Genomic DNA, 144,179 nt, shown 5'->3' on the forward strand with positions numbered 1-144,179 from the left:
ACCTCCCAGTATGGTAGTAGAGGATGATAAAGATGGCATTTCTCTTTTGAATTAGGTCCAAGGTGACTACAGCAGTCTTAGCTGCCTCAAGCCCTTTCTAAACCAAAAACTCTTAAGGCGACTACAAACTTAAAGAATCCCTTAGCTTCATCATTACCATTAACAGGTTAACATAAATATTGTTATACATAGTCACAATTCTCTCAATCTTACAACTCAAAGAAAACTCTAAAGAGAACCATTTGAATTAGCATATATGGTGCTAAATATAGTTAACAATTTTCTCTGTCTTACAACTTTAACTCAGTCATTTGAATTTTCTTGCTAACGGAACATAGGAAAAACTTTGATGTGTTCACATCAAACTTAAATATTCCCTTAGCTCTGCAAAACCAGGGTGCATTAATATCAATAGGTTTCTGCAAACATAATTCAATCTCATAACTCCTCCTTTCCTTTATAATTTTTTAAACAAAATCTCAAACCTAGTTAGAGGAACCCAAACTTATACAATTCCTACAAACCCATATTGAAAAGCAATATTTTCAATCTAACCATTAACACTTTGAAAACTTTTAGCAAGACATCCAAAAGCAGTTTCGTAATAAAAACTCTTTACACGCTTTAAAAGTAGTCTCTTAGTATACCCTATTTGCATTTCTTACTAACAAAACTTGACATTAATCCACTCAAAGAAAATATTTTTTAAATTAAATAGACTAAGGAATATTAACTCTCCCTTTTATAATTTTTTTAAGCAAAATCTCAAGCCTAGTTATAAAACCCAAACTTCTGTTTAAACAGTTCCATTTGTAACACAAAACCAATTCCATAAGTAATTCCATTTTTTACATAAACAGTTCCACAAAACAATTCATGAATCACCAGTTAATAAAGCATATATGCATACACAAAACTGCATCTTGATTCTAGGTAGAAATAAATTTCTTCATTTAAACAGTTCCATTTTTAACCCAATTCCAGCAAACAGTTCCTAGGTCATTACTATGAATAAACTCAAAATTGTCCCATTGCAATGAAATCTCTATTGTTTATTTCATTTCTTAAGTCTTAAAATTCAAATGATAAATTCTGGTACTAGCCTTCCAAATACGAGAAATCCATAACCAAAATCTTTCTTTTTTAATTTTATCTCATTTTAAGTTTAAAAAGTACAAACAAGAAATAAATTCTGGTATCAGGCTTTCACTTCAAAATATGAAGAGACATTTTACAACCAAAACTTTTTGCAGTTAACAATTTTTGTTCAAACAAGTGTCTCTGCAACTTTTGTTCTTACAGACAGACCTTTTTAGGTACAATAGTATTCTAAACTGCACCGTTTTTTATGTTAGCTCAGGTTTTTCTGTGTTGCTTTGATTTTCCACAGATCTCAGCTGCGGATGCCTTGTGCTGGTTCTGGTGTCCGCCAATCTTAGCTTCTTAGCGGCTTCTGAAGCTTTTGAAACCATTCAGACTGCCTGCTTTGCAGTCTACTAGGACACTACCTTCTGTGTCTCAGGTTCTTTCACCATATACATTAAGAATAGACTCACACTTAACATTTACATTTTTTTTTACAAACTCACATATAACATATTTTGCCTTGCAAAGCATTTAGACTCACATTTAACATTTACACTTTTACAAACTCATATATAACATATTAACATCTACTTATTTATACTCCTTAAGGAAACTATAGAACTACTTTAGCAAATATATTTCTTATTACTTCTTATATTCATTCCATCTTATTCATATTTAAACTTACATTTACAACTAGCATCTTACAAGCTTATTACTACATGTCTTAAGACTACCTTAGATACTTCTTGCAAGCTTATATTCTTAAAGGATCTATAGATCTATTTTACAAACTTATATAGGGTTACCATTAGCATATATCTAATTTAGCAAACACCCAAAGATTTCTTAACACAGATCTAACAAGAGAATAATTTCTACAAACTCACATATCTTATTTTCATCTTTTTCTACTTCTTACTCTTAATTATCATCACTATCTCTATTAGAAAGATTCTCTTAACTAGACAGGAAGTATGTACATCATTTCTAAAGTTTAGAGTTTATAGTCAGTTTTGTTAGAAAACATTGGGATTTACTGAATGTTGTTATAGAATTGTGATAGTTGTTGCTAGGGGACTGTAACCTTCCCAGGATGAAGCCACATCCCAAAGTTGCCAAGTTCTCTCAGCCTTTCCGAACTGGCAGAGATGCACTGTCAGCGGTAAACAGTTTTTAACTAGAGGCTGTCCCTTCACCCAAATTCATAATAGTTCCCCTAAGTGCTTCAATTCAGACAAACGTTTCTATTACAGCAGTACTTTTGGTTCGTTCTACCCAAAAATTTCACTTCACGCTGAGGGTGAAATTACTGTATTTAGCTGCTGTAAAGCTCTTCGCCAAATACTGCACAGCTATTAGGTGATATAAAGTATTTTTCTAGAGGAGCTAGTAAAGCCAAAAGCAGCACAGCTCCGAACTCTATTTCCTCACTGTTTGCATTAACCAGTGACAAAACTTGAGAAACACTGATGGAGCCACTTTCATTCTGGTTCCTTTGTAGGAACATCATTGGAACTGACACTTCCTCAGTTCCACGCTCTTTACCAGACGCTCCGGTAACCACCGAGCTTCATTCTCCTCTTGTGAAAAAACACAAACATGTCCTCAACCCCATATTAAAACAGGATAATCTCGAGCAGGGATCTTTCCATTTTACTTGAGCAAAAGTCGCTTGGATGCCACTGTGCCAAAATCTATCTGCAGCAGACTGTTCATAGACATCCATATTCAAAAAGTTCAGAACAAAAAAAGCATGATTTAATGCATTATGTGGTAATTGAGGGTAAATTTCTTCCTTTATTTTTATTTTTTGAAGTTGTATTTTAAGACTGCTATGAGCCCTTTCTACAACACCTTGTCCCTGAGGATTATAAGGAATACTTGTTTTATGTATGATTTCCCATTGGGTACAAGATTGTTGAAATGCCTTACTACTATATCCAGAACCATTATCAGTTTTAATAATTTTTGGTATACCCATATATAAAAAACACTTCAAGCAGTGCATAATTACATGTTTTGTAGCTTCCCCAAGTTGTGAACTAGCCGTTAAAAATCCTGAATAAGTGTCAATGGTCACATATACATATCTTAATTTGCCAAATGCTGCAATATGTGTAACATCCATTTGCCATAGATGATTGGGAAGAAGACCTCGAGGGTTTACCCCTAAGTGAGGGACAGGAAAATATTTTGGACATACCCCACATCGTTTAACTATTTGATGAGCTGCTGCTTTAGCAAGATTGAATTGCTTTCTTAAGCTTTTGCTATTTTGATAAAAAGCATATGACTGTTGAGCCATTTCCACTTGGGATAATGCTACTATCTTTGTTAACTTATCAGCCATTGCATTACCCTCAGCTAAAGGACCAGGAAGATTGGAGTGAGCTCTAATATGGCCCACAAAGCATGGCAGCTTTCTTTTGTGAATAGCGTCTTGAATTTGTTGAAACATTTTGACTTAATTGTTGTTAGTTCCAATATTTTTACCAAAACTATTCAAAGGAGTCAAGAACATAGATGTTCTTTCATGAAACGTATCCTTCATTAGCTTACTTTGAGAAAAAGCATTTTCAGGATTAGTATTTTCACTTCATTAGCTTTAACTCCTGATGTTATTAGCAGCTATGATATTTAGCATTGATTTCTTATAAAGAACTTTCATGTGAAGCTTTTTTTAAGACAGATTTTTCTGAAGTTTGTTTCCCATCTATAAAGCAGTCATTTCTTTTTTGGATGTCTTTTTCCTTGTCTCCTTATTAGATTTGCAAAGGAATTACTCATTGCAGGCAGTTTGTTCAAAAGGTAAAGAATTTTTAATTTCACATAAGTTTCCTTCATATCTAAGACAGTGTTCAGTGTATAAACTGCTTTCCCTTGTTTTAAGGATTTTAAAGTGGCTTGTTTGCTCTTAAAGGTAGCTTTTTGTCATCCAACTACCATAAAAACTTTGCACAGCTATTAGGGTAAATAAGGCATTTTACCAATGGAGCCCCAAACCTCGAAGGATAGTTCCGTATCCTTTCAATTTTTCATTGGAACTAACACTTAAACTCTTAGACGATTTTCCTCCTTATTCTTTTAAAAGCTGTATTTTAAGTTTACCATGAACTTATGTTTGAGCTAACAAAATTGTTTCAGGGCAATGTCGCCATCTTTAGCGGAAAAACTACCTTTCCCAGAATGCATTTCCCTTATATCAGTCCATAATAATATCATTTCCCTTATATCAGTCATTTCCCATAGTTCTTTTTGGGTCTGAGAGTCAACTTCTAAGTTCTTTTTTACCAGAATTGCTTACAAATTCTTGCCCGGGAGGTTTGAACAAAGTTTTTTGCTTTTACAACGGGAAATTTGAAAAAGCATTTTACATTTTCAATTATGGGACATTGGGAGGTTGCTGGTCTCTCTTTAGCTGGCTTTAACAGTTGTCTCTCCATTTGACACTGGCCCCAGATCAGGGTCTGTGTGGTTTGCATACAGACTGAAAATCTAACAAGGGAGGTTTTTGCCATTTCTAAACTCCCATTAGGACAGGTGCTTTGCCTCATCAGGCCTTCACCTGGCCCAGTCCCCCAGTGGGTTGCATTTGTCTGGGTGCTCAAGGACAGAGCTTATGCCAGAGGCAATCACCCCTCAGGGCTATACTCCCTTATCACAGGGAGTCAGTTAAAACAAAGCTTTTCTCAAAAAGATGCTTTCTCTGACAGAAAAGAAAGCTTTACTCCTGGATAGTTCTGTTTTGTTCTGGCTGGGCTCTTTCCCCAGACAGCGTTCTGACTCAGCAGCACGACTGCTTCAGACACAGTTCAGCTTTACTGTTTTCCCAGAAAGGTCCTTACTCTGATAGGAAAGCTTTTTCTCAGATTTCTTTTTGCAGCTGTGGACCTATCAACCCAGGACTTGTAGGAAAGTGGACAACTGTGCTGTTCCCACCAGCTTTAGCTTTGTTTGTTCATTAGCAATCTTCCCCTGGGTCCTGCACCTTCCTGCCTCAGCTCTGTGCTCCAGGAAGTTTGCAACTGCAGGAACCCTAGTATCCCCGAAATGCACTTCAACTCAGAGATGCTGGCCAGTCCCCTCTGGGTTTTTGGTCAGAAGCTAGGATACAATGCTAACAGTTTGCATTGCTTCAGGGGATCTTTGCATTAGGAAGACTAGGAGCACCTTTTTATTCTTAAAAGCTCAAACAAAACCCTTGATGCCTCAGCTTGGCTGTAACTGAAAAGCTTGGCTTTTTTGCCTTTCTCAGGTAAAGTTTCCTGCCCTTTTGGGCTCTCTGTAGCTCTTTACCCACACTCTCCCAAGCGGTTCCCTCAGGGTACTCTGACCCACTGTCTTTTACTAGCTTGAAGAGACAGAGCTTAGAAGAGGTTTTTAGGAACTTGTCCCTGCCTCCTGCATTGCAGGGAGGATTTTTAAAGCTTGAAAGAGAACTTAGAGAGGTTTTGCTGTCTTAAGAGGTTTGTTGTTTTCCCTTAGAACTAACCACAGGTGGTCTCCATACTAATATCTTCAGGTGATTCTAATTTGTCCTTCTGAGAGAGACTTCTGAAAGGCTTTAGTTAAGTTTTTTAAGAGAGCTTTTGAGAAAGATTGTCTTTTCAGAGAGATTTTTCCCCCAAATTTTCCAAGAAAAGCTTTTTAGTTTAAGAGAAAGATTTTTCCCCCCAAGAGAAAGACCAACTTTTCCCCAAAACTTCCCAACTTTAAACTTTTTGGCTTTTTACACCCCCATTTTTGCCTCAGGGAGAAATCACTTTCTCCTGCCACTTGGACTTAGCATTTCAGCTGTCCCCAGATCAAAAGCTTCCATAGGAAACTTTTTCTTCCCCATAAGCTCAGAGAAGAGCTTTTTTACTACCCGTAAAGCCCAAAGAAAGATTTTCCCCCCAGTTTGCATTCAAAGTCCCCAAAGTTAGAAAATTAAAGAGTTTTTCTGTCTAGTTGCCTTATTTTTTTCTACACAATCTTACACTTCTAAGTTTTTCCTATACTATATTACTACCCTATACCTTATACTTATTTTTCACAGATAGAAATTGGGAAAGGGATAGAAGATAGAAAATTTTGACAGATGAGAATTTTGTGCTGCAGCATTGGACATCCTTCCAGTCCGCTTTCCTTTTCTCTCAAGGATAAAACCCCTGCCCCTCACATTTTCCATAACACTGACATGCCTTTCCACTGGCAGGGCTGACTCAGCACTTTTACCAAAAACTCTGTAATAAAACTATTATTTTCCTTTAGTCCCTATCACTTTGTCTTAGTCCCCCCTTTTTTGTCTTTATTCCTCCCTTTTCTTCTTTAGTCCCCCCCTTTTTTTCTTTAGTCCCTGTTCATGGAGCCATTCTGTGGGGCATTTACCCACCAACCCCACAGTTCCCCAGAGTTTTCTTGAGTGTGAGCAGCAGGAAATATTAGATAGAAGGATTTATTGTGGAGATAAACAGATAGAAAATAAAGGATAGCCTCAAGAGGGCCTGGAACATTTTCCAACGGCCCCCCAACTGTCTCTGCCCCAGAGTATTTATAGAGACACGAAGGGGTGGAGCAAAAGACCTCCCCCAGCACAGCCAAGTGCAGACCATCTCAGACACCTGCACTCAGGCCTGTGGTCCTAATCATCCTCTATGAGGACATGCTGGGTAAAGCCACGAGGAACCCGAAAACGGGCTCCCACACTTAGGGAAGTTGGGGTGTTGCTCTCACTCTCAACTTAATGAGGCCTTCCATGTGTCTTTCACAGAAGACAACAGTAATTCCCTCAGGGAGATAAATTCTGTCTTGGAAGATGGCCACTGGGATCTTCTTCATTTTAGGAACAATTCCACCAAAATTCACTCCTCAGCCCTTGACCCAGAAAGCTTTGAGGAGAAGGCCTTCCTGCTTCTCAGAAAGTAAGTAACTCATGAGGACAGGGAGGTTTCAGCATGTGCCTTCGTTTGCAGAAGGCTTTCATGATTAGCAAGCTGCTGGGATGGTGCTGAGGCTAAGAGGATGGCAACAATGGCTTCCCAGTGTTAGTGCATATTAAGTACAATTGTAAGCATTGTAAAAATTGTAATGGACTTTTAATGTGACATGCTGGTCAAATCTGAAATAGCTGATTATATCCACTTTTGTTGAAGGGAAGCCTCCTCTAAAACTATTTGCCAAGGATCTTGAGTGTGTGAGTATGTCTGTGCATGTGTTTGAGTGTGTGTGTGTGTGTGTGTGTGTGTGTACATACTTGTAGTTATGTGTATGCACATGAATGTCCTATAGTGAAGGACTAGAAACAAGGAGATAGAACAATAGCCAGAGAGCATGGAGCCAGACATCAGGATATGTTCTGTGAGTAGGTAGACTAATAAATGCAGTACCATTTCCAGAGACCCTCCTCATAGGGACTGTAGGAGACAAGGTCATGATGGTGAACTAGGTGAAGACTGGCCAGTAAACTGGAAGATGAATGAATAAAGCTGTCATCCTGAAGTTCTAACAGATCAGGGACTCTGGAGAGGGCCCAGATGGACATGACTGCTTCTGGAGAAGGACCCTGGAAGAGCTAACTTGAGATCATTCTTTGTGGAAAAACAATTTCATTCTTCTTGTATGGCAGATATGACTTGCACAGCAGGACTATAGCCTGTGGTTGGGAGTCCCTCTGGAGATGAGAATCGTCTCCCCTACTCCACATCTCACCTCTTTCTTCCCTGCTTCCCACCCAGGCTCTTTTCTATGAATACTCTTAGAGCAGGAAATGAAATGGCATGAGACAGCAATTCTGCAAAGTGGTCTTTTTTTCCTTTGCCTGTTCTCTGGAGAATCTGGCAAGGTGAGGTGAGAGGATATGCAATGTTGATTGTTCTTGGAGTCTTTTAAGAAATTTAAGTCTGTTGGAAAATGCTGGGGAGGAGGCTCCTAATTGAATGTTCAAGGCAGGTAAGGGGTCCCTAAAGGGAGAAAACCCTACCCTATTGTTCTGAAATATAAATATAAGCCTTTGCATTAATAAACAAATTGACATGAATAATTTAGTCCAGTGATGCCTTTTGTTTTGATCCTGAGTGGGAAGATTGAAGCAGCACTTAACAAATGGCCTCCAGTGACTTCCTCTGTGGCCAGGACATGCCCTAGAGTGGTGGGCTCTGCCCCTACTCAAGCCTATGCATTTCCAATTAACACTTTTTAAAATGATGTTTAGGATGCTTTTTATCTAATTTCCTAATGAGGTTTCTCCTTCCCTGCTGTCTTGCTACAAAGCTTGATGCTGTCTGAGTGTGTTCATATGGTGCTTGAGTGCGTTATCTGACCTTGATTGGTATTTGGGGAGCCGGTTAAATAGATTACATGGGGGTTACCTTGGCAACTGTCTTCACTGATTTAGCAATGTGGTTCATTCTTGGACAGAGGACTCTCGGCAACTCTGAGATCCCACCACTGTGTGTTAATCATTAACACTGAGTTTGACATCAGCTCTGCCAGGCAGCAGCCAGGAGAGGGACTGTGGACAGGCTGGAAAGAGCCTGCTTCTGAGTCTTGTTAGCTAGCATGAACCCTAAAAGTAGAGCCACCAGAGAAAAGGATGGCAAGAAGCCATGCTGGGATCTGGCTACCCTTTGCCCATAGTTGTCAAGGCTATGAGAAAGCCCCCAATGCTGGTTCCTTTGGGCTGCATGTAAACTTGTAGAGATGCTACCTACGTCTTCCTTAAGCTGGGAGGGTAGCTATGTGTGCTGAGACTTGGGATCAGTCTGTTCCTGCCATGGCCCATCAGGATGCACAGAAGCAGAATCAGGATGCAGGATGGAGGATCTGGTCCATTCTTCCCTGAAACTTTGGGCAAGTTGCCCCAACTCCAAGAGACTTGGCTTTCTTTTCAGTTGACCTCATGGGATGTCAGTAATGCCTCTTTCCCAGCACTAATGTGGATACATAAAACACCTGGCCAAGAAAAGTTCCCAGCCAATGCTGTTGTTTGCAATGATCTAGCTCGGTGGCTTTACAGAGTAGGTTCCTAGCCACCATGATGAAATAATTGTAGTTTTTTTCGCAGAAAGCCAACACTTGCCCTGTGTCTAAAGAATTGCTAGGTTTCTTTTATTGGTGAGAGTGAGTCACTAGGTAGCTAAATGGCCCAAACTGCACAGCTGCTGGAGACAGAGCAAGGATTCAAATTCAGACTAGCCTGCTCCCTGCCTAAAGCTCCAATGTTGGACCTATCCAGAAGCAATCAATCGGCCAGAGATAGCTACTGCCAGGAAACGAAGTGTCCTGAGTTGGTAGATTAAGGCCCAAGGAAAGTAACTAGAAAATAACTAGAGAATCAGCCTACTGGGCTTTCTGACTTACCTAACTAAATATCAAGTGAGAAGGAAAAACACACAACTAGAGCCTGAACTGTTCTGCTCTCTTCAGCATGTTGGCTGTGGATACAAGAGGGGAAAACAAGAGGGGTCTACTCTACCTAGCATACCTCTATGCTCAGATATGACATTTCAAGTTTGCAAAGCAAGTTCAGGGCCATTTTTTCCTTGACTGACTCAGCAACACAAAAAGGAAAGATAGCAAGGAATTAACTCATCTTCCCGTTTGATTACTGAGGTCAAGAGAAGTTTTCTCACTAACAATGTACTTTCTATACATGTCATTGTGTTGCATTGTGAAGACATTAGCAAAAGTTGCAAACAGCCTTCAAAGAGAAAAAGTATGTAGACAGATGGCCTTTCAAGTCTTGGAATTTATGAATATCCAATCTATACTACTTATACTTAGGGATGAAGTAAAGAGAATGTAGTTAGGAAGGAGCTTGCACTGCTTTTATAAACCTCACATGTCCACTGCTCCCTGTCCATGTGCCATGAGGAGAAGGCATGGGCTGTAGAGCCAAGCAGAGCTGAATTCACACCTGACTTGACTGTTGTTTCCTCCCTAGGAATTGGTTTCCTGGAATAATAGCTACTTTACTGAGTTGTTATAAAGAAAAGAGATAATGTATGCAAATTTCTTTATCCCATAGGTAATGGAATACTCTTGAATATTTTTAAATCAAAAGTAGCATTGGATCTATGTTTTAGAAGCACTGAAAGAACAGAAGGAGACATGGGAAAGTCTAGCAATAATCTAGGCAAAATGATGACAGTTTGGAACAGGGTAGTAGCAGAGGAGCTGAGGAAAGCAGCAGATGGATTCTAGACATGAATAGCAGATTAAAAAGTAACAAGGGGAGGAATGGTTTTCAGCTTTCTGGCTTGGCCTTCTGGGTGACTGGTGGTATGATAGCATCTCGAATTGATATGGGAGCACTCAGGAAGTGGCAAGCCTAAGGAATTTGGAGGAGATACAATCAGTTTGTGATAAGTTGGAGTGGGGAATCCATAAAGCATGCAAGCTTAATTGACTATAATGACCATGACATTGAGAGCTGAGGATAATAATATGGGACAATGAAGGTGCAGAAAAATATTTATTAAAACCTTAGGATTGGATCCAACTCCTCAGGGCCAATGGGAGCATCAGGAAACAACAACAGTGGTTTAAGCCAACAAATAACAGTGTTGTTCATAGAATTTCAAAGCTAAGCTCATAAAACACAGAGAATAAATTTCAGAAAGAAAGGCCATGGCAAGAACACTAGTGAAGAATTTGTGATAGGGCAGAGATTATGGCCACCTAAATTACTGTTGGAGTGGTGGGTCTAGAAAGTGAGAGATAGAGCCTAGGCTTGGAGAGGCTAGAATGAACAGCACTTGGTGACTTAGTGGCTGTTGGAAATAAGGGAAGGAGTCTAAGATGACTCTAGGTTCCCAACTTGCATAGCATGACAGACAAGAAGCTGTATATTAACTTGATGAACACCAGAGAGATAAAGGTCTCAGGAGACTCTGTCTAGTATGAGTGGCCTTCACATCTCTTGAATAGATATGAAGTAACCTGTACGTAATGCTCAGGAAAGAACATAGATGGCAGAATGAAGGACAATCTGCCCATCATCAATCCTCATGTGGTACTATAATCATATGCCTACCCTATGGTGGGTGCATCCAGCCTGTGGGTCAGAGGGACAGTCATGTAATGCAGAAATCTTTGCCATCTTAAAACTCCAGTCTTCCTGATGAGAAGATGAGGATTTGTTGAGTTTTTGGGCAAGGATTAAGTGAACTGGTGGGTCAGTCAGCAAGAATAAGGATATGGAATATAAAGTTCTGCTAAGGAGATTGAACATGTGACTTTCAAGTCCATTAGAACCAAAAACACCATTTCTAACTTACAATAGATCCCCAAGCTTCCATTACTAGGTACCTGAGGATTGCTTCTAGAATGCTAACCTCTTGAATATTGAGACACCCAGCAAATGTCACAATGGAGTTGGCCTGTCAAGAAAGTGACAGTTTACTGCCAGCAAATGTGGGTAAGCTTAGAAAAGGACATAAGGAGATGCTAGAAACACCCAGCAAGTTATCAAGAAGAAAGGAAGAAGCACTGTCTTGCTTTCTAAGCCCTTCCCTGCCTACTGGCTTATGACACTCCTGGTTTTTGAAGAAACAAAACAATAATTTTGGTCATTTGACAGTTGGGAAAACAGAGGCTCAGAGGAAGAAATGTGAAGTGTGGGACAATAGAATTGCTAATGGACAAGAAATTATGCCTCGAAGTTCACTGCAGGTAGTGCTTTATCTTTGAGTCAGGCAGCTGTGTGCTTGGGCTAGTCTCTTGTGCTTCTCAAAGATGATTATTTGATTTTAGACAGGTTGATGAAAATGAACAATTGTCAGCATGTTACAGTTTAAAATCATGCCCTATGGTGTGAGTAATTAGGAAACGCTACCAGAACACTACTAGCCCCAGGCCACCTCCTAGAACCATAGGCTATACTCATAATCCAGGGGTCTATGACGTATGGGTTCAGTACCATGTGTAAAAACTGGCCACATCAAAACCAGATGTTACAGGGGTCTGAGGGTCAGCACTCTGTCTTCAAAGTGTTTCCCGGACCTGTCCTAGGCACACCCAACTGACTGTGCTGATTTACTGCTAAGATCAATGAAGCAAAGAGGATTTCCACTTCTCCCACTTGTCACACCAAGTCTGAAATTATGAGATAGAGGAAAGTGGGATTCTGACACTGGGTCTCATTTCACTTTCACTATATTGTCTTGGATATTGAACACATATGTCTTAGCCTTTTAATCTGACTTAGATCATTATAAAAAGAGGGGAAACATATTGCACCAAATCTCAAGGACTCAAGGACACAGGAATCCTAAGCTATGAGAGATAGCATTTAAGAAGAAATCAGAACTCCACAAAAAAGGTATGTTATTTGTTGGATATGAGCTCATTTCTCATGGAAAAACAAAATGAACTGAGGAATTTCAGCCTAGTGGAGTGCAAAGAGTTACAGAGAAGATCATCTCCGCTGTTCATCCTTAAATAAATAGCTGCTGTTCGTGTTTGTTAAAATGTAAAATTCCCAGATCTAAATGTCAGAGAATTCTAGGAAAAATTGCAAAACCATTACTTCATAAACATGTAATTGTGCGATTACTGCTAAATGTGATGATATTCTATAAATATCACAGTTCAGGCCTCATGGTCTATAAATAGACCTAGTTAATTACCAGAAATATATTTTATTTCTTGAATACTAATGGAATAATTACAGAGTCCCCATTTTCTGTTGCCATAGTCCATTCTCCATTTTCTTGGTATCTTTTCCTCCTCAGAAACCCACCATGGGACATAAATCCCCTTCAATAAGTATAAAGACAAGGGCAATAGTAAGGACATTGGTTTCATTTTTCACAGCCCAGCCTAGAACCCTGGGAAATGTTCAAATTGTACTGCTGAGGGATGCACTCAACACTAGCATGGACAGATATCTATACATCTTACTGTATTGAGAGTTATGGCCTCAGTAGAGATGTGGGGGCAGCTGCTCTGGGGTGCAATTCTGTATGCTGTCAATATGTGTTGCTCTGATTGTTTGATAAATAAAATGCTGATTGGCCAGTAGCCAAGCAGGAAGTATAGGCAGGGCAAGCAGATAAGGAGAATTCTGGGAAGAAGGGCTGAGTCAGGAGTCGCCAGCCAGACACAGAGGAAGCAAGATGACAAGGCAGAACTGAGAAAAGGTACCAAGCCATGTGGCTAAACATAGATAAGAATTATGAGTTAATTTAATTGTAAGAGCTAGTCAGTAATAAGCCAGAGCTAATGGCCAAGCAGTTATAATTAATATATGCCTCTGTGTGCATACTTGGGGGATGTGAGTGGGAGAGATTTGTCCCAACTGCAGGCCAGGTGGGAAACAAGCAATCTTATGACTACATTTGCTGTACCAACATGGGGCTCTCGAATTTCCATAAGGCCTAAAAGAGTTAAAGGGGACTTCTAAACACATAATAATAGCAAAAAACAGCTTTCTACTTCATGTCCCATGCAGGTTGAGATATAGAGACACCAAAGTACAGAGACATTGTGGCATACAGACTTGAGCTATACTATGACATGTTCACAGCATATGGGCTTGAGTGCAGCATGATGGATTCCTGCCACTGTACACAGTGGTGTCTGCAAGCCACGTGGCTTGGGGCATGGTAGATATAGCTTTTGCTAATACAGACAAAAAAAAGGAAAGGAAAAAAAAGGTTTTGGGGCTACACACTGCTGGATAGAAGCATAGACCCACTGCTTCACAGAGTCAGTGATGAGAATGGTTCCCCCAGAGCTCATGGTAAACATAGTTCTGCCATGCTGGAAAGCTGAGGTGGGCAAAGTCAGCAGCCAAAGCTGCTATTTCAGTCCTAGTCATGCTTCAGGTTCAGAGAAAATAAACCTCTAAACAGTTTACAATGTATGTAAAAATGTACATAGGCTTGGAAGAGAGAAAAAAAGAAATATAGACAGTTATATAAAGAAATAGGTATTTTAAAAAATAAAGTCTTTAAAGAGACAGTAAAAATAATATAAAAGTTAAGCCACATAAAGATGAAAATCACACAGAGTCTAGATTATATTGTCTTCAGGGATTTTGTTTTTGTTTTTGTTTTTTTTTCTGACCACCAATGGTACTTTATTCTGGAAATCTCTATGTATTACATAGGTATTAACATCCTTCCTCTCAGCCCCACACCCCCTGCACAACCAGAAAGATTAAAAATAAAGATGTCATGTACAAAAACCTCTTACCTACTCTCTCTAAAGCACTGAATAGTGTCCCTGCATGTGGGTGAGGCTCTTGAAGGACTGGCCTTGTGCTCAGGACTGCCAGTCCTTCCCAGGGGGCAAATGGTCAGTGCTCCTGCTTCCTTTTCTGAGATCCATTTCTCAATCATTACACATTAGCATTCCCCACTTGACACCACCTTAGCAACTTGATTGTTGGATGCATTTTTCATTTGGCAAAAATTCAATATGGCTTTGTGTGGGATGTTTAGTGTCAGAAGCGTCGGTGTTGATGCTCAGGCTCTGCGGGAAAATAGAGAGCGTGTATATTCCTGGAAGAGCACACGCCGAAGGCTGAAAGGGGCTGTGCAGTTAATGCCTCATCAACACCGCCTGCTTCTTAAGTGTTGGCGCCAAAGACGACCCCTCAGCTTCCTTTTGTTCCAAGGGTGTCAGAGTAGTTATGCATGACACTGATACAAGGCACACTATGGCATCGGAAGATGGCTCCCTAGGACCATCTTAGAAGACCTGGTTGTGCCTGAAACAGTTTCCCATCTACCCAGAAAGGTATGCCTTAAGGATCTTCACGTCATCCATGGGACGGTCCTGGGAATTTGTCTCCACCATGCTCACTCGACTCACCATCCCTATACCCTGGCACACTCGGCCAAAGATGGTGTGTTTGCCGTCCAGCCACTGGGTGGGAGCGAGGGTCACGAAGAACTAGCTGCCACTGGTGTCTGGTCCTGCATTGGCCATTGCAAGAATCCCAGCCCCAGTGAACTTCAGGTCTGGATGAAGTTCATCTTCAAATTGTTTGCCATAGATAGATGTGCCACCTTGACCTGTCCCTGTCGGGTCACCGCCCTGGATCATGAAGTCCTTGATGATCCTGTAGAATTCGGTGCTGTTGTAGTAGCCCCACCGAGCCAGCTCTGCAAAGTTCTTGCAGGTCTTCGGAGCATGTTTCCAATATAGCTCCAACACAATGACCCTCATGCTAGTGTCCAGGTAGACGTTGGGCTGCTGCCAGGTGTCAGGGGGAATCGTCGCCATGCTGAGTGAAAGTATCCCCTAGCAATTGCTATTTCCAGTGGAGTTCACCGGGGACCCGTCCAGTGTTGGCACACTTCTGGTTCCTGCTGATCAGCTGGTTTTGGTGATAGGGTTTAGGGAGCTGAGGAAAGGAAGATGAAGGATCTTTTTCAAGGCTAGGGAGGGCGGGGGACTCAGACTCGTCTTGGAGGGGGGCAGGGGTTAACAGCAGAAAGACATTTGATTGTAAAGGCTGCTCAGTTAAACCAATATGTATATTTTAAAGGTATCTTGACTTCAAATTTTATGTCTAAAGATATGTTGCTTTGGAAAGGACGCTCTGCTTTTGTTTCCACGGGAAGCAAGAGACTATGGATTTGTTCTGGGTTAAGATGGATCAGATTTGATCAAGCCAGACCTCCTGAGCCTTAACAGATGGTACCTAACAACAAAGGTCTTCCCAGGACTTGACCATTATCTCAAATTTTCTCAGGATTCCGGTAAGATTACCAGTGCCCCCATCAGCACGAAGTAGTATGAGAAGCTACACCCAAATTCCCAAAATATTATTTATGAATGTTTATTTTCATTTAAAGCAGGTTGATTATAAATGCAATCTCTTTCTAAAGAAGAAAAGGGGATAATATAGATATGATAGGATGAAAGGATAGATTATTGAATCTATTTTTAAAGAGCAACAACTTGTTTAAAATGTTTTACATTGCTATAGATTTTAGTTTATTACAAATTTAAAGTTAATTTTGTTATACTGTATGTATATTTCTACACTTGTTTAAGGTATTATGTTTGTGAAGCTCATTTAAATTGTAATAGATATTAAGAAATACACATTAAAATCAAACTTATAATCATATTAGTTGTTTTTAGGTATACAAAGATATATTTCAGATAGGTAATCTTCAAATACTTCAAAGACCAACATAATATGGCATTTAAAATATTTTTAAAACTTAGACTTTCTGGACAGTGAGACACATCTGCTCCTGGCAGCACCGATTTACTTTAAGGAGAAAAATGGGCGTCAAAGACACTCCATATGGAGTTTATCTTCTTGGCAAAAAATGGCCATTTGGACAAGAAACTGTTCTTGCCTAGACTGCTTGACAAAATGTTGTATCAACTGGACATGCAGGACCCATAGGAAGGTGACCACTGAACTTTGCAAGGTGAGATGGTCCTTCAGGTTCCTGCTTCACAGAGGAGACAGCCAGACACTCTACAGGACACAGGAAAAAGTGACTGAGAGACTAGACCTACGGCCTGAAAATGGATGCCCCAGCATTGCAGAAGAACTTTGGGTGACTGTCCAGCTATCTTTATCATTCTAGATTTTTGGAATTTGCTTACAGGGCACTTCCTGTTACTTAGGTAATATTACATCTTTGATGGAGTTGAAGACTAGATAGTTAAAATTTCCTTAGTCATGATAAAAGATAGATTAGATGTGAAACTTTAGACTCATAAATATAGGATAGATAGAAAATTTTCTTTAATTTTGCCAAATACAAATAGACTAGATATTCTAACTGTAATTCTTGCTTGATAATTGTTCTATTATATGTAATTTTACTATGTTAAAGTTAAAACCTTCCTTTTTGATTAGACAGAAAAGGGGAAGTACTGTGGGATGTCATTCTGTATGCTGTGAATATGTGTTGCTCTGATTGGTTGATAAATAAAATGCTGATTAGCCAGTAGCCAGACAGGAAGCATAGGTAGGACAAGCAGACAAAATGAATGCTGGGAAGAGGAAGAGCAGAGTCAGGAGTCACTAGCCAGATACAGAGGAAGCAAGATGACATGTGGCTAAACATAGATAAGAATTATGGGTTAATTTAAGTGTAAGTGCTAGTCAGTAATAAGCCTAAGCTAATGGCCAAACAGTTATAACTAATATAAGCCTTTGTGTGCTTACTTGGGGGACACAAGTGGGAGAGATTTGTCCTGACTGCAGGCCAAGTGGGACACAAGAAATCTTCTTACTACAGGCAGCTCATTAAATTAGAATGAGATGTAGCAGACTCCAAAACAACAGCAAGATGGCCTTCTCCTAAGTCCCAAGCCAACTGGAAGGCTTCATCATAGGGTGAATCTGAAGTTACTTAAGTTGAAGCCCTTAAATCTGTTGTTTATCTTTCCCAGAATCCCCTGCTTGTAACTGGTAGCTATACATGTTCACTAGACCATAGACTTGGCTGCTATGTAGCCTAATCATGTGTCTCCATTTACATAAAAAAGTTATTGGATGGCTTGTTACAAAGTAGAATGTATTCTTTTTACCCCTATACAGAATGAAGCCTTCTGTGTGGCATCAAAAATTCTATGGTCAAGAACACACCATTAGCTACTTTGATTTTTTTTCTGGGCTTCAGTTTCCCCATTTATAAAATTGAAAAGCAGTAGGGCTATTATAATTGTGGTAGTTAAGCCAGGAGATACTCATTCCAATTCTGAAATTTCCTTGGGCCATGACCTTGGCAAGTCTCTTCCTTCCTCTTGAGCTAGTGAAGGGAAGATATAAAATCTCAGCCCTTTGTCTAATGTCATAGGTTGGAACAAGGGCTCAATCAGGCCATCATGTCTTCTAGACAGCTCCCCGGAATCCTTCTCTGAGTAACTATGCTATTAGACTTGGGATTTCACCAAGGTAGTACTCTGCAATCCAGTTATACAACTGGGCTGTGAACACAGCTCTAGTTACTGAAATTCCAGTGTGTATGAAGGATTGGTGGGAGAGCGGGCACTGTCCTAAGTTAATAAAATAGGCACACAAGAAAAATAATTTGGGGCAATGGGAGGAAAAATCCTCATAATTAATAGGAAAAAACATGATTTGGGTACTAAACAGAATTATTAAGGAGTTTACTGGTAGTCAGAGCAAAACCAAAACTAAATGCATGAGATCCTATATGAGTTTTTCTAAGATCAGCTTCTAAGCAAGTTGAACTCCATGGGTGAAGTTCTGCCAGGAGTTGTGCTGGTAAACTCACTGGGCTTTTTAAAAACCAATCCAATTGATGAGAAAGAGGAGGGAGTCTATGAGCAAGGGACATTGAGATCATGATGAGAAAACATACAGAGACAGCCAGCCAAACTAGTGGAAACTCATGAACTGTGGACCAATAGCTGTGGAGCCCCTATGGGACTGGACTAGGCCCTCTGCATAGGTGAGACAGTTGTTTAAGTTGAACTGTTTAGCCCCCGCCCCTGCCCCCCAGGCAGTGAGATCGAGATCTGTCTCTGGTGCATGGGTGGGCTTTTTTGGAGTCCAGTGCCTATGGTGGGACACCTTGTGCAGCCTTGGTGCAGAGGGGAGGGGCTTGGACCTGCTTCAACTGAATGTACCAGGCATGGTAGGCAGTTGGCAGGACATGAAGACTGAGAAACTTTGGGGTCTTTCTAAACAAACCATGCTACTCATATTTTATCTTGAGGACAATGGTAAGTCCAGAGAGAGTTTGGATAAGAGAAATGGCATGCTCGGCACACTTGGGCTGCAATGTGTAATGCAAAAATTCCAGAGAAAGAAGTTGTGGGTCTGGAGAAACGTTGAAGGTAATGTGGCTACCTATTAGTTGAGTGACTAGACAAGCAGTGGGCAGCATTGTCCATACATGAATGAACATACTTTGCTGAATGCTGAAAGAGCAACCATAAATAGTCAAGAGACTTCTGTGTTCCATGGGCACAGCACTTTCAGTGTCCCCAAATATTTTATACCATGCTGTTCCTTACCAAAACCTGATCTCTCAGCCAGACAAAGTTCAAAACTTATTAAGGACCCTGCTAAGTCATATAGATTATCAGGAGAATGGAGGGAGACAAGGGAAGCCATGATTCACTTACAGGTATTCAGATTCTACAACCAGACGTTTGCTCCATATGCCTTGTCACTGAGTATCAGAGCCCTCTTTTTCAGGCAAGCCTGTGTGAGTAACTAGCAGTTAGACAATAAGTAACTCTTAAAAGCAACTAACAAGATGCTCCTAATACTGCCATTGGCCTGCTTCCTTTGTCTTGGGATTCCATTCTGCCTTCCTCCACAATGTCTGCCCATCTGCTGCAGGTATGGGCCTGTTTGCTTTCACCCACATTGATTCACTTTTCCCTTAGAAAATATAAGTGTCCCCAGAAGCCCAGATGGCTTTTTGTTATCTTTGTTTAGAAATTAGTTTAGAGATACCAGCCAGCAGATTAAAAAGACCATATCAGATCTGCTAAAATCTCCTTCCAGATTTCATTTCTGCTCCTTCAAGAAAATTCTATATTTTTTTACAATGATGGATTTTCTTTTTGTTTGATTCTGGGGGAAGATGATACTTCCTAAGGCACAGTCTGGTGAGGCTCTAAACTGGGGGATGGTGAAAGGCAAGGATATAAGACTATTCACCATACCTTCTAGGTCTGAAGCTACAGAAACATCAACTATAAATCCTTCTAGCCCTTGCTTCCATTCTCAGTTTGCTCTGCTTCTTAGCCAAGTGGTCCCTAACAGTAGCCCCTTCTCTGGAATTGGTACTCAGCACAACACAACAGGCATGGCACAAAATTTACATTACTTCACCTTGGGAATCTGAAAAGCAACCTAGACTTAGATTGACTATACTGCCCAGGTATAGAAAACTGTGTATGGATACTCATAGTGCATGGTGTTGGTTAAGCCACTGATCAAATCCACTCAATGGGCTCAAAGCACATACTACAGTGTACTATCAGTTGGACATGCCCAATTCTATTTTCTGGGGGTGAAAGTGGAACAAGGCATCACCTGTCACAGTTGCTTTTCTCATCAACTACTGTCTTTACTCACTAACCCAGAAAAGTAAAGGACTATGAATAGGAAGGAATATAATCCCACAGTGTTTTGAAGCTTGTGGTTCTCTAAGAAGACTCAGTACAAGAGTTCAAAGAGTAGCTGAGACAGGGGAAAGCACAGTGTCAAGCTGTGATTCAGACTCAAATCTGTCTTGTATCTAAGCCTGGACTTGTTCAGCTACACCACACTGCTAGGTACTAGGGAACACAGGTAGCTGCCAGGGTCTGTTTGCTGACTGGGCTAGCCTTCTAAAATTCAGAATTAAGGAAATATCCTGCTTCTGAAGAATATCAAGGAAATGCAGATGATGTCCTTTTGCAGACCAAATAGAGTAATTCCTCAAGAGACCAACAAGTATAACAAATGGAAGGCATCAAACTGCTCAGAGGGCAGTGAGCAGGTTGAGCAGGGAGATAACTTGAAGTTGTAAGCTGGACAAATATATAGTTCCAATACAAATAAGCTGTCTGTTCTGATTAGTCCAAAGGGATTCTTCTTAGGATGCCTGGAAGGCATAAGAGAAAGAGTATTGAGACATTGAGGGCAGGTGAGATGAGGTGGGCAATAGCCATTAAACATATACCTGGAACTCCCAATACAAGTTTTAGACCCAGACAGGAGGTCCTAACTAACATAGGACCTGGGCTGCTCCCAACCTTGCACAGACAAGCTTCTTTTTACAATGGGTAGCAAACAATGCAGAAACACACAATTGGTCAATATTCTGAGAGTAAAACAAACAAACAAGAAAAACCTGAGTTCTCAGCCATAAAAGTCCCCACCCCACACACGCATGCACACTCTAAGACTCAAGGAATGTTGTAGAGAGAATATAAGAGCAGGAGAGGAATTGTATGAAATGCTGTCTTTTAGATGTGACATGGCTACCACACTCACAAACTCACAGCAGTTGTGCTTACCTGCAAAAGGTCAAGGCAGTTTAAATTTCATTTTAGAATTCTCAGGTCACACTCCATCACTGAAGAAGTTGGGGCAGGAACCTAGAGGCAAGAACTAAAGCAGAAAACATGGAGAGGTGCTGCTTACTGGCTTATTCCTCATGGCCTGCTCAGCCTGATTTTTTTGTAGAACTCAGATAAACCTGCCCAGGTGTGGCAGTACCCACAGTGGTAGTTAATTAATCAAGAAAATACCCCACAGGCCAATCTGATGGAAGCGTTTTCTCACTTGAGTTTCTCTCTTCCAAGATGTCTAGGCTTGTGTCAAGTTGACAAAAACCAACCAGCACAAGGGGAGGGACAAGGTTTTTTCATATTTACTTAATATGTATATTAATATATTTATTTAATATGTATATTATATATAATAATATATACTATGTAAGTATATTTGTGTACATATCACCTATCCTCCATTACCCCCCTCATGCCCAGTTTATTCATAGAGATCTCATCTATTTCCCCTTCCCAGGGTGATCCATGTATCCCTCCTTTTTAGCTAGCTTCTCTAAAGCTATGAGTTGTAAACTGATTACCCTTTTCTTTACATCTAGTATCCACTTATGAATGAGTACATACCATGTTTGTCCTTCATATATATACATATATGTATGCATGTATATGTGTATATGTATATATGGGTGTGTATTTAACAATAACAAAGAAGTGGTCATGAAGTTTAAATGGAGTGGAGGGGACATAGGGTACTGGAGGGTGGACAATGTGGGGTGAAATTCATGTATGAAACTCTAAATAAAATAAATATTAAAAAAGCAGGATCTTCTTAATTTCTGTTTGTCTGCATTGGCATTTGAAAGTAGTAGCCTTGTTGCATCCCTGCTGTGGTTAGGTGTCTTAGTGTTTCTCTTTGGGAGAGGGGGATTACATTTGCTAAAAAAAAACCTTGGTATATCTTTTTCTATCTTTGGTCACTGAAGAGCTCAGCAAACTTGCTGTATAATTATATTCTAATTGTATGTCTTCCTTTGTGAATTGTGTCTTCCAGTTCTTTTTCCATTTGTCTTTTGTGACTAATATTTACTCATTTCTAAATGGTAAAATGAGTTAATAAATTTTCATTTTTATAAAGGGGAGAAAATACTATGAAAATTGACCTAACAGAGCAAAAGCATCTCTAAAAATATTACCCTCCTTACTCCAGGCAAATAAAGAAAAGCCTTGCTTTCTTCCTAACACCTTACAGTACTAGGAAGCTTAGAGGGAACACAACAGTGAGGTGACATGCTCGCTGGCACCCTATTGTCTCTGACAAAGTAGTGCTGGCATGGGCCAGTGGGATGATGAACTTCCCCTTCCACCAATGTGTAGATGAATTTCTAAACAGTCTTATTAAATAAGAAACACAGAGCCAAATATAGGGGTAACAGCTGAAAAGATCAGAGAATTAGCGAATAGCCATGACTAGCCTTAGCTTACCACTACGTAGTCGCTTGCCCGGAGAGAGCTTCTTCCTGTCTAAACTGTGCTTTTATTGCCGACCTGGTCTGCCTTCTCATTGGCTCTAAGCCCAGCCACATGACTTCCTCATCACTGCCTGTCTATACAGACCTCCAGGTCTCCATGGTTGGTACTGGGATTAAAGACGTGTGTCACCACACTTGGCTGTGTCCTTGACCACACAGAGACTCTGCCTGCCACGTGATCAGATTAAGAGCATGTGCTAACACCACCTGACTTCTGTTTTATGGCTCGCTATGACCTCTGATCTCCAGGCAAACTTTATTTATTAACATACAAATAAAATATCACATTTCAGCACAAATAAAGTATCACCACACCCATGGCAGCCAGCAACTTAATGCAAGGAGATATTTAGCATTTCTCTGTCTCATTGTCTCTCTGTCTCTGTTTGTCTCTGTCTCTGTCTCTCTATTTCTCTGAGACAGGGTCTCTCTTTGTAGCCTTTGCTGGCCTTGAACTCACTATGTAGATCAGGCTAGTATAGAACCCACTGCAGTCTACCTGTTCTTCCTATTGAGTACTGGGATTAAAGGTGTGTGCTGCTATATTTGGCATAGCAACGTACTATTGAAAGGGTGATATTAGTAGGAAACAGAGAGAAAGTATCCACAACCACCTAGATCTGCATACTACACACTAGGGAGACAACTGTCTGCTAAAATGAAAAATTAAATCCAAATATTATATTCCAGCTATCCAGGATAAGTTTTAAAAGTCACTTGTCAGAACTAGGTCAATCACAACCTGAATGAGGAAAAACAATTGGCAGCTGTTAACATGTAGATAGCAGAAATATTGAAATTATCTGACAAGGATTTTAAAATAGCCACCATAAAACACATTTAAATAAGCAGTTACTAATTTTCCAGATGCAAGTGAGAAAGAGAAAATGCCTGTAAAGACACAGAAAAATAAATAATAATCATACCAAATTCTTTCTTTCTTTCTTATCTTTATTTTATGTGTGAGGGTGTTGAATCCCTTGTAACTGGAGTTACAGACAGGTATGAACTTCCATGTGGGTGCTAGAAATTGAACTTGGGTCCTTTGGAAGACCAACCAGTAATCTTAACCACTAAGCCATCTCTCCAGCCCCACATATTAAATTCTTAAGACTACAAAATCCAAAGAACAAAGTTTTAAAAGACTCAGTATTTAATAGATGAATGGAGAGAATTTAATAGACAAATGGAGAGAATGAGGGAAACAATCAGTATATTTGAGGGCAGGGCAAGAGTAACCACCAAATATGAACAACAGAGTGGAACAGACTAGGGAAAAGAACAGCGCCTCAAGGACATGTTGAACAATAAGATGATCTAATACATTTCTATCATTAAACTCCCAGAGGAGAAGAAATCAATACTGACACACAATCATACTTCAACTTCATAAAACTAAAAGCAAAAAATAATTATTATTATCTACAGAGCTGGGTTTCAGTCAGTTCCGACCAGTGTATTACTATAAATGGGATATATTGAAGAGCAGAAATTTCTTTTTCACTATTCCAGAGTCTAGGATATCTGAGATAGTTGTGTCATCACAGAGAGTTTCTAGTGGAGGCTTCTTCCAGTTTTAAGGTTGTAGTACGAATCTTAAAAGGTTTAATTAGTAAAATCAAACCTGAAGCCAGGTATTGGGGTGAATGCTGGAAGATCAGAGAAGCAGAACAAGCCACAGCTTCCTCACCTCACCACTTCCTCAGCTAATCCTGTTTCCTCAGACTGGAAGCCTCTAAGTCCTCATCCAGAATGAATCTCAGCTGAACTGCTGCTCCAAAGCCTAAAAGCTTAACAGGCTCCAGTTCCTGGTCCTCATGCCTTATATACCTTTCTGTTTCCTGCCATCACTTCCTGGGATTAAAGGTGTGAGTCACCATGCCTGGCTGTTTCCAGTGTGGCTTTGAACTCACAGAGATCCAGATGAATCTCTGCCTTCAGAATGTTAGGATTAAACGCATGTGTGCCACCATTTTCTGGCCTCTATATCAAGTGGCTGTTCTGTTCTCTGACCCCAGATAAGTTTATTAGGGTGCACAATATATTGGGGAACACAATATCACCACATAAGATGTTTATCTTTCTTCTGTATCCTCACGTGGTAGAGAGAAAAAGTGAGCTCTTTGCTGCCCCTTCTTGTTCATGTTCACTGTTAACATCCTAATTATTTCTGAGAGAGTCTACCCCTTGATACTATCACAATGGGGGTTAAGTATCAACATGTGAATGGGGGGCACAGATATTCAGTCCATAACAAGATCAAATTATGTGAACATCAGGATTATTTCTTTTCAGAAAGCATAGAAACTGAAAGGATCAGCACACAATTTTTCAAACAGCAAACAAAAAGAATGGGCAACAAAAAATTCCATATATTCAAATAAAATGAACACACTCTAATAAAATAAAATCAAGAGACAATGTAATGAGCACACATAACCTAAACATGGTTAAAAGAATTTCTCTGCATTGAAAATAAATGAGAATTCAGAAATGGAGGACAACAGAGAGTAACAGTACATGTAAAATGATATGTGAGTCTCTGAAATTTTCAATGCTATATTGATGATGAAAGCTAAGGTTATGATCTAGTAGGGGCAGAATTTGTAATACATAGAAATATTAAAGATGATTTCAATATGAAAGTAGAGGGAGTAGAGAAAGACAAATGCGATCAGGCTATCTACATCTTACTAAAACTGGAAAAGTGTGACACCAGCAAGTTACAATATAACAGCATGTGAACAAGGTAAGGCCTAGAAAACGACCGTGACACTATAGAAATGGATATTCTGGAAAAAAATTAATGTTGCAAAATGGAATTCTAAGAATACAGATATTGTCAGAATGGATTGAGAAACATGACACAACTAGTTGTTGTCTGAAAGAAATTTATTTCAATATAACACTGGTACTTGCTGCCAAACCTGAAGAGTTGAGTTTGATCTCTGGGACCCACATGGTAGAAGGATAAAACTGACTCCTTCAAGCTGTCCTTTGACCTCCATGTGCATGCACCTCTCTCTCTCTCTCTCTCTCTCTCTCTCTCTCTCTCTCTCTCTCTCTCTCTCTCTCTCTCTCATCTACCTATTTATCTCTCTCACACACACATACATACACACACAATACATACCTGTATACACAAAGTTTTAAAAAACATAGGCAAGTTAAAATGAAAAAATGGAAAAGCAATATCATGCAAACTTTTATTAAGGGTAAATGGGAGTGACTGTTAATATCAGATAAAGCAGACTTCAGAGCAAAGAAAATATTACTAGAGACAGAGAAATGTTAATGAAAGGATCGATGCATCAAAAACACATTGTAGCTTAACTGTGAATAACTAAATAATATACTGCAAAGTATGTGAAGCAAAATAGTATTTAGTTTTACAAGGAGAAGTAGACAAATCCACAATTATGGTTGGAGACCTTAACATCACTCTTTCAACAATTGATAGAATAACTAGGCAAAAAAAAATCAGCAATGCTATCATTTAACAAGATCTAATTGGAGTTTATATAACACTTCACTTAGCAACAGCAGAGGAGGCATCCTCTTCAAGTGCTTACTGAACATTCACCATAATAGATCATATCCTGAGACATAAAACAAACCTCATCACATTCAAAATAATTGAAATTACATAGAACATGTTCTGTGAACTGTGACCACAATGAAATAAAAGAAAATTCCAAATACATGAAAACTAAGCCACAGCTAAGGCAACAATGAGAAGGTAATTTGTGCCATTAGATGAATATACTGCAAAGAATAAAAGTTCTCACTTAATATCTGAAATCAGCCATACAAGTTCCTGTTAGACTAACTTAAATAAAATAAAAATACACAAAGCAAGAAAGGAGAAATAATAAAGAAGACAAATCAATAAAGTTAAAATGGAAAACAATACAAAAATCAACAAAACAATAAACTTGTTTTCTGGAAAGATCAATTGTGTCATCAACTACCATCAGGAATGATACAAAGAATAATAAAGAGAAACTCTGACTATGTCTGCACATAAAGTTTAACACTTTAGAGAAAATAGACAAGTTCTTGAAAAATGAAAACTTTAAAAACTTGCCCAATAAATGTTAAATAATTTTCATGGCCAAGTGACTGGATTCATGGTTGAAAATGCTCTGAAAAAGACATATCCAGGCCCAGATAGTTTAAGTGAGGCATGCTACCCAAAGCAGAAAGATTAATTAAAAAGTAATTTTACATAGGCTCTTCCAGAAAGCAGAAGAGGACAAAACCTTTGTAAACCCATTTGATGAGCCAGTCTTATTGTTTACCAAAGCTGCAAAGACAGTACAAACAAAAACAGATCTATGCTCCAGTCATTATTAGAAATACAAACATTCTTTAAAAAGGTGTTAGCACTAGAAATCCATAATGTGTAACAACCATTGATACATCTTAACTGAGTGGGGTTTACTCCAAGTGTGCAAGTCTGGTTCAGTTTTGCCAGTCAGCAAAGTAATTTGTTTAGCAGTAGTCCAAGGTACAAAGATAAATCTGATCAATGCAAAAAGTCATGTGACAAAGCCCAACAACTATGGTTTTCAAAAAGCCTTAAAGAAATTGGGTGGGATGGAGCTGGAGAGACGGCTCAGCAGTTAAGAGTCCCACATGGCGGCTCACAGCTGTCTATAATTCCTGTTCCAGGAGATCCAACACCCTCACACAGGCATACATGCAGGCAAAACACCAATGTACATAAAGTAAAAATAATTTTAAAAAAAAAGAAATTGGGTGTAGATGGAAATATGTTGGAGAGAACTCATTCTCACAAGTTATCCTTTGACTCCACACATGTGCCATGGTACACATATGCTCACACATACATACTCTAAATAAACAGATGTAAAAAAGAATAGAAAATATTTCCAAGGATACAGCTCAATCAGTAAAAGTGTTTGTAGCACAAGCATGAAGACCTGAGTGTAGCTTGAGTTTTCCTGCCTGGCCTACAGTCAGGACAAATCTCTCTCACCTGCCAGTCCCACAGCCACTCAAACCCGACCAAGTAAACACAGAAACTTATATTGGTTACAAACTGTATGGCCGTGGCAGGCTTCTTGCTAACTTTTCTTACAGCTTAAATTAATCCATTTCCATTAATCTATACCTTGCCACATGGCTCATGGCTTACCGGCATCTTCACATGCTGTTTCTCATCGTGGCGGCTGGCAGTGTCTCTCTGACTCAGCCTTCCACTTCCCAGCTTTATTCTCCTTCTTGTCCCACCTACACTTCCTGCCTAGCCAATGGCCAATCAGTGTTTTATTTATTGACTGATCAACAACACATTTGCCATACAGAACATCCCACAGCACTCCCCCCCCTTTTTTTTTCAAAAAGGAAGGTTTTAACCTTAACAAAGTAAAATTACATATAATTTGGGAATTTGGGCGTAGCTTCTCTTACTACTTCCTGCTAGAGGGGGGCACTGTATCTTATGGGGACACAAAGAAAATTTTAGAATGATGGAATAGTCCATGAGGCTGTATCGTCTGAGCCAGATGCCTTCAAACCATTCTGGATGTTGGATCATCTGGGCCATGGTGTCATCGGAGACCTTTCAGGGGGTCTTGGCTGGTCAAACCTGATGTATCTTAATCTGGAACAAATCCATAGCCTCTGGCTTTCTGTGGGAACAAAAGAGACTCTTTTCCAAAGCAACATATCCTTATATCCAAATTTTGAAGCCAAGGTATCTTTAAAATATACATTTTGACATAACTCAACAGCTTTTACAATCAAATGTTTTTCTGCAGTTAAAAATCCCAAAGACAACACAATCCAGAGTCTCTGTGTAATATTCATCTTCATGTGGCTTATTTTTTATATTAATTTTACTGTCTCTTTAAAGACTTTATTTTTTTTAACTATGTATTTTTTTTCTATAACTGTATATATCACCCTTTTTGTCTCTTTCAAGCCTACGTATATTTTACACACATTGTAAACTATTACATCTGAATCTGTCTTATTGTGAATCTATTGCTTTAAACTGCAGCAGCTGTGGCTGCTGGGTCCGCCCACCTCAGCTTCCCAATATGGCTACATTTACCACCAGCTCTGGGAGCTATCGTGGGTCTATGCTTTTATCCAAGCAGCGTGTAGTCCAGAAACCTCTTTTTTTGTTTTGTACCTGCAAAGTCTAAATCCACTATGCAGCTTAATGTGCCACTTGCAGAGGCCTCATTCCCGCCATACTGCAGGTCGAGTGCACACGCCAGGAACCTGCCAGTAGCTCAAACCGGCAGCTGCCGCTCATTTGAGAGAGACAATTAGGAACTGTTTTTAGCTCCGTTTTACAATCTTTTTTCTCAGTTTTTAGGTGGAAACTCTTGCCACCACGTTGGACGCCACCTGAGTTTGATTCCCAGCACACACACATAGAAAGTTGGGTGTGGTGGTATGCACTTATAATCCCTGTGTTAGGGAAATGGAAACAGGTGGGTCCCTGCAGTTCACTGACTAGCTAGTCTAACCTAATTGGAAACCCCTGGTCTCAGTGAGAGGCCCTGTCTACAAAATAGCCACAGCTCCTTAGGAACAATAACTAAGGTTGTCCTCTGGCATCCACACATGTGAATGAATACACATGTACAACCACTCATACTCACATATGTATATGAGCATACACACATAAATAAACAAAAATAGATTAGTTGTTTCATATAAAACTAAATACTTTCTGCTCACAACAGATAATACTAAGGAGATGAAAAAACAAGATAGAAACTTGAAGAAAATTTTTATGGATTACATATCTAGTGCAGGATTTGTATATAAATTATACAAAAACAAATTTAAAAAGAATAAAACAAGGAAAGATTCTAAGAAGTTTATATTAAATTATTTTCATCCACAAAATTAATTCACAGAAACTAGTATAACAAACAGTTATAGAAACAAGCAGTTGTTCTCCAGTGGGTTAATAGTTAAAACACTATTGTGCATCTATACCATAGCGTACCATTTAGCAATAACCAAAACTAAGATAATGATATATGCAACAATCCAGATGGAGTTTAAGTGCACTACACTACATGGAAAATAAGAATCAACTTGCATTGCAACTTCAGAGTGAAAATTGTATACAAAAATGACAGTGAAAAATAACAGATTACTGGATGTCAAGGGTAAGGGTGTGTGTGTGTGTGTGTGTGTGTGTGTGTGTGTGAGAGAGAGAGAGAGAGAGAGAGAGAGAGAGAGAGAGAGAGAGAGAGAGCGAGCAATTTGTATCATGACTATGGAGATGGTTGTAGGACTCTACACATGTGATCAAATGACATTCAATACACAGGTTGTATCGATACTGTCCTTTAGTTACATGAAATGTGAAAGTTTGGGGAAACTGGGTTAAGGATACAGGAGACCTTTATGTAGTTTAATTTGCCCTTTCCCATGAATCAATAGTTATTCCAGTGCTAATTACAAAAAAAAAAAGAATAAAAAGGAAGCTCTGAGGCTTGTTGTAGTGGAAACAACAGGGCTTCAGCTAGCCAGTCTTCAATGTGATGTCTGCCTTGATTGCTTAGTTGCTATGTGTGAGTTTAAGCAAGTTGCCTCATTTCTCTGAGCCTTGGTTCCCTTAGTAATAATAGGATCAACTCCACATGGTTTGGGATAAAATCCTATGAGGCAATAGATTTTTAAATGCTTGGCTCACAATAAATATCCAAAGAAATGTGCATCTAAATAGTAGCCTGTATTATGATGACTTGTTACTTATTTGCTGTATCCTGTCATGAAAGTAAATTGATGTCTGGGCTACCTTTTACCACCTGGTAAAAAGTATCTCATGTGGAGTGAATGTCCATCATTTAGCATTGTGTCCTGTTGTGAGGAAAATAGCTTAGTCCTGTACCATGGTGAATCCAACAGGGTCCTGGACTCCAAGTACTGTCAAGGCTGAGGATATTACAAAGAAGTAAGGTTTGTGTAACTTACAGTTTTATAGGTAGAGAAGTCTGATACCTGGAAGCAACAACATACAAAGGCCTCCTGCTGTTTCATAACACAGGGGATGGCATCATGTGTGAGAATGACAAGCAGCCACCTGTGGAAGGGGACAAACACCAGGGATAAACATGTAACAACTTGCTCTCACAGCAACCAATCCAGTCCTATGAGCCCTAACCCACTTACATGAGATGAGACATCAATCTTTTTCAAGGATAGTGTCACTGTGACCTAATTACCTCCAACTAGACCCCACCTCTTAAAGGTTCCACATTTTCAAAGACACTCACACTCTAGAAAGCACACCTCAATATGAGTTTTTGTAGGAACAAACCATATTCAAACTTTAGCTCTATAGAATAGCACCCATGCTGAAGAGTGAAAATCTCTGTAGCAGAGGCCTGAGATATGGGTACAATTTGACATTAAACATTTACTTCCATATGTTCTCTCAGAATACGTGCTTGTGACTTGATTGAATCATTAATCATGGCAGGGCTTTAAATTGCTTGTGTGGGAAAATGTGCAGTGATAACAGATATTATCAGAGTGTTTTCATGAAAGATGGTTGGAAGTAGATAATCACCCCACTGTTTTATTACTCTGGTCATGTGTTTCTCCCATCCCACTTTGCCCCCAAATATCATTTCACTCAAAAGCCTTTTAGCTTTGCAGGTTCTCCCAATTGAGACTCCAACTTGTCTCCACCCCTCTGCCACTATTTCCCTTCTCACACATATACGAACCATCTTCCACAGGCCTTCATCCAGATTGCTCACTCATCCAAGATTGATTTTCTCAGTCCCATGATGCTTTGCCCATGCTGGAATCCTATCCCTTCTTGTAGGCTCTTCCTTACCAGGTCTCCTGTCCTCAGCATCTGACTGCGGTCTGTACCAAGTTGTGCCTATGGATGTTGTTTCCCTCAGTCTTGCCCACTAGGCTGCAGAGTTACTCTACATTTAGTGGCTTCACAATAAATATTTTCTGAATCAGTGTTCAATGTCCACAGCTTGCATACAATGAAGAGTAGTCTGAGCCCTGCCAGCCGGCAACTATGCTTGCAGTATCCTGGGACAGTTATGTTGTGGAAGATACTTTCCAATCAACATTAAGGCAGAGCAAAGTCTGGAGAGTGTGAACTCCATCATTGGTTGGCAAATATCCAGGATGCTCTTGGCCAGCGGGTAGCTGGGCAACCCTTGGCTCACAGACAACCATTGAGCAAGGCTTATAAAAGGGTCTGTGTCCATAGGCCTGACACATCTGGGCCAGGTGCTTGCAAAGCCAGTTGATATGCTGGATGGCAAAGGCAGTTTACTGTGAACTGTTATGGCCAAAGACTTCTCCCCACCACCACTTCTTTTAACCTTCAGTCACAGTTGTGGTGGTATTGTGTTCCCCAAAATATTGTGTACCTTAATAAACTTATCTGGGGTCAGAGAACAGAAAAGCCACAAGATACTTAGGCTAGAAAATGTTAGCACACACCTTTAATCCTAGCATTCCAGAGACAGAAATCTCTCTGGATCTCTATGAGTTCAAGGCCATATTGGAAATAGCCAGGCATGGTGACACATGCCTTTAATCCCAGGGAGTGGTGGTAGAAGGCAGAAAGGTATATAAGGCGTGAGGACCAGAAACTAGAAGCATTTGGCTGCTTAAGCATTTGGCTGGTTAAGCTTTCAGGATTCTAGCAGCACATTTAAGCTGAGACCCATTCTGGATGAGGACTCAGAGGCCTCCAGTCTGAGGAGACAAGACCAGCTGAGGATCTGGCGAGGCGAGGTGAGGTAGCTGTGGCTTGTTCTGGTTCTCTGATCTTCCAGTTTACCCCAATACCTGGCTCGGGGTTTGATTTTGTTAATAAGAACTGTTAAGAGAGCTCCCATCTTGCCCCGGACTTCCCTTCTGAAGCACAGGTGAGTGCCCTAGCTTGCCGCCAACCCCATCCCTGGGCACCAGCCACTCCGGGGAAGACCTGCCCAACTTGGCCCCAGGTTCTGGTCACTGGGCAGGTTTCCTTCTAGCCCCACCGGGAAGGATCCCCTTCTCCAAGACCCCTGGCAGACCCTGCAGTCTCCACGCCCTGCCCCCACCCCCATCTGCCTGAGCCCCAAGCCTCTTCCTGAGACTTAGAGGCCAGCCCCCAGCTCCCAGCTCCCATCTTGCCCGGACTTCCCTTCCGAAGCACAGGTGAGTCCCCTAACTTGCCCCCAACCCCATCCCTGGGCACCAGCCACTCCGGGGAAGACCTGCCCAACTTGGCCCCAGGTTCTGGTCACAGGGCATGTTCCCTTCTAGCCCCACCAGGAAGGATCCCCTTCTCTAAGACCCCTGGCAGACCCTGCAGTCTCCACGCCCTGCCCCCAGGCCCATCCGCCTGAGCCCCAAGCCTCTTCCTGAGACTTAGAGGCCGGCCCACAGCTCCCATCTTGCCCGGACTTCCCTTCTGAAGCACAGCCCCACCGGGAAGGATCCCCTTCTCTAAGACCCCTGGCAGACCCTGCAGTCTCCACGCCCTGCCCCCACGCCCATCCGCCTGAGCCCCAAGCCTCTTCCTGAGACTTAGAGGCCAGCCCCCAGCTCCCATCTTGCCCCGGACTTCCCTTCTGAAGCACAGGTGAGTGCCCTAGCTTGCCCCCAACCCCATCCCTGGGCACCAGCCACTCCGGGGAAGACCTGCCCAACTTGGCCCCAGGTTCTGGTCACAGGGCATGTTCCCTTCTAGCCCCACCGGGAAGGATCCCCTTCTCCAAGACCCCTGGCAGACCCTGCAGTCTCCACGCCCTGCCCCCACCCCCATCTGCCTGAGCCCCAAGCCTCTTCCTGAGACTTAGAGGCCGGCCCCCAGCTCCCAGCTCCCATCTTGCCCCAGACTTCCCTTCTGAAGCACAGGTGAGTCCCCTAACTTGCCCCCAACCCCATCCCTGGGCACCAGCCACTTGGGAAGACCTGTCCAACTTGGCCCCAGGTTCTGGTCACCAGGCAAGTTCCCTTCTAGCCCCACCGGGAAGGATCCCCTTCTCCAAGACCCCTGGCAGACCCTGCAGTCTCCATGCCCTGACCCCACGCCCATCCGCCCAAGCCCCAAGCCTCTTCTTAAGACTTAGAGGCTGGCCCCCAGCTCCCATCTTGCCCTGGATTTCCCATCTGGAGGAGAGAGAGAGAGAGAGAAAGAGAGAGAGAGAGAGGAGAGCACCCATCCTCCCCCGGACTTCCCTTCTGAACAAGAGCTCCCATCCTGCCCTGGACTTCCAATTTGGACAAGAGAGCTCCCATCTGGACAAGAGAGAGAGACTTCCTGAATCTGTCAGCTCTGTCTGAACCAAGTGTGCGGATAAGGCCAAGAACGAACCACAAGGAGATGGGCAGACGTCAAGGCAGAAACACATACAACAAAGTGAATAGCAATACACCATCACCAGGCCCTAGCCCTCCTCCAACACCTAGACCTGAACATCAGAAATTGGAAGAAGCAGAAGAAAATAGCCTTATGAATGTCATCAAGAAGAAGCTAGAGGCTCGTGTAGAGGAAAAGACAAAAAAATGTGAAGAATGCTGCAAACAACTAGAGGAAAGGGCAAACAAATTAGAAGAAATCAAAAAGGTCCTGGAAGAGAACAATAAAATACTGAAAGAAAATCAAGAAAAAATCAATGAAACAAATGAAGGAAACAGTCCAAGACCTGAAAAGGGAAATAGAAAAAATGAAGAAGACACAAACAGAGGGAATGCTGGAAATAGAAAATCAGAGAAAACGATTGGGAACTTCAGATGCAAGCATAATCAACAGAATGCAAGAGATGGAAGAGAGAATCTCTAGCGTTGAAGATACAATAGAAGAAATAGATTCATCAGTCAAAGAAAACACTAAAGTCAACAAAGTCATGAACCAAAATGTCCAAGAAATTTGGGACACCATGAAAAGACCAAACCTACGAATAATAGGGGTAAAAGAAGGAGAAGAATACCAACTCAAGGGCACAGAAAATATATTCAACAAGATCATAGAAGAAAACTTTCCCAACTTAAAGAAGGAAATGCCTATGAAGATACAGGAAGCCTATAGAACACCAAACAGACTAGACCCCCAAAAAAAGTCCCCTCGCCACATAATAATTAAACAATTAAACGTACAGAATAAAGAAAGAATATTAAGAGCAGCAAAGGAAAAAGGCCAAGTGACATATAAAGGCAAACCTATCAGAATAACACCCGATTTCTCAATGGAGACTTTGAAAGCCAGAAGGTCCTGGACAGATGTAATGCAGACACTAAGGGACCATGGATGTCAGCCTAGACTAATATACCCAGCAAAACTTTCAATCATCATAGATGGAGTGAACAAGACATTCCATGACAAAGCCAGATTTAAACAATATTTATCCACAAACCCAGCCCTACAGAAAGCACTAGAAGGAAAATTCCAACCTAAGGAAGTCAGATACACCCTCGAAAACACAGGCAATAGATAAAGCCACAGCAGTAAACCCCAACGAAGAAAAGTACACACACATCACCACCAAAAAATAACAGGAATGAACAATCACTGGACATTAATATCCCTCAATATCAATAGACTTAATTCACCTATAAAAAAGACATAGGCTTACAGAATGGATACGAAAGCAGGACCCATCTTTCTGCTGCATACAAGAAACACATCTCAAATTCAAAGATAGACACTACCTAAAAATAAAAGGCTGGGAAAAGACTTTCCAATCAAACGGTCTTAAGAAACAAGCGGGTGTAGCCATCCTGATATCCAGCAAAATAGACTTCAAACTAAAATCAATCAAAAGAGATCAAGAAGGGCATTACATACTCATCACAGGAAAGATCCACCAAGATGAAGTCTCAATTCTGAACATTTATGCCCCAAACACAAGGGCACCCACATATGTAAAAGAAACATTATTAAAGCTTAAATCACATATAAAACCCCACACATTAATAGTGGGAGACCTCAACACCCCACTTTCACCTCTGGACAGATCCCCCAAATCGAAACTTAACAGAGAAATAAAGGACTTAACTGATGTCATGACTCAAATGGACTTAATCGACATCTACAGAACATTCCATCCTAACAAAAAAGAATATACCTTCTTCTCAGCACCCCATGGAACCTTCTCTAAAATCGACCACATACTTGGTCACAAAACAAATCTAAACAGATACAAAACAATTGGAATAACCTCCTGTGTTCTATCAGACCACCATGGTCTAAAGTTGGATTTCAACAACAACAAAAACTACAGAAAACCTACAATCTCATGGAAACTGAACAATATCCAACTGAATCACCAATGGGTTAAGGAAGAAATAAAGAAAGAAATTAAAGACTTCCTAGAGATCAACGAAAATGAAGACACCACATATCCAAACCTATGGGACACTATGAAAGCAGTACTAAGAGGGAAATTCATAGCACTAAACGCCCACATAAATAAGCTGGAGAAATCTCACACTAGTGACTTAACAGCACACCTGAAAGTTCTAGAACAGGAAGAAGCAAAGTCTCCTAGGAAAAATAGATGCCAGGAAATTATCAAAGTGAGAGCTGAAATCAATAAAATAGAAACAAAGAGAACAATACAAAAAATTAATGAAACCAAGAGTTGGTTCTTTGAGAAAATCAACAAGATAGACAAGCCCTTATCCAAACTAACCAAAAGACAGAGAGAGAGCATCCAAGTCAACAAAATCAGAAATGAAAAGGGGGACATAACAACAGACATTGAGGAAATCCAGAGAATCATCAGGTCATACTTCAAAAACCTCTATTCTACAAAACTGGAAAACCTAAAAGAAATGGATAATTTTCTGGATAGGTACCACATACCTAAATTAAATCAAGACCAGATAAACTATTTAAATAGTCCAATAACCCCTAACGAAATAGAAACAGTCATTAAAAGTCTCCCAACCAAAAAAAGCCCAGGACCAGATGGTTTCAGTGCAGAATTCTACCAGATCTTCAAAGAAGAGTTAATACCAATACTCTCTAAATTGTTCCATACAATAGAAACAGAAGGAACATTACCAAACTCCTTCTATGAGGCTACAATTACCCTGATTCCCAAACCAAACAAGGATACAACAAAGAAAGAGAACTACAGACCGATCTCCCTCATGAACATTGATTCAAAAATACTCAATAAAATACTGACAAACAGACTCCAAGAACACATCAAAACAATTATCCACCATGATCAAGTAGGATTCATTCCAGGGATGCAAGGATGGTTCAACATACGAAAGTCTGTCAATGTGATACACCATATAAACAAACTCAAAGAAAAAAACCACATGATCATCTCATTAGATGCTGAAAAGGCATTTGACAAAATCCAACACCCCTTCAGGATAAAGGTCTTGGAGCGATCAGGAATACAGGGAACATACCTAAACATAATAAAGGCAATTTACAGCAAGCCAACAGCCAACATCAAATTAAATGGAGAGAAACTCAAAGCAATTCCACTAAAATCAGGAACGAGGCAAGGCTGTCCGCTCTCCCCATACTTATTCAATATAGTACTTGAAGTTCTAGCCAGAGCAATAAGACAACATAAGGAGATTAAGGGGATACAAATTGGAAAGGAAGAAGTCAAGCTTTCCCTATTTGCAGATGACATGATAGTATACTTGAGCAACCCCAAAGATTCCACCAAGGAACTGATACAACTTATAAACACCTTCAGCAACATAGCAGGATACAAGATCAACTCAAAAAAATCAGTAGCCCTCCTATATACAATGGACAAAAAAGCGGAGAAGGAAATCAGAGATACATCACCCTTTACTATAGCCACAAATGACATAAAATACCTTGGGGTAACACTAACCAAGCAAGTGAAGGACCTATATGACAAGAACTTTAAGTCCCTGAAAAAAGAAATTGAAGAAGATGTCAGAAAATGGAAAGATCTCCCATGCTCATGGATAGGCAGAACTAACATAGTAAAAATGGCAATCTTACCAAAAGCAATCTACAGATTCAATGCAATCCCCATCAAAATACCAACACAATTCTTCACAGACCTGGAAAGAATAATACTCAACTTCATATGGAAAAACAAAAAACTCAGGATAGCCAAAAGAATCCTGTACAATAAAACAACATCTGGAGGCATCACGATCCCTGACTTCAAGCTGTACTATAGAGCTACAGTAATAAAAACAGCTTGGTACTGGCATAAAAACCGACATGTGGACCAATGGAATCGAATTGAAGACCCTGACATTAATCCGCACACCTATGAACAAATAATTTTTGACAAAGAAGCCAAAAGTGCACAATGGAAAAAAGAAAGCATCTTCAACAAATGGTGCTGGCAAAACTGGATATCAACATGTAGAAGGCTGCAAATAGGTCCATATCTATCACCGTGCACAAAACTTAAGTCCAAGTGGATCAAGGACCTCAACATAAATCCAGCTACTCTGAACCTGCTAGAAGAGAAAGTAGGAAGTAGTCTTGAACACATTGGCATAGGAGACCACTTTCTAAATAGAACACCAGTAGCACAGACACTGAGAGAAACAATCAATCAATGGGACCTCTTGAAACTGAGAAGCTTTTGTAGGGCAAAGGATATGGTCAACAAAGCAAAGCGACAGCCTACAGAATGGGAAAAGATATTCACCAATCCCACATCTGACAGAGGACTGATATCCAGAATATATAAGGAACTCAAGAAATTAGACATCAAAATGCCCAACAGTCCAATTAAGAAATGGACTATAGAACTAAACAGAATTCTCAACAGAGGAAACTCAAATGGCTGAAAGACATTTAAGGAATTGCTCAACATCCCTAATCATCAGGGAAATGCAAATCAAAACAACTCTGAGATACCACCTTACGCCTGTCAGAATGGCTAAAATCAAAAACACTGAAGACACCTTATGCTGGAGAGGATGTGGAGCTAGGGGAACTCTCCTCCACTGCTGGTGGGAATGCAAGCTTGTACAACCACTTTGGAAATCAATATGGCGCTTTCTTAGAAAATTGGGAATCCATCTCCCCCAAGATCCAGCTATACCACTCTTGGGCATATACCCAAGGAATGCTCAACCACACCACAAGAGCACTTGTTCAGCTATGTTCATATCAGCATTGTTTGTAATAGCCAGAACATGGAAACAACCTAGATGCCCTTCAACTGAAGAATGGATAAACAAAATGTGGTACATATACACAATGGAATACTACTCAGCAGAGAAAAACAATGACATCATGAGTTTTGCAGACAAATGGATGGATCTAGAAAAAAATCATCCTGAGTGAGGTATCCCAGACTCAGAAAGACAAACATGGTATGTACTCACTCATAACAGGATACTAGATGTGGAACAAGGATGACTGGACTGCTACTCACAACACCAGGCAGGCTACCTGGAAAACAGGACCCCAAGAAAGATACAGGGATCGCCCAATGACAGAGAAATGGAATGAGATCTACATGAACAGCCTGGACATGAGTGGGGGTAGTGAAGGGCGAGGTTCGAGGGAAAGAGAGCTTGGGTGAGTGGGAGATCCCAGCTGGATCAACAACAGAGAGGGAGAACAAGGAATAGGAGACCATGGTAAATGAAGACCACATGAGAATAGGAAGAAACAAAGTGCTAGAGAGGCCCACAGAAATCCACAAAGATACCCCCACAACAGACTGCTGGCAATGGTCGAGAGACAGTCCGAACTGACCTACTCTGGTGATGGGATGGCCAAACACCCTAATTGTCATGCTAGAAACCTCATCCAACTACTGAGGGATCTGGATGCAGAGATCCATGACTAGGCCCCAGGTGGATCTCTGGGAGTCCAATTAGCAAGAATGAGGAGGGTTTATATGAGAGAGAATTGTTGAGACCAAGGTCGGATAAAGCACAGAGACAAATAGCCAAACAAACGGAAACACATGAAATATGAACCAATGGCTGAGGGGTCACCAACTGGATCAGGCCCTCTGAGTGGGTGAGACAGTTGATTGGCCTGATCTGTTTGGGAGGCATCCAGGCAGTGGCACCGGGTCCTGTGCTCATTGCATGAGTCGGCTGTTTGAAACCTGGGGCCTATGCAGGGTCCCTTGGCTTGGCCTGGGAGGAGGGGACTGGACCTACCTGGACTGAGTCCACCAGGTTGATCTCAGTCTGTGGGGAAGGCTTTGCCCTGGAGGAGATTGGAATGGGAGGCGGGCTAGGGGGAAAGTGAGGGGGGCGGGAGGGGGGGAGAACAAGGGAATCTGTGGCTGATATGTAGAACTTAATTGTATTGCAAAAAAAAAAAAGAAATTAAGGACCTGAGCAATAAATAGTTGGCTGAACCTTGAAAAAAAAAAAAGAACTGTTAAGATTCCTGCTACACACAGTCACAAATATTCTGTCTGGCTGTTGTGCCTCAGAGGCATAAGATTCAGAAAGAGCACTGAACTGAGATTCTGTAAATCTAAATTTACTTTGCAGCTCTTTAGAGCTCATTGGTCTAGGCTAGAGTCTCATACCATTTTTTCTTGTTTATTCTATAAGCCCCTTTCACTTCTGTTTTAATATTTTGCTATGAAAATATAGAACATCATGATATAGAGTAGTAAGATTTATCTTTTCTGAAACAACCATATATCACCATCTACATACATACAATAATCTATCACTACTTAGTTGTAAAAGATTTAATGCTGTGCCCCCCTACATCAGGAATAGTGCAACCTATTGGATCTCTACACTTTTACTCAACATAGTACTGGAAAGTCCTAACCACTATAATAAAGCCAGAAAAAGAAATAAAATGTATAGTGATTGAAAAGAAATAACACTTTCTCTACATGAAAATAACATGATTATAAATGTACAATATCCTCCCCAAATCATCTAACAATCCAAGAATTAATAAGTGAATTCAACACAAGAAACAACTGATCACATTTCTGTATACTAGCAATATGTACATGGAAACTAACATTTATGGCTCAATACCATCTACAAGTGTGCCAACAAATATGAAACACTTAGGTTTACCCTTAACAACATATATCATGTGCCAAAGTTATAAAAAGCTAATGCGATAAATTCAAGTATTTTCTTGAATGGAGAGAAATACTATCCTGGTTAGTTTTTACTGTCAGTTTGACAAAACCTAGAGAGTTATCTGGGAAAGGAGAACCTCAATTGAAGAACTGCTTTAATCAGACTGGCTTGTGGCCACATCTGGAGAGATTGCTTTGATTAATGATTGATATAGGAAGATCCATCCCACTGTAGTCAGCCCCACTTCTGGGTAAGTGGGTGTAGGTTGCATAAGAAAAATAGATGAGAGGTTGGAGATGGCTCAGCAGTTAAGAACACTAGCTGCACTTACAGAGGATCTGGGTTTGATTCCCAGCACTCACGTGGTTACTCACAGCCATCTATAACTCCAGTTTCAGACAGATTTGACAATCTCTTTTGGCCTCTATGGGCACTGTATGCATGTGGTACAGACATGCATGCAATAAAAACACTCACACATAAAATAAGATGAATGAGAGAGAGAGAGAGAGAGAGAGAGAGAGAGAGAGAGAGAGAGAGAGAAAGCTGAGCACAAGCAAGCAGCATTCTTTCACAGTTTCTAATTCAGTTCCTGCTTGAGTTCCTGCCATGGCTTCCCTCAAAGACAGATTGTGACCTGGATGCATAAGATGAAATGAACTGTGTCCTCCCCAATTTGCTTTTGATTGTGGCACTTACTAGCAACAAAATGAAACCAGAAGACATGCCATGCCCCACTCAATGAAGACTCAAGAAAAAGCTTTGAATTCTCAACAAATGGATATGCATTTGTAATATAGTTCTTATTAAATTAGCAAGTTTTTTGAAATGTCATGAAGAGCTCAGAAACAACAGAACCAAGAGTTTGACAAAATTACAAAATAACAGCATACAAAGGATAGCCTTTGCAGCAAATGGTGCTGTGGGAAATTAACTTTGATCTAAATCTAAAGGTTCTATAGGAAATAATTTTAAGTAGAACATGAAATTAAATGCAAAAATATAGAACTCTTAGCCATCAATATATTAGCTGTAGTGATATATTTATAAATCCTAATAAAATTTTCCTGAAGATCAGAGAGACAAAGGAACAAGGCACTACCACATCTTGCCTCTAGGATATCTCGGCCTGAAAAAACTTCAGTTCCTGTCTCTTCACGCCTTATATACCATTCTCTGCCCAGCCATCACTTCTTGTCTCAACCTTCCTAATGCTGGGATTAAAGGTGTGTTGTAACATAAATTGCTAAACAGTCTTATTAATAATAAAAAAAAAACCTGCATCCAGATATTGGGATGAAAGCTGCAAGATCAGAGAAGCAGAAAGAAGCCAGCCACATTCTTACCACTAGGAAATCTTCAGCCAAGAGAGAGCTATTTCCTGTATACTCATGTTTATGTACCTTTCTGTGCCCTGCCATCTTACTTCCTCACCTCATCCAGCTACATCACTTCCTCTTTCCACCAAGATCTATCACTTCCTGTCTGTCTGTATAGACCTCTGGACCTCTGTGGTTAACTAGCAATAGGATTAAAAGTGTGAGTCACCATGCCTGGCTCTGTTCCCAGTGTGGCCTTGAAATCACAGATATCCAGATGGATCTCTACCTCCCAAATGCTAGGATTAAAGGTGTGTGCGACCACTGCCTGACATCTATGTTTAATATAGTGGCTGGCTTTTTCCTCTGATCCTCAGATATGCTTTATTCATAAGAGCACAAATAAAATATCACCACATTTTCCCTTTTTTGTCTAAAATAAAAAATTATAACCAAGAAAAATTATATACAATAAGTACAATAACTATATACAATATATACAAGCAATAAATACATCAACAATGTCTAGTCCATTTGCATTTGACAAATTCAGAGAAAATATTCCATTATCTATCCTAACTTTGTGAATCCAAAATGTACCTAATTCACTTTCTATCCTAACTTGTATTACCAACAGAGAACTATCTTTTGATGTCTTTAAACTTATACACTTAACACCTCTTTAGTGTATTTGTTACAATTTGTCAACAAAGAAAATTATAAATATAACTATCTAGTCTTTAACTCCCTCAGAGACCCAAGAAGAAAATAATATTACCTAGTTAAACAGGAAGTGCAAACAAGCAATTTCTAAAAAAATGTGAGAAATGACAGAAACAGCTGGCTGCCTGGACAGTCACTCGAGGTTTCTCTACAACGTTGGGGCATCCATCTTCAGCCCACAGGCCTAGCATATGTGACAGACTCTTCTATGATGCAGGATTTTCTAAAGAGCCTTCCATCTTGTCTTGGCAAGGTTTAGCAGTCCTTTCTTTTGTGTCCTGCTTGTCCATTTGGACAGCATACTGTCAACAGTCAATGTAAGGGTACTTTCTTGCCCAGTGGCTAACTTTTGCCAAAAAGAAGCAAACTCCATGTGGAGATTCTTCAATGCCCATCATCTCTGAAGTATGGTTGGTACTGTCAGGAGCAGACATGTCTCATATTCATAAAAAAAGAAAATAATATATGTTATTAAAACATCTTAAATGCCATATTCTACAGATCTCTGAAGTGTTTGAAGATGACCTGTCTATCTAAAATATATCTCTGCTTGACCTTGAAAACATACCTAACATGACTTACAAGTTTGATTGTAATGACTATTGTTCTCTGAACAAGCAGCAGTAAACCCTGCTTGTTCATCCCTGGTAACAGCATAGCCACTGCCACCAACATGATGAGAAGCAGCTGACAATGCTGAGCAGCCACCTTTTATGGCTCAGCCCCGGCTGCAGCTTCTCCTCAGGAAGCCTCCCAGGCTGGCCTCAAACTTGGGATCCTCCTGCCTCCACCTCCTTGAGTAAATCCTACTAGTGTGCACCACCACAACCATCAGTGTGCAGCTTGGACCTGACCTGGGGACTACAAGGCTACAGGCAAGCAGCTTTTTCATGAATTCATGCCACAGACGTTGGGTCGCCAGATGAAGATGTAACACAAATTGCTAAATAGTCTTATTAATAAAAAAAACCACAGAGACAGACATTGAGGTGAAAGCTGAAAGATCAGAGTAACAGAAAGAAGCCAGCCATATTATTACCACTAGGAACTCCTCATCCCAAGATAGCTACTTCCTGTATACCCAAGCCTATATACCTTTTTGTGCCCTGCCATCTTACTTCCTCTCTTCTCCCAGCTATATCACTTCCTCTTTCTGCCAAGCTCTGTCACTTCCTGTCTGTCCGTCCAGAGCTCCAGACCACTATAGTTAACTAGCACTAGGATTAAAGGTGTGTGCCACCACACCTGGCTCTGTTCCCAGTGTGGCCTTGAACTCATAGAGATCTGGATATATCTCTGCCTCCTAAATGCTAGGATTAAAGACATGTGCTACCACTGCCTGACCTCTATGTTTAATATAGTGGTTGGCTTTGTCCTCTGATCCCCAGATAAGCTATTTTGGAGTGCACGAATAAAATATCACCACAGCCTGTGACTTCCAAGTACTGGGATTAAAGGTGTGTGCAACCACTGTCTGGCCTCTATGTTTAATTGAGTGGCTTGTTTGTTCTCTGATCTTCAGACAAATTTTATTAGGGTACACAATATATCACCACATTTCCCCTTTTTTGTCTAAAATAATTTAAAAAATGGTTATAACTAATATAAGAAAAATTATATACAATAAGTACAATTAGTATATACAATATATACAGTCAAGAATTACATTAACAATGTCCAGTCCATAAACATTTGACAAATTCAGAGAAAATACTCCATTATCTATCCTGTTTTGGTGAGTCCAAAATGTTGTACCTAATTTACTTTCTATCCTAACTTATATTACCAACCAAATACTATCATTTGATGTCTTTCAAACTTATACACTTTACAGCTCTTTAGTGAGTTTCTTTTCTGAATTTGTTAACAAGGACAATTATAACTATAACTATCTATTCTTCAACTCCCTCAGAGAACTGAGAAGGAAATAATATTACCTAAGTAAGCAGCAAGTGCAAACAAATATTCCAGAAGTTGTGAGAAATGACCGAAACAGCTGGCTGCCTGGACAGTCATCCAAGGTTCCTCTACAATGTTGGGCCATCCATCTTCCACCTATAGGCCTAGCATATCTGACAGATTCATCTGTGAAGCAGGATTTTCTAAAGAGCCTTCCTACCTTGTCTTGGCAAGGTTCAGCAGTCCTTTCTTTTGTGTCCTCCTTGTCCATTTGGACAGAATACTGTCAGCAGTTGAGGCAAGGTTACTTTCTTGTGGCTAACTTTTGTAAACAAACTCCATATGGAGTTTCTTTAATGTCCATCATCTTCTCTGAAGTAGATTGATGCTTCCAGGAGCAGACTTGTCTCATAGTCATAGAAAAAGAATCTATGTTATTAAAACATCTTAAATTCCATATTCTGTAGATGTCTCAAGTGTTTGAAGATGATCTATCTATCTAAAATGCATCTGTTTGACCTTGAAAACATACCTAATATGACTACAAGTTTGATTGTAACAGGTGACTAACTACTCACCTGCATTTATTTATATTCTATTTAGTTGCTAATAATAACTTTCAAGGACTAGCAATTTGCATTATATTCTTAAATGAACTGTATAGGTACAATACCTTGAACAAGATTAGAAATGTATGTACAATATGTTCTAAGAAAAATAATCTCAAATTTGTATCAATATGCAAAATTTATATACAATATACAAAAATCCAATCCAACAAAAAATATTTAAAAATAGTAGTTGCTTTTCAAAAGTAGATTCAATAATCTACCCTTTTATCCTATCATTTCTATCTCTCTCTCTCTTTAGAGTAGATTCAATAATCTACCTTTTTATCCTATTATTTCTATGTAATACATTTCTATATCATATTCCCCTTTCTTCTTTTATAAAAAGATTGACTATGACCAATAGCAATTTCTAACCACTCCTAAACAAAGACAAATATCCATAACTCATTTTTGGGGAATGTGGGCATAGTTTTCTTCACTACTTCCTGCTGATTGGGGGTGCTGGTAGTCTTATAGGGACAAATCATCCAGGGAAACTAGGGCAGGAGCTCAACACAAGGACAGAAGCAGAAACCATGGCTGAATGCTACTGCTTACTAGCTTGCTTCCTCTAGCTTGCTCATCAACCTTTTTTATTAAATCCTAGGCTCACCTGCCTAGAGTTGGTACTGCCTACAGTAGGCTGGGCCTTCCTACATCACTTAGCAATCAAGAAAATGTCCCCACAGACATGCCCACAGGCCAGTCTGACAGAGGCAATTCCTCAGGCTTCCTCTTCCCAGGTGTGTCAGGTTGACAACTAACACTAACTAGGGTACCATGAGATCCAGCTCAACCACTACACTGCTGGGTATGTAACCCAAAAGATTCTAGGTCAATAAGCCACAGAGATACATGCACTTCCATACCACTGCAGCACTATGCATAGTAGATAAGTTATGGAATCACACAAGATACCAATCAACAGAGGAATGCATAAAGAAAACAGGACACACACACAAGAGTTTGATGGGAGGAAATGACCCAAAAGAAAGGACATTTTTCTCTCCCATGGAATACATTTACACACAAACATATACATATATATGACAAGAAAGCAGGAGGTCTATTTATGGGAAGGGAAGCAACCAGTAAGGGGTAGGATAATAGGGAGGAAAATGAGGGGTGAATATGAACCAAGTACATTGATATAACAAGCATGGTACTGTCTTAATAAACCTGTTACTTTGTACACTAACTTAAAAATTAATAATATATAAAACATAGATAGTTTATATATATAAGAAACATACAACTGAACAATTGCATTCCTGGGCATTTATCTTAAAGAGATGAAAACATCTGTTCATAGAAGGATCTAGTCATGAATGTTCACAGAAACTTTATTTGTAACGGCCAAAATGCTGAAATCAACCAAGATAATCTTTAGTGTAAATTAACAATAGGTTAAGCAATCAGTGTTTTAAAAATATCATGACTTACTACTAAGTGATAAAATAAAGTAAATTACTGGGACATATAATTTGCATTCATCCACAGAGAATAATACTGATTGAAAAGGCCAATTTTGAGGTTTGAGAGATGGCTCAGTCAATAAACTGTTTGCCATGCATGCATGAGAACCTAAGTTTAAAAGTCCAGCACCCACATAACAAGCCAGGCATGGTAGCACATGTCCATAATCACTTTGCTGAGGAGACAGAAACAGGGAGATCCTGGGGGTCACCAGCCAGCCAGTCTAATTGAATCAGTGAGCCCCAGATTCAGTAAAAGACTGTCTCAACAAAGTAAGGCAGATAGTACTTGTAGAAGATACTCAATGTCAACCTCTGGCCTCCATATACATAGACACAGAAATATATTTTGTACCTAAATGCAAATGTGCACACACACAAAAGAAAAAACACAAGCTTTAAAATTGTCTTTTGTGGGATGACTCATCCCTAGCAGGCTTGAGGCCCAGCCAAGCAAAAAAGATACTTTCTGAGAGCCAGCCTGGGTCTGCCTAAGGGCCTTAGCAACAGCAGCTGAAACATGATCTGGAGAAGACCTGGACCAATGAGAGACAGCCATGTCACACCAGCAGATGCATAGTCATCAGACCTTCCCCCAGGGTGGGGTGGAGGGTATATAAGGCTTGCCTCTTCCTGAATAAACTAAGCTTGTTGTTTCAACATTCTCCTGGAGTCTGTGTGGTTTGACTCTGCGCCTACTTGGACACCTCCCGCAAAGAGAACAACAGCAAGGACCTTGCTACAATCTTTATATTATATATGTGTTTGTGCACATAGCACATGATGGAATGGCATGTATGTGGAAGTCATAGGAGAGATTAGCGGAGTCAGTTCTCTCCTTCGACCATTTCGGTCATGGAGATTAAATTTACATCATCAGACTTGACGTTTAAGTGCATTTACCTGCCGAGTTCTCTCACTGGCCCCACATGATCACCCAGATATCTGGTCTGGTTACTCTCTCTTTTCCTTTTCTCCTCCCCCTCCCTCTTCCTTTCCCTCTTTCCCCAACCCTGTATCTGTGGGAGTGGGGAGCAGTTCTGGAAGAAATTTTAGTGTTGTGATTGGAGGACTGAATGAATACCAGAAGGCATCATCTGATCTATGGAGGGCCCCAACAGAATGAAAATATGGAGGCATGTTTAATTTATCTTCCTCATTGCTTGAGTAGGTGCAACCTTTTGCCTCCAGCAATCCTGGTTCTCAGACCTTCAGATTACAACCTGGAATCTAACCACATCATTCTCTGACTCTTAAGGCTTTGGAGTTCACTGTTGGCTTTCCTGGGTCTCCTCCTTACAGATAGTATATTGTGAGACTTTTTGTAATTGTTTGTGTACTATTAATTAAATTTTTGTTTCCATGACCAAATATCCAACAAAAGTAAGAGAAGGAAAGATATATTTTGGCACATACTTTCAGAGTTTTCATTCCATAATCACTTGGGTCCATGTTTCTGGGCCTGGAGTAAACAAAATATAGCAGCCATGGCAGCAGGAAAGTAGACAGAAGCTTCTCACATCACAGTAGACAGAGAGCAGACAGACTAGGTATAACATTTGATGGTATCTGTTGTGGAATATAATGTTTGTTTAATTATGTAAAGACGTGTTGCTTTTGTTTATGCTGCATTTGTTTAACTATGTAAAGATATGTTGCTGTTTCACCTTGCCTGCCTAAGGTACCTGATGGGTCTAATTAAAAAGCTGCATGGCCAATAGCTAGGCAGTGGAGGGATAGGTGAGGCTGGCAGGCAGAGAGAATACATAAGAGGAAGAATCTAGGCTCAAGAGAAAAGAGAGAATGAGGGGGAAAAAGAGAGATGCCCAGGGCCAGCCAGGCAGCCTCCAGCCAGCTAAATACAGAAGAAGCAGGAAAAGTAGGACACACAGAAGGAAATAAAGGTAAAAATCCCTGAGGCAAAATGTAGATGAAGAGAAACAGATTAAATTAAGTTATAAGAGTTAGTGGGACAAGCATAAGATATGACCAAGCATTCATAACTAATAATAAGTCTCTGTGTCATGATTTGGGGTCTGGTTGTTTGAAAAATGAAAGCATGCTACAGGCATTCCCCCATTGTCCTTTCTCAGGTATGCACTACTTTCTACAGTTTTTACAGCCCCCAAAACATTGCCACTAGCAGGGGACCAAACCTTCAGCATGTGAGGTACATCTTAGATTCATGTCAGATTCATACCTCAGCAAATAGTCAATACCTTCAAGTTTTATGCATTCCTCTTTGTCTCTGTCTGTCTGTCTGTCTGTCTGTCTCTCTCTCTGTATATCTCTGTGTATGTGTGTGTGTGCATTGTTGTCTGCCTGCCTGTCTTTCTCTCACTACACAATAATATGGACATAAAATCTAATATGTATACAGTATATGAGTATATGTACCATATTGGCTCTGCCTTTCTGGAGAATCCTAACTAATACACAGAAGCAAATACAGTAAAACTCGGGAAGAATAAGATTAGTGAATTATATAATGATTCTTTATTTCATTGAGATTATACATAGGTGATATTCTACTTTTCTGATTTTTTTCTTCAATTACTAGCAAGAAGTACTTCTGAACAAAGAAATCTGCCATCATCAACTATTTGGTAGCCCTGAAGTACAATTTGTACATGAAAGTCACATAAAATTTTTCATTCCTTCCTTTCATTTTCAGTGGTAGGAGATCAAACTCAGGGTCTTGGACACACTAAGCAATTAATAGATCATTGAGATTATCCCCACTCCTTGGTTTGAATGAGGCAAACTCTCATTTTGTGTCGACAGCACCCTGAATTTTTTTTATCCCAACTGCTGAAATTTCAGGTGAACGGGCATATCCAGCCTCCTTGTTTCCTTTTGTTTACCAGTTTTCAAATAAATTGGTTCTTTACAATCCTCCAAATATGAGGACCAATGAGGTGCGCGTGCGCGCGTGTGTGTGTGTGTGTGTGTGTGTGTGTGTGTGTGTGTGTGTGACTGTGTGACTGTGTGTGTGTGTGTGTGTGTGTGTGTGTGTGTGTGTGTGTAAATAGTATCATTAGGGAATCACAGGTTTGAATATATTTGGTATATCCAAACCTTTAATTATTCTTGTTGATACTCAATGTTTTATGTCTTTGACCTACTGAAGCTTATAATAGTAGGTCCCCAATAGCTCTTAACAGTTTCTTTGCTTTCTGGTATGACAAGAAGTTCCTGAGTTATCTAGAATATTTCCTGCCTCTATCCTGGAATTGGCCTCTTCTTCAAGGGCTCCTTTAACAACTTGGTTTTAGTGAGAAATGATGTTTAGAAATCAATACTTTGTCCAGGCCCTGAGACACAGCCAGTACCCAGGAAGCCCTACCCAACTCTGCCCCAGTTGCAGGTCAGCAAAGAAAACTCCTGCAGGCAGGTCCCCCACCAAAACCCCCATTAGATGCTGCAATCTACAAGACACATGCCATACCTTATTACCCACCCACCTGTGACCCCAGTAACTCCCTGAGACATGGAATCTGCCAGCTCTCATTGGACCAGGAGTAACTTCCTGAGCCATGGAATCCACCAGCTCTCATTGGACCAAGAGTGGCCTCCTGAGACACAGAATCTGTCAGCTCTGACTGGACCAAGAGCCCTAATAAGACCAAGAGATACTCCCTGAGCCACAGAATCAGCTAGCTTGGATTGGACTAAGAGCAGCTCCCAGAGATATAGAATCTGACAGCTCCAATTAGACCAAGAGCTAAGATTGGACCCAGAGAGGCTCCTGAGACACAGACACAGCAAGCACAGATTGGACCAATAGCAGCTCAGTCAGACACAGGTACCTCTTCCACCTACTGGAGAAAGAAATGGGTAGGCACCAGTGCGAAAATACATACAACAGCATAAAGAGCAATATGGTATCACCAGAGCCTAGCCCCTCTATAACAGCAAGAACTGAACATCACAATGTAGAAGAAGCAGAAGAAAACGACCTTAAAAATAACTTCATGAAGATGCTAGAGGCCTTTAAAGAGGAAATGAAAAAGTCCCTTAAAGAAATTGAGGAAAAGACAAACAAAAATTGGAAGAAATCAATACCTTGTCAGCACATGTATCATTGCCAATGGTTCTGCCACTTTTCCTAGGACTTTCTGAAATGGGATAGGATGTATTTTTAAAGATAACATCAAATCATAACATTTTCTACTCAAATTTAAGCTTGTGAGGTTTTGAATTTAATCTCCTTCATTAGAAAAAATTGTCACATGAACTGATTCATCCCACAACACATGCATGACAGTCTCAGAAGAACACATTCAACATTCTATAAACAATATGATTTACTGAAAACATTTCAATAATTTTTGAAGTTTTTTTTCCTTATGATAAAACCAACTAAGGGGGCTTAGAGAAATTACTATTCTTAAGTCACTTGGAATAGTCCTTTACACAATTTCATGTTACTTTTCCTTCTTGTTTTCATTTTAGTTTCTGCATTTAGAAGCTGCTTTTATGTATAAAAATGTGTTTCATAATTATATGGAAGATTTGCTTAGCTTCTGCTATTCTCTAAATGCTAATGTCCTCTTAAAATCTATCTGTTGAAATCTTAACCCTCAAGCACCAGGAGTAGACATGTCAAAGCAGGTTGTTAAGTCAGGAGGGTGGAACCCTCATGAATGGGATTAGTGCCCTTATAAAGGATGTCTCAGAGCACTCCTATGCCTTTTATATCACAAAAGTACACAGTGAGAACTTGATAGTGTACAACCCAAAGAGGCTTTTACCAGAATTCAACCATAATAGCAGCCTGATCTATATTATCCTTCCTCCAGAACTGTGATTAATACATTTCTGTTGTTTGTAAGAACCTTGTCTATGGTTTCTGTTATAGCATCCTAAATGGAATAAGACAACTTTAAAATCAGTCTGGGGAATTTTGATCTCTGTGTAATTATAATCACAAACCTGTGATAGATAAATCTGGTTCAGTGGGTTGCTTATAATCACTTATAAACTTAAAAACTCAGTGAAGCAAGGGCAGTAAATTTCTTGCTCCCCTTTGTGCTTCATTGTCTGGCAGGCTGCACATAGGGTAGGCTAGGTGAATACTGATTCAATAAGTAGATTTGAAGAGAGTGCCCCAGAGATGAAGTAGTTCATAGTGGTAACACTGTGTCTTCTTACCTGGGCCCAAGACAAGGCACAGAGTCCTCAGCTCTGTCTGTCCTCTGCAAGTCCCCTCAGCCCTCAGCCACATTTTCATATCTTCCAATCCACTGTCACAAGCACATAAATGTCATTCTTGATGCTATTCTCAAGAGGCCCTTAAGAAACTAGGGCTCCAGGTAGAAAATCTGACATGACAGAATTCCTAGGAGAGCATACTGGGCTCTGCACAGTGAACACAAAACTACAACATTATCTTTTCTTTAAGTTAAACTTTTTGTATTTTTTGAGAATTTCTTACGAGTACTATATTCCCATTATTTCCACACCTCTCTTTTCCCATTCAATTTATCCTATGTTCCTCCTTAACTCCCTAAAAATTTATATATATAAAATCCATTTATCACTTCTCATATGTACGTGTGTTTAAGGACCAATTTAAGGATTGGGGGGTTGTCCCTGGAGAAGACTGATTCTTCCTGTCTTAGCAGCTATTAATTGCCTGTAGCCCTTCATATAGGGATAGGCCCTTAAAAGATTTCCCCCACCCACACTGAGGTATCAACTGGTGTGGTCATTATTCAGGATTTGGTTATGTGACCATTTTAAGATTTAATGGGTGCTATTGCCCTGTCATGTCAGTACTATCTACTGGCAGGCTTCCTGGTCCTCTGATATTACAATCTTTCCACCTCACTTTGCAATTATCCTAGAATGTAGGGGTGGAGTACTAGATGTATCATTTGGGGTTGGCACCCCCCAGACACCTTTTCTCTGGATTTTTATCAGCTGTGGATCTTTGTAATAGTCTCAATTTGTAGCAAAAAGAAGTTTCTTCAATGGTGGGTGAGAGCTACATTTATAAGGCTGGGCAGTGCATCAGCTGTGCCATGATCATTTTTTTTAAGTCCCAAAGAGAGCACATTCTAGAGAAGGCTAAATATTGTCCGTATGTTTCCCTATTATTACCCACAATTATATGGAGAGATGAGATTAACATTGTTGATATCTCAGATTTATGGGTCTTGGATTTATTTTCTTTCACACACTCAAACAGGAAGCAATGAAGCAATCACATGGAGCCTGAATCTAGTGCTCTGTTTCTGGTTCTATTCCCAGGAAAAGAACAACACAGTCCAGAAGAATAAGAAGATATGAGGTAAGAATATATGAGGAATCCTGGACTCTGGCTGGGCCCATAGGGAATGCAGGAAATGGGTTCCAGGGTCTTTCTATCTGTCCATGGTTGCTCAGCAGAAGCTTCTGTGATGACTTCATCGTCTAGGGCCTTGCACTTTTTCAACTTTAGAAATACCAGAAGTGGAAAATTTTCAGGCTAGCTTGCAGATGTAACAGTCTTATTAAATAAGAAACACAGAGCCAAATGCAGAGTTAAAAGTCCAAGAGGTCAGAGCAGTAGTTAAGAGCTGAGACTAAAACCCTTTCTTACCCCTCGCTGCCACTGCCGTCCTTCCCCTCCAAAAGAGACCTACTTCCTGTGTATCTGTCTTTTTATTGACTTTCTATTCTGCCTTCTCATTGGTTGTAAACCCAACCACATGACCTCCTCGTCACTGCCTGTCTATACAGACCTCCAGGTCTTCTATGGTTGGTATTGAGATTAAAGGCCTGTGTCTCCATGCTGGCTGTATCCTTGAACACACAGAGATCTGCCAGTCATGTGATTGGGATTAAAAGTGTGCGCCACCACCGCCTGGCTTTCTGCTATGGCTTGCTATTAGCTCTGACCCCCAGGCAACTTTTTTATTAACATACAAATAAAATCACATTTCAGCACAATAATAAATAAAATTACCTGGTGTTCAGAGCTAATAGCAAACCATAGCAGAAGTCTGGCAGTGACAGCACATGCCCTTAATCCAGATCATATGACAGGCAGATCTCTGTGTTTTCAAGGACACCGCCCACATGGAAACACATGCCTTTAATCTCAATACCAACCATAGAGACCTGGAGGTCTGTATAGTCAGGTAGTGACAAGGAGGTCATGTGGTTGGGTTTACAACCAATGAGAAGGCAGAATAGAAAGTCAATAAAAAGACAGATACACAGGAAGTAGCTCTCTTTTGGAGGGGAAGGATGGCAGTGGCAGCGAGGGGTAAGAAGGCAGTTTTAATCTCGGCTCTTAGCTACTGCTCTGACCTCTTGGGCTTTCAACTCTGTATTTGGCTCTGTGTTTCTTATTTAATAAGACTGTTACATCTGTACTAGCTGGGGGTCTGTCATAGATTCTTTGTTCTTTGTCTGGGAGTGGTATGAGCAGGCTGGCATAGAGACAAGCCATCTGTAAGTTCTCCAAGACACATATTTTCTCCAGCCCCTTCAATGATTAAATTCAGCTGGCCAACCCCACAACCATAAAAGATATTATTTATTCTGAAAAAATATTCTCTTCACTCCTGGTGGGATTGTCCATGTAGGTGTGTGTGGAGTTGTAGTCAGGCAAATTAAAATATGCAAATGCAAATGAAAAAACTAGGCATTGCTCACCACAGTGTTCTCAGGGTTTTCTTGAATAGCAACAAATTAAAGAATTGCTATGCAATCAAAGTTTATAACAAGCCTTAAGAAAGAAAAGCTCCATTATCTCTAAATATACAGCAATGTGTTTCAATGCATGCCTCCATGTCTTGAAATTGTTCATCGCTCACTGAGCCAGTACACACACTGAACATTGGCTTTCCTCAGGATGGGATGGCAGAAGTTTCTGCTTTTCTCCTCCTTTTTTCTAATGTAATTAACAGATGACAATTAACATAGAAATGCAATTTACACCACAAATCCTTTATTTGGTCCCAGTTTCCCCACTGTGCAAGTCAGCTTTCAACTTCTCACTCTGAGGGAAAGGCCAAGTCCCTCTCTACATGGCAATACTGGGCCGAAGTAGGTGTAAATGTTGCTTTGTAAACACATGAGCTGCTCATTCTCCCTCCCAAATCCACTGGGCTTCTTAAAGCAGAGATTGGTGAGCTGGTCCCACTGGGAACAGAACACATGCCTCATAACACACATGTCACTCTTCTCTTATAATTAATTTTTTAAATTTTCATATATGAGCACAATAATTTACATCATTTCCAACCCTCACTCTTCCACTTCTGACTCCTCAAGTGTCACCACAATTCTTTCTCAAGTTCAAGACCTCTTCTATAATAATAACAATTATTATATACACTCCTACCCCCCACATATATATACAATGAAATGTACTGGGCCCATTTAGTCTTACATATATATGTGTTAAGGTTGACCACTTGGGATTGGGTCCTTGTCCTTGAAGAAGATTGATTCTCACTCAGAAGCCATTGAGTGTATTTAGCTCTTCATCTAGTGGTCTGACCTTGTGAAATTTTGCCTATCTCCATTTGCATGTCAACATGTGATGTTGTTATTGTGCAGGTCCTTGTTGAAATTTCATGGATGAGACATCGTTAGTACAGTGGAGTCCATCCTGCCTGATTCCTTTGAGGAAGGTGTTTGCTTTGACCACCTGGTATTTCCTGCTATAAATACAATGTCTGTTTTTGACTGTGACTTAGAAGATGAGCAGTGGATCTTACAGTGCTGCAGTGTGAGGAATGGCTTTGGATCTAAGACTGTGGGGAGCGACCCAATACTTAGGAAGGCAGTAAATGCTGACAACTGATCTCCTGCTTCAAATCAAAGGAAAGGTGAACAACAGGAATGAATTACAAGTACCTTTCCACTTACCCTCCACGGACTGCACACACAGTTCATCTGAATGGATTTCTACAACTTACTGGTTCTCAGGCCAAATTCAAGCAATCTTTGTATTGATCAAGACAGCAAACATTTTTGTTGCTTCTTTACACTCAAGGTGATACCCTAAATTAATTTACTTATATTGTATTTAAGTGACATTCACACAGCATGAATTCTGCCGCCACTCCTGTTGTTGAACCTTTCCATATATAAACTCATAGGAGCCTCACAATAGTCCCAGGAGGCAAGCACTATTATCCACATTCTGCAGGGATGTGGTGAGGTACTGGGCGAAACACAACTGCACAAGCTGTGGTCCAACCATTGCTATGCATTACTACTAAGAAACCAAAAGAAAAGAACTACTTGAACTGGAAATATAGCTCAGTTTGTAGAGTGCTTACCTAGCATGCATGAGATCATGGATTCAAATCCTAGCACCACATACACTGTACATAATGGCGGAGATCTGTAATCCCAGTACCTAGGAAATGGAGGCGGGAAGCTTGGAAATTTCAGATCTCTTTCATCCACATTGAGAGTTTGAGGCCAGTCTGGGATGCTGGGGATGGGAAAGTTTTCTGTCTTGATGTGGAATGTCACTATCTTGGTTTTGATATTATCCTACAGTTTTTAATGTGTTGCCATTATGGAGGGAATGGGTGTAAGGTACCATGGTTTCTCTCTTACAGCTACATGGAAATAGGTAAATATCTCCATGTTTTTTTTTTAATGAAAATTCATCTCAAGTCTTACCCTTTCAGGGACTTTTATCCATGAAGGCTTGCACCACCTTCACCCTGTCTTAGCATTTATACTGCTGTGATAAAACACCATGACAAAAAGCAACTTTGGCCCGGTGGTGGTGGCACAGCCTTTAACCCAGCACACAGGAGGCAGAGGCAGGCAGGTCTCAGTGAGTTTGAGGCCAACCTGGTCTACCGAGTGAGTTCCAGGACAGCCAAGGCTAAAAAAAAAACAAAAACAAAAACAAAAACAAAAAAACAAAAAAAAAAAACCACCAAAAGATAACAAAACGAAAACAAACAGACAAAAACAACTTGTGGATGAAAGGATTTATTTCTATTACACTTCCACATTATAGTGGAATTATATATTACTGAGAGAAGTCAGGGGCAGGAGGCAGGAACTTAAGCAGAGCCATGGAAGAACGCTGCTTAGTTATTTGCCCTCATGGCTTGCTCAGACTGCCTTCTTAAATAAGATAGGACCACCAGCCCAGGATAGCACTACCCACAATGGAATGGACCCATTACTCAGTGGGTAAAGTGTTTGCTGCATAAGCATGAGAACCTGAGTTTGGTTCTTTATCACTCATGTAAAATATCAGGCATGGTGGTACATGTTTGTAATCCCAGGGCTGGGGAACAGACAGACAGGTGGACTCTGGGGACTCCTTAGCTAGCCAAGTCTAACTGAAACAGTGAGCTCCAGGCTCAGTGAGAGACCCTGTCTTAGAAACTCAGGTGGAGAAAACAAGGAGTTAGCAAAGCAGAATCAGTCTCGCCCTGTCATGTTTGTGATGGAGCCATGGACGAGTTCCTTCTCTCTAAGTGGAAATTGCTTTGTTTTTGAGAAGATTACAAGTTAATTGGTTGGCTCAACAATATGGAAAAGAAACCAAATATCAAAAATAAACCAACCTGTGTCCAGTATTAGTCTGAGCTACTTTGTTACTTCGTCAAACTGCCAAAATACTTACTCTTGACATTCAAGTGTCAACTAAGCTATAACTTGAATGATTCATCTGCTTCAATGGACTATTTTATTCCTTTTTTAAAAGAAAACTTTCTTTTAGCTTTATTTTTATATATCCATTATACACTGTGTTAGGGCTGGTATAAACCAACAACATCCAGTCCACAGTTCAGGACAGCAGTGAATGTGGCCCAACAAAAAAAATTGTAAGTTACTTAAAACATGATTTGTGTGTGTGTGTGTGTGTGTGTGTGTGTGCGTGTGTGTGTGTGTGCAAGTGTGCTTGTAACTTGATTACAAAATTTTTGAGCATGAACCCTATAGATTATAATGTTTCACACAAAATAAACAAATGTATATTTGTGCTATTTTTACACTTGTATGTTGTTAGTTGTACAGTGGTGTATGGCTTTCAATGTGCTATCATCAAAGAACAGTGGAATTGGCACCTTCAGGTGTTACATGTACTAATGGTAACTTGGAGAGTGAAACATAGTGATTCTCAAAAGTACCTCAGCCTACCCTTAAAAATGATAGCCATTTAATTTTATTTGGATGACAAATAAGTATTATAATTTGATTGTTAAGGGTACTTTGATACCTTGACTACATCTCAGCCATCTCACACACAGTGCACTACATTCAGCTCTCTACTTAACACTGCATCAGCAGCAGCTGAGACCTGGACAGGTCCAAACATTGTTTTCTATTTTTTGTTAATTAATTTTCATAATAAAAGTAAATGTAGTCATCATCTATTAGTGATTTTTAATTCTAGCATGGATTCTACAATAGCTCAAAAGAAAAATTACGGAGAAGAAAGATTGTTCAATGAAAAATGGACAAATGCTTGCTTTTTCAACAATACTAAGACACTCAGCTTAGTTTGTAGACAATGTGTGCAAGGTTTCAATGAATATAATTTTAAAAGATATTATACACAAAAACATGCTACCAAATTTGATGTGTATAAAGGATTGTGTCATAAGGACAAAATGAAAGAATTGAAAAAAATGTCCATTTCCTCAACAGCATTTAAAATTACACTTCAGATAGATTTAATGGTAAAAGCTAATCATGTGGTAGCATATCTCATAGCAAACAAACAAATCAAGTGGTTGGAAAAGTGAGTCAGCTGTTAAGAGCTCATGCTGCTCTTCCAGAGGACCTGAGTTCAGTTCCCAGCCCCCACACAGGGAAGTTCACAACTGCCTATAACTCCAGTTCCAAGGATGTAACACCCTCTTTTGGTCTCCACAGATGTGCGTATGCAAACATACATACAGCACATACAGGCACATAGGTACATACACAGGCACGCACATGACATACATTCACATAGTCAGACACACATATACATGTATTCTTAAAAAATTAATCTACATTAAAATTATCAATTTATTGATGGTGAGTTTATTAAGCAAAGTATAGAGTGTAGGAGGAATAATATGCTCTGAGAAGGGGGAAAGAGATTTCTGAAATCAGTTTGTCTCATTAGAATATAGCCAAACAAATTGGAGGAACTAGGAAATACAGTGAAATAAATTTGGAGCATACACCTGCTAATTTCACATTTTATTCTTTGGTGATGGATGACAGCACTGATGCTACAGATAGAGTTCAACTTGCCATTTTTATGAGAATATAATGGCACTGAAGAAATGGCTTCTTTAGTGCCATTAAAAGACAAAACAAAAATCAAAAGATTTATATAAAGCAGCAAAAATATGTCTGAGTGCTTGTCTTTGTCTATCATCAACATATTTGGTATAGTTACTGATGGTGCAGCAGCAATGGCAAGTTTAAGAGAGGGACTAATATCCAGATTATATGAAGAACTACCAAAACCAAAGACCAAAAGCTCCAAAATATGCCAATCAATAAACGAGCTAATGAAATGAACACACACACACAGACAGACACACACACATGCATACATTCACATATACATGTATTTTTAATTAAAATTAATCAAATGATGAAAACATTCATTTGCATTGTTCATAACAGCAAGAAATATAAGCAGCCTAAATGTCCATCAGCTGATGGATGGATAAAGAAAATATAGTAAATATATATACTGTGTAATTTTATTCACCTGTAAAGGAAAAAGAAATAATGAAAGTTCTGGGGAAATTGATGATTCTGAAAAGTATTATCATAAGCAAGGTAACAGACTCAGAAAAATTAAACCATATGTTCTCTCCCATATGTGAATCCTAGCTTAAAATGTCCAGCTCTGTGTAAAGTAGGATGAGCATATGTGTAAGCCCTGAAACTAGAAAGGAGACTACCAGAGATGGAAATATATGTTGGGTGTGCAATAGGACACAAGTGACATGAAAGCAGAAAGGAGTCAGTAGTAGAAGGACAGAAGAGGGAATCAACAGGATTAGAGAGTAGAGAGAGGAGAATCAACAAAAACAAATTCTATTTGAAAAAGTTATAATGAAACCGAATGCTGTGCATGCAAATTAAACAATTTTAAGTTTAGAAAGAGAGAAGAGATTGTAACATTAATAGAATATAATGCAGTTTCTACCAAAAAATAAACATTTAATGAAGTATCATTTCACAGTACCTCAAATGTGCTACCAATAATTAATGTCAACGTACCAGGATCCACAAGCCTTAAAAAAAAATCCTGAGACTCTTCCTCTGCAAGAAGCCATCACCTGTCCATATCTTCTCATTAACTACTTTGATCTTGTTGCTATTCATGAGTGCAGAGGTTGTTATGTCCAGAACACACTCTTTTTCTCAGGTCTTTTCTAATCTCTGGCTTTTACAACTTTTCTATCCCTTCTTTCAAAATGGTCCCTCTGCCCTGAGGAGAAGAAGCGTATTATAGATGTCCTGTTTGTGCGTGAACACTCCACATTCACCATTCTCCAAACACCCAATTAATGGCCCCACACCCAGAAGTATATGGGCAGCACAAGTTGGAGTTGATTTGTTACTAAATTTAAAAGAAAAGAGGACATGAATTTGAGGGTATAAGGAAGTGGGATTGGATCTGCAAGAGTTTAAGGAGAGGAGTTAGAGGTAGAAGGAGAGAACTGACGATCAAAAGTTGTTTTTTGACATCTACACCTGTGCTATGTCATGAATATGTGGTTATACACAGGTGTATGCACACATACACATGCACAAATAATAAACTTAAAAAATTAAGCACTGATACTGACCACAGTGACACTCTATGCTTTTTGGAAGTGGGATGGTTACAAAATGTTGGGTAGATTTTATTATTTGTGCCAACTAAATTATCTGATGTGCACCTTGAGAACTCACAAAACTAAACTACTTTCATCAAATTACACATTGATGACCAAAAACAATGCCAAATATCCCACTAATTTTATGGCTGCCTTATTTCCTTTTACTTTTATGATAAAATATTTTAAATATCAATGAAGTTGTATTACTTAGATATACTTACTTTTTTTTATTAGTGATCACAAACTTGGTACCTCCTTGACGATTATAAAAGAAACTCTAAATGGGGTTCTACAGAAATAGGATTATTATGGATGATAGTGGTGGGCATCCGGAAAGTTATACACAGACTTTTTTGGCTCATCACCTTTTGTTAGTGTTTGTGTGTTTAACGTGTGAGCCAAGTCAACTCTTCTATACAACGTGGGCCAGAGAAGCCAAAATGTGGGACACCCATAATTTAGATAATTTCTCTCAAGTATATCATGTATTTAAAACTATATTCATCTACTCTGTTCCTCCCTTTAATCCTCTTTCTTTTTTCCCCTTCCTAGTAATCTCCTCCCATCCTCTAGTCTCCTTTTGCTTTCATGTCATATATACATACATACATACACACACACATACACACATGAATGACATACATGTGTTATTTATTTTTAACTTTTAGCAAAATAATAGCTATAAATATTTTAATTAAATTTTATTATTACTGTTTATGTGACCATGTGTGCATGTGTACATATGAATATGAATGTCAGATGAAACCTTTCAGGAACTGGTTCTCTTTTTCCACCTTGGGTTCTTGAGCTTGAACTCAGGTCACCAGGCTTGCATGGCAAGTGCTTTTACCCACTGAACAGTCTCATTGGCCTGGTAAACAATTCCAAAGCCAAGTAGAACATCATGCTTAAGTAAAAATGGTATCTCTTGCCCCGCTTTCTCCCATTCCCAACCTGTACATGTCAATAGAAGACACTTGCACCTCTTCCTGCTCTTCAGCTTGTGTCAGTGCTTTAATATTTCTATTTAGCCTGTTGCTGATGCTTTTCCTATGTTGGAATACTGCATAACTTTACACTAGAGAAGATAAGGATATAACCCTCACAGACCACCTCCAGATACTGTTCTTCTATACACCAAGCTCCGAGTAGAACATGTCACCATTTTTTTTATCTTAAATCAGGATTTGATATTTCTGTCATTATCACTATTTGAACGTATTTCAGAATAAGTCAGGTAGTACACTATAATTGTGTTTAATTTCTCTTTCCCCAGACAAAAATTCCCCCTTGAGGCTAATAATTTCCTCAGTTCTGCTTCCTTTTTCAAAATATACCTATCACTTACTCATTGCCTAAACTTTCTAAAGACTCTGTGTCCTTTCAGAATGGTTAAACACAACACATAATTATAGCAATCATCCTGGGAACTCTTTCTCCTATTTCATACACATGGCTTTCTCTTTCTGAGTTTTTGTCCTCATTTTGATGGAAATAATACTTAATTATCTTCCTGAGATGCAGTACATATGACACACAATTTTGGAGGCCTTGTGTGTGTGTATGTGTATGTGTTTGTGTGTGTGTGTGTGTGTGTGTGTGTAAAGATTTCTTTATTCTACCCTCAAACTTGACTGATGAATTGGCTGAGTATACAAATTCTAAGTGAAAATTATTTTCTCTAAGAATGGTGAGGGTACTGCCCTGGGAGCATTGAGAAACCTAAAGACGTCCTTATCCAAGGTCATTGGAATTTGACCAGTGGTACTCCTTTTGGAAGCTTTTAGGATCTCATTATTTCCAATGTTTTGAAATATCATGATAATGTTAATTTATTTATAATTTAGTTGTTTGGCATTTGGTGGATCCCAAGAAACAGGAAACTTCTATATTAAGTTCCATGATGTGTTTGTATGTAATCCTTACAATAATTTTATGCCTACATTCCCTATTCCCTTCTTTTGAACTTATCACAAATCAGATGTTTGACTGTTTAAATTCACAGAAGTCCCTTTTCTGTCTTATTGAACATCTATTTGTCAACTATAATTTTTGAGATATTTCCTCAACTCTATCTTCAAACATTTACTGTTTTTTTTATTTCTGCTATCATATGTTTATTTTTTGTAGAGCTGTGGTTTGTTTCTTTTCTATAACATCTTATTTTGTTATCTTAATAAATTTATTTTAGAACAATTTAGGTTCACAGAAAAATTGAAAAGTAGAGAGATTTTCCCATAGGTACACCTTCTCAGATCATCAACATTCTGCACTTATTATAATCGATTAACCTACAGTAACATATCATTATTACCTCAAGTCCATAGTTCACATGTGAGTTTGTTCTTACTGTGGTACAGTCTGTAGATGTGGATAAATGGATAATGTTCTTAGCATTTTAGTATCATACAGAGTAGTTTTAATGCCCTAAAAATCCCCTGTGCTCTGCTTCACCATCCTCCTTCCCTTACAATCTCCGGAAAACCACTGATCTTATTATCTGCATAGTTTCTCCCTTTTCTACAGTATCACATAGCTGGAATCAGATAGCATGTAGTTAGCTTTTTTGATGTATATATTCCTCTAGGTACATTAATGTGTATGTGTTCGTATGTGTGTGTATGTTTAACTATGGAAAATTACTATATTACGATTCCAGAGACCAGAATCAAAAATTCATTTCAAAAGTTACCAACGGGCCATGCTCCTCCCACAGGCCCTAGGGAAGAATTGACTTCCTTTTTTTCCACCCAAGAATACTAATTTTAATCTTTGAAATTTTTTCTTCAGATCCCTGTCTGTGGTGATACATTGTGTCCCCCAATATATTGTGCACCCTGATAAACTTATCTGGGGCCAGAGAACAGAACAGCCGCTAGATAGACATAGAGGCCAGAAAATGGTGACACACACACCTTTAATCCTATCACTGGGAGGCAGAAATCCATCTGGATCTCTGTGAGTTCAAAGCCACACTGGGAACAGAGCCAGTTATGCCTTTAATCCAAGGACTTGAGATCTCATGTCTTTGCTTGGGAAAGACACACGCCTTTAATCCCAGGAAGTAATATGGCAGGACACAGAAAGATATATAAGGCATGAGGAAACAGGAGACTGAGGTGTTGGTGACATGAGGTTGTCTGTAGCTTTTCCTATTCCTCTGATCTCTCAGGTTTTTACCCCAATATCTGGCTCTGGGTTTTTTATTAATAAGACCATTTAGCAATTCATCTACACCTGTCTTATCTTTGAGCTTCTTGTTGTTTGTTATTGGTGGTGGTGATGGTAGCACAGATGGTGGTTTTGGTCTTTGCTTTCCAGTTAAAAAGCTTTCCTTAAATAACAGGGCCCCTTGTCTATCTATTCATAATGAGAATGGGCATTAAGATGTTATTAGAAGCTTAATGTGCAGGGGAAAGCCTTATAGCTTAATAGGCTTCAGTGTAGGGTGATCTTTTAGAAACTCAATTTGTTAGGGGCTAGCAAATGCCAGATTCTGCTGGTCTTCCTCTTGGACTGGCCAGTACCCCAACAGAATTGTCCTCCCATCTTCGCTTAGGGAGGTATAACTTTGTCTATTGGCATTCTGGAAATCAATTAAGGAGAAAGGTGAGGGATCTTCTTACTGTCCATTATGGGGCTTTCTATTGTTTTGTTTTCATTAAGCTGCTTCAGCAGTATGTTCAGCTGGGCATCTTTCCAGTAAGCAAAGCTGTTATCTTACATCACAATGTTTGTGCTGTTTCAAGGAAGACAGTAGGGAGATAAATACTGCTCTTGCTGCACATTCTCAACTGGTGCTCTTGTCCTCAGCCCTACCCCATGTCCTGCTTTTCAGGAGGTTGTGGCACCTCCAATTCTTCAGTTTTCTTGGGTTCTGCCTTAAAATTTGCTTTGCTTCTTCCTGGTATAGGTGGGTTTCATTTTCTATGCTCTTCAATCTGAAAATTCTCTTATCATTTATCTATTCCCTCTGCAGATGCATCTTCTGTTTGTAGATGCTTCTTTCTCCCCCTTTATTGCTCCCATGGCCATAGACTTTATTTGGTATTGAGTGGGCTTCAAAGAAGGGGCAATAATAAACCTAAGTGTTCAGCCCATTGTATTTAATGAGCACTTAAGTTATATTCTTGAGACAAAGAAAATGACTAGAAAAAGTTATCTTTTTATTGTCTCAGTACCTTTTCTTGCTGCAATTGGTCCCCGCTCCAGATTCCTTTTACAGCTAAGCACATCCGCTCAGTTAAAGGTATCTAGAGCCTTTAAGTTAGGGTCTTTTAGAGCACAAGTGTGGCTGCTACTGAACACCAAGCTGGGGACCAGTAGTGGCAACCACTCAAAGTCTTTCAATCAGGAACACCAATTATTTCCTTCAAGGGATTGTGATTCTATTTCACTTTTCAACCTAGTTGCTGTAGAACACAAAAGTCACAGCAGGATATATTGAGAGATATTTTATTATGATAACTCCCTTTTCTTTCCTGCACAAAAATGGCAGATTTCTTATTTAGCCTTACTGGGCTATTGGGGACCAGAGCCACTACTACCATAGCAATGAAAACACATACCAAATTGACATTTTTGGAAGAACAGGATTGCCAGTAAATGCCCATAACTTTTACCCACTTTACCACCAAAAAAAAAAAAAAAAAGAACATGCCTTGGGCCACTGAAGATTAAATTGACTTGGCCCGTCAAAAGAACTCAGATTTTTTTTTTAATTAAGAAATTTTTTATTCATTTAACATATATACCACATATCTCCCTCTTGCCTCCTCCCACCACCCCTAGCCTCCCTCCCTAACCCCCCCCCATTCCTTCCTCAGACATGGTAAGGCCTCCCATGTGGAGTCAGCAGGGCCTGGTACCTTTAGTTGAGGCAGGTCCAAGCCCCTCCCTCTGCATCAAGGCTGTGCAAGGTACATAGGTAGTAGACTCCAAAAAGCCAGTTCATGCACCAAAGCCCTGTCATTTAAGAGGTGGAAGCTGGAGAATCAAGACTTCAGACTAGGCCTTAGCTATCTGGAGGCCCACCCAGGGCTATAATAGACAGAAGTAGGGTTCCTTCAGTTTAAACCAGTGAAACTGAAGTGCTGTGGGATGTTCTGTATGTTAAATGTGTTGCTCTAATTGGTTAATAAATAAAACACTGATTGGCCAGTAGCCAGGCAGGAAGTATAGGTGGGACAAGCAGACACTGCCAGCCGCCGCCATGACAAGTGAGATGTAAGGTACCGGTAAGCCATGAGCCACGTGGCAACTTATAGACTAATAAAAATGGGTTAATTGAAGATATAAGAGCTAGATAACAAGAAGCCTGCTTCAGCCATACAGTTTGTAAGCAATATAAGTCTCTGTGTGCTTACTTGATTGGGTCTGAGTGACTGCAGGACTGGCGGATGAGAGAGATTTGTCCTGACCCTGGGCCAGGCAGGACTGGAGAAAACTCTAGCTACACTGAAGGATATCACATATAATTGAAATAACTTTCAGGATAATTTTCTAACAAAAGATTATTAGAGATATCTTTTTTAACCAAGGACAGATGGTCCTGTACAAATCAGGTGTAGAATATAAAGCAAAGTTTACCTATATAGAATCATGTTCCTCCACAAAGTAATTTTGAATTAACTGTATTGTCAAGGGAGCATTGTCTATGCTACATTCTTCAACTAGCTGAAGTTTATATTCAGTCATTTTTTTTTTTTTGCAATACAATTAAGTTCTACATACAGGCACAGATTCCCTTGTTCTCCCCCCTCACGCCCCCCTCACCTTCCCCCCAGCCCGCCTCCAACTGAGAAGCTTTTGTAGGGCAAAGGATACGGTCAACAAGGCAAAGCGACAGCCTACAGAATGGGAAAAGATATTCACCAATCCCACATCTGACAGAGGACTGATATCCAGAATATATAAGGAACTCAAGAAATTAGACATCAAAATGCCCAACAGTCCAATTAAGAAATGGGCTATAGAACTAAACAGAGAATTCTCAACAGAGGAAACTCAAATGGCTGAAAGACATTTAAGGAATTGCTCAACATCCCTAATCATCAGGGAAATGCAAATCAAAACAACTCTGAGATACCACCTTACGCCTGTCAGAATGGCTAAAATCAAAAACACTGAAGACACCTTATGCTGGAGAGGATGTGGAGCTAGGGGAACTCTCCTCCACTGCTGGTGGGAATGCAAGCTTGTACAACCACTTTGGAAATCAATATGGCGCTTTCTTAGAAAATTGGGAATCCATCTCCCCCAAGATCCAGCTATACCACTCTTGGGCATATACCCAAGGAATGCTCAACCACACCACAAGAGCACTTGTTCAGCTATGTTCATATCAGCATTGTTTGTAATAGCCAGAACATGGAAACAACCTAGATGCCCTTCAACTGAAGAATGGATAAACAAAATGTGGTACATATACACAATGGAATACTACTCAGCAGAGAAAAACAATGACATCATGAGGTTTGCAGACAAATGGATGGACCTAGAAAAAATCATCCTGAGTGAGGTATCCCAGACTCAGAAAGACAAACATGGTATGTACTCACTCATAACAGGATACTAGATGTGGAACAAGGATGACTGGACTGCTACTCACATCACCAGGGAGGCTACCTGGAAATCAGGACCCCAAGAAAGACACAGGGATCGCTCAATGACAGAGAAATGGAATGAGATCTACATGAACAGCCTGGACAGGAGTGGGGGTAGTGAAGGGCGAGGGTCGAGGGAAAGAGAGCTTGGGTGAGTGGGAGATTCCAGCTGGATCAACAACAGAGAGGGAGAACAAGGAATAGGAGACCATGGTAAATGAAGACCACATGAGAATAGGAAGAAACAAAGTGCTAGAGAGGCCCACAGAAATCCACAAAGATACCCCCACAACAGACTGCTGGCAATGGTCGAGAGACAGTCCGAATTGACCTACTCTGGTGATGGGATGGCCAAACACCCTAATTGTCGTGCTAGAAACCTCATCCAACTACTGAGGGATCTGGATGCAGAGATCATGACTAGGCCCCAGGTGGATCTCTGGGAGTCCAATTAGCGAGAATGAGGAGGGTTTATATGAGAGAGAATTGTTGAGACCAAGGTCGGATAAAGCACAGAGACAAATAGCCAAACAAACGGAAACACATGAAATATGAACCAATGGCTGAGGGGTCACCAACTGGATCAGGCCCTCTGAGTGGGTGAGACAGTTGATTGGCCTGATCTGTTTGGGAGGCATCCAGGCACTGGCACTGGGTCCTGTGCTCATTGCATGAGTCGGCTGTTTGAAACCTGGGGCCTATGCAGGGTCGCTTGGCTCGGCCTGGGAGGAGGGGACTGGACCTACCTGGACTGAGTCCACCAGGTTGATCTCAGTCTGTGGGGAAGGCTTTGCCCTGGAGAACTCAGATTTTTTAAGTGTCACCTCCTTCCCAGTATTTTTCTGTGTAGCACTCTGACCATAGATGATGTCAAGACCCTTAAACACATGCCTTCACCCCTTCTTCCTTCTGGCCTGTCAGACTCTACCAATGAATCACAATGCTTGTCCCATTGAAGCTGGACTCAGCCACTTTGAATCAGCCCGTGTTGGAACACAAATAAAAAATGTGCGTCCCTTATTTTCATGGAGGGTAAAGGTTTCAATCATAGAAAGGACCTTCTCCAGCAGCAAAATTGCCACTAAAGTATGCAGGGACTATTGACATCTGATCTGTCTTTGCATACACCTTCAAGGACAAGCCTCACTGAAGTCAGATCACTGGCAAGGTCGAAGGTAATGGAATAAGGCAAGCTCTCAGTCCTCCACCTGCTCAGCCTTCCAGGCAGCACAGGCTTCCAAACCTGAAAGTTGGGTAAAGTGATATTGCATAGCTATTTCCTTTACATTAAAACATTCTCTCCTGGGGGGAGTAGGGGGCTCATTAAGACTCAGGAAGCTAGGAGCCAATAAAAACTCTCAGCAGATAAAAGTGCCCATCATCCCATTGCCAACCCAGATGGCCTGAGTTTGAGTTCCCAGAACCGCATGATAGAAGTAGAAAATGAACTCTGGAAAGTTGTCCTCTGTCCTCCATATGTACACAGTGACATGTGTCTCTGACCCATGAAATATATTTTTTGAAGACTCAGAAAGCTAATGAAACTTATAAGGCTCAGGAAGATCATGAAAGTTACAGGAGTCACAAGGCATCTAGCCAAGGTTTAAAACACAGTAAACAAAGGAGAGAAGGGACTCCTCGGAGAGGTCTGCAACATGTGTAGGAAGCTCCAGGGACACAGCTTTCTGGAGTCATCACCCATTTTGAGGTGGGCTTTTCAGTGACACAAATGTTTTTTAAGTTATATAAGTAACCCAAATCAACTCATTCATTCAACAAGCTAGACCTCAGCTAGGAATCTGATGTATTCTATGTGCTCAAGGAGCCAAGAGATAAAACATCAAGATAACATATTTTACATAGAAGCCCTGGATTCCTAGATGAAAATTCCAACTCTCAGATGGCTTTAAGAGCCCAGTTATTCCTAATAATAATAGAGCAATGCTGGGGATGTCTTTCTGTATGCTGTGAATGTGTTGCTCTGATTGATTGATTAATTGATTGATTGATTGATTGATTGATAAATAAAATGCTGATTGGCCAGTTGTCAGGCAGGAAGTATAGTATAGGCGGGACAAGCAGAGAAGAGTATTCTGGGAAGTGAAAGGCTAAGTCAGGAGACACTGCCAGCTGCCACCATGAGAAGCAAGATGTAAGATACTGGTAAGCCACAAGCCACATGGCAACTTATAGATTAATAGAAATTGGTTAATTTAAGATAGAAGAACTAGATAGCAAGAAGCCTGCCATAGCCATATAGTTTATAAGTAATATAAGTCTCTGTGTGTTTACTTGGATCCAAGTGGCTGCAGGACTGACAGGTGAGAGAGATTTGTCTTGACAATGGGCCCGAGTGGGACTGGAGAAAGCTCCAGCTACAGAGCAATCTGTTCTGCGGCCAAGCTTAGCAATCTATGGATACTTGTCATTACTAAGAGCATGCCCAGGGCAGTATGTGTCAGTTTGTAGCCTAGGAGGTTGTTCAGGGACTTCCCTGGATTTCTGTGTTCAGTTCCCTGAAATGAAACCTGAACTCCTGGGCCCCAGGTGGCATTTCCACTTAGCCGGGGAACCTGTAGATACTCTTCTGAAAGACAAGCACTAGCATGCTTAACAGAGATGCCAGGGGACTCCTAAATGGAGAGTAAGGGTTAGGAAGAAGAGGAGAAAAGATGCACCAGACATCTCATGGTGACCATTTTAATGATCTCTGCCCTTGTAATGCTCTCAGGTTTCTACTTCCTACACCAATCAGAAGGTAAATGTGTTGAAAAGCACTGAGGATATTAAACTTGGTTGGTCCAGTAATTAAATTTACACAGCACTATGTATGCACATGCCTTCCCTGACACAGTGAGCTCCCAGCAAGCAGAGACCTTAAGGGTTAGGAAGCCTGGTCTGTGTCACAGCTGCCAGAAGCATGCCAGAAAAACAAAACAGCAATTCCATGAACAGACTATATTGTATGGAGCATCAGTTGATTGAGCCTCTCTCTGCTGTAGGATGGAAGGTTGCTGCCTGAAAGAATACAGAGCTATAAAATACAGACCCATGGGCAAGAGGGAATGCAAGGTCTAGCCCAGGCCCTGGTGGCTTTGGTGGCAGCATAACTCACAATAGCACTTCTATTGGGATCTGCTCTGCAGATTCTCATAAGCATCTACTGCTAACTTAAGAGTGCAGCTGTGAAGAGAACATTGGTAGAACTGTAGGTCAGCCCCTCTCCCTGTAGTGAGAGTCTGTTTCCAGCGCAGGAATATGCAAGGAGGAAGGGAGCAGCTCACATCTTGAAGCTCCTTTTCCAGAAAAGCCTTTGCTCCTATGTCTACCTGGAAGCCAAAGACCTGTGCCCTCAGGGACTCTTTCACTTCAGTCTCCCAACAAATTAGAGTCAGACACAAAGAAGAAAGAGATTGCCACCTGATTGGGCAGATACACAAGGCATTTTGGAAAGTAAATTGGGACAGAAGGCTTCAATTTCTTTTCCATTTCCTGTATATGCTGCTCTACTCTAAAGGTTTGAATTGACTACATCAACTGTGTTCATTTCCCTGGACAAATTGGTCTTTACACAGAAGAGGTAATTACTTGGGCTTGTTCAACCCAGTCAGCAGGAGCAGGCAGAAGTCTCTTTAGGGCCACACAAGATTGTGTTGTCTGAAGACTCTGGGATTCAAAATGAGGGAATTTATTTCAGCCTTATAAATAAACTCTTTCTGTGTGTTCTGATAAATAAACTTTTTAAATAATCCTAACAATAAGCCACTGGTGTGAATGTGACAGGGCAGGAGGAAGGGCACCTAAGTCTTCCTGTAGGTTCTAAAGTCAAGAGAAGGGTCAAACAGGAGGTCTAGAGGAAAGAATGTGGATGATTAAATAGGGCCAGGTGAAGGACTAGGGCCACAGCTCAACCACCTGTGATCTGTATGACCTTGAAACACTTACTCTCTCTGATTTTTAGTTGCCTAATCTAGGACAAGGAAATACAATCCTTACTTTGCCTCCATTGAAAGAAAGTTCTATGACCCAATATGATCATGGACAACACATTTCATCAATGCTCAATGCCTTTTTTTCTTGTAAGGTGGTCTGGGCACTAGAAGAATCTGGGAACAGGAAGCCCATGTCTGATGTAGGTACCCTCAGGAAAAGCACCAAGAACGGGATGGCCATATATAGGAAGACCTCGACTAAGGTTGTACAAGAGGAGAATCAGCATCCTGCCTGGGTCTCTAACTTTTGGGCAGTGCAGTCAAGCAGTAATCAAGTTGAAAGAGCTATGGAGAGGCAGTTTGCTCTGGATTCTGAATGTTCTAGAACAGGCACAAAAAGTACTGCTCATCTTCTTGTCATAGGTGCAAAAACAGAGGCTCGACAGATAAAGTTACATGCCAAGGTAATATGGCAAGTATGACTTTTCACCTTGCACCCTCACTGTGAGCTTAGCTTCATACCACCTACCACAGGTTCCTTGTATGCCCAGGGGTATGAAGTGTGGAAGGACTTCGCCTTGTGCATACTCATAGGCACCTCCTTAGGAGAGAGGGCCCTGGGAGATAAGTCCTCACTAATGGTAGATATAAATCCTTGGATGCATTCTTTTCCCTTTCTCCTCCTGTAACCCAGTAGTGAGGCTCAGTTTATGCATAATCAAGTAGGCAGTCTTTAATAGAAGTAGTTGGGCAGTTTTCCCACCTGATTTTACCCTGGTCTCAACTTCATTTTACTTTTCCTTCACTACTGAGCTCACTGCCAAAGACAGTTGTGGTTGCTGTGAGACTTCTCTTTCAGTGACTAAGGCTTCCTAGCATATTGTACAAAGCCTGGCACATGGGAGGTGCTCATTATCAGGAAGGCATGGTGTGCTATCAATATGGCCTCCACAGGAGTTGAAGAGATAGCTCAGTCAGTAAATGTTTTTCTGTGTAAACATGAAGACCTGAGTTCAGATCCCCAGTATGTCCATAAAAGGTGAGGTGCAACAACACTGTACATCTGTAATACCAGTACTATGGAGTAGAGACAAGTGGGTCCTTGGCACTCACTAGTTATCCAGTCTAACCAAATCAGTGACTTCCAAGTTTAATGAGAGACCTTGCCTCAAAAAATAAGGTGGAGAAATTGAAGATGATACCCACCACCAACACTTGCCCTCCACATGTACACATGTGCACATATTCAAATAATTTATACAGAGACATATGTACACATACAACCCCCCCCACACACACACCCAACAAATGGAACTCTGCCTGAACTCTAGGTTCCTTACTGGTCAAGGTTATAGACATATACTCTGAGAACCACAAAATGGCTAACCACTAGCTTCCCACACTCTCTGTGTATGGAAAGCACCTCTTTGGATTGCCTGCAAAGTGGAGTTGGTTGGCTCCTCTTCCCTAAGGGGACTATTGCCATGGATCCTCACCTGTACTCATTTAATCTCTCAAAATCCTTCTGAGACTTTCTGCTCCTCTCATGAGTTCTATTTCTATTCCTAAGGCCTTGCTTTTTAGACAGCACTGGGAATGGATTCTGCCTCCTGGCTTTGGCATTCAGAGTTCAAAGGGAGCTCAGGATCCTGGTTGGATGCATTGTCTCTGTGTCAAAGAAAGAAGGATGGAGGGAAAGAGGAGAGAGAAGAGAAAGAAGACAGGAGAGAGACTGACTCTCTGGTATCTAAGGACAATAATCTGAGCATGAAGTTCCTACCATCAAAACCTCATCTAAACTTAATTACCTTCCAAGGAAACCACTTCTAAATATTATCATATTGGGATTAAGGTTTCAACATATAAACAATTTGTGTGTGTGTGTGTGTGTGTGTGTGTGTGTGTGTGTGTAGGATGGAAATCAATTTTTATTTTGACATTGAGTCTCACCACATTGCCTAGCTTGGTTTTAAATTTACTTTCTAGCCTAGGGAGGCCTTGAATTTCCAATCCTTCTGCCTCAACCTCCTGAATAGCTGGGATTAAAAGGACCAGCAATATTCAAGTGTTGAGGAGACACAACTCAGTCATAGAAACCTCTAAACAAAGTATCCATAAGCCCTCAAAAAGGCACACTAGAGTAGACACAAGAGCTGGGCACATTATAATGGACATAAGAGCTGGGTACATTAGAATAGACACAAGAGCTGGGCATGCTAGAGTGGACACAGGAGCTGGGTACACTAGAGTAAGAGCAAAAGCTGGGCACACTAGAGTGGACACAAGAGCGGGGCATACTAGAGTAGACATAAGAGCTGGGCATACTAGAGTGAACAAAAGAGCTGGGTACATTAGAATAGACACAAGAGCTGGGCACACTAGAGTGAACACAAGAGCTGGGTACATTAGAATAGACACAAGAGCTGGGTACAGTACATGTGGTATGTAAATAAAGGCAATGAGCTGCTTGGAAGGAGGCAGCACACATGGCTCTGGAGATCAGTCACCAGATGAAAGACTCCAGTATCCTGCTTCAGATGGACTAATATAAATAGAGCTTTAAGGATGGCTCTGGCCACATTGAGGCTCACAAGTTCCTAGAGTAGACCCTGTAGGCCAAGAACCATTTACAGTGGGAATGAAAAGTAGAGGAAAGCAGAGAATGGGAACTAAATGAGACATGAGTCAAAGCCTCATCCTTATATATATCTAAAGTAGAAGTAAGAGTAATTTTATCTCTCAGTCAAGACCACTTTAGTAAGGTGTATTAGCATCTACTGTATTCCAGGACCTTCACAGCATGAAGGAGATTGATTATAGTGCAGAAGGAGCAAGGCTTGATCTTTGTTTTTCAAGCTGTAAGAACCAACACAAACAGAAAAATATTCAGTGGCTAACCACAAGAGTGAATTTGATAGAGAATCATAGTCAATAAAACCCAATTCTACACAGGCAATGCAAAGGGAAAATGGAATGATGGGGAAGTAGGTTTAAGTGGGGATAAGGGTAGGAGATGAGGCTATAAAGGAGGGATGGGGAGGAGTAACAAGCACTAAAAGTGTTTGAAAAAGACATATGGAAACCTGTTTGTGTGTGTGTGTGTGTGTGTGTGTGTGTGTGTGTGTGTGTGTGTGTGTATTGATTTGGAGTTATCCTACACAGAGGACAATGCTCCTCCCAGAGCCATAGGTTGTCAAATAAACAGCTCAGTACCAGGGTGGGATATCTCTGTAGGTAGAGTTTTCCTGCCTGGCCCACAGTCAGGGCAAATCTCTTTCACCTGCCAGTCCCACAGCCTCTCAGACCCGACCAAGTAAACACAGAGACTTATGTTGCTTTCAAACTGTATGGCCGTGGCAGGCTTCTTGCTAACTGTTCTTATAGCTTAAATTAATCCATTTCCTTTAATCTATACCTTGCCACATGGCTCGTGGCTTACCGGCATCTTCACAAGCTGTTTCTCATCGTGGCGGCTGGCAGTGTCTCTCTGACTCAGCCTTCCACTTCCCAGCTTTATTCTCCTCCTTGCCCCGCCTATACTTCCTGCCTAGCCAACGGCCAATCAGTGTTTTATTGATTAATTAGCAACACATTTGCCATACATATCTCTGTTGAGTTATTGCTCAGAAGTGTCCTAAGGAAAATGACACAAACTACTGTAATTTCTTTTAGTTGCCCACAAGAACTTCATAACAATACCCTATTGCTGAAAACATTACACACACATTGGTAACAGGACATGGAGAAATCAAGCCAGTACTGACCAGGAAGCTTCTTCCTGCCGGCTTGAAGGTGATAAGCAGACTTCTGAGAGTGGAGAGTCACCAACAGTCTTATCTAGTTGTTAAAACCCTGTGAACTGCAATAATGACCAGTGTACCAAGGTGAATTAACATAATATTAAACTGTTCTAGGAATTCTTATCTTCTTGCTTATAGATTAGCACAGCTTACAGACCTCCTCATCAGAGGATGTGTGTGTGTGTGTGTGTGTGTGTGTGTGTGTGTGTGTGTGTGTGTGTAGTTAATGCAGAAACAGACAATTGATCAAAGTGCAAAAAATAAGTGACTGTGGAGTGCTCAGCTACAATTGGGACATCTATATTACCCCCAATCCAGGCTTAGGGATCAAAAAGAGGGGATGGAAAGATGAGAGAGGCAGAGTTTATGGAGGAACATTGCAAAATATTATCTTCTGGATATGATAGGACTGCTGTATTCATAAACTCATAGCAATTATGACTGCCTGCACAAAATCAAGCCAGTCTGTAAGACGAATTGCTAAACAGTCTTATTAATAAAAACCCAGAGCCAGATATTGGGGTGAAAGCCAAGAGATCAGAGGAATAGAACAAGCCACAGCCAACCTCACCTTACCAACTCCTCAGCTTCCAAAGAGAGATACTTCCTATATACTCATGTCTTTCTGTTCTGCCATCTCACTTCCTCTCTCCGCCCAGCTACATCACTTCCTGTCTGTCTGTACAGACCTCCAGACCTCTATGGTTAACTAGTGTTGGAATTAAAGGTGTTTGTCACCATGCCTGGCTCTGTTCCCAGTGTGGCCTTGAACTCACAGAGATCTAGATGATCTCTGCCTCCTGAACGCTAGGATTAAAGGCATGTGCTATCATTACCTGACTTCTATGTTTAATATAGTGGCTGGCTTTTTCCTCTGACCCTCAGGTAAGCTTCATTAGTATATATTGGGAGACACAATATATCACCACACCAGTCAATATTCTAGCATAGAAGGGGGAGGGGATCATGAGCCCCACCCCACCCCTAACTAAGGATCTATGGCCAGTTGATGGCTTCTTGGGGAGGGAAAGTCAGTTTTTTTATGGGTGTGGTTTCCTAGTAGGTTGAACACTTTCTGGTGGATGTTCCACAAATTGGAGTTGATGGGGTGTAGAACAAGAACATAAAAAATAAAAATGACACAACCTTGGGCGTATAGAGATATAGGGTAAATCTTGAAGGAGTGGGAATAAATAGGATAAAAAAGTTCTCTGAAATTCTTAAGAATTAGTAATAATATTTTAAAAGTTCTAAATCGATCTGGACAGGCTTTCTGAACAAGGTAGGTCTCAAACTAGATTGGGAAACATTTGTTCAGAAGAGGACAGTACACAAAATAGCTAGATGTAGAACGAGTCTAGCATCATCCAGAAGGCTTTTGTAGACAGGTGAAACAGTGTGGCAGAGCATAGGGAGGGGATGCATTAAAGAAAATGTTTAGGAGAAGTATGCAGGGCTAGTACCCAAAGGACCCTCAGTTTCCTTGCAAGGATTACAGACTTTAGCCTTTAACCAGTCTCTCTGCTCTAGGAGCTTTTAGTGGCTGTGGGTAGAGTTGACAGCTGGCTCAACCCAGGACATCAAGAGCCAATACCTAGGCTGCTGCTCCAAGTCAAAGTAGGCTCAGAAGGTGGACAGACACTACCACTTTCTAGGTTATTCGCAATATACAAAAGAGCAGAAAGGACCACTTTTAGCATTCAAGAACCACAGTATTCAAGGCCTTTTAGAGCAAAGCAATAAGGCTTCTTTCAACCTTGTGAAGTACTAGTCTGGAGGCAGTGGAGAGGCATTGAAACACTGACAAGGGCTAGAGAGATGATCCTGTCTGCAAAGTGTTTACCACACAAGCAAGAGACCTGCATTTTGATCCCCAGAATCCACATGTTGGAAGGAGAGAACTAATCCCCAAAGTTGTTCTCTGACCTCTGCATGTGTGCCATGACATGTACAACCCCCTCGCCCACATACACAACAAATAAATTAATTTAATTTTAAAAACTAAAACATACCAGGATGTAGTGGTATATTGTGTACCCTAATAAACTTGCCTATCAGAGGACAGAGCCAGCCACTAGATTAGACATATATGCCAGACAGTGGTGGCACACACACTTAATCCTATCACTCGGGAGGCAGAGATCCATCTGGATCTCTGTGAGTTCAAGGCAATACTGGGAACACAGCAATGCAGTGGTGGCACACACCTTTAATCCCAGTATTGGAAAGCACACATGCCTTTAATCTCAGGAAGTGACATGGTTGGACAGAGAAAGGTATATAAGGCATGAGGAAACAGGAATTAAAGCAGTTCAGCTGAGACCATTTCAGGTGAGGACTCAGGATTTCAGTCAGAGGATTCATGGAATTGGCGGGATGAGGTTGGCTGTGGCTTGCTCTGCTTCTCTGATCTTTCAGCTTTCACCCCAATTTCTGACTCCTGGCTTTTTATTAAAAGACCATCTAAGATTTGAACAACACCAGAAAGGTTTTCTATTAATGTAGGATGAACAATATAAGGGAGGGTCCAAAGTGGCTGAATTGGAAAGAGAGAGAAAGACAAGACCACAAGAGCCTTGCTTCCTGGCCCACAAAATGGAGTGAAGAGCCTTCTTGGAGACAGGCCCCTATCCATGCAGGTAAAATGCAATGTCATCTACATAGGCAAAGAGCTGCATGCTTCTCTTGCCCTGCAGACTGACTGCTTCATATCCTAAGCTATAGCACTTTGGAATTACACTCTGGATTCTGTTGTCTCCTGTTGCTGAATCAATCACATTGTAGTCTCTTGCTTTCAAAGTCTAAAGGTCAAAGCATGACTCTTTGTTGTATTCTAGGCTGGATATGTTGTCACTTAAAAGTGGATAGTTCATACTCTTTTCCTGTCTTTAACTGTACCACATTCCCTCCTGGTCCACTCAACTGGCAGCCTAACAACTGCCAAACAGCCATGGCTGTTATACTACAGCCTAGGTTTATAAAGTCCTTATGGAAGTCGTGTCTCCTACAATAGTAAACATGTAAAGTGTGACAGGGGATTTCCACAGCATGGTAGCCAGTGGCTGGACCTACTGGCAGATCTTAGAAGTATGTAGTAGACTGAATTGTAATGCCTCAAAAATCTGCCTATGTACTAAATCCTAGAACCCATGAGTATTACCTTGTAAGGTAATGTATAATTAAATTAGGATTGGAGATACAATCCTGGATTATCAAGTGATTTCTAAATATAGTAATAGGGTTCCATGTGAGACAGACACACAGAGGCCATGTGACAACAAGACAGAAACTGAAATGATACAGCCATAAGTCAAGGAATGCCTGGATCCATCAGAAGCTGAAGAAAGCAAAAGCATTCTTCCTTCTTATCAGCCACTTCTTTGTCACTGCAATGAAAGAATATTGGAGGTGGCTGAGCTCATAAGAAAAGGAGTTTATTTACCTCATGGATTTGGAGGCTGAATGACCAAATAGTTTAACACAAGCTCAGGTGAAAGCCCATAGAGAATGCAGGGAATGGATCATGTAGTGAGGCCAGAATCAGAGAAAAGAAAAAAGGTCACATACGCTCTTTTTATTAGAGCTAACTTGGGTCTCCATTGAACAACATTAATCTCTTCTGAGGATGAGGCCCTGATTATCTGATCACTTTGTACTCACTAGGCCCTATCATCCCTTAAAAGTTTCATAGCACTTTTCAGTATCATGAAATTAGGAACCAAATCTCTAATCAGTTACATGCACCTTTTGAGGGGAGCACTCAAACCATATCTAAAAACCACAAAAACCCCAGGGCCTCCAAAAGGAGCACAGCCCTGCCAACATTTCTTTGTTTAAAATTTTCATTGTGCATATTCGTTGTACACAGTACTGTTACATAAGGACATTTTTATACATGTATATATTGTACGTTGTGCATATCTACTCCCATACCGTCCTTCCTTCCTCCTTCTCACTCCTCCACAACATCTTGATTTTTGACTTTCAGAAGCAGAAAAGATTAAGTTTGTGGCATTCTAATCCACCCAGTACATTGAGCTGCATTATAAAAGTTATAGTGAACTAACAAAAAATAGGACTGTCATGCCAAGGTGACATAAGTATGACAAAGGTGCCCTGTAACAAGCCTCAAAGTTAGCATCATGCTGACTAAAAGGCTTTTATTGCTATGGAAAATCATGATTGTAATCAAAAAAGAGGGAGCCCTGCTCTAGAGAGTTATTTTTCAGTTAGATGCTAAAATATAACCAATTCTGAAAGAGGCGGGGCCCCAACTCCCTTTATGTTCTGTTAGTGGGTGTGCATTTTGAGTTTAGGACACATATAACTGTCTAGGCAATGTGATCTTGCTCTAGAGGAGAAGAAAGGAGATAGGAGTGTCAAATATGAGTAATGCAGAGCAGCCTCATGCTCACCAAGGAGTCTGAGCCAAACAGAGCAAATTCAAAGGGAACAATGTGAGAACCCCACTGGGACACCCTAAGCCAAGTCTCATAGAACTAGTGGCCTTGGCTGCAAGGAGTCAACAATAATAGAAGTAGAATCCTCAGAAAGAAAGAGGAGAGAATCCTGCTATATGCTGTCACTATTATAGTTCAACTTTCTCTGAATCCCATGCTATAAGAGACCTGAAGACAAGGGACAGCATTTGGGGCCCCAGATGGGGAAGGATCCTAAATACACATCAACAGATATGGCCTTAAGAATCTTGAGTAACATAAGTGGATACTAGATGTAAAGCAAAGGATAACCAGACCACAACCCACAACTCCAGAGAAGCTAGGTAACAAGGAAGACCCTAAGAGGGACACATGGATCACTCTAGGAAGGGGAAATAGATGAGATCTCCATGAGTAAACTGGGGATAAAGGGAGTCTCAATAAAGGGTAGAGGATGGGGGATGAGAACATAAGGAAATGGGATGGTCAAGATGGAAGAGGGACGGAGTGGGAGAGCAGTGAAAGGGATATCGTGATAAAGGGGGACATCATGGGGAAAGGGAGAAACTAGGTGCTAGGAAAGTTCCCAGGAATCCACAAGAATGACCCCATCAATAGTGAAGAGTAATCAGATCCGTGAGTACCCTAATTATCATCATAGAGCCTTTCTCCAGTAACTGATGGAAGCAGGTACAGAGATCCACAACCAAGCACCAGGCTGAGCTCCAGGAGTCCAGTTGAAGAGAAAGAAGAGAGATTCTATGAGCAAGGGACATCAAGATCATGATGGGGAAACCTACAGAGACAACCAAACCAAACTAGTGGGAACTCACGAAATTTAGACCAACAGCTGTGGAGTCTCCATGGTACTAGACTAGGCCCTCTGCATAAGTGAAACAGTTGTGTAGCTTGATCTGCTTAAGGGACCCCCTGGCAGTAAGATCAGGATCCATCCCTGGTGCATGAGCTGGCTTTTTGTAGCCCACTAACTATAATGGGACACCTTGAACAGCCTTGATGCAGGGGAGGGCCTTGGACTTGCCTCTACTGAATGTACCAGGCTCTGCTGACTCCCCATGGGAGGCCTTACTTTGTCTGAGGAGGGAATGGGGGTTGGATTGGGGAGGGAGGCTGGGGGGAGCAGGAGGAGGGAAGAGAGGGGATCTGCAGTTGGTATATAAAATGAATACAAAATTTCTTAAGTAAAAAAAAAAGAAAAAATAATAATCTTGAGCAATGGCCTAGAAGAAAAGAGCCTTGTTGAGCCAGCTATGCAAGCACCCAGAATCAGAGCAGCATTCCCAACACAGAAGCCATCAATGGCAATAGTGCTATCAAACGGTGAAAGGCTCTGCTGTCTTCTGGGCCACTTTCAAAGCCAAGTTGAATATAGATTTTAATTATAACTCAGGGCTTCAAAAATAAGAAAGAGCTGTGACATAGATGTTCCACTTAGGGCTAGTCATTCCTCAGTGTCTTATTCTCTGCATACTGACTAGTTGTGTATCTCTGTGCTAATCAAGATCTATTATAAGAAGAAGCTTCTTTGATGAAGGGTGAGAGATGAGCCTCCTGACAAGGAGCCAGAGATAGTTGATGACTATAAAGAAATAGTATCTTCTGGACCCAACAGGGCAATTCCATATATGAACTCACAGTGGCTGTGACAACATCTACAAGACCTATGCAAGATCAAACCTGACAAAAATCTCATCATGGACTGGAAGGTAGGCAGAAAGTACCACCCTTATCTGGGTAGTTACTAGAAATTGGTGGCTGCTGAAGGAGGGAAAATCAGTTTTCTTCAGGAACATGAGAGGATACTCAAGCTCCACAAGATGGTCCTATATCCATGAACATATGGACAACAGTAAATAGACTCTGGGTTTTAATGAAACGGGTAAGAGGAAAAAATAGTAGGGAGGATAGAGGAGCGGTTGAAGAAATAGATTTGACCAAAAGATATGTGCAAAAATCCAATTCTCAAACTAAAAAGAGAAAAAAAATGAATAAATGGTAATTAATTCTAATCAAGCCCCTTCTGCTCCACAAAAGTGGGACCCATGAACTTTTTCCTAGATCGTTCATTATTGAAACTCCTAAAGATAAGGATGTTGTGCTGGGGCAATAGCTTGGTTGGTAAAGTACTTGCCACACAAGCCTGGGGACCTGAGTGATCACCTGAATCTACCTACATGAAAGAACTGGGCATGAAGTATATACATTTGTAATCCCAGCACTGGTGAGACAAAGTTGGACATATCTCTGGATGGCTTTTGAGTAATGCCACAAGAGCCTGATCTCTGGTCTTCACTTGCATACAAACCACACACAGACACACACACACACACACACACACACACACACACACACACACACACACCAGTCTGTTGATCTTCCACAAGACAGTAAGTAGGCTGTGGTTGTTGAAAGCATAGCATTCACCATTACAGCAAAGGAGCCCCTACCAGCAGGCTGAAAGCCAGAAAGAGCTTTGAATTCAAGTCTAGTTTAGAGCTCCGTTCTGCCTTTCCATACAGAGGCATCTCACATCTCTGAGGTTCAGAACCCCTCCATAAAATGAAGGCAATTAGAGAATATTCCTGACAGATGCTGGCATTTGCACAGGAGACTGGGAGTCAGGTGACAGCATGTATTTTTAACATTTAGGAATTTCAGCTAAAATTTTCAAAGTGGGTCAGTGAAAGTCAGTTTGGGTATAAGGACAAGGTGAAGGTCAATTTTATTATCCAGAGCCCAGACTTTCTTTAGCTTTACTCACAGAGATCCTGAATGGAAGGATACTGATCTTTCACAGGACAGTTGGCATCTCAGACAATCTGTAAATGAACATGAGAAACCTTTCTCATCTTTCTGCCTGGCTGGCATGGTGTAGTATGGTAGTGGCATTGGAAACAATGACAAGGATGGAGTTAGCCTTAGGTTCCTCAGTACTCCAGCTCTCTGTTGACAATGCTCTGCTATATCGTCTTCTGGATGCTACCTAGGTAAGTTGTGACACAGTTCAAGGGCAGCAAGAGTGCCCACAAAATAGCAGCTTACAAAATAGTGGTCTGGCCTTGGTTTGGTTGGCCACAGAACTTATAGCCCTTGGAAAAGCAGACAGAAACTGACTCTTATATTAGTGTTGATGATACTGAAGTATATTCTTGTGGCAAGTTAGGAATTGTTGAGAAGGCAACAGATAACAGGAAGATAAGTGGCTGGGGGAGGAAGGTAGAAATTGCTCAGCAGGGGAGCCAAGGTAGGGGAAGTCAGGCAGAAGTATGAGGACAAAGAGTGAAGGACCCTGATGATCCTGTCCAAAGAAGCTAGAGGCCAGAACCAAAGGTCAGTAGAGCCTCCAGGCCCTGTAACTGAAAAGGACATGCATTACAAAGGGATTCATTTTACCCTGGTAAGAAATAGTGATAGTTTCAACCCACAGAAGAGGGGCATTCACTGGATAGGAGGGCTCAGATAAGAAGGCAGGAGGATTGAACATGTGGTTCCAACATAGAGTGGTGGATGGAAGTGCTGAATTTAGCTCTAAGCACTGAGGGTAGTGGATTGTGCAGAATTCTGTTCTCTGCCTCTTCCAGCCCTTGGTGGCTGCTAGCATTCTTTGGATTATGGTCTTTACACTCATACGTCTGCCTCCATCCCCACTAATAACTCTCATTCAGCCTCTTTCTTTTCTCATAAGGATGCCAATTATCACATTTGGGAATGCCCTGGATAATCCTGGGTCTTTTCTCATCTAATAACACCTAGTACCATCCCTTTGTGTTGTATAAGATGACATTCATGTTTGTATGGATCACTATGTAGATGCTTTGGGTGGGGGCTATTTTAAGAACTTCCAAACTACTATTTTGTGGTATTTCCATGGCCCTCTTAGGTTGATTCGAATGTTTTCATGGAATTTATTTGTTCTTGGATGCCAGAGTGAGTGGAAAAACACCCAGAACTCCCTGTGGCCTACTTGAAGTATCACCCAATGGAATGTACCCTCCAGCTGGAACTCGGCTCCCTCCACCTGCCACAGATTCTAAAACCAGACACCCTAAAAGCCTGAAACATTCTTCATAGCATTTGGTAAGCTTCTTATATATGGTGTGTGTGTGTGTGTGTGTGTGTGTGTGTGTGTGTGTGTGTGTGTGTGTTTGTGGTTGTTGTTGGTGGTGTTGGGTCAGGGTAATGGACAATGACACACAGAAACAGTTTTTGTGGGTAGCTAAATGTCAGTCTGACTCCTGAGCTGCAAGGAGCCCCTCACATTCTAGGTCTGGGAATGTCTGTAGCCAGACACATTTTGAAGCCAAGCAATGCCATTTCACATGGCTGAAACACTGAGCATGCATATCAATAAGCTACTTCAAAGGAAGTAAATGAACCCAGCATGTGTTCTAATGGCAGGAGGCCAAAATCCATGTTGGAACACATTTACCAGGTTAAGTGACAAGAAGATATTTGAGCCTAAAAATCCAACTCCCTTGGCCCACCCTCAGTCCTACCTCTTGGGGAGAGCACACTGCAAGCAATAGAGTTTTAAGAAAAGAGCTGACAGGCTTTGGACTTAACTGCTGGTCCATTTTGTATGAAAAGGAGGTAACAAGATTGTCACAGAAATGTACCCTCTAATCTTTCTCCCCTACCATTCCTCTAAGCAGCCTACCTGCTTTGGCTCTTCCACTCTTTTCCTGCACAGGCCTCTATAGCTGTCTCTAAAGCACTCCCTGGGAGGTCTACCCTGGGGCACTCACTCTCTTGAGGGCTCATTACCAAGAACTGAAGTTCAAAAAGTGGGTACAGGAAGGAACTGAGCTCACCCACAGTCACTGCCTTAGTTCTTATATTAACTCTATAAAGTAGGGACCATCACGCCCCCATTTTAAGTGAAGAATGTAGGGCTCAAAGAGTGTTTGTGCTTTGCTTGAATTCACAAAGCTAGTATGTGTTGTGAAATATTATTTTAACTATGTAAAGATGAGTTGCATTTGTTTATGTTGAGGACTATTACTTTAACTATGAAAAGATGTTACATTTGTTTATACTGAATTTGTTTAACAATGTGAAGCTGTGTTGCTGTTTTATCTTGCCTGCCTAAGGCACCTGATTGGTCTAATAAAAAGCTGAACAGCCAACACTCGGCACAGGAGGGACAGGCAGGGGGCTGGCAGGCAGAGAGAATAAATAGGAGGAGGATTCTAGGCTCGAGAGGAAAAAACAGAGAGAGAAAAAGGGAGAAAGAAAGGGAGGCACCTGGGGACAGCCAGGCAGCTGCCAGACAGACAGACAGACATGGAGTAGGACATACAAAATGAAAGAAATGTAAAAAGCCCTGAAGCAAAACGTAGGTGAAGAGAAACAGATTAAATTAAGTTATAAGAGCTAGTGGGACAAGCATAAGATAAGGCCAAACATTCATAATTAATAATGAGTCTCTGTGTCATGATTTGGGAGCTGGTTGGTGGCCCAAAAGAAAGCTTGCTACAAGTATGGGGATATCTTAGACCCAACCATCTCTCTTTGTGGCTATAGACCCAGGGTTCTTTCCTCTACATATGTTTCCTAAGGAGTCTATTAAGGCTAAATCATAGAAAGCCAGGTGTGGTGGCCCATACCTGAAATCTGAGCCCTTGGGAGGCTGAAGATTGCCACAAATTCAATGTCAGCCCGAGAGTAAGTTCCAGGCCAGCATGGGGCTACAGAGGAGGGAAAAGGAAGTGGGGAGAGAGACAGAGAGGGGGATACACACACTGAGTCATTAAGTGTTGAGGTATGGTTTGAAAACATCCTGTGCCTCCTAACCTAAGGTTTAGGCTCAGACCCAGGAAGTAGTCAGCAATAGTTAGTTTTGGTGCAACTGAAGCATGGGGCTACTGGGAGTATGAGGCTCACAATACACAGAATGCCTTTCAAAAACAGAGTCTGCCAGCAGCAGTAACAGACTACCAAGTGCATCTGACCAAGTGGTTGAGTCTGAATAGAACTGAGAATATGGAATGACAGTGACTTTCTTACAGTGATAGTGTTGTTATTGAGCTTGGATTTCAATAGTGGTGGTAAGAGAACTGAGGAGACCAGGACATAAAGTTAGGGTAAGAACTTTAGGTTAAAAAAAAAAGCCTAATCAGCGCCAGTAAAGACAGCAGCCATGCTGGAGTGTAAGGCAAGCAACTCAGAGTAGTCTCTCCTTCAGGATGCCAGCATTCCCTGTGGGATTAGACACAGGAGCTATTCCCAATAAAGGATGAAGAAAGCCTAGGAACCTGGCCCTACAGCTGGCCTTGGGGACAGAGCAGTGCAATCACTCAGCTGGCATCTGACTCCACCTCACCAAGCTGGCCTGATCGGTAGAGCTCTGGAGATTAGTGATTGCCTTCAAACATATTGCATCTCAGAATTGACAGCAGAGTAAATGAGAGCACAACATGGAGGGCCAAAGAAACCAGGCAGGAATTTGGCCCTCTTGAGTCTGAGGAAATGCATATAGATGGGCTCAGGAGTTCATGGTGTGTTCCTGAATGCCATCAGTTTTCTGTTTGCCCATCTCTCTGCTCACCATTCTCCACACCAACTAGCCTGCCTGAGCTCTGGTTGTGATTGGAGTTTCTTTAGTGGAAAATGACCATACAGATAGGATGAGTCCCATAGCCCCATGTCATTCTATAGTGATACAAAATAACTCTATTCCTATATTGGAGAAACACATCAAAGATTTACACACGCCCCTACACACACTCTGTGTGTGTGTGTGCGCGCGTGCGTGCGTGCCTCCAACAAATTGTAGGGGTTATTGGATGCTACCCAGAGCCTCATTGTGAAAGAGCCAGATGAATCATCATCCTTGAGTTTCCTGGGCAGCTCCCTGCTCAGACTACTGAACAGTTTATTAAGAACCTTATCCAACAGCAATATTTCTATTTAGCAGCACATATATAAGCTCTGCTGACTCTAAAAAGATGTGACATGAGATATGTCTGCTCTGCTACTGTCTGAGGTCCTGTAATTGAAACCTTGTAATTAGCATGATATTACAAGCTTAGTTATACTCAAAGGGTATCAAGCAAGGTAGAAAGGGACAATTGCTAAAGGCCTATCTACAGGAAACATATTCTAAGCATCAGAGAGAAGATGGCCTGAGATTCCCATCTGTAGATCACAGACCCCACTGTTATACCAGATGTATTCCTTCTGGCTAATGCCAGGCCTATATCTATCTATCCCTTGATCTATATAGAAGCACGGGTGCAGGTATCACCAAGCTTCCAAATCATGTTAGCTGGTATCCCCTTTCATCATCATTTTCTATCCTAGGCATTCTGCCTACAAACAAACGTTGAAACTCCTTAGTGGTTCCAGATCTTTCCTGGATCCCATGAACAATTGACCCAAGTCTCTGAAGAAAACAGATTGTTCTGCCTTACCTCTGTCACAGACACTCAAGCTGGCTGCTGATAATTCAGAACTGAAGCCTTAAGGGGCTTCTTAATCATGGGGATGTTCAGAGCACCTTTAGAAGCTGTAGAGCTTTTAGCAAGCCACTTCACTTCTGTGGGGCTCAGTGGCCTCACCTATATATTAGAGATAACAATAGTGAGAGAAATCAAGTTTTTAAAGAGATGAGAAATGAGCAAATGCACATCCAAGAACACAAAGAGATAGTGAACATCAGAAATCAACCTTGTATCCTCACCACACACACAAAATCTGTTCATTGCTGTAGAAAGATAAAAAGAAGGACAAAGCATACCATCATTCATGATTCCTTTTAGTATCTGCCTACCCATATCTGTCCAGCTTATTAACCAGGACCACCTACTAAGATACCCAGACTGGAGATATTCTGTCCATAAACATGAACATGAACATGAGAGGACTCCCATTCCCTGCCCTGAGATGGCATGAATAACAAAAACCATTGCCCACCACAAAACCACCATGTTAAGGGCAAACATTCCTCAGTTTGATATTTTCTATCTGCTGCCCACCCTGGGCATCTTTAGTGATACCAAATCCACTGGGCTTTTTTTTTTTACAACCCCCTTTTTGGCTGTCTGATGACAGGTTGGCCTACTCACACTTTATCCTGCATCAAGAAAGTATGGGAAGTATGGAGATATGTTTTGTGTCACAGACTAAATAAACTCTATACCTGGAGTCCATAGCTCTCAGTTCTAGCTTAGGCTTTAGCATTTAGTATTTATGTGACTTCCCCAGGCCTCAATTAATAAATCTGAAAATATGAGCATGATATTAGTACCTCCCTCACAATGTTGTAATAAGGATTAAAAGAGATAAAGTCCAGCTGGGACAAGACATGAGACAGATTTTCTATATTTTTCCAAGTTCATCCCAAATAACCTCATATGTAAGGCAAGCATTGGAAGACTCTGAATGGTTAAGAGGAGAAAGTAGACTAGCTAGAGATCATGAGACCCAAGGAATAGTAATGGGGTTCCTGGGTTTTCACATTGCTTCTTATGTCCCAGGATGTGTACAAGGCAGCATTCCCCTTGGCCCAACAAAAGGTGTCAGATAAGGCCTATTACAGCACATTTAAATAAAATAAGTTTACAACACAATACAATACCAAAAGTATCCAAGATATAACCAAATTACTTGTCATGGTAATTCACAAACATTGAAGCAAGTCAAATGTTGAAAATATCTAACAAGATTTCAAAGCAGCGATTATAAAAATAATTTAGCAATCAATTACAAGCACACTTGAAGCAAATAACAATATAGACAATCTTATTGAAGAAATGGGAGCTATAAAATGAGCTGCATTTTAGATCTGAATAATACAATCATAGAAGCAAGCATTCCTCTTGACATGCTCCAGTGTATGTGTGAAACAACAGAAGAATCAGTGAACTTGACTATAACACAGTCAAATATTCTCAGTCTGAAAAGGGGGGGGGCGAATTTTTACTGGAAAAAATAAACAGAGCATCAAAAACAGTGAGAAAGATCAATATGCATATCATCAAATCCTAGGAAGAGAAAGAGAAAAAATGTGGATCTAGTAAAGTATTCGAGGAAGTAATGACTAAGAATTTTTGGCCTGTTAAAGGAAGAAACCCACATTTTTACACAACTAGATAAACCCCAAATAAGACAATCTTTTTTAACTATGTTTCAAAATAATCCAAAGTTCTGAAAACCAAAGAAAAAGGGGGGGGGATGAAATAATTGATAATGTCACCCTCCCCATAGGCGAAAAGAGAAATGACAGCATATTTCTCATGGGAAATCATGGAAGCCAGAAGGAATAGCATATTTTAAAAAGAATTGTTATCCTGGACTCTATATCAACAAAATAACCTTCTGATGGAAAACCAAGAAAATTTGTCACCAACAGACCTTACTTCCCAGACACTCAAACAAACGGTGCTTAGGAAAAAAAAAAAAACAGGATAAGTACACTTATAATCAGCAATTGATTCATGTGTTCAAATATGACAATTGTTAACAGGCATTTCTTTCTTTTTTTGGTGTTTTTCGAGGCAGGGTTTCTCTGTGTAGCTTTGGAGCCTGTCCTGGATCTCACTCTATACAGCAGTCTGGCCTTGAACTCACAGAGATCTGCCTGGCTCTGCTTCCTGAGTACTGGTATTAAAGGCGTGTGCCACCACCACCTGGTGTTAACAGGCATTTTTTGAAGAGAGAATTATGGATGGATTTTCTCTTTGTTTTTCTGATTTTTGTATGAATTACCTCCCTAAGCATGCTTGTGTAATTAGAAAAAAAAAATGATTGTACACAGAAGAATGAATGGCTACATACAATAAAGGTAAATTTCTCCGAGAAATAAAAGGGAATGTGATTCATTACCATTGGAGAAATTTAACAGGGTTTCATGAAGGAGTTAGCATTTTATTTACTAATCAGGGGTGCATGGACCTAGAGAGCCAAGGAGGACATTCTATGCTGTAGAAACAGTGTAACAAAAATAACAAAGCACTGTAGTGAATGCCTTTGATTTCAGCACTTGGGAGACAGAAGTAGGAAGACCAAAAGGTCAAGGTCATCTTTGTCTATTTAGCTAGTTTAATGTCAGCCTGGGATGCAGGAGTCCCTTTCTCAGAAATTCCAAGTAGAAGATGAGTCCAAAAAGAATGGAGTTGTCCAGTGGAGCCAGCCTACAGAGCTGATGAAAGAGGTGGTTGAATCTCCACATTTACCAGAAGAGTCAAAAAAAGTAAGAGGCAAAGCATGGGCACCTCTGCTGAAGTCCAAAGTTGGAATCCCAACTGCAAATGCACTTGCCTAACCTGGACTTTAGTTTTCAAAGGAGCAGAGGCTTAGGTCCTGCCTGAGCCAGGGCCCTCTTTTGTCTGCTTGCAGTTCCTTCTTCCTTCCTTCCTCTTCTGAGAGTGTAACTTCCCTCAGATGCATGTGGAAAACAACTCCATTGTTGTCCCCACCTGCTCATCCCCACCACAACTAAGAACATTTTTCTTTCCCATTGCTTGCTCAGACACCACATTCTCTTTTACATGAAGAAAAACTCTTATTAGTTCACATCAGACTCACCTCCTCAGAAACTATGGTCTTTCTTTCTTGTAACTGCTCTCCTCACCCCATATGTTTCTATTTCTCTCCATCAGTGTGTATGTTTGTGTGTCCTTTGGAGATGGTTCAAGACAGTGAAGTATCAAAATGAGTCAAAAAAACATGCACAGTTAAATTAGAGAAAAAGCTTCCAAGCTGAAGTAGCCACTTGGCTAGTAGCAAAGTAAAAAGAGTTGGAATTTTAAAACTGAAATCCTAGTAAAAGTAGAGGAGTCACAGCCCTTGTAAGGAAGCAGGAGGTCGCTTTTGTAGAAGCTTGTTCTGTGATAGGATCCCTCACAGTGCATTTAAGAAAGATTGTTGTGTGAGTGGGTTAGTTGCTTGCTATGGAAAAGGCTACTCTGCTGTGCTCTGGAGTGAAAAGCAAAGTCCTAAGAGAGCTCCTGGACCAGAGCCTGCTATGTGAGGAGTACAGTGTAGCCTCCACCTAGGGGCCCCAAATACTAGATCAGAGGCCAGGGTAGGAGCTCAAGTTCTCCAAGTCAGTATAGGAAGTGAGTGAGCTGTCGCATCCAGGTCTTTTGCCAGTCCAATTCCATCTGAGAGCTGGTTGAGAGAGAAAGGTAGGAAGGGAATGTGGGGTGTCCAGGAGAATGTACTTCACAGACCTCAATGACAGCAGATGTGATGGCCCTTGCCTTGGGCCCCACCTTTTATACTGTGAAATATGCACTCATGTTTATTTGGTAAATCTTTACTTTGGGTCATTCTTGGGCAACAGGACCTTTCTCTCCTAACAATCTCTTCCCTAAAGAACCATGAAGATGCTGACAAACTAGCTTTGGGCTTCAAGGTAATCTACACATGTCCTTATAACATTTTTCCTCTCTCTTTCCCTTTTGCCATATTCTGAGGGTTCTTCATACCTCTTCAACTCCTTCCCCATTTTCATTCAGACATTTCATCAAATAAAATCATGGGATGTTTCTCTATCTTAGCTTCTTGAATGAGTGTGGATAATACAGGATGAGAACCTTACATAATGACATTTCCATTGGCAGGAGCACCCCAAGTGGTAACCCTCCACAACCCCAGCCAGTCTGACTGCTCAAAGTATATTTACAAGAGAAATGAGCTGTTGGTAGACAGCCATAATGGAGCCAGAACCTTCAAGCTAGCATGTGCTCTCCAGCACAAAAGACTACCAATGCCAAATGCTATATGCTATCACCATTCTACTCAAGACACACACAGCAGAGTTCAGTGAGTAGACTCAGTCTCCCTTTCTACTTCTTCCTGCTAACCTTTCTTTCTCCCTCAAATTACTTCATCTCTTTGCCAAAGGCTCTAAATATATAGAAATGACTATGCTAAGACTAGAAAGCACTTCCTTTACCACCATCACCACCTTCACCACCATCACCTCCAAAGTGGACACCATCTCTGTTTCCACCACCACTATCATTTCCAACTTTACCATCACATCCAGCTCTTTTACCTCCACCTGTATCACCATTGCTACCTCTTATTCTTCCACCTCCACAGTACCCTACAATTTCTTCTGTCACTATCTATAGGCTCCTAATATTCCTACTTTTTTGCATCCCAGTTGGCAATGTGATGGCATAGTGGAGCCTTAGTTCCACTATAATGCTAATCTGGGTTCAGTTTTTGGATCTACCCATATAAACTGTGTGAACTAAGTGCCCTGTATACTAAGCATCAGTTTCCCAAATGGTTAATTGGGAGTTATAACAGGATATTATATAAATGTTGTTGGAAAGATGACATGAAATCATCCAATATATGTGACTCCAAATAAAATATTTTGATACTGCTAGAATCATCAAAATTGTCATTCTCACTTAACAGATGTAGAAATTGAGAAAGTAGGGCCACGTGAAGAGTAGCAGAACCATTCATTCATTCAGCCATTCATTGAGCAGCAACTCAGCACCAGGACCTAGACTTTGATGCAGGGCTTAACAATACAGGCTTTAAATTCTAGGAGGAAAGCAGCAAAGAGTGAGAGAAACCACACAGAAGTCAGTGCTCTTCAGAAGCGAAGGGACCAAAAAAAGGAACTGGCTTACCTGGCATTGTAGTTACTTTTCACATTGCTGTTTCAAAAATAGCTGACAAAAGTAACCTAAGAAAGGAAGGTTTCTTTTGGAGTATAAGCTAAAAGATACAGTCTATCAAGGCAGGGGAGGCATGCTGGTAGGAGCATGACTCAGCTAATGACATTGTATTAGTAATCAGGAAGTAGAGAGCAAGTGAGGAGGGCAACTGCCCAGCTCATTTTCTCCTTTTCATTCAGTCTAGGGCCTCCACTCCATGGATACCACTCACACTTAGAGAGGGTATTCCCATCTAAATTAACACAGTCCACACATTTCTTCACATAGATACTCAGAAATTTGTATTCAATGTGATTCTATATTCTGTCAAGCTGAAAATCTATATAAGCCATCAGACCTGGGACCAGAGAAAGCTTCCCTGAGGACCTGATGCTTAAGCTGAGGTCTGAAGGAGGGGACATTCCTAGCAAAGGAAACAGTAAAATCTGTAGGTGGGGAAGCATAAAGTGGTCTATCTGTGGCTGGCTGTTTTTTCTCACATTTCTCCATGCAGTGCTCTCCTCCTCAATATGAATCTTTCAGGGCACTTTCAGCATCACTAGCTAATTTGACTGGTGCAGTAGTCCTGTGGAATGAAAATGTTCTCTTCATTTTGGGGTTGAGGCCACTGAGAGTCTAAGAGGGTTACTGACTTGCCTGTATTCATACAGCTACAGCAGTGAAGCAAGGTCTGGCACTAGGCTAAAGCTGCTAATGCTAGTTTGACATCCTCTTCTGGACACTGAGTTGCCTGCTGGCTATTAATAGAGTTTTAGCCACACACAGTTTTGTGTTTCTCAGTTGAATCTCCATTTTCCCTTCTCCCTATGTCACTTCTTCTTCTTCTCTCTCTCTTTCTTTTCTCCCTCTCCCTCTCCTGATTCTCTCAATTTTAAATCAACAAATGAATCAAGTTCAGGAGCATACAGTATAATTAATGCCATTTTCTTCTGGTTCTGGGATTTATAGTGTTTTCTTTCCTGAGTATCTCTTCACTACAAGTAAGATTCTCGCTCGGAAGGTAGATTGTGTCTACGGGTTGTTGTAGAATTAGATAAAACTCCAGGGAAGAGCCTGAATCTAGCTTCCAGGGCAATGAGAGATTTTTCACTGGATTTGCTCCTAGGCAAATCCACCTTTTAGAGAAGTCCTGAAGCTGGCTCTCGCATGGGCACCAGAAAGATCCTCTTTTCTCACTTTAAACTAAAGAGTTTATCTTGGGGATCAAGGTGGGGCTTCCTGTTGACAGCAGCTGTCAAGGGCACTTAAGCCTAGATAGAATGAGGAGCTGGCTCCTCTTGTCTCCTTAACCTCAACTCTTCAACTCCTGAGCAATGGCAGATGCTGCCAGCCCCTGGCTTCACAAGAAGCTGGGAGATGGGGCTCAGACTCAGCCAATCCTCCTCCTCCTTCCTCTGCTTGGTTATCAGCCTGGCAATTCGTATACTTATTACTATGACTCAGTGACAATTACATAAGTCCCCCATTTGATATTGAGCTAGGAAATGCTGTGGCTGAAGTGTTTTTATTTCTTACTTACAAGCTTGCCTGGCCATCCACATATAAGCGCTCTCACTCTATTTTGAGCCAGGTACCTCATGAATAAAACAGGATATTCTGCCAATTTCAGAACACACCTTTTATCATGCACTTTAAGGCCAGCTAGACTTGCACATCCTCTCCCAACCCCCACCCTCCAAGCAGCAGTATACCAGTTCCAACACAGTTGGGAGCAAGAAGTCACTGAGATAACTGGCCTGCTGCATAGCACCCACATTTTCCTGAAACAAGGGCAGAGAACACATTTCCTCCAATTGCAAGTGTTCTGAGCTTGGAAGGGCCTTCCTGCTGCCTGCTTAGCTTCTAGCCTTGTCCCTGAGCACTTTGTGAAAAGCAAAAATCTGGATACTTATTGGTGCCCACAGCCCCTGTCTGGCTTAGTTCCCCTCTCTTTCCCAGCCAACGTGGGTGTGTGGGGCAAATCTAAGCCTCCTCTTATTCTAACCCAAGCAATGTTTCTGATAGCCTGATGAATAGGCTTCATAGCACCTATTTAAATCTACTACAACCACATACTTGGGCTACACTGAGAGCTGTGCCAGAGAAGATCTTACATGGGATACCATCAAACTTGTGTATGCAAAAGCCAGCCCATCCTTGGGATTCCTTCCTTTATTTTTTTTCTGCCTTGAGAGGCTAGGAGTCATCACTCACATTCATCTAGGTTTGCAAATCTCAGGCTACAGCTAAGGGTTTTGTTTTGTTTTGTTTTGTTTTGTTTTGTTTTGTTTTGTTTTGTTTTGTTTTGTTTTCCAAACACACTTTCCCTCAGCTGGGGAAACAAGTTATGTCAGAAGGGACATGTCATCTGTATATGTTTGCCTTCTTGACACTGAACTTCTCCATGTCAGCCCACACAGTGAAGCACTTTCAGGAACTGCTGAAGAAATCCCCTTGAATATGAGCCCTCTGGGAAAAGCCTCCAGAACCAGGGATTGCACACAGGCTGCAGGTACAGGTTAAAGCAAGGCTCTGCTCTGCCTGAGCCCTCCAACAAGGCAATGCCAATGCTCTTCTCTTGCTGGTGGAAAGTGTTGGGCTCCAATGGAAACACTAAGCTTGTAAGGAGAGAGATTGGCTTAAGGAGTGGCCCATATTTTTCTTGGCTGTTGTCTAAATGGTGCAAGTGCTGTTAATCACTAGGGTAGGTGTGGGTGAGAACAGAAAAGAGGGCCAGCTGTTTCTGTGGACTGGTAAATATGACAAGACTCAGCACAGAAGAAATGAGAGGATTTTAAAGGGGGTGTTGTCAAGAGAAGGCTTGGTTAAATGCTCCGGAGGCTGCAGAAAGCAGGCTTGGATCTGAAGACCATGACCCTCCCTCTAATTCCTTCTCCATTATCACTGACTTGATCAGTCTGCTCTCTAGCCTGGCACTGCTTTGCTTGCCAGACTCCCTTTAGAGGCCTCCAGGCTTCCATGGCTTTCAGAGGCTCACCCCAGGGACCTTAAGAATAGCTAACCAGGGTTCGCAAATAAAGGTTCTCTGAGGTCAAGTTAGGTGGGGAAGCCCTGATTTGGAGACACACACACCTTCAACCATGTATGTCACACAATAGGTCCTGAGAGCGTCTACAGTATAATTTTGCTGAATTTAATATTTCTGAAGTCTGTTTGAACAACATTTTGGTTAGGTAGCCCTATCAACACAAGGTCCAAGGAATGCTGGGTGCGACACAGGACTGAGCATTACATGCAATAACAAGCACAGAGAAGAGTCAAGATACGTTAAGTTTACTCTGTAGGCCAGGTTGGCCTAGAACTCACCCTCCCCAGTGCTTGTATTACAGGTGTGTGCCATCATGCCTGTCTTAAAATGCTCAACGTTTTGACGTGTATATTCTACCCTTGAAATTCCATGCTGGAAAATTCGCCTACATACAAAAAACTTTTATGCCAAGAAAAATGCACCTCCATGCAAAATAGAAAAAGCAGGAGTGGTCAAATGGTAGTGCTCTACCTACTTGATAGGGAGATAATTGTCTTAGCTTGCATTTCCTCCACAAGGAGTCCAAGACAGGTTCCTTTAGGGAAGTAGTCACAGGAAAAAGGAAGGAGAGATGAAGGAAAAACACTGAACAAGAAAATATAGGAAAAGTCAATTCAGTGTGTATTACTGAGTTAGTTACTGCTGTGGGAAATTGAGGATCAGATGCTTTGGGGGCATTTTAAGGACACAGTTGAATGTGCCTTGAATTCTTTCCACCCAGGATATGGAAAAAAGAATGATTATCAGTTCAAGAGATGTTCCAGTGGACACTTATGCTTACAGTTAAGCAGCTCTAGGGCAGAAAGCTGAGGTAACTGACATGGCAAACAGCTTGCAATTATAATACAGTAGGAAGTGGGAGCATAGGAATGAGAACCAAAGGTGGATGATGTACCTGTGTAATGGTAATTGTAGCTGTGTGAATGATAACTGTAGGAGCTGGAGTTAAGCTCATAGACAGAGCTGTGGTGATATTTTATTTGTGCACCCCAATAAAGCTTATCTGATAGAGTAATTGCAAAGCATGAAGAAGGCCCTGGGTTTGATCCCCAGTACCATAAAATAATATTAATAAAATAATGGAAACTTATAAAAGGTGTTATAAGGAAGAGTGCGGGGTAGCAAGGTTGCTTGTGGTACTCTCATAAATTAATTTTCTCCGTTGCTAATGTCTCTATCTCTGAGATTTTCTTTAGCAAACAAGCATTACTTTAAAATTGAAAAAGCATTAGTGCAGCAGTTTTCACACCTCAGCAGGCATCAGAACCACTTGAAGTGTTTGTAGAAACAGGGTTGGCAGGCAGAAGACTGACATCATGGGTCTGTCACCTGGGTAATCTCATGGGGCCTTGTTCTCAGGCAGACTCCACACTTGGTTTATTGCTCTGTTGTTGCCATCTTGACATTCCCAATGTTTTGGGTTTTTCTGTTTTTCAAAAATGGAAGCCAACATTTAATTTTACACCAGGCCCACAGATTATGTTTCTAGTCTTAGCTGGTCCTATTCCCAGAATCTCTGCTTCAGCCCTTGTGGGGAAGGGCCTGAAAATGTGAATTTCTGAGATACTCCAGATGACCCTGCTTCTTTATACTCAGAAAATTGTAATATCCCAATATTTTGTTTAAAGATTGTTCTTATAAAGTAGTTTCCAACTTCATTTAAGGAGTTTATACCTGCTGGAGACATGGATCAGCAGTTAAGAGCACTTGTTCCTCTTACAGAGGACCCAGGTTAGATTCCCAATACCTACATGTTGGCTCTCAACCATCTGTAACATCAGTTCTAGGGGACCTGAAGCCATCTTCTAGTCTTCAATGGCACCAGGCATGAATGTGATGAACAGACATACATATAGGCAAAACATTTAAACACATAAAATAAAACGTAAAAAAAATGTTCAAAAAAGAAAGCATGAGTTTAGAACTGGGAATGGTGGCTCAGACCAAAAATTCCAGCTCCTGAGATGTAGAGGCAAGACAGTGTTGGTAGACACCTTTAATCCCAGTCTTTCAAATCTCATGCCTTTGCTTGGGAGGCATACATGCCTTTAATCCCAGGAAGTAATGGCTGGGCAGAGAAAAGTATATAAGGCATGAGAAGATGGGAACTAAAGACTTTTTGGCTGAGGAACCCTGTAGTGGGTAGCCATTCCAACCTTGAGCTGGAAGTTCCAACCCCCATTGAGGCTTTAGTAACTGTCACACCTACAAGGTGGGTCCAAGAGAGGACCCTGAAGACCTGAGATCTGGATGTGCAGGCTCTCTTGGTTCCTGGACCCTGGACACTGGAGGTAGACCGAGCAGAGTTCTCCAGAGAACACCGCCAGACTGCGCTACATCTTTCCCAGACCCTGCAACCTACCTATCCCTTCATTTTTAAGTTACAGCACTAAATAAACCTCCCTTTTAACTACATGGAGTGGCCTTAATAATTTCATTCTCCAACTACAAATGGCACCAGAACGTGGGGCAGGAATTTCCACTTTAAACATGACAAAGCGTTAAAAAAAAAAGATTCTCAAACAAAGCTATAACAGCTTCCTAGTTATCTCTCTCAAGTTAGTGGCAGCCTGCAGCCTGAGCTACTATATGGCAACAGTATGGCAGGAATGAGGCATCTACAAGCGGCACATTATGTTGCGTGATGAAGGTAGCCTTTGCTAGTACAAAAAAAAAAAGCGTGCTACACAGTGCTTTGATAAAAGCATAGACCCACTATTTCTAAGAGTTGATGGCTCCCAGAGCTGGCAGAAAATGTACCACGACCATGTTGGGAAGCTGAGGTGGGCAGAGCCACCAGCCACATTGGCCATTTTGGTCTTACAATGCTGCAGTTTAAAGAAATAGTTACACAATAAGACAGATTCAGATGTAATAGTTTACAACATGTATAAAATATATGTAGGCTTGAAAGAGACACAAAGGTGATATATACAGTTATATAAACAAATACATAGGTTTAAAAAATAAAGTCTTTAAAGACAGTAAAATTAATATAAAAAATAAGCCACATAAAGATGAATATTACACAGAGAATCTGGATTGTGTTGTCTTTGGGATTTTTAACTACAAAAAAAATTTGATGGTAAAAACTGTTGAGTTAAACAAAAATGTATATTTTAAAGGTACCTTGACTTCAAAATTTAGATGTAAGGATCTGTTGCTTTGGAAAGGAAGCTCTGCTTTTGTTTCCACAGAAAGCCAGGGCTCTGGATTTGTTCCAGGTTAAGATACATCAGGTTTGACCAGCCAAGACCCCCTGAAAGGTCTCCGATGACACCAAGGCCCAGATGATCCAACATCCAGAACCATTTCAAGGCAAGTGACTCAGACAATACACCCTCACGGACTACTCCATAATCCTAAAATTTTCTTTGTGTCCCCATAAGATACAGCATCCCCCTCCAGCAAGAAGTAGTAAGAGAAACTACGCCCAAATTCCCAAATATACCAAGCTGTCTTTGGAGATGGAATTGGTTCACTCCTTCTCCAAAACCAGACATATTGCTAAAAAAAAAAAAAAAAAAGAGAGAGAGAGAGAGAGAGAGAGATTCTTGTGTCCCAAATCAAAAGAGCCCTCTGGTGTGTGGGACAGAAAAAAAAACAATATTTTTATTTAAAACAGGTTGATTATAAATACAATCTCTTTCTAAAAAAAGGTGGAGATATGATAGGATAAAAGGGTAAATTGCTGAACCTAAAATTTAAAGAACAACAACTTGTTTAAAATGTTTTACATTGGTATAGATTTTAGTTTATTGATACAAATTTAAAGTTAATTTTGTTATACTGTGTGTTTCTTTCCACTCTTGTTTAAGGTATTATGTTTGTACAACTCATTTAAAATTGTAATGGATAATTAAGAAATAGATTAATAGTCATCTATGATAATCATACTTGTAGCCATGTTAGTTAAGTCTTCTAGGTATACATAGATATATTTCAGATAGATAAGTAATCTTTAAATACTTCAAAGACCTACAGAATGTGACATTTAAAATGTTTTAAAAATTTAGACTTTCTGGACAGTGAGACATGTCTGCTCCTGGCAGCACTGGATTTACTTCAGAGAGGAGGAGGGGCATCAAAGACACTCTATATGGAGTTTATCTTCTTCTTAAAAAAAAGCCATTTGGGCAAGAAACTGTTCTTGCCTGGACTGCTTGATCGACTGGACATGCAGGACCCATAAGAAGGTAACCACTAAACTTTGCTTGACAAAATGGTCCTTCAGGTTCCTGCTTCACAGAGGAAACTGCCAGACATTCTACAGGACACTAAGAAAAGTGACTACACAGAGGAAACTGTCAGACATTCTACAGGACACTGAAAAAAATGACTAAGAGACTCTAGGCCTGTGAGCTGAAGACAGATGCCCCAACCTTACAAGAGAACTTTGGATGACTGTCCAGGCTGCCAGCTGTCTCTGTCTACCCTGCAAGACTCCCTCCCGAAAGTTGCTTACATCCTTCTCCCATTTCTCAGGTAGTATTATATCCTTCTGAGGTCTTTGATGTGGTTAAAGACTAGATAGTTATAATTTCCTCAGTTATGATAAAAGATGGGTTAGATAAAAAAACCTTAGACTCACAAATATAAGATAGATAGGATATCTTCTTTAATATTGTAACTGTAATTCTTGCTTGATAATTGTTTTGTTATATGTAATTTTACTATGTTAAAGTTAAAACCTTCCTTTTTTAAAAAAAAAGAAAAGGGGAAGTGCTGTGGATATCGCTCTGTATAAATAAAACACTGATTGACCAGTATCAAGGCAGGAAGTATAGGCAGGACTAGCAGAGAAGAGAGAGGAAAAAGAGAGGAAGGCAGAGGAGAGGAAACACCAGCTGCTGTTCAGGGAGCATCATGTAGAGGCAACAGGTAAAGCCATGGAACACGTGGCAACATACAGATTAACAGAAATGGGCTGAGTATAAGAGTAAGAACTAGACAATGGTAGGCCTGAGCTAATGGCCAAGCATTTTAAATAATATAAGAGTCCGGGACTGGTGGGGCTTGACAGGAGATGGAGAGAAATTCTCCAACTACACAACCCCTTTTGGCTAGAGGCCTTTTGTCTAGAAAGCCTTTTCAGGCTGAAGAGTTGGTGAGACCATTTAGGAATGCATGCTACATCTGACCTCCGATTTGTGGGACATTAATTCACAAAAAAAAAGCCACAGGCTCAGGCCTGAGATTCATGCAGCTGGAATCTCCACCCCTCCTGTAGCAACCTCTCTGTAGCAAACTCCCCAGGCCCAGGCTCCAAACACCCAAAATTAGCTGCTTTCACATGTTCCCCCGTACAAACTGCTGGCTCTCTAGTTTCTTCCCTTTGGCTTTCTCTGGGTCCCTCCTTGGGCTGCTGCCACACCATCATCTGAATCATCATTGTCAGCAGATTTGGTGAGTCAATGGGATTTCTTAAGGGAAAAATTAGTAAAGAGAGAGTTTTTTTCCTACATTAAAAAAATGGGAAACACTTTTATGATGGAGGAAATTTGCTCTATTTGATAATACAATTGACAGACCAAAAATGGAACAATTAAATGAGAGGACAATGTAGATGGGATAGATGTAATGTCGATTAAAAATATTATTTTTTCAAACATTTTTGTTTTATCATTTAGAAAGTTGGTTAATATGAGTGCCAAGATAAAAGTTTTAGAAAAACTTGTTAAAACAGATCATAGAGATATTCAGACCCAGACAGAGGAATTTAAAGGAGAACCAATCTCAACATTGCATTATATGGTTACAGAGAAATAGCCTAAGGCTTTCAAACAGTCAACTTTAATCTATCCAGTAACCTTACAGGAACTACCCAGTGATAGATATCCTCAAGGCTGTGTAACAGCTGACTGGACTCCTGTGCAAATGTCAGATTTGAGGAGATTCTAAGAAGCTATAGTGTTATATGGCATCTACTCATCTTTTGTGAAGCAGATGTAAAACTCATGGTCAACTTGTAATAGAAATATCCCTCAAGACTGGAAAGATTTGGTTACAGCAGTCTTAGAGGCTGATCTCCAATTACAATGGAGTACCTGGTGGAAGGATGAGGCTAAGACCATTCAACAACAAAGTAGAGCTAGAGATACAGAAATTTCCCAACATCAACTTCTTGGAGAAGGCAATTATACTGATATACAAAGATAATCTTCATATGATGACCCTAACTTTATGCCACATGGCAGCTTTGAATTCTTGGGACAGAATTGAAGAAGTAGGAAAAAAATGAGTCATTTACAAGTTATACAGGGCCCAAAAGAAACTTTCACTGATTTCTTGCAAAGATTGACTTCAACAGTAAAGAGAATGATACAAAATTCAGAAGCTAGACAGATAATAATCTAATTTCTGGCTTTTGAAAATGCTAGTGCACAATGCAAAAAGGTAATTAGTAATTAGGCCATTAAAGGCAAGATCAGCACCCTTGGAGGAATGGCCCTGAGATACAATCAATATTGAAGCTCATGATCATGATGGTGCTTAGATAGGAGAGGTGATTTCCAGAGGTTTGAAGAAAAATCAAAATGTCAAATGTTTTCATTGCAGTAAACAAGGTCACCTAAGAAAGGACTGTAAATAGTGCATTCCTAGAAATAATGTCTACTCAAGGAATAATTCCAACAGAAGGACCCTCCCTTCTGGATTATGCAGAAGGTTTAGCAAAGGCAGACATTGGACTAAGGAATATAGATCAACAAGGGACAGACAAGGTAATCCTTTGCCTTTGCCATCAGGAAATGTGCTGAGTGGCCTCTCACAGGCCATGTCAAATTCTATTCAGTCCTTTCCTGCTATCATGGAAGAAACTCCTTTTCAGAGCAATTAAAGAACCTAATGTATATTGTAAGAAACCATATTCCTCTGGACAATAGAACAACTTTAGAAAATAAAACAAGCTCCAGACTGTAGCTGCTCCCTGAGACAGAGCCTGCCCACACCTACTGGACTAAGAGGTGAGTCTTTGTTCTCATAGCTGAACATCCCAGACTCTAGGCTTTGAGCCCAGGGGCACAGTCCTGCTACCCCACACCACTACCCATTGCAGTCCCAGTTTCAGGCCAGCAGACAGGTTTCCTACAGACAGGTCAGAATACCACCACAATCACCCAACAGACCCTGTAACCCACAAGCCCCACCTCCCCCAAATCCACTCACCCTCCAAGACTGCAGCTGCTCCCTGAGACAGAGTCTTCCAGCACCAATTGGACTAAGAAGTGAGTCTGTTCTCATAGCCAAACATGCCAGTTTCTAGTGTTTGGGCCCAAGGACACAATCCTGTGCACCCATACCACCACCCATTGCAGTCCCAGTTTCAGGCCAGCAGGCAGGTCTCCTGTAGGTAGGTCAGACTATGACCATCCCCAACCAGATCCTGTGTGCAATAAGGCTCACCCCTCCCAAAACCTACCCATCCCCTGAGACTGTAGCTGCTCCTTGAGACAGAGTCCAGCAGCACTGATTGGACTAAGAGCTGCTCCCTGAGACACAGAGTCCATCAACACTGATTGGACCAAGAGTCCCAATTAGATCAAGAGTTCCTATTAGACCAAGAGTATCATTTGGACCAAGAACAGCTCCCTCAGACACAGACACTGCTTGCACTGAGTGGAGGAAGAGATGGGCAGATGCCAGTGCAAAAATACAGTCAACAACATAAAGACCAATATGGCCGACCATCAGAAACTAGTGGTTCTACACCAGCAAGACCTGAACATCCCAATGAAGAAGAAGCAGAAGAAATTGACTTTAAAAAATGACCTTAAGAAGAAGATAGAGGACTTTAAAGAGGAAATGAAAAATTCCCCTAAAAAATCTAGGAAAAGACAAACAAAAAATTGGAAGAAATCAATAAATCCCTTAAAGAAAGACAAGAAAAAGCAATTAAACAGGTGAAGGAAACAGTTCAAGATTTGAAAACTGAAATAAAGACAATAAAGAAGATGCAAACTGAGGGAATGCTAGAAGTGGAAAAATCTGAGTAAATGAACAGGAACTATAGGTGCAAGCATAACCAACAGAATGCAAAAGAAGAAAGAGAGAATCTCTGGCATTGAAGATACAATAGAGGAAATAGATTCATCAGTCAAAGAAAACAATGAAGCAACAAAGTCATAAGACAAAACATCCAGGAAATTTGGGACACCATGAAAAGACCAAACCTAAGAATAATAGGGATAGAAGAAAAGAAGAATACCAACTCAAAGACACAGGAAATATATTCAACCAAATCATAGAATAAAACTTTCCCAACCTAAAGAAGGATATGCCTATGAAGATACAAGAAGCTTACAGAACACCAAATAGACTGGATCCAAAAAAGAGTATCTCCTTGCCACATAATAATCAAGCCACTAAACATACAGAACAAAGAAAAAATATTAAGAGCTGCAAAGGAAAAAGGCCAAGTAACATATAAAGGCAGACCCATCAGAATAACACCTGACTTCTCAATGGAGACTCTGAAAGCCAGAAGGTCATGGACAGATGTTATACAGACACTAAGAGACCATGGATGCCAACCTAGACTATTATATCTAGCAAAACTCTCAATCACCATAGATGGAGTAAACAAAATATTCCATGATAAAACCAGATTTAAACAATGCCTATCCACAAAAGCAGCCTGACAGAAAGCACTAGAAGGAAAAATCCAACCTAAGGAAGTTAGATACACTCATGAAAACACAGGCAACAGATAATTCCACACTAACAAATCCCAAAGAAGGGAAACACACAACACTACCACCAGAAAAATAACAGGAATTAACAATCACTGATCATTAATATCCATTAATATCCATGGTCTCAATTCGCCTATAAAAAGACACAGGCTAACAGAATGGATACAAAAACAGGATCCATCCTTCTGCTGCATATAAAAAACACACTTCAACTTTAAAGACAGACCCTACCTCAGAGCAAAAGGCTGGGAAAAGACTTTCCAATCAAATGGACTTAAGAAGTAAGCTGATGGCTGGGCAGTGGTGGCACACATCTTTAATTTCAGCACTCAGGAGGCAAAGCCAGGTGGATCTCTGTGAGTTCACGGCCAGCCTGGTCTATAGAATGAAATCCAGGACAGGCACCAAAACTACACAGAGAAACCCTGTCTCGAAAAAAACAAACTAACAAAAAAAGTAAGCTGATGTAGCTATCCTAATATTTAATAAAATAGACTTCAAACCAAAATAGTTTAATGATATCAGAAGGGACATTACATATTTATCAAAAGGAAAACCCACCAGGATGAAGTCTCAGTTTTGAACATTTATGCTTCAAATACAAGGATATCCACATTTGTAAAAGAAACATTACTAAAGCTTGAATCACACATCGAACCCCACACACTATTAGTGGGAGACTTCAACATCCCACTGTCACCAATGGACAGGTCTGCCAGAAAGAATCTTAACAGAGAAATAAGGGAACTAACAGACATTATGACTCAAATGGACTTAATAGATATCTACAGAACATTCTACCCTAAAACAAAAGAATATACCGTCTTCTCAGCACCCCATGGAACCTTCTCTAAAATTGAACACATGCTCAGTTACAAAGCAAATCTCAACAGATACAAAAAAAAATGGAATAACCTCCTGTATCTTATTGGACCACCATGGTGTAAAGTTAGATTTCAACAACAAAAATTACAGAAAGCCCACAATCACTTGCAAACCGAATAATGCCCAACTGAATCACCAATGGTTCAAAGAAATAAAAAAAAAGAAATTGAAGGTTTCCTAGAATTCAATGAAAATGAATGTACAACATTCCCAAACTTATGGGACACTATGAAAACAGTGCTAAGAGGAAAATTCATAGCACTAAATGCCCACATAAGGAAGATGGAGAAATCTCACAATAGCGACTTAACAGCACACCTGAAAGCTCTAGAACAAAAAGAAGCAAAGTCAACCAGGAGGAATAGACATCAGGAAATAGTCCAATTGAGAGCTTAAATCAATAAAATAGAAACAAGGAGAACAAAACAAAGAATCAATGAAACAAAGAGTTGGTTCTTTGAGAAAATCAACAAGATAGAAAAGCCCTTATCCAAATTAACCAAAAGGCAGAGAGAGAGAGCATCCAAATTAACAAAATCAGAAATGAAAAAAGAGACATAACAACAGACAATGAAGAAATCCAGAGAATCATTAGATCTTACTTCAAAAATCTGTACTCCACAAACTTGAAAAATCTGAAAGAAATGGACAATTTTCTGGATAGGTACCACATACCAAAGTTAAATCAAGACCAGATAAACGATTTAAGTTGACAAATAACCCTAAGGAAATAGAGTCATTAAAAAATCTCTCAACCAAAAAATGCCAAGGACAAGATGGTTTCAGCACAGAATTCTACCAGATTTTCAAAGAAGAGCTAATACCAGTACTCTTCAAATTATTCCACACAATAGAAACAGAAGGACCATTACCAAACTCTTTATGAGGCTACAGTTACCCTGATACCCCAACCACACAAAGATGCAAGAAAGAAAGAGAATTACAGATCAATTTCGCTCATGAACATTGATGCAAAAATACTCAATAAAATACTGGCAAACAGACTCCAAGAACACATAAAAAATTATCCACCCTAACCAAGTAGGCTTCATCCTAGGGATGCAAGGATGGTTCAACATATGAAAATCTGTCATTTTAATACACCATATAAACAAACTGAAAGAAAAAAAGCACATGATCATTTCATTAGATGCTGAAAAAGCCTTTGACAAAATTCAACACCCCTTCATGATAAAAGTCCTAGAGAGATCAGGAATATAAGGAGCATACCTAAACATAATAAAGGCAATTTACAGCAAACCAACAGTCAACATCAAATTAAATAGAGAGAAAATCAAAGCAATTCCACTAAAATCAAGAACAAGACAAGGCTGTCCACTCGCCCCGTATCTATTCAATATAGTACTTCGAGTTCTAGCTAGATCAACAAAACAACAAAAGGAGATCAAGGGGATAGAAATTGGAAAGGAAGAAGTCAAACTTTCACTATTTGCAGACAATATGATAGTATACATAAGTGACCCCAAAAATTCTACCAGGGAACTCCTATAGCTGATAAACTCCTTCAGTAATGTGACAGGATACAAGATTAACTCAAAAAAATCAGTAGTCCTCCTCTATACAAATGATAAATGGGCTGAGAAAGAAATCACATCACCCTTCACAACAGCAAAAAATAATATAAAATACCTTGGGGTAACTCTAACTAAGCAAGTAACAGATTTGTATGAAAGGAACATTAAGTCTCTGAAGAAAGAAATCAAAGAAGATATCAGAAAATGGAAAGATCCCCCATGCTCATAAATAGATAGGATTAACATAGTAAAAATGGCAATCTTAACCAAAAGCAACATACAGATTCAGTGCAATCTCCATCAAAATTCCAATACAATTCTTCACAGACTTGGCAAGAACAATACTCAACTTCATATGGAAAAACAAAACACCCAGGATAGCTGAAAGAATCCTGTACAATAAAGAAACTTCTGGAGGCATCATGATCCCTGACTGCAAGCTCTACTATAGAGCTATAGTAATAAAAGCAGCTTGTTACTAGCATAAAAACTGACATGTGGACCAATGGAATCGAATTGAAGACCCTGACATTAATCTACACACCTATGAACACCTGATTTTTTACAAAGAAGCCAAAACTGTACCATGGAAAAAAGAAAGCATCTTCAACAAATGGTGCTGGCATAACTGGATGTCAACATGTAGAGGATTGCAATTAGATCCACATCTGTTGCCATGTACAAAACTCAAGTCCAAGTGGATCAAAGACCTCAACATAAATCCAGTTACAGAAAGTAGGAAGTAGTCTTGAATGCATTGGTACAGGAGACCACTTCCTAAATGTAACACCAGTAGCACAGACACTGAGAGCAACAATTAATAAATGGGACAAATAGGGCAAAGGACACAGTCAATAAGACAAAAATGACAGCCTGCAGAATGGGAAAAAGTCTTCACCAACCCTACATCTGACAGAGGGCTGATCTCCAAAATATCTAAATAATTCAAGAAACTAGACTTCAAAATACCAAACAATCCAATTAACAAATGGGCTACAGATCTAAACCGAGAATTCTCAACAGAAGAAGCTCAAATGGCCGAAATACCTTTAAGGAATTGCTCAACATCCTTAGTCATCAGGGAAATGCAAATCAAAATGACTCTGAAATACCATCTTACACCTGTCAGAATGGCTATGATCAAAAACACTGGTGACAGATATTTTGGAGAGGATGCAGAGCAAGGGAAACACTCCTACACTGTTGGTGGGAGTCAAACTTGTACAGCAAAGTATGAAATCAGTATGGCAGTTTCTCGGGAATCAATCTACCTCAAGACTCAGCTATACCACTCTTGGTCATATACCCAAGGAATACCACAAGGACATGTGCTCAACTATGGTCATAGCAGCATTAATTGTAATAGCCAGAACCTGGAAACAACCTAGATGCCCCTCAACTGAAGAATGGATGAAGAAAATGTGGCACATATACACAATGGAGTAATACTCAGCAATGAAAAGCAATGAAATCATGAAATTTGAAGAGAAATTGATGGAACTAGAAAATATCATCCTGAGTGAGGTAACTCAGACTCAGGACAAACATGGTATGTACTCACTCATAAGTGGATACTAGATGTAAAGCAAAGGATAACCACACTACAACCCACAGCTCCAGAGAAGCTAGCTAACAAGAAAGACACTAAGAGGGATGCATAGATCACCCAGCAAAGGAGAAATAGATGAGATCTACATGAGCAAACTGGGGGTGAAGGGGAGAAATTGAGGGCAAGGGATGGGGGATGACAACATTAGGGAACAGGAGGTTTGAGCTGGAACAGGGACAGAGTGGGAGAGCAAGGAAAGAGATACCATGATAAAAGAAGACATCATGGGAAAAGGCAGAAACCGAGAGCTAGGGAAGTTCCCAGGAATCTACAAGGATGACCCCACCTTAGACTGCTGGCAATAGTTGAGAGGGTACCTGAACTTGCCTACTCCAGTAATCAGATTAGTTAATACCCTGTCATCATAGAGCCTTCATCCAGTAACTGATGGGAGCAGATGCAGAGATTCACAGCTGGGCACCAGGCCAAGCTCCAGGAGTGTAGTAGATGAGAGGAGGGATTCTATGAGCAAGGGACATTGAGATCATAGTGGGAAAACTTACAGCGACAGCCAATCAAACTAGTGGAAACTCATGAACTGTGGACCAATAGCCGTGGAGCCTCCATGGGACTAGATTAGACCCTCTGGATAGGTGAGACAGTTGTTTAGCTTGAACTGTTTAGGGGTACCCCAGGCAGTGGATCTATCCCTGGTGCATGAGCAGGTTTTTTGGAGCCCAGTGCCTATGGTGGGACACCTTGTGCAGCCTTGGTGCATGGAGGAGGGGCTTGGACCTGCCTCAACTGAATGTACCAGACTCTGCTGACTCCCAATGGGAGACCTTGCCTTGGAGGAGATGGGTATGAGGGGGGATTGAGAGGGAAGGCTGGGGATGAGAGGAAGAAGGAGAGGGTGATCTGTGGTTGGTATGTAAAATGAATAGAAAATTTCTTAATAATAAAAAAAGAAAAAAATTATTACCATGTAAAGCAAGATATAAAAAAAAGAAATAAAACAAAACTTTAAGGAAAAATTATAAATCAAAATTGATAAAGATTAGATTTGGAAACCCCCCAAAGTTAGGGTTGGGGAAGGGTTTTGTTTTTGTCTTTCAGGAGAATGAAGGCTAAGGAATCTGAAGAACACTGAACAAATTAGACGTCTGAAGAAAAAGGACAAATCATCCCATAAAAAATGTCCCACAAAAAAAGATTTTCTGCAGTGAACCATGACCATGCCTAACAGTGACCTTTGAAGTCTCCAAAGGAATGAAGGGTCCCACAATGACGATTCCATCAAGATGATGATAACACCATTAAGCTGACAAACACCACTCAAAGATCAGTTTTGGACTACAAACTGCTCAGGACAATATCTAGATAGCTAGCTGAGATGATACAACCATACTACTCCAGTCAAGACTTGACTAGAATCCTAAATTTTCTTTGTGTCCCCATAAGACTATCAGTGCCCCCAGCAGGAAGTAGCCTAGAAAACTACACCCATGTTCCCCCAAAATGGATTATGGATGTTTTTCTTTGTGTAGGGGTTTGTTTAAAATTGTTATTGATCATAGTCAATATCTTTTTAAAAGAAAAAAAAAAGAGGCAATAGGTAAGAGGTAGATTATTGAATCTACTCAGGAAAAAAAGATACAGAAATGATAGGATAAAAGAGTAGAATATTGAATCTACTTTGAAAAAATATAGAAATAATAGGATAATAGGGTAGGATATTGAATCTACTCTAAAAAGAAAAAAGGGAGAATATGGATATAATAAGATAAAAAGGTAGATTATTGAATCTACTTTTAAAAAACAACTCCTAGTTGTAAATATTTTACATTGGATTGGAGTTTTGTATATTGTATACAAATTTTGTATGTTGATACAAAGTTGAGATTATTTTTTTTGGAACATATACTGTACACATATTTCTACTCTTTTTCAAGGTATTGTACCTATACAATTCATTTAACAATGTAATACAAATTGCTAGTCCTTGAAAGTTATTAGGATAATAAAGAAATGCAGGTTACTTGATAGTCACCTATTAAAATGGAACTTGTCAGGTTAGGTATGTTTTGAAGGTTAAACAGACATATTTTAGATAGACAGGTCATCTTCAAACACTTCAGAGATCTATAGAATATGGCACTTAAGATGTTCTAAGAACATAGATTCCTTTTTTTTTATGACAAGGAGACATGTCTGCTCCTGTCAGCACCAATCTACTTCAGAGAAGACGATGGGTATTAAAGAAACTCCATATGGAGTTTACTTTCCTTATGGCAAGTTAGCCACTGGGCAAGAAAGTGCCCTTGCCTCAACTGCTGACAGTATGCTGTCCAAATGGACAAGCAGGACACAAAAGGAAAGGACTGCCAAACCTTGCCAAGACAAGGTAGGAAGGCCCTCTAAAAAATCCTGCTTCACAGATGACTCTATCAGATATACTAGGCCTGTAGGCAGAAAATGGATGCCCCAAAGTTGCAGAGGAATCTTTTTTTTTTTTTGGTTTTTCGAGACAGGGTTACTCTGTGCAGCTTTGCGCCTTTTCCTAGAACTCACTTGGTAGCCCAGGCTGGCCTCGAACTCACAGAGATCCACCTGGCTCTGCCTCCCGAGTGCTGGGATTAAAGGCGTGCGCCACCACCGCCCGGCGCAGAGGAATCTTGAATGGCTGTCCAGGCAGCCAGCTGTTTCTGTCATTTCTCACAACTTTTGGAAGCCACCTGTTTGCACTTCCTCCTTACTCAGTTAATATTATTTCCTTCTTGGGTCTCTGAGGGAGTTGAAGACTAGATAGTTATAGTTTTCCTTGTTAACAAACTCAGAAAAGAAACTCACTAAAGAGCTATAAAGTGTATAAGTTTGAAAGACATCAAAAGGTAATATTCAGTTGGTAATACAAGTTAGAATAGAAAGTGAATTAAATACAACATTTTGGACTCACTTAAACAGGGTAGATAATGTAGTATTTTCTCTGAATATTTCAAATGTTAATGGACTGGACATTGTTAATGTAATTCTTGACTGTACATATTGTACATACTTATTGTAATTATTAAATATAGTTTTTCTTATATTAGTTATAACCTTCTTTTATTATTTTAGACAAAAAGAGGAAATGTGGTGTACAGTAATAAAATTTGCCTGAAGATCAGAGAACAGAACAAGCCACTAGATTAAACATAGAAGCCAGCCAGTGGTGGCACACACTTTTAATCCTTAGCACTTGGGAGGCAGAGATCCTTCTGGATCTCTGTGAGTTCAAAGCCACCCTGGACTACATGAGATTGACTCAGTCTAGGAAAGAAAACAGAGCCAGGCAGTGGTGGCACACACCTTTAATCCCAGTACTTGGAAGTCACACATGCCTTTAATCCCAGGAAGTGATGGCTGCGTGGAGAAAGGAATATAAGGCATGAAGAGACAGGAACTAAAAGCTTTTCGGCTGAGGAACCCCTTTCAGCTAGAAAGATTTTTCAGGCTGAGGAGTTGGTGAGGTAAGAGGTGATGGCTGTGGCTTGTTCCTTTGTCTCTCTGATCTTTCAGCATTTACCCCAATATCTGGTACTGTTTGTTTTTTTTTTAATTAAAAGACTGTTTAGTTTTTGAACAACAGAAGACCACCATGAGTTGCTGTTCAACCTGGGCTGCATAATGAGATCTCTCTCAGCAAAACAAACAAAAGAAGAGTTTACAGACCATTAACTAATTGAGAGGTGAGAACATATATTGTAGGTCAATCAGAAATGAAGATATTCTATCTCCCAAATGATAATGCAAGACAAGAAATCTCAAGCAGTTGGGGTACAATGAATTTCCCCAAGAAGGTCATGACCAGTATAGTATGAATTAGCACTGGGCTTGATACAGCTCTTTGGGACTCTCATTCCTGGTCAGTTCCTTTCTATTTGAACAACACTGGCCAACTTGTCCTCAGTCTAGCTTTCATTACTTATGAAATGTGTCAGTACAATCTGACTCACAGAGTTCTGCATGGCAACTGAAGGCTTTGCAGCCATAATTCACAATTTTTGGTAATACATGTCTTTTGGAAATCCTTGTCTCTCCCCATCTCCTCTTCTCCAGATTGTAAGCTTGTCCTGGAACAGGACACACCTCCCCTCTGATTATCAATGGAGTCTGTTTAAGTTCAGGTTGCTCAGAAGCTCCTAAGGATGGAGCTAAGTCTATGAAGAGAAGACAGAGATGGTGAAACTTGCTCCCACAGCACTAAGGCTCTCTAGTCGAAGAGTCCAGAAAGGTCCCAGCCTCCCTGGGAATGTCAGTAAGATTTCCAAAAAGCTACAGCCTGAAACAAAAGTCATTTCACATTCACAGAGTCATTGCTCTAAATGGTGTTATAAGAAGTCACTTGCATTGCTCAAAAGGCAGCAAGAGGAAGGGACAGTGCACAGATGCATGAGGGCCTGTTCTCTGCCCTGGCCTGCACCTCTCTAGGTATACCACCAAGATAGCCTATGAAGGTAATGATGATATACATAGCCACACCCTTGTTACAAGATGGAAAATCATTAGTGCTAATCCAAATAGCTGTGGAGTTAGACCTCTCAGATCAATGCTAGCATGGGTTGCTCAAGGGCCAGTTAAGAAATTTACTTTGCCATGCTGGCTACCATGCCAGTGGGCTAATTGGGTGTTGCTTGCACCTGCTCTTGAGTCAGGTCTCTGGATTTTTGCCTCTTAAATCAGGGGCAGTGATCTTAGTCAACAACAGGTACTGGCAATTAGGATTCCTAGGATTTACCAATATGACAGTGACCCAGTCAGATGACCTTTAGCAAAAGCACTGGCTTTCTTTGAACCTCAATTTTCAGGTCTTCTGGGTCCTTAGACCACAGATGCTCAAGAATTTCTAGGTTTTGAGGAATACAATGAGACAGAGCTGTCTCTCAGCCTGAGGGGTTCTGTGGGCTCTGTGACCGTACTATATCCAGGGGCATCCTGGCCAATCTTGGGATTAGTGTCCAGGCAGGGATATTATAAATTGAATCATTGCTAGAACCAGTGGCCATTAGAGAACCGTGATGGCAGCCCAGCCTCAGGCTTCCTATAGAGTCAGTGGTGGGAAGGAATCTTCTGCCCTCCAGCCCTGGCAGTTTGTTCCTTTCAGTGGCTGTCAGGCAACAGAGGGCACAGAGTCCAGAAGGCTATTAGATATAAAACTCATGCTAGCATACCTCTACTTGGTAAGCAGAGGCTGTACCTCAATGAGTCTCGTCTATACAAGAAGAGCTCCTGAAAGCCACAAGAATCATTCTGTGAACCAAATGAGACAACTTGTAGACACCTGTGACTGAAGTGCCTGGCACATGGCAAGAGCTTAACTGGCAGTTCCTCTGTGTCATTGTCCTAAGGCTGCCGCAACAAATAACCACCAACTTGGTAGCTTAAAGTGGCACACATTTATGCTCTTGCCGTTCTGCATATCAGAAGTCTGAAGTGGGTCACACTGAGCTAAAATCAGGCCACTAGCAGGCTGCATTCCTTCTGGAGGCTAGAAGGCAGAATCTATTTCCTTGCCTTTTCTAGCATTTAGAGGCCACCTGTGTTCCTTGGCTCATGGTCCTTCCTTGAATCACTCCAGCCTCTTGTTTCCATTCTGGCATCTACTACTGATGCTCACCATCCTGTATCCCTATTACAAGAAGCTCAGTGCCTTTAGTATCAGATGTGGGAACAGAAGCCTGTAATGGCAAAAAGGACATTGCAAATGGGATAAATCACCATTCTGGACATGGTAGGAAGGTGACAGCCTGGATTTTATGAGTGGGCCTAACGTACCTGACAGTTGGTGCCCACCTTGAAAGCCTCAGAACCAGAGGGCCCTAAGAGACTACATATTTATTGAGTCAGGTCTATCTAATCCAGGTCTCTGAATATAATGTCATTCCCCCAAACAAAGACACAATCTGGTATGTCCAGTTCCCAAATGTCCATACTCTACCCAGAGCATGAGGCCAGAGTTGACGTTTGGTATATCTGTGCCAGTTGTATAAGATGGAATGAATTTGATGACACTTCAGATACCTTCGTTCACCAGGGTAGTACTATTTTATCTATTTCTTTTTCACAGATTCCAGGGATGAGGAGACTATGACAGAGGAAAGAAAAGACTTTCCCAAAGTCATAGGGATAGAGATGGCATGCCTGGCAGGATTCTAGTCTGCTAAAACAATCTGGACTTCCCACTGATGCCATTTTAAAAGTAAAGCATGGGAGGCCCAGAAAGTGATACAGCTAGCAGGCAGCAGGGCCTGGGCATGTGCCAGGGAATACTGTCTCCCAGTTCAAGGTTCAGGTACTGCCTCTTCATGACATGCTGCCACCTTAGGCCTCTTCCCTGTGGGCCTGTATTTGTCTTCATTCCTGAGTTCACATTAGTTTCAACTCATCTGTGTTCAGGATTCAGTTCATCTGGCTAGGATGATGTTCAAGTTAGGCCCTATGTGCAAATGATATGTATGTGGCAACAGGAGCCCAGAGCTTAAGAACCTGGAAACTATGGCTTTGCTAATGAGCTATGGGCATGCCATAGCCACAACTGTTTGAACATCTGCCGAACACTTTCCCATCTATTATGTTACTTTCTTTCTTGAAGTCTAGTATCTACCATCTAGAATGCAACCTAAACACCACCTCCAAGCTGTGTTCTGTATGAGCTTCTTGAGGTTCAGAGTCCAAGGTTTCATAAAGGCCAGGATCCCAGGGACTGGGAATGTAAGTCAATTGTTATAATGCTTGCTTAGCATACACAAAATCCTGATTTCTACCATGAACACCATAAAAACTGGGCAGGTTTTAAGTGCACACCTATAATCCTAGCTCTTTGGGAATAGAGGCAAGTGAATCAGAAGTTCCAGGTTAGCCTCAGCTACCAAATGAGTTTGAGGCCAGTTTACATGAGATCCTGTCTTAAGGACTCAGTTCTACTGTTGCATCATTGAATGCCTTTGAAGCAACCATTTTCCATCTCTGTAATGCTTAGTTTTCCTGGGTGAACACTTCAGAGAAACAAGGGTTTGCATGATGTATAGTGGGTTAAACCAAGCAGGCAGACACTTTGTGGGCAGACAGGATAGAAGTAATGGGGAGGTCAGTGCATCAAAGAAAGGAGGCAGGAGACAGATCATGGAGATTCCCAGAGGCTAGGCAAATTGACAGGGACAAAAACTGCAGGCAGAGTTCATAGATGGAGTGCTAGGTATAGGTGAGAGAATGAATGAGCAGTAAGCCTCCCAGGAGTCTCCAGGACAGATCAACACAACGTGTTGGTTGCCAAGTGTGGCCCAGAAATATTCAGTGGTGGGGTGAGTGTCTCAGCCATCTCCTCTGAGGCACAGGTCTGGTGATCATCCTCAAGTAGCCCTGTCCCTTAAGAAAAGAGGCCAAGGGATCCCTACCAAGGATTACCCTTACCACCCAGTATGTCATAGGCCTTTGTGAGGGTTAGTTTCAATTGTCAATTTGACAGCACTTGGAATCACCCAAGAGATAAGCCTCCAGGCACACCCTTGGGAAACTACTTATCTTTTGGGCAAGCCTGTGAGGGATTATGTTGATTATGCTAATTAAGGTAGAAGACCCATATTATAAGTGAGCAATCCCATTCCCTGGCTTTGTATCCTGAACTATACTAAAGGAAGAGAGTTTGCTGAGCATGGGCATCCATTGTTCTCTGCTTCCTGAGTGCCTCAAACTCCTACCACCAAGACTCCTCTACCATGATGGACTGTATCCTTGAACTATGAGCCAAAATACATCTTTTCTCCCTTGAGTTGCTTTTCTTAGAGTAATAGGAAAAGAAACTATGATACCTTATATTTCTGAAAGAAAACAATGAAGGATATACTTCCCTGCCAGCTACATAGGATCACCAATTATGGCCAGATCTCTGTCCCACATATGGACTCTAAAGTCTCAGCACATCCTGACTGCTCCTGCTGAAATGCTCAGCACTCATCCTGTCATCTCCAAAATAGCATGGACCTAGGCAGCAGGGGCAGTGACTCTGCACCCCCAAAGAGACCCAGCAAGCATTGCCACCTGCAGTTCACACTCGTGCACATAAACATGTGCATATGCTCTCACCTACTTGCATATGTACACTCATAATCTCATACACTTATATATGCAGAGCCCAGGAACCTTCTCCACAGGTGAGATTCATAGTTGACTGTCCTCCCTTTTACTCTAGGATTTCCATTACTGCCTCCCCTGCCTTCATCATGTGTTCTTTTCCTGTCAGTCCAGAGCAGGGCCAGTGGGGATTGGGAAGTACAGAGATGAAAGAATAGACTTTAATCTGTCTTCATAGACAATGGCTGTCCTATCTAGGAGTCCCAGAACAAGATTTCCCATGCCCTTGTGAAAGTGTTAGGTTATTTGGAGTCTCAGGTTATGTGGTGACTAGGACACTGAAAGTCTGTTCTAAACTTTACTTCTGTTCATGGAGTATAGCTTTTAGACTAATTTCTCAGGATCATAGAGATTTGTGGTGTCATGGAAGAAGAGGGGGTCACCATGAGCTGCAGAACACTATCCTCCAAGCATAGCAGCCATTACCATCTTAATAAGAGCAGTTGTGACTACCTGAAAGAGACAGTCAAGTATGAGCTTGTTGATGTTGTCTTATAGAAGGAGGGGTTGGGAAGGGTCATTAGTACCTCACCTGAGTTTCTAGTCACACCTTCCTACACTTTCTGCCAAGTTCCATGTAGTTCTGATCAAGCTACATGTGGTCCTGGGAGGTGCTAGAGTACATATAGTGTGGAAGGTTAACTAAAGGGTGCTCTCCATCTATGCAGCTATGAGCAAGTTATTTGGTTGGGTGAGACTTTTGGTAACGCAGCTAACCGAGTAACTCATTGCCCATACTTTGTAAGTAATCTCAATAAATTCATTTGTTTGTCAAGTTGGACTTTGATGGAATCTTTGGCCTGCTCTGTTGTTGATGTTCTTTCTGGGGTGAATAGACATTTTCTCGTGTCTTCTCAAGATAAATTCATACAACACTGTGCATATGCTGTGTGTGCACATCTGTGTGCATAGGCATTTGTGCATGGGTATGCATCTGGGTGTGCTTCTGGGTACAGCCACACATCTATGGGTGTGCTGGTCTATTCATATATTCACACATGTACATATGTGAACATTTGTGCATGTATGTTTAAGTATATATGTGTGTGCTATACATACCCCTATATATCTATATGTGCTCACAAGCCACACACACACACACACACACACAGAGAGAGAGAGAGAGAGAGAGAGAGAGAGAGAGAGAGAGAGAAATGAATGAATAAATAAATGTAAAAATTTTACATTTTACATTCAGACTGGATGGCTGAACAACAAATGTTTGTTCCCCACAGTCCTGGAGGTTAAGAGGCCCAAGAGCAAGGTGCCAGCAAATTTGCTTCCTGATTTATGGTGGTATTCATGAGAAATGTCCCCTAATAGGCTCAGGCATTTGAACACTTGGTCCCCTGTTGGTGGTGCTGTTTGGGGAGGCTTAGGAGGTGTGGCCTTGCTGGTAGGAAGTACATCACTGGGGTGGGCTTTGAGAGTTTGAAGCCTCACCATACTTTTATTTTCAACTTTCTGCTTCTGCCACCATGTTGCTGCTGCTGCCGTACTTTCCTGCCATGATGGACTCTTCTCTCCTTGTAACTGTGAACCAAAATAAACTTCTTCCGTAAGTCACTTTTGGTGGCAACAGAACAGTAATGAATACATGATGATAACTGTCTTTCTGTCCCGCAGATGGCTGTTTTCTCACTGTGTCTTCACAAGGCAGAAATAGTAAGTGCTGATCCCTCTTAGGTCCACAAGTCTCATCATGGATCCCCACACTCATGGCCTCATCTAAACTTCTATAAAGCCCCACTTCTAAAATCATCATTTTATGTGTCAGGACCTTTGTGTTATGAATTCTGAGGCAGACACAAACATGTGCTCAAGTATGTGTGTTTCTCTGTGTGTGCATTTGTACCTATGTATGTGTATGCATGCAAGCTGGTAATCAGCTGTCAGGCTTCTAGATTTCCTGAGTTTTCCTGCCTCTTTCCTTCTCTAGATACACATTTGAAGTTCAAGATTGTCCAGTCCTGACCATAGCCTCTATGTTGGTGTCAAATTGATTAACAGGGACAAAAACAGAGGTCTCAGCCTGTTTCCACTGTCAGGGAGATTCCACAGCCCATCGAAAGTATTCCTATCAGTTACGCTCTCTGCTTCTCCTTCCAGAAAATCCTTCTACTCCTTTAAAGCTCAGTTCTAGCACCTCCTCCCAGAGATGTATGACTTGTGTAGCAGCTTGAACCCTAGAAAACTTAATCACCCTCTTGTCTTAGCTCCTCAGTGCTTTGCACTCAGTGCTCTCACAGAACTCAGCAAATGATACTTCAGGAACTTCTGTCTCCACAGCTACGGAGTCAGACTGTCCTACTGGTTCCACTTACAATACTCACTGCACATTTGTTGAGTAATTAAAAGAATGTCTACTATTGTCCCATGAAGACTCAGACACCATGTGCTTGGGAGTTCACTGACCAGTTTCTTTCACCCGTGAAAACTTCCTGGTAAGATTGAGCAATAAAGCCAGAAAACTGTGCTGTGGTTTAGTTCCTCACTCCATCCAAGTCAGTCCTTCACCACTACCCCTGGTTAGCAACATAGTTCATAGAGGTAGCCAAGCTGGAGTTGAGAGGAGGAACAAGGCTCCAGCCACTATCCCACAGAAGCCTTCTCTTGTCTTCCTCTGCAGATTATGGTTCTGGGAATTCTCTCTAAGTACTGGCATTGTGATAGGCCCAAAGACTGGATGCGTTTCCTCTGGGCCGATGGGGACACATGAGGACCAAAATGACAGAAGCTGGTCAGGGTCTCTAAGCAGAGGAGACTCTAGGAAACCTCTTAGCTATTCCAGGAACTATAGCCTGCCAAGGAGATGGGGCTCATGAGCTGACTTGCTACAAGCCCTGACTTCTCTGAATGGAACATAATGGATGATACCATACTTGTGTTTCCTAGCTCTTTCTTCATAAGCCACAAGTTGTGTTGCCAGCAGTGGGAAGTAACGTCTCAACTCATCACCAGCCATGTTCCTTATGAACTTGGAGAACCTTCAATGTGCTCACTACAACAAACACAAGAACTTCCAAATCTTCACTTCTAGAAATGAGAACAACCTCAAATGGTCCCAAGTGAACTCAGGGCACAGACAACTGGCCAAGATAGGGGCAGGGACAGTCTATGGAAGTTTAATTCCTTTACACTTTATGGTGACTAGCTCTGTGCCACACATTTCTTGAATGCATAATAAAGAGTTGGATGGGAGTGCAGAAATAAATGCTAACATACAAACGCTGCAGTCCTAGACAGGGGCTTTCTTTTACCAGACTGGGTCAATTAGTAGAATGCAGGGCAAGTTTCCATTATAAAGGATTTAATTAAAAGTTTGGGTGTGGGGGCTGGAGAGATGGCTCAGAGGTTAAGAGCACTGACTGCTCTTCCAGAGGTCTTGAGTTGAATTCCCAGCAACCACATGGTGGCTCACAGCCATCTGTAACGAGATCTGGTGCCCTCTTCTGGCCTGCAGTCATACATGCTGTATACATAATAAATAAATAAATTAAAAAAAAAAGTTTGGATGTGACGAACATGCAAGCCACTAATCTGTCTTTCAAGGTATGCCTTATCTGAAAATTCATTGTAATTTATGCTTATTTCTAGAATTATAATTCTTTGGAAAACATCAAAAGCATTTTTCTATGTGCTTCACCATACCTGCCCTCCCTTCTCTGCTGGCCCTTCACAGCTCAATCCTATGTTTTTTGCCTTCCCTGCTGCTATTTATTCAGCAATGTCCAGATTTCTGCAGTGCTTCATTGAGCAACCAGGGTTGACCTGTGGAGGGACCCCAACCCCAGGACCTAATTTATGTGAAGCTGGTGCTGACTACTCATTTGAGCCTGTTTCTTCATTCACAAGATTAGAATCCAGCAACTCAGTAGTCTTCATCCTGAGTTTGAACAGAGAGGATACCAAGTATTTTCCCCAAACAGCTCTGTGGCCTGTGCAACAGGCTTGGAGGTATGTATGCTGGGGTGACAAGAAACAACCTCTTTGCAGAAACAGATCTCCCACATATCAGGTCCTATGATTAGGACAGGATCTGGTATTAGCCCCTGTCTAGCTGGGCATGAGGGCCTTTAACCAAACTTTTATGAGATACCAGCAGCATGTTACCTTTGTGCCTGGCACAGTGCTGAGTATTAGGTGGGATGGGGGTATGAACAGAGGATCTCAGCACCCTGGGATCTTAGAATTCAGTCAGAGGGCAGTTTGCAGGTGGAGGTCTGAGGTTGGGTTGTTAGATTGTGTGGCTTTTGTCCATGGTTTCCTTATCTACCTAATGGAGACACTTGCCTCAAAGAGCTGTGGAGATAATTTCTACAATGATGAATCAAGTCAGCCTCAGCCCAAGCCACAGAGGGCCTCCATCCTCTTGGCAGAGTCTTCCAAGATGCCAGCGGGCCATGGAGGATCCAGCAGCTTTTCCAAGATCTTCAGAAGTAGCATGCTCAGTGCCAAGCCAGGTGGAGATTTCCTCCAGGTGACTCTGTAGGCTTGCCCTGGGTCACTCAGAATCCTTCTCCAAAGTTCACCTGGTGAATATACTGTCTGTCTAGTGCATGGTTCCCAAGGGTACAGGATTCATAAATGTAACACAAATTGCTAAATGGTCTTTTCATAAAAAAAAACCCTGGAGCCTGATATTGGGGTGAATGCTGAAAGATTAGAGAGACAAAGGAACAAGCCACCTCTTACATCTAGGACTCCTCAGCCTGAAAAGCTTTCCTCAGCAGAAAGACTTTAGTTCCTGTCTCCTCATGCCTTATATACCTTTCTCTGCCCACCCATATCATTTCCTGTCTTAACTTTCCTAGTGCTGGGATTAAAGGCATGTGACTCCCAAGTATTGGGATTAAAGGTGTGTGCCACCACTGCCTGGCACTGTATCTCTCCTAGACTGAGTCAATCTCATATAGTCCAGAGTGGCTTTGAACTCACAGAGATCAGACAGATCTCTGCCTTCCAAGTGTTAGGATTAAAGGTGTGTGCCATCACTGGCTGGCTTCTATGTTTAATCTAGTAGCTTGTTCTGTTCTCTGATCTTCAGGCAAATTTATTAGGGTACACAATATATCACCACACATCTCAGAGGCAACTGCCCTGGTCCCAGACTAGCTTGGATGGAAGCGGCCAGAATTTTCCCACTGGGTGCCCAAGAGCCATGGCAGGCCATCCATTCCCTGTCGACTCCCAGAAGACTCAAGAACGGGGCTTCACTCTGAGTCAACCTAAGGACGGCACTTTTAGTTAGAAATAGGCCTGTGACTCTCTCAGCCACTTGTAATGCTGGGTCACTGTGCAAAGGAGCAGGTGAGAGATGGATCACTGGGCACAGGCAGGCCTCTGGCCTGGCTCTGATATACACAGGGATTTTGATGGAATGCAGCATGGCTCTAACGGAGAGCCTAGCCTTGACATAGCATTAAAATATCTGTGTCCCCAGCATGGTGAAACATACTGCAGAAACTCAGTGTGTAGTCCATCCTCTCCTCCTACTGCCTAGCTTGCTATTGAGTGTGACTGAGGGCCCAGGGGAGCCACAGCCCAGGAAGGAGGACAAGGTGAGGCTGGATAGGGTCAGAGGACTGACTATAGAGTAGATGTCTATCTGAGCAGAACAGAGACAGATAAAGGAGATTGTCCTGGAAAATCACCCTATGTTCTATAAAAGGTGGGAACTGATAGCCTTAAAGAAGCCCAAGGCAGCAGAGGGGCCAGAAGCCCCTGGCACAGGGATCCTGGTATTTTGTGAAATCAGAACCTACAATGTGTTCCTGGTGGCCATGGTGGTGAAGGAGAGGGCTGGGGTTAGGCTGGGGGAGGAGGCTGCCTCTCCTTGAGCCTCAGTATAGGGACTAGGGATAAAATTTCACAGATTCCTCCTTCTTCCCTGGACCCTAAAATAACAAGGTGAAATATGAGAGCCTAAAGAATTCCTAGGATTCCTCCATTGCCAAATTTAGCACTGGAATGGTCCAGACAACTTATGATAGACTGATAAGGATTTCTGGTTAATGACAATAGGCCATCAATTCTTGCAAAGGCTGGCCTCCTGGTTCAAAATTATCAGGCTGGGCACAGAGAAGTTAGAGTAAGTGTCAGGAATCTGTAGTCTTCCTATTCCATATACCCATGGGCCCAGTTACAGAGTTAATCCCAGCATCCTGCTACTGGTGTAAAATAGAGATCATGGTGAGCTGATGGGAGAATAGAATCTATGCTTCAGAAGAGTGAATAGGTTGCAGCATGAGAGAGCTAGACAAAGTAGTGAACTCTGCTGAACATTATGGTAATGAAGTAGAGCCTGAGCCCTACTTCATAGAAAGACATAAAGCACTGAATTCTAGACACAAGAATTTATCCCAGGGCCTAAGTGTCCTCAGGCATATCTCCATCCAGGGATTCCTAGTTTTCTATTAGAACATAGGGCTGCCAACCAGACATCTCACACAAAGAAGTCACAGAAATGGCCTGGGACAGTCCAGCAAGTGTTTAGTACAGCAATAGACAGGGGTTAAGACTATCAAATATGTAAAGTGTATTTTCAGAAGGCCACAAAGAAGAAGACACAGATGTGGCATTTTGACTCTGAATTCTACAGTCATAAGCAGCATTACTGTTCATACCAGGACTGCCTTTCAGGGATCATCTCAGTACAGACTACCTAAATCAGGGTTAGGAGACCTACCTACTTCTTTCTGTATGGCACTCCTTGATGTCCTCCAGACTCCTTTATGCTGGGGACTTTCAAAACTAAATACAGCCACACCTGCAGCATCTCCCTTTTTGAGTTCCCCTAATCTAGCCCCATTCCCATATATTGGGAATCCCCAAGAGCAGCATGACTCTGGCAGGGTGGCAAGAAATCCAAGCGTCTTTAATGATCTTCCCTAGTTGTGCATGGCTTGGCTTTCTCTCCAAATTGCCAAGGTCCTCAATTTTGTTGTCTAACTTCACTAAAGGAAGCCAGTATAGGATCCTGTCATGGGTTAAGTTCTCTGGGTGAATAACACAGAACATCAACCCAGTTGGGGATAGCTAAGAGTAGAAGATGACATGATGGGAGGACAGCAGAGAGATGGAAAGCTCATGATTGAGAAGTAAGACATCTGTGCTCAAATGTCCCTACCACGTCTTGTTTAACCCACAGTTTTGTAAGGGGTTGCCCCTCCCTTTTAGAGCTGCAGTAGAATCCCTAGACTCAGAATCAGTCCTCCCTCCCTACCCTATTCTTGGAGGTTTTGTTTCTAGTCTCTGTTCTCTGCTATATAGCAAACATCAGGAAAACAGCAGTGAATTTGATCTTGGTCACCATTCCACCTCGAACGTCTAACATACAGCCAACAATCATTATAAGAATTGAGGCATGACTAGATTTATGGAATGAAAAAAACATATTTGCTACTCTGTAGAGACCTGCATGCACTATAAGGAACCCTCTTATGGAAGCCCAGTGGACCAAGTGCAAGAACAAGAACCAAGGCTTCTAACCTTATCTTCCTGAGACCTCCAGTGTTAGTCTCCCCAGATTTATTTGGCTAAGCCAGCTTCTTTTTTTTTTCTTTCTAAATTTGATGTTTGTTATTGCTGTCTTCCATGGTGTTTTCCCCTTTCAACATACTACAGTAACTCTTGAAATTGTCAGGTCAGGCCCAAAGGGTCAGCCAACTTATCACTAACTCAACCTAACTTCATCTAAGTTTAGACCCCCATCAAAGCATAGCTCCTATAGGCTAACCTGGCTGTCAGTATGGAAGGTGCTTAGGAAGTCAGTACTCCACAATCCTGGGTTAGTGTACACCTGGGTTTGCATTTGGGAATGAGTCTAGTGTTAAAGATGCTGGGATGGTGCATGGAAAGTGTTAGAGTGTAGTGGTCTGGAGACTTCACCATACAAACAGGTGGGACTACCTCATCCATCCAACAGGATTGAGCACACATGCCTGGGGAACATACAATAAGCTTTATTAGGCAGGAAAGATCCCTGCCCATGTAGGTGCCAAATCTGTTATGACTTTGGGGAGTATCTTCTGTCAGTGCAAGACCTTGGCATAGGGGAATATACTAGTCCCTAAATCCAAAACTACATTCCAGGCTGCTACCACAGATAGACCTTAGCCTGTCAGTGGCCAGGTCACATTCAAGTAGCAAGAGCTACCTGAAGCTCTGCTGCCTATATCTGGTTCTGCCTTTGTCACTGGCTAGCCTCTGTCTTTGGGTGTGTTTCTTACCCTCTTTGTGCAACAGTGAAAAGGGTTGTAGGGTTACTGTAAAGTTGACATTAGTGTGATGGTCATGTCTATATCTCAACTTAGTTATGTCCTGGTGCCCAATGAACCCATCAAACACTAGTCTAGAAATGGTTATGAAAGTATACTTTTGCTTTTGTAAGCACCTGCAACTGGTTGACATTACAAAATGGATAGTACCCTTAGCAGTTTGGTTATCCTCAACTGATTCACTTAAGGCTTTAAGAGTAAACCCTGAGGTCTCCAGTAGGAAGAAGTTTGCCTCAGAACTGAAGAATCTAGTTATGTCTGAGTTCCCATCTAGCCTCCTGCTCTACAAATTTCAAATTTGCCAGCCACACAATTGTACAATCTAATTCCTTTAAATATATCTGTATGTTTCTCTGGAGAACCCACCTGATACACTGAGCAAGTATAAGGTGCTTCCAATGGCATGTGGTACATTAGTGGGATACAGATGTGTTTGTCCATAAAGTCCATGCCTAGCATCTTAGGCAGGACCAAGTTAGGAGAGAGCCATGCCTCACAATTTACTCATCCCCAAAAAGGCCTCTGAATCCAGATGGGTTCTTTGCTTAGCTGGTTACTAAACAGAACATTCCCAAATCTCAGGAAATGGAACACTGCAAATAAAGAGCTGTTGCCACCACCTTTGTCTTCCTTGAATGTGCCATCCAATTTCCCAGTAAGCTGGTTCAAATGCAGATTCTAGATTGACAGAGTGGGGAAGGAGCTTAACACTGAGTTTCTAACAAGCTCCCAGGGAATATCCAGGGGACAGAGCCTGGAATTGCACTCTAATCAACCTTGCACTGGACAACACCCTGCTGAGAGGCTCTGGAACCACCCCTTTCACTCTTAATAACTTGAGTAGGCAAGATGGCCTTGGGTAAAAATGACCTTGTCAATTCTTGGATCTCAACATTTGTAAAGTGGGGGGTTGAAGTAGACCTGTGGACAAGACAATTCTTTGAAATTCTACTTCTGTCTGACACTCTGCAAAGGGATTTTTTTTTTTGTAATTATAGGTGGGAAAATCATTTAACACATCTCCCTCCAGAAAATTCAAAGCATACATTGAAAGTAAAGGTCCTAAGAAGTCTGCTGAAAACAGAACTGTGGAACACTACTTAACCTCCTAGCTCCCAAATTATTGTTGTTTTTATTTTGGCAGATTGAACTTAGGACCTAACACATTCTGGGCAAGCAGTCCCCCACTAATCTACACCTCCAAATTATTTTTGATGTCAGAATCCTTGTTTCTCTGAATAGCTATCCACATCTGGTGAAAGTCATGTACGGTAGAAGACATTTCTAGAAATATTGCTCTTGACAGATTTTTAAAGTCCTTTCAAATTCAACAGGCTTATTATTTTCCACAAGAGTCACAAACCTGTAGGGTTCCTATTCATTTCACCCTTTTGTTGGGATACTATGGATCGTAAACTGAATTCTGGCTGAGTATACATAGCTATGACCAAAACCTCCTTGACAGTGGCATAGAGACATGGAAGTAACAACCATTTGAAGGTCTAGACTTGCTTCTGACTGAAGATAAGCTGCAACAAGAAAGGTTGGGGGATTACAGAACTTTTCTAAAGACCCACCCCCCAAAAAGCTATGGGATTTCTATCTAGAAAAATGTGTGGAAACGCACATGTACCCATATGCACAATGTTCTGCACTAAAATCCAGGGGTCTCACAGGTAAGTTGAAGCCCTCCCTTGACTTCCTAAAGATGACTAATCTTAAGAAGCCCTGGAATGGCCTGGGGCTTTCTGACACCATTGATCTCCAAGAAAGTTGAGATGTTTTACTTGCCTAGTGTGAAGTAAAAAGGGCCAGAAGGAGAAAGTAGGGTCAGTTCTGCCCTTTAGAAATGCCATTCTAACAGGGCCCTAGGACAAGCACTTACTGTCTTCTGGCCATGGCTAAATTTGGAAAGCAGCAAAAGTTACAGGAGTACATTGGCTAAGAGGGCCAGTCTCAGGCTGCTTACTGAGAGGTTGGAGAATGGTCGGTATTAATCACAAAGATAGCTTCTTAGAGGTGGGGCTTCAGACTGCGATTTGAAGAATGTGGGTTGTGGCTTGGGGGATCTAAGACCAGTTGTTGTTTGCATGAGGAGCAGTTTAGTCAGAAGTTTGGAGATGGAAAGGGGGTACATTTGAGGGGGGTACAGTAGGAAAAGAAGCCAAATGCAAGTCAAATGGAGGGTACATGTACACTTGCTGCCTGCAATTGTGACACCAACTCTGCATTCAGACAACATCCACAGACTATGCAAAGGCTGCAGAAGTCTAACCCTACAGGCAGGTAGGGCAGGTGAAGCTCCCATCTCAATCTCTCTGGAATTCCCCACAGCAGCTGCCCCGAGCCTTCCCCATGAGCCTTCTCTAGCCCCAGCCTCCCCGACCCACCCCTACTATCCCAGCAGCAGCCTCAGCTCAGAGTTTGTGAAGGAGACTGAAACTTCCCTTGGAGGTTTCTATCCTCACATCATCCCCCATGTTTCCACACACTTTCTTGCTCTTTCCCTTCTTTTTCTCCAGTTTCAGGGAAAGTAGAGTTGCTCTCTCCCTAGCAGATAGCCAGTATATTCCCTGGATCTTATACTCAATTTTGTCCTGTAAGAGTGTTCCAGTCTGGCCATCTCTACTTTCTCCACACCTCAAGCCATTCCAGCCTCAGCTTCTGAAGCTGAAACATCCAGTGACCTTTCAAATACCCTTTTCCCCATACCTACAGAAACATTTCCTCACATACTAACCCCTACCTACCTCTTTCTACTCATGGTCCCTACATCACACAAACCATTCTTGCTAAGTAAAGCTCTCCCCCTAGACTCCTGAGGGTTACTCTAATCTTTAACATTCCTGTTGCCCTGGGAGCAAGCCTGCATGGAGCAATGTAGTGAAGTCAATATAAGAATGTAACATATGAGACTGGGAAATAGTTCAGCTGATAAATCATTTGCCACACAAGCACTAGGCCTTAAATTTGATCCCCAGTACTCAAGTGAAAAAAGAAAAAATAGGCATGGTGGTGGTGGTGGTGGTGGTGGTGGTGTGTGTGTGTGTGTGTGTAAAATTCCAGAACTGTGGAGGCAAAGACAGGCAAATATGTGTGATTTTGTGAGCTCCATGCCAATGAGAAAACCTGCCCCCCAAAAAAGAAAAAGTGACAATGAGAACAAGGTAGATGACCTCTGAGTGTTAACACCAAAGATTGACTTCTGTCCTTACACACATGCACACACACACACACACATCAAAGTAACATACAAATTTATGAAGGGCTCTATATTTATAGCAAACAAAACCAGCATGGTACTAACACAAAGCCAGAAAGAGATCATTGGAATAGAATATAAAGCCATGCAGCCCCAACCATATAATTTTTGACAAAGATGCCAAAAATATACATTGGAGAAAAGATACAGCCTCTTCAACAAATGGTGCTGGAGAAACTTAATATCTGCATACACAAAAAAATGAACTAGATCCCTATTTCACCCTGCACAAAAAATCAACTCCAAATTAATAAAACTTAAGACTGAAACTCTGAAACTCTTGGAGAAAAAAATAGGAAAAACATTTCAAAATATAGGCACAGGCAAGGACTTTCTGAAAAGGATCCAATTGTTCAACAAATAATGCCAACAATTGATAAATGAAATTTTATGAAATTAAAATGCTTTTGTGAGGCAAAGGAAATAGTAAAGTGAAGAGACAACGTAAAAAATGGGAGAAATTTTTTCTAACTATACAACTGGCAGAGGACTAATATCTAAACTATACAAAGAACTAAATCTTTGGCTAAAGAGATGACTCGACTCAGTGGTTAAGAACACTAGCTGCTCTCTCAGAGGACATAGGTTCAATTCCCAGCACCCATGTGGCAGCTCATAACTGTTTGTAACTCTAGTTCCAAGGGAACCAATTCATTCTTCTGGCCTCCACAGGCAACACACACATATGGTATATAGATATACATGCAGACAAAAAACTCATACACATAAAATAAAAATATTAGATACATATTTTTATAATAAATTTTAAAATGAAATTTATTCTAAATTTAAAAAAACTACCAAGAAATAAAACAACCCAGTCAATAAATGAGCTAGTGAAATAAACCTACAATTCTCAGAAAACGAAATATAAATGGTCATGAAACAGGAAAAAATAGTTCAACTTCACTTGCCAATAAAAAAAATTAAAACTACATTTATATTCCATCTCACCATAGTCAGAATGATAATCATTAAGAAAACTAATAAAAAGTACTAGTAAGGATGTGGATGAAAGAGAAATCCATGTTCACTTCTAGTGGGTATGTAAACATGAACCCCTATGTAAGTCAGTATGAAGTTTCTTCAAAAAATTAAAATAGGTCTACTATATTAGATCAGCTATATCATGCCTGTGTATTTGCCTAAAGGATCCTAAATCAACATATCACAGAGACAGCTGCACATCAATGTTTATTGCAGAGCTATTCATAATAGCTAAGTTATGAAACTAACCTAAGTGTCCATCAACAGAGAAATGAATAAAGAAAATGTAATATATTCACAATGATATTTGGTGCAAACAATGATATTGTTTTTAAGGAAGTTAATATAACTAGAAATTATCATATCTAAGTTAATTAAGTCAGAGTCAAAGACAATATCACATTGTCTATCATGTAGATCCTAGTTTTTATATAGATACTTAAAATCGTTTATGTACATATGATACAAAAATAGAAGTGATGAAAGGAAGTGGTTGGAGATGTAGGGATGGAAAGCTAGGAATGCAGAGGAATATGGTTAAAATACATTATAAATTTGCATGAAAATGGCCCTATGACACTCAGTACTATGTTCAATGTGAAAGGAAAAATAATGTTTTTACTTAGTGGGCTGCCATGGAAGACTGCTTAAACATTCAAGACTGTCTACAAAGCCACTTACAATGCATTTCAAGATTGTCTATGAGATTTTAATACACCCAGGTGCCAATGTGCACAATTCGAGTGCTGAAAGAGGTCCCTCAATGAGCTATCTTGACATCCAAGAAACTCAAGGTCAGGAGGTGAAAAGCAAGCCTTTGAGGAAGTAGTGGGAGTCTTTATAGAACTTATCAGAATAGCAGGGCCTACACTAGGGACATATTAGTCTATAAGGTTCTGAAGTGAGGCACAAAATATATCTGATGGCTCATTCCTTCTACTACTCAGTTGTTTTTTTTTTTTTTTTTTGGTCTCCTTTTTTATTCCTAGCCCCCTTCATACAATATGGTGTCTCCATAATTGAAAACCAAAATGTCCTCACATCTTCCTTAAGACATGTGAGGCTCAAAGCTAATTTACCCCCTAAGGCCAGTTTGAAATGATAGCCAACTAAAGTCTCTACAGACAATTAATGCTAGAGAGTTCATGAGAAAGCGATGATCTCTGATACTGCTACCTATATCTGAGCCAAAATTCATGATCACCTTCACCTTCAACTTTGCAAGTGTTCTTCCCTTGTCTTCTACTGTGACTGCTCTGTGTTGCTTATATATTCAGGCTTATATACTCCTCAAGGAAACAGAGTCCTTAATCACATTGCATTTGTTGGGTTATGGCTTGTGCAATTATACATCCACTCCTCTTGTACACAGAACTAAGAATATTCTCCTACTGAATTCCACGAGCTCTAAATATATTTCTCCCTGCCCCCACTGGATGTAACTAACCCTAATCTTCCCTTTCTTCTCCTTCTAGTTTATGAGCATGAGAAAACAAAACTGACTAAATGGTTACTTTAACTTCAAATTCAATGGAATCTTTACCCCTAGTATAAGTTTTTCCAACCAACAAACCAGAATTTCTCATCTTCCAGAGACTAAGCTTTCAGGGACAGTGTGACAATTAATCTCAATTGTCATCTTATAAGGTTTAAAATCACCTGGAAGACTAGCCTCTTGTTATGCCTGTGGGAGGGGGAGATTATCTTGATTAGGTTAATTTAGGTGGGAAGATCTACCCACTGCAGGTGACACCATTTTCTAGGCTTGGATCCTGAACTTCTTAAAAGGGGAAAGTTAACTGAGCAGCAGCATTCATTGCTCTTTTCTACTTGATTTTGGATGTGATGTGACCAGTTACTTCAAGTTACCTGCTTTCCTTAACATCCCTGCCATGATTGACTATGATATTGAATTGTGAACCAAAATAAATCCTCTCTCCCTTATATTACTTTTGTCAGAGTATCTTATCATGGCAAGAGGAAAAGAAAGTAAGATAGATAGATAGAAACTAAACATTCTTAAGCAGGTCACTGGGGGTTAATGAGAAAATCCATTCATACATCCACCCCTTGATCTGTGAGATCTACTCTTAGAAACACAACAGCATATATGAGTGCCTTAGTCAGTGCTCTATTGCCATGAAGAGACCTATGACCAAGGCAACTCTCATGAAATAAAGCATTTAATTGGGGGCTTGTTTACAATTTCATAGGTTTAGTCCATTATTATCATGGCAGAGAGCATAGAAGGTACTGAAGCAGTACGAGAGAGAGAGAGAGAGAGAGAGAGAGAGAGAGAGAGAGAGAGAGAGAGAGAGAGAGCGCTCCAGGACCTGGGACAATTTTGAAACCTCAAAGCCCACTCCCAGTGACACACTTCCTCCAACAAGACCATACCTCCTAATTTTCTAATCCTTTCAAATAATGCCACTCCCTGGTGACTAAGCATTCAAATATATGAGCCTATGGGGGACAGTCTTATTCAAACCACCACAATGAGTTATTTGATCCATGAGTTGGCTAAGTTCCATGAGAAAGCGACACAAACTCACAGTGAAATGCCATCCATGATGACATCTTAGATAAACCTTTAATAAACTATTCTATTAGGCATATGAATACTGAGTGATTGGGAAGAGGGTAATATTAGTGACTCTTGTCTCTATTATTATACTTCCTTTGCCATAAAGTGTGCCACTTGATCTGACGCAACACTGTGGAGAACAGCACAATACTGTGTGTAGATTTGGCATTCTGTAGGTGCTGGCACAATGGTGATGATGAAGCTACCATGGATATGAAGGGTGAATTAATATGTGTAGTAGGCATAAATTACATTAAAGACTGATTTTTGTCCTTTCTAAAGTGAAAGAGACCCAATTTATACAACCACCAAGTGCCTAGTTTGTTCTCTACCTGCTGGCAGGTAGACACACAATGCTAGTACTACAAGATCAGTCTTGATGAGAAAGAAGAAACATGATGCTGTTGGCTTCACCCTAGGATCTATCACTGCCACATGAATACTTTATTCATGTTTAGGCACTTCCTTATAGCTGAAATATCCTTTTCTGGAGGGAGGAAAGTAGAACACACAACATACAAGACTTCAAGAACTCCTACAACTTACAAGGCTCTCTAAGAAAGTTGGATGATTCCCAAGGCAAACTTAGGAGATAGCTTCCAAAATAATGGTGTTTACTGCCAAGCCTGGCAAACTGAGTTTGATCCTCTGAATCCATATGATATAATGAGTCAATTGATCTCCACAAATTGTCATTCAACTTCCACATATTAACACACACACACACACACACACACACACACACACACACACACCACTAATTAATTGATTAATGTAATTTAAAAGACTCACATGTCCCCCCTCAAGTAGAAACAATGTAACAATTCTGGGAATGAACACAGAATGAGTTGTCTTCAAGTTGTGCAAAGAGCCACAGGGATGCAGCTTCCATTCTCTATGCTACCTTAGGCTTCTCAATAATATGGCTGCCTTTGAGTCAACTGGACTCCTCTAAGTAGCTTATCACCCATGCTCCCATAATTTAAGCAGCAAACTCATTGCTTCAACAATCTAGAGTTAGGTGAAATCTTTTCTTTGGTCTGTTGGTGCTCTATCTGTAGTGAATATATTTGTTCACATCTCCTCTAAATGAGTCATGCAACAATGGATCTAGTGCACCAAACCTGGGGAGACATTTACTCTGACAGTCTGTTTTGATAAAAAAAAAAAAAAACTCATCAATGACAAGATTGTCCTGCCTACCTAGTGAGTGTGGCTGTGTGTGCTGAGGCACAAAGAACCCCAAGATGGTACCCACTGTCATAGGCTCATCCAGGCATTCTTCTCCAGACATTCGAACCTCACTTTATAAGAATGTTTCTCGTAGGCCCCTAGTTAAGTATTATTTTTGTTTGTTTTGACTCCTGTAACAAAGTTCTAAAGACTGCATAGCTTATACATATATTGGTTTATAGTATCTGGAGGTCAGAAGTCTGATATCAAGGCATTAGGGGTGTTGGTTGATCCAGAAGACTATATGGGAGATGTTTGTTCTTACTCTCATTGGCTCACAGGTGACCATCTTATCCTTGTATGTCTTCATATTGTCTTCCTTCTAAATGTATCTCTGTGCCCAATTTTCTGTTTACACTGGCATTGCTTATGTTGAGTTAGGACCCATCTTACTCCTGAATGGGCTTATCCTAACTAATTGCATGGGCAGTGACCTCATTTCCAAATAAGGTCATGTTCTAAAGTACTAAAGCTTAAAGCTTGAATCTATGAATTTGAAGAAATAGGTATGAATCATTCTATGACAACATGCTAGGACAATTGTCACTGCCCAGTGATGCATCCTTTTAAAGACCTTTTCTCCTTCTATAACCAGTTGGTCACCAACACTAGTGATTTTAACTCTACCCCAGAAGGGTATTTCACTTTACCACTGTCCTCTCAGCCATTTCAGAGAGATGGAATGTAACAATAGCTCCAAAGGGACTTTTACCCATTTGTTGTACTAACCTATCTGAGAACCAAGCCCAAATTATTCTATCCTCCATCTGTTGGTTATAGGAAAACCCTATAAATCATAAATGTGAGATGAAGGAAAGGTACATTAACAAATGTAGATGACATATATCTATATTACCTGCTTCTATGATGTACTTGACCCTATAGATCTTTCTTGGATCCAGAGTGAAGTTACTGCTTTTCCAACACAATGGATTCCTAGTGTAATTGCCTGACCTTATAACTTAATGTGTCTGATCATCTAGCTTGTGATGAGCAAGTGCAATCTTTTACTCAGGGTACCATGTCAAACATTAATTATCCACCAGGGCCAAGTAGACACCCAGGAAGTGTTTTAAAATAAGAGAACAATTCTATGCCACAATAACTGTGATGCTACAAAATCCTGGAAGGCTTCATTCTGACTCTCTTGCAGCTGGCCAAACAATACACATAGATTTTCTAACACAATTGTATCTAAGGTGTCCCTCTATCAATTGATAGAATAGCTTGCATTTTAGTATAGACCCATTACAGGACTCCATTGCATCCCTCTCCAGGTGCCTTTGGCTATAGATGAGCTACTTGAATCTGAGCCCCTTGGTCTCAAGCAAATTGATCAAGCTCCACAGACAGGATGCCTTCAATTTGCTCCATCCCACAACCCTGGGAAAACCACAATTGAAAATCAATAATCACTAATAAATCATTAAGTAATGTTACATTGACAGGACTACCACTTCATTAGTAGAAACAATCCCTGAGCATAAAGCAAGTGGCATTGGCATGAAGTTTGGCAGGGGACAGGAAGTTCTGGCCTCTGTCAAGGGTAGGAAATGCTCTGTTTGTTGTTTGCCTTGCTGAAGAGAAATGTGTCCCCTTGTGGCTACAGCTGCTTAGTGTTCCAGAGGTGTCTTTGAGGCTTCTGCTCTTTCCCTCCAGCCTGTGCTTAGGCTTGCAGAACCTTCTTGAGGTTCCTTTTCTGATTCTCCTAGTCATAAGACATTCATAGAGTGGTATAGTTCAATGGTTCCTGTAAGATAGCATGTTGCCATTCTTGCTCTTTAAGAAAAGGGAGCATATGTGTCTGGCTGTCACTTCACAAACAGGCTAGGACATAAAATGAACATCTACGGGTCAAGGATATGGGCAGGAGCAGGACAGTAAACAGCACCCCCTTCTAGATTCCCATTGCAGTTGTCAGTGTGGCACCTTATCAAGCTTGGATTTTCAGAATTCTACAATCAGAAACCAAGGTCTTCTTAGCTAGGTAGGTATTTGCCACCCACCAGGTCCAGAAGATTTGATTACTATGACCCATTTGTTTTGCCTCCAGTGCAATGTGATGCCAACCTGTTTGATCCAGCACTGGGCATAAAGTTTCAGGCATACAGGATTGAGATGGAAATTTGGCTGCTGCAAAGGCACCAATTTTACCTTCTTCTCTGAATCTCTTTTCTCTGAACCACAAGGACATTTCAGTCCCATGTAAGATGTGCAGTCTCTTCCTCCTGGCTACTGCCCAATACCATAATTTCCCATATAGTGCCACTTTGGAAGTGCTTTGAGTAACATCTCAGAGGTACAAAGGCTTCTCTGCATTCCAGTTTCAAGGTACTAACATGGTGATGTACTCACAAAGGATGCTCACAGAAATTCAAGTACCTTCTGACCTTACTTGCCGCTAACTCAGGAGAAAGAGCCAGAAAGACAGAGGTCCCAGTCCATAAGGAAAAATAAAATTAAGAACCCAGAGTACCTGTTCAGATCCTAAATCTTGCTATCACATTGGGCTGGCATCACTTCACGTCTGGCACCAACTCTTTGCCATATACTGAAGTATTTACTGAAGTCATGCCATGGACAGAACAGGGGTGAAACTTACTTTCTGAAGTTTTGTTCCAGGCCAGACAAGCAGAATTCAGCAGCAGCAGGTGCTAGAATACCTAGTCAAGCCCTGGCTATCTCTGAGTAATGGCTACCATTTGGCAGATACAAACACATTGAGTTTTCCCATGCTAACTCTGTAAGGTAGCCCCAGTAGCCCCATGTTACACATAAGGAAACATAATTACAAAAGAGGTAAGTATGCTACTTGAGGTCACATAGTTTATAAATACCAAAGCCTGGAGACTGAGGACTTGCTTTTTCATTGTGCTGTTATCCTACATAAGGCCTGTGCCATTGTCCAATAAGCTAATAACTGTGAGGTGTCAGCACCTGTGGCTAAGGATACCTCCTGGTTTCAAGCATGTGACATAAGTTGTCTCCGATGAATGATACATTTTTTTCATTCTACCTCCTCTTCCTAAAAGTGGAAAACCTGTCTAATGCTCTGCAAATTGTAAGTGTTCAGGAAAGGTTCCTTTGTGCATTTGACAAACCACTAAGATAAGGAGGCATTAATAATTACCCATTCCTATATGGCCAAGACATGATCAAGAAGCACCTAAAAGAGCACCATTCTACAGAGGCAACAGGAGGATCAGCAGTTAGAAACAGGATAGTGGCTACCCTGACAATGGCACAGGTGCTAGAAGGATCTTTCACCAACTGGGGAGCTCCTTCCCCTGGAGCAGATGGGGGAGGGGGTCAAAGAAAGCCTCTGAGATGTGGAGCTAAGGCTCCACCCAGGACTCAATAACTACACTTATGTGCCACAGTGATCAGAGAAAGAAGGCCCCTTGATGCCTGGAGAGAACAACTTGTGCATGGCATGGATGTATGAAAGAACAACCTAGCCGGGCGGTGGTGGCGCATGCCTTTATCCCAGCACTTGGGAGGCAGAGGCAGGCGGATCTTTGTGAGTTCGAGGCCAGCCTGGTCTACAGAGTGAGATCCAGGAAAGGCACAGAGCTACACAGAGAAATCCTGTCTTGAAAAACCAAAAAAAGAAAGAAAGAAAGGAAGGAAGGAAGGAAGGAAGGAAGGAAGGAAGGAAGGAAGGAAGGAAGGAAGGAAGGAAGAAAGAACAACCTACTTCAGAACAATTTGAGATTTGCTGTGTCCATCATGTGGGTTGCCATTATGAAGGCTGAGGACAAGCCTGAAGGGCAGAATATCAAGCCAAAGAGGTTATTTCTCAAACCTTGACACTGGATGAAACCTGACCTGCTAGATTTTAGACTTTCTCACAAGCAAGTTCCTTTTTCGTCCTTCCCACTTCTTTATTTAGATTGGGAATCTATCTTATGCTTGTCCTACTGTGACATCCTGGAAGCAGGTAACATACTGCTTGGTGTCACAGGCTCACTGATGGAAAGTAATTTGGGAGCAGGATGGGTTAACTATACCCCAAATATCACCTTCACCCTTAGTCTAACTGAGAGGATATTTGGGCAAGAGTTTGGAGTGCTGAAATGAGTTGTAGCTCTGGGAGATGTTAAGATGGAGTGAATGTACTTTGTGAGAAAGATATTAACTCTTGAAAGCCAGGTGATAGCCTGGTATAGACTGAATTGTGCCTCCCCTGTTCATATGTTGAACTGCTAACCTCACTTCAGTACTTAAGCATATAATCTTCTTGGAAGTAGGGACATTACATATGTAATTAATTAAGATGAAGCCATTTGAAGTAGGAACCATCCCAAATTCCAGTAGGTCTAGTGCCTTTTATAAAAATGGGAAATGTGAACACACAGATGTGCTTTGAAGAAAGATGAGCTAAAAGACATAGGGATAATCTAGCCATCTTCAAGCCAGGGAGGGAGATCTAAAACAGATTCTCCCTTACAGACCTCAGAAAGAATAACCCGAACACTATCTTCATCTCATATATCAAGCCTCCAAAACTGTGAGACAATGTGTTTTTGTTGTCTTATCCTCCACCCCACACCAGACTGTGGTACTTTTATTGTAGAAGCCTAGAAAATTAAGACAAATTTTGGTATTTTGCAAAAGGACCATATTAGATGGAGAATACATGTTAAACAAAGCAGTGAGACTTCAGTCTGGAAGGTAATAAGTTGCTGTTGATTTATTTTATTCATATAAAGATATGTATTCTAAAAATTAACCAAAGTATCTATAAAAAGGCTGCACTAGAGGAGACAAGACTGGAGGTAGGGAAACTAGTTATAATGTTGTTACTTTGTCTAGAACAGCAGTTCTCAACATTTCTAATGGTGCAACCATTTGAAATGGTTCCTCATGTTGTGGTAACCCCCAACCATAAAATTACTAACATTGATACTTCATAACTATAATTTTACTACTGTTGTGAATCATAATGTAAATAATTGTGTTTTCTGATGGTCTTAGGAAACCCCTGTGAAAGAGTCATTTGACCCCATTCTAGCTGGTCTAGAAGAAAGTATATGGCTACCTAAGTTAATCACCATAATAGTTAAAGACAGTGGTGGCACTCTTGTTTTTACAACTAGTGATCATTTATGTAGTTATGTAACATTCTGAGAAATGTCTTGTTAGGTAATATGGTCAATCTAGCATCACAGAATGTACTTACTTACACAGACCTACAAGGCATTAGGCCCTACAGGTCTAAGGAACATGGTATGTATATACTATATAACCTATTGTTCTCAGGGCCATAATAATCTTCACAACATGAAATCAAGCACAAAAGAAAATGATGCAATTAAGAATTGGGAAAATCAGGAAAAGCATTAAGTTGTATAATGTAACAGATTGGTTTTTACAGTAAACTGTTATTTTTATAAGTAGGAGTACACTCTAAACTAGCAATTGCAAGTATGAGAAATGGGAGCTGGGGAAATAGCTATAGTGCAATGTTTGTCTAGCATGCACAAAACCCTGGGTTTGACCACCAACACCACCACATAAAAAACAGATATGGTGATGCACACATGTAATCCTAGAACTGGGAAAACAGAGGCAAGCAAATCAGAAATTCGGGATCATCCTTGGCTACATTTTAAGCTTGAGGCCAGCCCAAGCCACATGAGACTCTCTATCAAAAAATATGATAAATGCCTAATCATATATTATCAAATATTTTGCACTATATGGAACTGTCTACACGTTTCTGTGACTGGCAATACAGCTCATTTGCTTGCACAAGCATCACCACAGACATATGAGTAATGCATTGAACTACAGTGTTATTGGTGATTTTGATGTCTCTGGGGGTTATGAACTGTCAGCTCAAGTATAATATTCCAGAGACATGCTGTATATTAGTTTGGTCACTGACCTATATGGCCCATGGTCATACTGTCCTAGGTGATTGACTTATATTATTGTATTTAATTATTGTAATGCTTTGATGTGGTGAACACTATTATTTTCTCCATTTCACATGCTAGTAAACTTGTCCAGGCCACAGTTACTCAGCTGTGGAACCAAGATGGGCACTAGTCCACTTGGTTACATGTAATGATAGATGGGTATGTGTTTATCAACCCACTCTAATTTGTAGCAAATGCCAATTTCTTGGTGTAACTATTTCTACCACAACCAATTTCAAGCTACCAATGTCTCATCAACAAGCTGACAAAATTTCTGCAAATGTGACAGCCCTTTGTCATAAGCTGAGGCAGGCCTGTCATTGAAGCACCAGGCATAGAGCCCTAAATGTGAAAAGTGTACTTTACTTGCATTCTCCCCATGGAGATTTGTGCTAGTGAAGTGGTATTGAGGCTGCTCCATCACAGACTGCTTACTACATTCAAATCCTGACTCCATGGTGACAATGTGATATCAGATGCATTGACTAACCTCTCTGAGCTTCAGTTTGCTCAGCTCTGAAATTAGATGTTAGGGGATTTTAGTGAGCTCACTAGATGGGAGGCACAAGGCCTGACACATAGTAGGTATGTCCTCAAGTTTCAGTTTCTTCTGATTGTGTTTTGCACTTGGGTCACTTGGGGCACCATGTCTGGATTTCCTCTCCAGACTTCTTAGTCAATATTTCTCCTGGTATTGGGTCATATTAACCTTCTTCATGGTTGTGATGATGGGGCAGCAGCAGCTGAGCTGGTTGCCAGGACAGCCACAGGCCAGAGTTTTGCTGTTTTGTTCCTTTTTAAAAAAAAAATCACAAAATCACAATGGTCTGAAGGGTACTAGAGCAGTGGATAGAGCTTCTTCCCATGTGGGGCCCTGCCTGTGCTGTTGGGGAAAATGTTGTAGCATGAAAATTAATAATTAGTAAGCCATCTGCATACTTTTGTCTACACAAGTGCCTTAACACTATCTTTCAGTTTTCTGTATGGTGCTGGAGGATAGCTTCCAGCTATCTAGATCTATGTTAATTCCCTAAATTGTTTACCCATGCCTGTTTCAAGGGCTGTTTCCCTTTCCTATCTATGTTTTAATAATTTACCTATGGCAATCTGGGAAGATGAGTTCATGGTAAGCAAGGAGTAGAGGGAAAAATTGATATGTAGCCACCATTTCCTGGCTTTATGGTGAAATCAATGCAAGACATTCCATAACTCCTTAATTAATTGTTCACTTGCTAAAGTGTTTTTTTTTAACTAAATGTTTTTAATTTTTAAATCAGTGGAGTATCCAGGAGATTACAATCAATGTTTTAACCATTTCCTATTTATTTCCACTGTGTTTCTTAGAAATGCTTACTACCAACAATGTTCCAGAGAAAATTTAAATTGCTTAAGAACTCAGGGATGAGAAAGAGAGAATTCAATTTGTTTCCTTGGGACTTCCTTCTACTGTACCAGGACATAATTTCTGATGTCCTCCATGGTGCCAGATTCTGCCTTCTCACCTGACACACTCTCATCATTTGCCATATATCCAAGGCACTTATAAAGAACCCAGGAATCATAGGTGGTTTGGACTTACATGGAGAGTCTGAGTTGTCACTTGAATGTGCTGCATTTTGTTCTGTTCAACACCAGCCTCCTGCCTCTATGGGTGTTTGGGATAATAATCACAACAGCACCCTCTTATGTAAGAGCTATGGAGCAGTGTCTTGGTCCCTTTCATGTTACTGTGATAAAGCGTGTGACAGAAACAACTTTTACGAATATTTTAGCTTAGTGTTTCTTAGGGTTAATTCACTCCATTGTTGTTTGTTCCAGTGTGCTTGTGTAGGACCTCAAGGCAGGGGAAATGTGTGGCAGAGGAGAGATATTAACTTTGTGGCTGACCAGGAGGCAGAGAGTTAGGAGGCAACTAGGGATAATAGATCTCTAACAGCCTCCCCACAGTGACCTGCTTCCTCTACCTAGGTCTAACCCCCTAAAGTTTCCACCATCAGTTGGGGACCAAGCATTCAAATCATCAGCTTGTAGAGGACATTTCAGATTCAAATCATAACAGCTGGGTACCCTGCCAAGTGTGGTCCACAAGTATGAGGGAACTGCAACCTTGAAATACCAAAACAAGGCAGAAACTATTGCCAGGATTTCATTTTACAACAAAAAATGTGAGACTCAGGAGATGGTACAGTTTGGATTTAGTGCCATCAGCAGTAGGGAACCATAAAAGGCTAGGGAACAAAGGAGTGCTGATGAATAGAGCAACTGGGTATGTTTTCTGAGTCTTAGTCAAAATGTGACTCCTCCCTGGTCTCTACCTGGGCAGGCCCCCCACAGAATTCCACTGGCTACCCAGTTAACTACCCCCCACCATTTGTCATGTGAACTTTCAATCACTTGGCATATGTTCACAGGAATATGATTGAATAATAGGTGGCTGCTGATTGTTTTAAAATCCATGAAGGTCCAGGTTTGGGTCAGACCAAAGGCAGGGCCTATATATGCCTTGGCATAGTGCCTCTAGACTCCAATATCTCATCCTTAACCCTTTGACAGTGTCTCAGTAGAAGAGCCAGGAGCTTTCTGGGGGTGGGGACTCAGTTCCTTGAGACTTCTATGGGATTCTTCTCTTTGCCTATACCCACAAACCAAGACTGTCTCTACTAAGCGGGTAGCTGCACACTAAGCTATGAGACTCAGTTTCTTACTGCTCTGCCACTTTAAGATGTGAGCCACTAGACACATGCCTTTACCTTTCTGAGTCTACCATTTCCTTATATATAACCTGGTACACATATTCCTGCAGGTAAAGCAAAGTATCTAGGAAAATGGAGGGACGTAGCTAGGGTTTTCCTGCCTGGCCCACAGTCAGGACAAATCTTTGTCACCTGCCAGTCCCACAGTCGCTCAGACCCAACCAAGTAAAGACAGAGACTTATATTACTTACAAACTGTATGGCCATGGCAGGCTTCTTGCTAATTGTTCTTATATCTTAAATTAATCCATTTCTATAAATCTATAGCTTGCCATGTGGCTCATGGCTTACTGGCATCTTCACATGCTGCTTGTCATGGCAGCGGCTGGCAGTCTCTCTCTGCCTTTCTGTTCCCTCCTTTCTCCTCTCTGTTAGTCCTGCCTATACTTCTGTCTGGCTACTGGCCACTCAGTGTTTATTTATACAGAGCGATATCCACAGCAGAGGGAAATATGCTGTTAGCTTAAAACTTAGGACTGCATTTTGGATGGCGAAAGAATTGTGGGTGTCTTCAACCATCTACTGAGTGAAGAGAACTCCTCCTGCTTTTATTAACCTTGGAAGTGCCCTAGATGACAACCATGGTGAACTTATGTTTCCAACACACCCAGGGAATCCATGTTTTCAACAGTAACTAGTAGGAGCACTCATTGTGCCTCTGTGGTTACTTGTAAGACAGCCACATACATATCTGGGCTATAGTGCCCCTTGATGATACCACTCAAGGCTGGTTCCATGGTGCTAATACAAGGCTCTTTGCCTGACCTTCATCTTTCTTAACATTTGTTTAAGCCATAGACCTCCTGAAAATGTGATGACCACTATGTGTCCCTTTTCCAGGATGTGCACAATCCTGTGGCCAGCCTACTCTCTCTCTCTCTCTCTCTCTCTCTCTCTCTCTCTCTCTCTCTCTCTCTCTCTCTCTCTCTCTCTTAGTTTCCTAGAAAGCTCCAGGAAAAACAGAATCTATTAACAGTCACTGAGTAGAGATGCCACAGTAGTTAGAGTGGGTAACACAGAGGTGCATAAAGCAGGCCCAGGGCTACCCTCCTGGGATATAACTTACAGAGGCCTGCTACTGCTAAGTGCTGGAGAGGAAACAAAGAAGGGATGGGAGAGGAAGTGCCAGAGATGGGCATAGGGCTTTGAAACATTATACAGGGTGGCCAGGTGACATTTATATTAAGACTAAAGGAAATGAGGGAACTAGCCTGTCTGGGGGAAGTGAATTCCAGCCCTAGGCAAGAGCTAGTGATAAGGACCTAAGGTGGGAAGGACCTAGCCCATTGAAGAATGGCTAGGAGGCCCATGCAGGGTGATTCCTGGTGATGGAGGAGACAGGGAGATGTGTCCCACTTGGCCATCAGAAGCCTTTCAGCTTTGTGAACTGTTATGCAGAGTCAATACAACATTTTGCACAGCAGGAAGCAAAGGAGTCTACTGGAGGGAAGAATCTAGGCAATCTTGCTCCTGGAGTGAGCCAGTAGGAGATGCAGGAGGCTGGAAGTAGAGGTTATCCACAGAGGAGCAGAGAAGATTGAGATTGTGGCTTTGTTTTGAAGCCAGAATTTCTGTGGGACTGGATGGGGAGTATGGCTGAAAGAGAAGAATCATCAAAGCCTCAAAGGAGGTGGTCTTAGATAAGTTAAAGAAATGTGTTGCCTTCAGCTGAGATCTTGAACTATGGGCTAGGCATGTTAGGAGCCTGGCTAAGTTGGGTGAAGAGAAAGCCCCTCCCATCGTTAAGTTTGTATGTCCTATGAAATGACTATTGGCCTTTTAATTAGTAGTGCCAGACAGTTAGCTTTAGGACAGGTACACAGCTGTGATCTGTGCTTCCTTCCCAAGACACTGGAGGAATGGTCATCACTGCCTTCCTGGGAGAAGCAGAGTGACTTGAGGCTTGAGTGGTACTCCACCAGGAATAGAACTCCACCTCCCACTTTCTTGGCTAGTGCACAGTTAAATGATAAGAGCCCCCATGAACAATGCTTCACAGTGGTTGGCTATCCCACTCCTTTTAACTCTCTTTAATCAGATGCTCTTTAAGAGACTTTCAAGCTCTCTCAGCCATAGGAGCCCTAGATGAGGTCTCCTCTCTGTGAATCCTGAGGATACCCTAGATTGGCTCAGTAGTAATCTATAGCCTCTGTGACAACTGCAGCTCCAAAGTAGAAAAGATTGTGCCCAGCTACAATGTATTTCTACCAAACTGCCAAGCTGAGAAACGCACCCCTTTGACCCATTGGATGATTCTTGCCTCTGGTATCCAGCATCTGTGCCTTGAGTTTGTGCCCAGACAGAGTTGAGTCATCACAGAAATTCATCAAAAGCTTAGAGGGGAGAGCTCAGCTTTGTAGCACCTAAGAAGCCCACCAGGGTATTTTTGTCGTTGTTGATTCTAGAAGTTTCGACCCCCCCCCCAGACTGTCCTATGTCCTAAAGCTATGGAGGTGATAAAAGGAGGGGCTGAGTGGGCCACAGCCACACCCCTTTATGGCTTGGGGTTCCCTCTGACAAGCAGACAAGAGCTGTAGCTACTACTTAGAGGTACTTGCAGGAGCACAGTGCTAGCTGTGGGAATGAGTCTTTGTGACATGCCGCTGCAGTGCTCAGCCCCTTCTGCCACAGCTACTGCAGCAGCAGCTGCTGCTGGTGGTGCTGCTGCTGCTGCCACCAGGAATTCTTCAGGTTAGTAACAAGCCCTGGGTAGAGTACCCTGAAGAAGGGGGCAGCCAGCTACCAGAGAGCAGAGATGGAAGTCTCCAGCCTCGGCGCCAGGGTAGAAAGCACATTGGCCCACCAGGCAGTTAATTTACAAGCAACTCATGCTACTGCAAACCCCACAAGTGTTGGTCCTGTGATCAACTCCACCATCAGCAGCTAGTCCAGTCTAGCTTGAGCATGGTCTTTGGGCGCAGAGAAAGAGACAGAGAGAGCAATAGAGAGACTGTGGCCAGCGAGCCTGAGTTCCAGGATAAGCTTACTGGCAGCTAGAACAACTATCAGCAGTAGAATTGAGGACAGGAGGGGGAAGAAGGGAGAGTGTAGAGGGGGACACCAAAGAGGGAGAAGGTGCATGCACTCGGCTCGCCAGGGGTAGGGTGGCGCGGTGGTGTGTAGGTCAATGGCTGACACTTGAGAGCCTATGTCCCTACTGTAATCACTGCTGGCCGGTTTGTTTGACCATTCAGGTATGAGTTGTTGATGAGCCTACATACACATTGACTATAGGATGAGACCAGCGCCATCCGTGCAGCTGCTACCCACTGCAGGTGAATGCCCTTACCTGAAGGAGGAGGGGGAAGCAGCAGCACTGGTTTCATAGTCAAGCTGTTTTGAAATTGAGAAGGGGTCCCCCTTTCTATGCTTACTTCACCACCATCTGTCTCTTTGACTATCTCTCAGTTTTTTTTTCTTGGTTTCT

The 144,179-nt window shown here is 41.1% G+C and overlaps 1 pseudogene; it reads right to left on the bottom strand.

Moving 5' to 3' along the window:
- Positions 1 to 14,802: 14,802 nt before the first annotated feature.
- On the bottom strand, positions 14,803 to 15,303 carry LOC131898804 (peptidyl-prolyl cis-trans isomerase-like 1; annotated as a pseudogene).
- Between the last annotated feature and the right edge of the window lie 128,876 nt (positions 15,304 to 144,179).

Source organism: Peromyscus eremicus, chromosome X (assembly GCF_949786415.1).
Source record: "Peromyscus eremicus chromosome X, PerEre_H2_v1, whole genome shotgun sequence".
Classification (NCBI taxonomy): Eukaryota; Metazoa; Chordata; class Mammalia; order Rodentia; family Cricetidae; genus Peromyscus; species Peromyscus eremicus.